The sequence below is a fragment of the Plecotus auritus genome, assembly GCF_963455305.1.
Source record: "Plecotus auritus genome assembly, chromosome: 7".
Taxonomy (NCBI): Eukaryota; Metazoa; Chordata; class Mammalia; order Chiroptera; family Vespertilionidae; genus Plecotus; species Plecotus auritus.
This window is the reverse complement of record NC_137774.1, coordinates 94,069,486-94,185,707: the sequence shown is the minus strand read 5'-3', so window position 1 is coordinate 94,185,707 and position 116,222 is coordinate 94,069,486. Positions and strand designations below refer to the sequence as shown.

The 116,222-nt window shown below is 42.7% G+C and overlaps 4 protein-coding genes across 8 annotated transcripts in view; 1 reads left to right on the top strand and 3 right to left on the bottom strand.

Moving 5' to 3' along the window:
* Positions 1-1,885: 1,885 nt before the first annotated feature.
* Positions 1,886-25,494, bottom strand: LOC308254191 (NXPE family member 3-like). Its single transcript, XM_080680128.1, has 6 exons — positions 25,433-25,494; positions 17,018-17,132; positions 10,361-11,085; positions 5,319-5,392; positions 4,999-5,211; positions 1,886-2,987 (listed from the first exon to the last, which is right to left on the bottom strand). The coding sequence occupies exons 1-6, from the start codon at positions 25,474-25,476 to the stop codon at positions 2,455-2,457; spliced, it is 1,704 nt and encodes a 567-aa protein (XP_080536254.1). The 5' UTR covers positions 25,477-25,494; the 3' UTR covers positions 1,886-2,454.
* A 2,523-nt stretch (positions 25,495-28,017) lies between these two features.
* Positions 28,018-90,193, bottom strand: LOC308253456 (NXPE family member 3-like). 3 transcript variants are annotated; one of them, XM_080678981.1, is made up of 6 exons: positions 90,111-90,182; positions 66,555-66,659; positions 54,049-54,803; positions 41,945-42,024; positions 41,352-41,564; positions 28,018-28,828 (listed from the first exon to the last, which is right to left on the bottom strand). In XM_080678981.1, the coding sequence occupies exons 1-6, from the start codon at positions 90,165-90,167 to the stop codon at positions 28,296-28,298; spliced, it is 1,743 nt and encodes a 580-aa protein (XP_080535107.1). In that variant the 5' UTR covers positions 90,168-90,182; the 3' UTR covers positions 28,018-28,295. The 3 variants fall into 3 exon arrangements, with proteins under 3 accessions (XP_080535107.1, XP_080535108.1, XP_080535109.1); XM_080678982.1 differs by lacking the exon at positions 90,111-90,182 and adding an exon at positions 66,794-66,888; XM_080678983.1 differs by lacking the exon at positions 41,352-41,564 and having other exon boundaries at positions 90,111-90,193.
* A 19,976-nt stretch (positions 90,194-110,169) lies between these two features.
* On the top strand, positions 110,170-113,868 carry LAMTOR4 (late endosomal/lysosomal adaptor, MAPK and MTOR activator 4). Of its 2 annotated transcripts, none has more exons than XM_080678979.1 (4): positions 110,170-110,301; positions 111,230-111,310; positions 113,064-113,181; positions 113,545-113,868. In XM_080678979.1, the coding sequence occupies exons 1-4, from the start codon at positions 110,299-110,301 to the stop codon at positions 113,640-113,642; spliced, it is 300 nt and encodes a 99-aa protein (XP_080535105.1). In that variant the 5' UTR covers positions 110,170-110,298; the 3' UTR covers positions 113,643-113,868. The 2 variants fall into 2 exon arrangements, with proteins under 2 accessions (XP_080535105.1, XP_080535106.1); XM_080678980.1 differs by having other exon boundaries at positions 113,528-113,868.
* Positions 113,869-113,992: 124 nt separating this feature from the next.
* TRAPPC14 (trafficking protein particle complex subunit 14) overlaps positions 113,993-116,222 on the bottom strand; it is a 4,440-nt gene continuing 2,210 nt past the window's right edge. For both annotated transcript variants that reach the window (XM_080678977.1, XM_080678978.1), the window contains exons 7-11: positions 116,165-116,222; positions 115,912-116,075; positions 115,246-115,400; positions 114,821-115,014; positions 113,993-114,712 (exon numbers count right to left, since the gene is read on the bottom strand). The exon at positions 116,165-116,222 is cut by the window's right edge and continues 25 nt beyond it. In XM_080678977.1, coding sequence (XP_080535103.1) covers positions 114,559-114,712; positions 114,821-115,014; positions 115,246-115,400; positions 115,912-116,075; positions 116,165-116,222 — 725 coding nt within the window. In that variant the 3' untranslated portion in view covers positions 113,993-114,558. The remainder of the gene's footprint in view (positions 114,713-114,820; positions 115,015-115,245; positions 115,401-115,911; positions 116,076-116,164) is intronic.

Here is a 116,222-nt window from a genome sequence, read left to right as displayed (position 1 = left end):
TGCATGAAATTCATGCAAGAGTAGGTAGGCCTTCCTTCCCCTGGCTGCTGGCACTGGCTTCCCTCCGGCACCCAGGACCCGGGCTTCCCTTGCAGCCTCAGCTTCATCCAGAAGGTTGTCTGGAAGGATGTCCAGAAAGATGTCTGGTCTAATTAGCATATTACGCTTTTATTATTATAGACTATAGGCCCAGTGCACAAAATTTGTACACTGCGTGGCCGGGGGTAAGGCACCCCCTCAGCCTGGCCTGCACCCTTTCGCAGTCAGGGACCCCTCGCTCCTTATTGCCCGCCTGCTCGCTGCTCCTTACTACTTGGCTCGGTGCTCCTTAGTGCTGCTTCTGCTGCGGAGGCGGGACAGGTTCCTGCCATTGCTGCTGCGCTCACCAGCTATGAGCCTGGCTTCTGGCTGAGCAGCGCTCCCCCTGTGGGAGCACATTGACCACCAGGGGGCAGCTCCTGCATTGAGCGTCTGGCCCCTGGTGGTCAGTGCACATCATAGCGACTAGTCAATTTGCATTTTAGGCTTTTATTATCTAGGATAGTCACCATGCAGTCATTACATCCCCAGGACTTACTTATTTTATAACTGGAAGTTTGTACCTTTTGACCCCCTTTATTTATGTTACTCATGCTGCACCCTCACCTCTGAGAACCTGTATCAGTGAGCTAATTTTTGTCTTTTTTTTTTTTTTCAGATTTAAGATATAGGTGAGATCATATGGTAATTGCCTTTCTTTGTCTAACTTATTTCGTCTGTATAACATCTACATTGTCACAAATGGCAATATTTCTCTTTTTTATGGCTGAATACTATTCCATTGCCTATACATGCCATATTTTCTTTATCTATTAACCCATCAAAGGACACTTAGCTTGTTTCTATGTCTTGGCTATTGTAAATAGTGCTGCAATGAACAAGTGGGCCCAGATATCTTTTTAACTTTGTGTTTTCCTTTCCTTTGGATAAATACCCAGAAGTGAAATTGCTGGGCCATATCAGTAATATTTTGTTTGACTGATGTTTGACTTTTGTCATTCTTTTAAAACATCAACTATATTTCCTGAATTATTACATACTAGAGGCCCGGTGCATGAAATTCGTGAATGGGGGGTGGGACCCCTCAGCCAGGCCTGCACCCTCTCCAATCCAGGACCCCTCAGGGGATGTCCACAGGGATTGGGCCTAAACTGACAGTTGGACATGCCTCTAGCAATTCAGGACTGCTGGCTCCTAACCGCTCGCCTGCCTGCCTGCCTGATCATCCCTAACCCCTCTGCCTGCCTGCCTGATCGCCCCTAACTGCCTCTGCCTCGGCCCCACACCTGGGACTCAGGATTCTCTCCTCTGGCTGGCCACAGGCACCTAGGACCCGGGCTTCCCTCCCTCTGGCCGGCCACAGGCACCCAGGACCCGGGCCGGCTTCACCCGGGCCAGACGCAGGCATCCGGGACCACAGGGTGGGCAGCTTTTCTCTGTCTCCCGGGCCGCAGGCGCTGGCGCTCGGGACCGTGGGGCAGGTGGCATTTCTCCATCTCCCAGGCCGCAGGTGCTAGCACCTGGGACCACGAGGCAGCAGGCTTTTCTCCATCTCCTGGGCCGCAGCTGCAGGCGCTGGTGCCTGGGACCGCGGGCAGGCAGCTTTGCCCAGCCTGGCTTTTTCAGGAAGGATGTCTGGAAGGTTGTCCAGAAGACGTCCGGTCTAATTAGCATACTACCCCTTTATTAGTATAGATTTGAAATGTTTGTTGCCTTTGTAGCTGAATAATACTTTAGCTAAGTGTAAAATTCTTAACTTCTTTAGTTTGTCAGCTTTGCAAGCATTGTTCCACTGGCTTCTAGTGTTGAATGTTTTTTTGTTTGTTTGTTGGTGTATTTTGTTTTTGTAAATATATTTTTAATGATTTCAGAGAGGAAGGGAGAGAGAGAAACATTAATGATGAGAGAGTATCATTGATTAGCTGCCTCCTGCATACCCTCTACTGAGGATTGAGCCCACAAACCAGGCATATGTTCTTGACCAGAATCAAACATGGGACCCTTTACTTCTTGGGCCGATGCTCTATCCACTGAGCCAAACCAGTTAGGGCTTAATATTGTTTTTGATTAATTTAAGTCAATCTAAGTTTTTCTCTTGTAAGTGACTTACGCCTTTTTTGCTTAAATGCTTAAAGGATTATTTCTTTATCTTTAAAAAACCAGTGATTTTACAAGTGATGCCCTGATGCTGGCTGTTTTGTGTCAGATTTCCTGGTAGTGCATAATAACATGGACTTCAAACATGTAAAGAAATGGCCTAAATAACAAGTTGAAAAATCCACAATTGTGTGAATTATGACATGAATTTAGTGCATTAGAAAGGTCAGAGAAGGGGAATAATGGGCTGAGAGGCAGAGCTTGCAGGCTTAATCATCAAGCTAGCTTCTCTGTCCACACAGCCCAAGGCAGAAGCATTCAGGTGGGACAGATGAAGGAGAGGAGAAAGTCCACCTCATTTTGGACAATGAGCCTCACTGGGTGGATGCTGTCAGGCAGGGCCAGGCTGGAGGTCATTTCCCAGGCATCCACAAAGGCCACACGGAGGTCAGCAAAGGCAGCTCGGAGGAGCCGGTTCACCTGGAGAGTGAACCAGTCACTGCCATACACAGACTTGTAGCCAGTGTTGGCCAGTTTGATGACCACAAGAGTGTGGGGCTCCCGGGCCAGCAGCGCAGCCACAGCTGCCCGGATCCCTGCCAGTCGTTGCACAAAGATGGATGGAGGGAAGGTGGTGAAGTGTGCGCCCAGCCCCAGCACCACCACAGTGTGGGGGCCCCCAGCCAGGCCTCCGAGCTCCTGGACCACAGAGTGCAGGGAGGCCACTGGTGTGCGGAGGGAGCGCAGGGGCCAGCCGTGGGCCCGCCAGTGCAGCACTATGTTCCGAGTGGTCTCTACGGCCATCAGGGGCCCTGCCTGATGCATGGTGTGTAGATCCATGGGCTTCAGGGCTGTGAGAGGACAAGAGAAGAGGTTTAGGGGTTAATACAGGACTGTATTTCCTGGTTTAAAAATCTAGCACCATTTTCCTCTATCATCCTATGGCCCAACCACCGATTTTGCTCTCCTTAATCTATAATATTGTCAGTGACCACCTAGTTACCAAGTCTGAAGACCCAATTCTCAGTCCTTCATCTCCCTAGGTCCTTGAGCATTTTGTGTATTGATTTTCATTTGGAATCCCTTCCTTTTCTTAGCAGTGTGTTGTTACTCTCTATAGTCTCCTTTCAGATCTAGCACTCCAACTCAGATTCATTCACTGGTTCCACGCCTGTATAAAGACTTGACAGGCTAGAGATTCAGGGTTGTCCAGTTTATGTCTTTGCACAATGGTGGCCAGCCTAGGGGGCCAGAGACTCCTTGAAATACAGTCTGTCTGCTTGGTCATGTGCACTGGCAGACAGCTATACACACCTACAGGAAAACGCCCTTATTTTCTTTGCACGAAGTCTCTACTGGCTCGCCCCACCATGTGCTCCATGGCTGTGTGGGCACAGAGGGGCACCTTTCTCTAGTCCACAGAAAGGTGCCAGATCAACTAGCACAGTCTGATTTTCCCAACCTCTGTCATGAGCTTCCATTCATCTTTAAAAACAGCGTTTGGCTAGAAAACTCACCCACTCCACCCGGCCATGAGCAGAATTGTCCAAAATGATCCTGGGAAGTCACTCAATGTTGATAAGACATTGAATTAGTTGGGAGTAGAGCTCCCTTTTTTCCTAAAGGGAGGGGCTTCCTCCAGACTGACACTCCTGGACGGTGGGAGCTTCAACCCTTCAAGCAGGAGTCAACATCCCACAGGCCTCAAGGTCTCCAGGTGGAGGCAGCAGGTGTTTTATAACTTCTGTGAGCAAAAGGCAGCCCACATGTGTCTTGTGCCAAGAAGCTTGTAGGTAAGAAGGAAGAACTATGGCGTGTGTGTGTATGTGAGGGGTCTCCTCCACTAGAGCATAGACCCACCCTGTGGGCCCCACACACTGTCTGTAGAATAGTGGGAAAACAAGTGGGGGACGGGGCTGGGAGCTGATGCTCTTTCTCTCCTTGACTCTCATGTTTCCTCTTTCTCCAATAAAGCATATCCCTTCATTCCTGTTACGTTATATTATGGAGTTTGTGCCTGAAAGGCAGAGACCCTGTGTGACACTCTCTTCCTTGAATGTCTATCTTCAGAGGAATAAATACCAAAAGTCTGTCTGAAGCTCAGACATCTAAATGCATTTCCAATCCCATGTCTTCAAATGCTTCATCCACATGCTCCACAGAAACCCCTCCCCCACAACCTTTTTAACCCAATATGAAAAGGTAGAAAATAAATACGCCATCTTCTCTCAGTCCTGTCTCTTGCTCCCATATCCAGTAAGCATGTCAGTGACTTTTATTTTGAGTTCATTTTATGATTATCCATAGTAATCTGATCACCTCCCTTCATTGCAGAACCAATCAGTTAACAAGACTGTGAATTTCTCCAGCATACTACTTCCTTTACTGCTGTCGCTCTATTTCTTGTACCAATTTAGCCTCATCACCTCACATGTTGACCATGCAACTGTCTTATAACTTGTCTTGGATCTTTCTTTTTCAATCCAATCTATCCAACAAACCAAAAACTGCTTAAAAACAGTTGGAGTCTCCCAAATGTCACAACACAAAACCCCTGGTTTCTCTACAATTATTTTCTTAAATTCCAACTCTATTCCTCCAGTATCCCCCAAGCAACTAATTAGTTCCGACCAAGGCTATCTACTCATGGTTCATCAAACATATCTACTCTCCTGTTAAAGCTTCTGATTAATTATTGAGATTATGCATAATCTGGGCATTATTTCCCATTACTTCCTTAAGGGAACCCGGTGTCTTGTCCTTCTATATCACTCTCCTGAATCCAGGTAGATGTTTTATGCCTTCCCTGGTTCTGCTCTTTTTCTCTTAAGAGTTCTGCCCTCTCCCCTCACGGCCACTCACAAGGCACAGTGTCACGCAGATACTCCCACCACTGCCGAAGCGTGGAGTCCCCCAGCATGTGGACGACGTGACCAGCCAGGCAGCCCAGGATGCTGTCAACAGTGGAGAAGGAGCGGCCAGAGCAGGAAAGAGAGCGCCACACTCCTCCGTGGAAGAAGCCAGAAGGCTTTGGGCCCGGGATCCCAGGATGGCATAGTTGTTTGGGGGACAGCACTGTAAGCAGTTGTTTGTAAACAAAACAATTAGTGGATACAGAAGAAAAATAAAGCTACAGGCATGGGATAAGCGCTGCCTTTTCTGTAGGCCCCAGTGTTACTTACCTAGGCTCCTACTGCTCTCCTTGGCCACCCAGATAGGAGAAATACCCTGAGGGAGGACCTTGTCTGTCACATTCCTGAAAAGAAACCAATTGACAAGAAAGGAATCCTTAATGGAAATGTGTTATAGGAAGGAATTTGGGGCTAAGGTGAAAAGGAGGTTCTTGGAAAAAAGGAAATTCTCCAAGTCAAGGGCATCTGTCCAGAGTCAGGGCTTCTGGGAGACAGTGAGGGATCTAGGGCAAGAGAGGGGCTAGAAACTAGAGTTCAGGGATCCAGGCTTTTTGAATTTCCTGGCCCCAGGATTTCATCAGTGTGGAAAGCAGATGTGTTTTAAAATGTACCTAGGAGTCCGGTGTGACTCAGTGACTGAGCATTGACCTATGAACCAGGAGATCATGGTTCTATTCCCAGTCAGGGCATATGCCCAAGTCCTGGCTCTATCCCCAGTAGGGAGCATGCAGGAGGCAGCCGATTAATGATTCTTTCTCATCATTGACATTTCTCTCTCTCTCCCTTCCTCTCTGAAATCAATAAAAAATATTTTTTAAAAATGTACCTAGTATTTTGGTTTTATTTAGATATGGTAAGGTCAATAGATCAGGAGATGATCACCGTGGAAAAAATAGTGGTACAGTTCTGAGACATGGGGACATGATGCACCATGCAGGGCCACATGGGGGAAGCATCAGGGTTGGTCAAGAGGCATAAGGAGCAGGAGAAAATGTGGGCAAAAGTCTTCATTGCGTTTTTTTTTTTTTTTTTCCAGGAAGGAATGGGTGAGGAAAAGTTAACAGCTGAGTAGGTTTAGGAATGAATAGTTTGAATAATTTCAGTGGGCTCTGGGCTATAGAGGTAATCTCTAGTTGTCTGGTACTTGGCCCTGAGGGATTTCAGGCAGGGAGATGGTGTCTGGCTGCAAGAGCCTGATAAAAGGAAGAGGAGTGGTGGTGTGGACTCAGGAGGGGTGGGTTGCATATCAAAGGTGTGCTCAAGACAAGTTGTTCGATATCTCTAGGAGTCAGCTAATCCTGGGAGGGGCAGTCCCACAAGGTCCCAAGATGTCAAAGCATCACAAAATATAGAACATTAAAAACATGACTTTTAGGTGAAGGTGATTGGAGCATTTTACAAGAAGTCTTAACTCTCCTGTTGGTCTCACTGAACTCACTCCAGTTGGACTTTCACTCTCACACTCACTCTCAGAAATGGCAAAATCCATTATCAGTTCTCAGCCCTTGTTATTCCTGACCATTGTCAGCCCAGCAGTAGCTTCCTCCTCCTTGAGGCTTGTTTTCCTCTTGGTTGTCAGGACACCTTCCTCTCCTGGTAGCCCCTGTTGCTAGCCCCCTTCTCCTCAACCTCTTTATATTGGAGTTCCAGTCCTCACTCCTGTATTTCAATCAGATTCCCTCCCTTGGTGGTCTCACTCCACTTCCTGACTTTAACTTTCACATTTAGATCTCCAGCCCAGTTTCTCTGTCAAAGTCCTGATTTGTGTATCTGACCATCTGCTCAATATCTCCACTTGATGTCTGATACATGTGACCACCTGCCTCACCCAGAGTTTTCCCCACTTCAGCAGATGGCAACTCTGTCATTCCAGGTGAGCAGGCCCCAAACCCTGTAGCCATCTGAAAGTTCTCACTTTTTAGTACATCCCACGTTGTCTCTCTCAGGAAATCCTATGGGTGCTGCCTTCAGAATATACCTAGAAGTGAATCACTTTAGACACTTCCACCACTGCAACCTGAGGTCAAGGCCTCCGACCTTTTGTTTTCCTTGCTTCTCCCTTAACCATTCTCAACACAGTGGGCCAAGAAACTCTTTAAAAATGTAAATCACATCAAGTCCATCTTCTGCTCAAAATCTTGCAGTGATCTCTTTTATTTTATAGAGCAAAAACCAAGATATTTAGAGAGCCCTTCCTTAATTATGCCACGTCCTTCCCATAATCTCACTGGTCTTTTCACCTACCACCTCCCTATTCTTTTTTGTTTTTAATTTTTTAAAATTGATTTCAGAGAGGAAGGAAGAGGGAGAGAGAGATAGAAACATCAGTGATGAGAGAGAATCATCGATTGGCTGTTTCCCAAATGCCCACAATAGGGATCGAGCCCAAAACCCTGGCATGTGCAGGGTTGCACATGACTGGGAATCAAACCGTGCCTTCTTGGTTCATAGGTCAACACTCAACCACTGAGTCACGCTGGCTGGGCCCACCTCCCTATTCTTTACTCCATCCAGCTGTCTGGCTTCCTTGCTGTTCCTCAGACACTACTAGTCATACCACTGCACACCCTCTGCCTGGAATCTTCTTCCAGGTATATCCTTGGCTAACTCTATCATCCCCTTGTGTCTTTGCTTAGATGTTTTCTTCTTCTTATCTTTCCTTTTTTTTTTTTTTGTAATCCTCGCCTGAGGATATTTTTTCCATGAATTTTTAGAGAGAGTGAAGAGAGGGAGTGAGGGGGAGAGAGAGAGAAATATTGATGTGAGAGAGATATATTGATTGGTTGCTTCCCACATGTGCCGCATCTGGGGCAAGGGATGGAACCACAATCCAGATACATCCTAGGTACATGCCCTTGACCTGGAATCAAACCCGAGACACTCTAGTTGCCCGAGCTGACATTCTATCCTCTGAGCAACACCGGCCAGGGCAGATGTCATCTTCTTAATGAGGTCTACCCTGACCCCCCTTATTTAACATTGCAACCTGCCTGGACATACTCCTAATCCTCACCTCCTCCATATTTTAAACTTCCCATAGTACGGATCTTCTTCTAACATCCTATGTAATTTACTTATTGTTATGTTTATTGTTTATCATCTCTTTATCCGGTCTAATGTAAGCTTTACCAGGGCAGGGTCCTTGTCTGTTTGTTCACTGCTGCTTTCCCAGTGTCTACAACAGCAGAACCATACTCATAATGGGTGTGCAGTAAGCATTTGCTAAAAGAAGGATGGACTGATTGAAGAGGTTGTGTCATAGAGGAGAGGGAATTTACTTTCAGAAAGGAGGAGGAGTGCAAGAAAATATTCCTGGACTTTTGAAAGATGCCTAAGCATGGCCTATCCTAAGAGTGTCAGGGCCCTGGTGACCCATAGAGGTATAAAATTTCAGGAAGCAGGTGTGGAATTATTCCAGGGACTCTGGACCCAGTTGGAGATGCCTGTCCTAGCAGAGCTCAAGACCATACAGGCTTGGACAATGGACACTTTGAAGTGACCAGTGTGGACAGTTGACTAAAGAAGGAAAGATCCCTCGTGGTCAAGTGTCAGTTCCTTGGCAGGACCCTAGACAAGGAGAACACTCCTCAGCATCCCTGTTGCAGCAGTCCTCAAAATTTGACTAAAGTTGATGTAAAGAAAACACTTGAGCTTGGGTTGTAAATTCATGCCCACTACACATTTGTCACACGTGTGGTTATCTATTTAATGCCTGTATTCCATCAGTGCACTGTTAGCTCCTGCAGGATGAGGCCATTCTGCCCTGTTCTCCTCTCCCCGGGACCTCCAGGACTTTGAATGGTATCTAGCACAGAGTTGGGGGTGGGATAAGACTCAAGAGAAGCAAACATCTGAAATCAGATGATAAAAGTTCTTAGCCCTTTCCGTACATTAGTTTGTTTCTTCCACAAGTCTGTGACAGTGGTATTATTATTATTATTATTATTATTATTGTCCCCTTTACAAATGAGAGAACAGAGTTACAGAGAGGATAAGTAACTTTCTAGAGATCACATGAATTACAAGCTGAAAAACAGTAACAGTTGGAGAAGGGATTCAAACCTCGCAGTCTCACTCCGGAGACTCTTGGGTTTTCCTCCAAGTGACATCCTGAGACTAGGATGTCAGTATTGAATCTTAGATTTATGTCAAGTTGACCAATGCAAATGAGATAGGTGGTTCTCCTTTTCTGACCAAAGGGAGCATGAAAATTGGTCCTGGTGCTCAATTTTTCTGTCAGGAGGTAAATGTTAGTGGGAATTCGCCAGACAAGAAGAGTGGCTGAGAGCCTCCAGAGTTCGGTGTCTGATGGAGCTGGCACCTTGGGTGTTTCCAGCTCAGCTTGCCTTGGTGCTTTATCCTCATAGCAGCCAGTGATAACTTCCATGCTCTTTGGGGCCACAGAGCACCAGACGGCTCACCTGTCAGTCCTCCCACCTAAACATCTCTGCCTCTAGCTCTAGCCTCTTCTCTTTCTTCCCCCTCAGAGGGCGTGTCCCTCCACTTCCTCTCTTCCCCATCCCACCCCCACCCCCAGCCATCTCTGGGACCCTGTTTTTGTCTCCTTCTCCTACTGTCTCTTTACTAGAGACAAGATGCCTGGACCTCCCATTTTAAAAAATGCTTCCCTCATCCCTGGGGTCTCTCCAGCACCAACCCTGCCTCTGATCTCAAGGCCAGTAGGACTCACTGTGAGCAAGTCTGTTTTCATGGTCTCCTCTCCCTCAATCCCATTCTCTGTACACCCAGGCGGCTTACTCCCTGAGACTGAGGTCAATTCTCAGCCTCTTTTTGCTTGGCTTACAGGCTGCAGCCTCTGTTTCTGTCTCACTCAGTGAAGTCACATCCATCCTCTCTACTCTCTGACCATACATGCTGGTGACTTCTAAATCTACATCTCTCCTTGCAGGGACCATCAGTAGCGGGGAGGGGATTAGGACACTTCTCTTTTGCCAGGGGTCTGTGGTTCCTCTTTAAGTTTCAGCTAAATTGTCACCTGCACTTACCATCATAGACCAGATGGGGTGCCCTTTCTCCATGTCTTCAAACCACGCAATGCATACAGTTAAGCACCTATTACACTTCATGTTTTAAAAAGTCATGCATCTCTTCATTGAAAATGTGTAGAAGGCAGGGAAGCTGACGATTATGCATAAGTAGTCAGCACTTGGCATGAGCATATAATAGGTGCTCAGGAGGTGTACATAATAGAAGTGAGTAGATGAATGATATGGGCAGCGGCTTAGGCAGAAGACTCATAGGGACCAGGATTCAGGAGTTGGGGCTGTTTCCAAGAATGCTGGGTTTCTTACCACAGCAGCAGGGCCTCCTCTTGTGGTGTGGTCACATTCCAGTAACGTCCACTTGAATGTCCTACCAGTGAGTCGCAGGGCAGGGTGGGTGGTCGAGCGCAGAACCAGAGCTCCCCCGAATCTTCATCCCTATAGTGACAGGTAGACTCTTCCTCTCCAGTTAACAGGGGGTTAATATTGCAAGTCACAATTTCTTCATATCCTGTGGGTCCCCGAAAATAGCCCATGAAATCAACTGTGGCCCATTGGTCCCTCCAGATTCTTCGAAGAACCCCAACTGCCTCACTGGAGTGGATTAGCCGAACTTGCACCTGGGCCTGCCCAGACCAGAAAAGCGGGAAAGACAGCAGGTATGTGCCATTCTCCAGATCCTGGACATTCCCAGAGACCCCTGCCTTCAAGTCAGGTCCCAGCAGCTGTGCCCGAAACAGATCCCCACCATGGGTCTTGGGCCTGCCCCTATGGTCTCTGGCAATAAGGATGGCCTCCAGGTAGCCTCCCAGGACGTAGCTGGCCTGTGCAGGACCCCTTAGGTAGTAGGTGGAGGTCTCAGGGCTGGTGGAGGCCAAAAGGTCCCCACTATCTCCTGGGGTCAGAGGCCAGTGCAGAAGGTGGGTCAGGTCTGAGAGCTCCTGGGGGAGAGAGCCAGAGGATCTGCGGGCAGGGCGAGGCCTTGGGGACAGAGGGACAGCACTATCAGGCCAGGAAACCCTGGTATACAAGATCTGTGAGGAGAAAAAGAGGAACCAGTCAGTGATTTTTGCTTCTTCATATTTTTTTCTATAAAGAAGTTTTCAATTCACCAAACCTAGTCCTCCTCTGCTTGGTGGGTTTCAGGCAGGAATCCTATCTGCCTTCCTTTTTGCTGCTTCTGACCCAAAGCTGTTGTCTGAGCCACCACCACACACACCTGCAAATACCATCTCATGTTTAAAAACATATTTCTGTGAGTTATGCTAAATCCCATAGAATAAATAACATCTGTCCTTCTGGTCCCTACTGGCTTCTACCAACCACCTACTTACCTCTGACACACACATTCCACTGCCTCCAGAGGGGTCCAGGCTTGGACCCACTCCCAGCCCTCATCTCTAGCCCTCCCCACTCCTTACAAGTCCATCTTTTCTCTCTGGACTCCAAAAATCAGAGTAAATCCACCTTCCCCTTCTATTTCTCTTTCCACAACCTCTATCTCTACTAGAAATGACCATCCTGGACTTCGAAGGAGAATTTCCATCCTGGACTTAGAAGGAGGAACAGTTGATGGAGTGGACGTGAGGGGTCCAGGGACACAAAGGTGAGTCATGTACAGATAGAATGGGGTTTGGGGAGGAAGTAGGCTGGGGCTCCAGTTCTCTTCAGTCCCCAACAGAAATCCAAGTCCCAGGTAAGCACAAACCTAAGTTGGCCTTGCCTCATAGGAAACACCCATATGGCTCAAAATCATAGTACAAGTACTTAGCAATTTCTCCCAGGGAAAGGAAGTTAATCTAGTTAGATGGCCCATCAGCATTTGATGGTCTCTAGCATTTATCTACCCTGCGTCTGATTTACTTTCTGACTACACTTTAGCATCAAGGATCTTGACCCTCATTCTCAGAATTTCCTCACAGCATAGATATTGAGTTATATAAACACACTCCTGGCCATTTTATATTACCAGGTCTCATAAGGGCCAGGGCACTATAGATGCCCAAATACCTCTCCTTACATTTCTCCTGGATAAAATCAACATAAGCAGAAAAAAATATTTTGGAAGTACATCAGGAAGGAAGAACTGGTACAGAGGGGAAGGGGCAGAAGAAGATATTTCCTTCATGCAAAGTATTGAGACCTATCCAAGGGGCCCTTGTTGGGAGCGACCTCAGTTGACAAAGTCCTGAGAGGGCAGGTTTCACAAAGTGGCCTGCCTGTTCCCAAGGTTAGTCATGCATCCTGCCCCCCTTGGGCTTAAAGACCCTTAAGCACAATAGTGCCTGTTCCCAAGGTTAGTCATGCATTCTACCCCCTAGAGCTTAGTTAACCTTCATACACAGTTGATTTATAAGCGTAATTGTCCTTAAGCAAGAAGCATAGCTAGATTATCTCATGGAACGGAACTTAGGAACTTAGGAGGTGTATGTACAGGTATAGCCGTTGGAATCTTAGCCAAGATAAGGAACTTTGTGTAAAGGTCAGTAGGAAACCTGAAACAAAGGGGTATAATTATGTTTGCCACATTAAAAGAATGATGTATTGTATGGAATGTAACTGACCCTGTATAAAAGTATGGTGAAAAATAAACTCGGGACTGTAAGCGGGAAGTGCTACAGTCCTCCCGATCCCATTCTGTTTTCTGTCTGTCTTTTCTCATCCTCTCTCCCCCTTGCAGGTACTGTTCGACTGATGCCGGCAGGCTCCGGCAGGCCCTTAAGTCCCTGGAATTTGAATTTTTCTGTGTCATGTCATAGGACTTGTTGGTGCAGTTTGTGACCAAGAACTGGGGTGGCCACTGTCTGACCAGAGACCAATGTACCATGTGGTCAAGAGACATATGCAGTTGGGGAATGAGACATGATATGATGGAGAACCACAAGAGACCACCAATGACTCTGCGAGTGGCTTGGGATTAAGTCCTTTCTCCACAGGACCTATTGGAGCCACCACCCTTTCTTCAAGCCAATAGCCAATGAGCTGGTCAGCAACTGTGATCGAGAAGCAATGTCCACTTCACTCAGGTTAGTGACAGGAAGGATCCTATTTACTTTTCAATCTCTTGGGTTTTCTTCCCAACAGCGAAGGGAAAATAGAGGGAAGAAGAATGAGAAAGGTATGTGTGAGCAGAGCATGCCTCTCTTCCCAACTCAAATCAGCTGGAGCCTCTGACACACACATTCCACTGCCACCAGATGGGGTCCAGCTGTACTTGTCAAGAGGGGATGGAGGGAGAAGGGAAGGAGCTTTATATAGGACATAAGGTTGAAGTTGCAAATAAATAGCACTGAGTCTTAGACAAACAAACTCGACTGATATCAGAACTGAAATTGACTTAAAATTTATGGAATTAGACTGAAATGTGGTTAAGGAAGTTCAAGGGAAGGATAGCATTCAACAGACAGTTGATGGCAACAATGGGAAGAATTAAAATTATTTCAAGTTTATACTCCAACTAGGTCCTCCCTAAACTGCTTGCATGTTCTTTAGTAAGCACAGGCTTCTGGTACCTGAAGGCACATCGTGGTTTATAGCTGCAGTCTTGAAGCTATATTTTAGCTGCCTGGGCTTCAGCAAGCAAAAACTGGGCGTCTGCTATTGACTTTGATCTAAAGATCTGTTCCTAAAACTAGAGTTAGATTACCAAGACAAGAGAGCATAGGGGTTTGTTTGTGTTGTATTTCAAAGTATATCACATCCACCCTAGGTCATGTTGAGGGGGCTCATCTCTTTAGGGGTAGATCAGGGTTGGTTAAAAAAAAAAAAAAAAAGGAATGCAAAGAAAAACATACATGATAAGAAATGCAAAGGAATATAAAGGCCATAATGAAGGAGAGGAAAATGGACTAATTTAAAAAGCATGTTAAAATAGTAAAAGCGTAGTTGAAACCTTCTGAAGTGACTAAGGAACAATGGAGAGAAATATGATGCCAGAAACAAACCCTCTTCTACAAAGAATGATGTGACACTGAAATATTTTTGCCGATATTGAGTAACACAGGTTACTCAAATACTGAAAAATGCAAAAATAGTAGAAAGGCAAATGTGTTAGTTAGGAATTGCTTTTGGCTGGTAGTAACAGACAGTGCCTTCAGTAGCATAAACAGAGAAAGGTTTATTTTTCTCACAATAACTGTCTGGAAATAGACTATTGGTGGCCTTAGTTCAGTGTCTTAAGGATGTAAGGGCAAGGTCTTTGTGATTTCTTGACGGTTCTCTCATGGTCCCAAGAAGGCTGCTGGAGCGCCAGCCATCATATTTACTTTGGGATCAGCAGGAAGGAGGAATGATATAGCACCAAAATAGCTTTAAAAGTCCCACACTACAACTTTTGTTTATGTTTCATTGACCACGCTTGCCTGTAGTGAAGACTGGACATACAGTCTTCCCCCTTTTCCTTACTGGGTACAGGTTTGGGTTAGTAGGGAAGAATAGGAGAATATTTCTAGAATGAGGCAAAAGCTTCAGAGCCACCAGATGTAGTTCAGGAATCTGCTGAAGATGAAACCAACATGGGCTGAGAGAGAAACTACCCCCCAGGAGGCATGTTTCATGGGACAAAGCAATTTCCATGCAAGAAGCAGTGGCCACAGCCTTTACACAGAAGACAAAGATATGGTGATGGATTTTGTTCCATTGTGCCACTTGCAGAACCCACAGTTTATGCAGCAATTGAATATCAGGACCATGGAACTTAGCAGGGAACAGGAAATTAAGATGTTTTAAACATACATGATAGGGGGAAGATGGGCCCTTCAAGTAAGAGCTGATGATGAGAATCTGTTACTGCACATTTTCACATGCTTTTAAAATTTGTTATTGCAGATTTTCACATTTTTCAAAGGGAAAGAAATAGACCACACCACATCCTCTGCAAGAGGAAGCAACACGCAGAGGTGGATTTCCCCTGCTGCTATTGTACGCACAGGACACAATCACTCACAGTGGGAGAAGTTTCCCAATAAAATTTGAGTTCATAAGTTGTGGACTTTGGACAACCTATGCAGAGCAACTAGTAGTCTGGTGAGGCTAAAACCAAGAAACTTTTCTCTTCTTTGCCTATTGATACCTCTGAAGCTCAGCTCTGGTCTTCGGCAAAACCAGAGGTTAGATTATATTATGCACAGGGCTCTAGGAATTTCGTTTTCTGGTTTGCTGCTCAGAAGAATGAGAATTTACCATCATTTTCTAAATCAAGTGGGTGTGAGTCTTGTGTGGTGATAATATAAGAGTCCTATTGACCATGGAGGCCCTTCTTGCTTCTTTTCTCTCTTCCCCCATCTCTGAACTCTCAGGACCTGCATATGTGAGACAGTGATTCTGCATAAATAAATAAAATAGAAAACAAAAAATTAATATAGAAAATCAATTCATTGAAAGTTGGTTCTATGAGATAAATAAAATTGATTAGCATCTAGTCAAACTAATCAGGAATAAATAACAGACACAAATGATCAATAGTAGGAATGCAAAAGGTGTTATCAATACATATTCTACAGCCCTAACCAGTTTGGCTCAGTGGATAGAGCGTCGGCCTGCCGACTGAAAGGTCCCAGGTTTGATTCCGGTCAAGGGCATGTACCTTGCTTGCAGGCACATCCCCAGTGGGAGGTGTGCAGGAGGCAGCTGATTAATTTATTTATTTCTGCTAGGATATTTTTTTCTTTCTTCTGATTTCATAGGTTTTAATTTGCTCTTCTTTTTTCTAGTTTCCTGAGATGGAAACTGAATTCATTGATTTGAGATCTTACTTCTTTTCTGACAAAGACATTTAATACTATAAATTTCCCTCTGAGTATCTTGCAAAATTTTATAGGCGTGTTTTCATTTTCCTTCCATTCAAAATACTTTATAATTTCCTTTCAGAGTTCTCCTTTGACTCATTGGGTTATTAAGAAGTATATTATTTAGTTTCTAAATATTTGGGGATTTTCTAGAAATCTTTCTGTTATTGATTTCTAATGTATTTCAGTAGTGATCAGAGGACACAACTTTTTATTATTTAAAAACATTTGAAGAGAGAGAGAGAGAGAGAGAGAGAGAGAGAGAGAGAGAGGAATTAATTTGTTAAGGAGCAAAATATTAGTGACCATAACCAGGTTAGGCCTGGATTTCAATATATATAAGATAGTAGATGAAGGAACTGAATTTCCTTAGTATGGAACTGCCTGATTGATGGGAGAAAGTGAAGAGGTTCTGGGATACAAGAGGACAGGGTGGCCCAAAAACTTATTGGTCTATAGTCATATCAGGAAAAGTCAGTCATATCTTGGGGTAATGTTTTCCTCTTTCTCTTAAGATATAAACTCTATTCTGATATAGCACTTCTCTATGAATTCCTATTTCCTGTTCTCTGATTCAGACCTGAGTTGGACTAAAAATAAAAAAGGATGTTTTGTCCTTTGTTCAAATGGTTTTTTTTTGTAAACACATAGATTTATATATTTGCGTTTTCTTTTTCTTGTTTCCCCTAGTTATTCCTGGCAAAGCTTCTTCTTCTTTTTTTTTTTTTTAAGAATTCAACTTTTTTTAAAAGCAGAACCAAGAGGAAAAGGAAACTTTTACATGTGCACCAGGTAGGAAGAGGGAACAGGGTATCCTTAGACAAGGTATGGAGGTAATAGTGGCCTTCTTAGTTTTAAGAACTGGAAAGAAGCCAGGAGAATTGGAAAAGAAACATAACAATTTAGGGATATAGAAAACATAGATAGCTTAGGTTTCCACTTTCCCCTCTAATAACTCTTTTGGGCTAGTGTTTTGGATACTCTTACAGCTGCTTCTACCTGATACTATGTGCTCATTCTCTCTCTATGAAATAGTCCCTCTATGACACTTCTGTTCTTGTATTAGAAACAGGAAAATGGAATGTTGAAATGGAGAGCTTCCCTTGGCATCTTTTGCCTAGAAAGTAACTGGTTCATGCTCTATGGATGGACAGAGACAAGTGGAAAGAGGCATACTTACCCAAATTGCAATGACTGATCCCACAATCACAATCTTGTGCAACTTGAACTGCTTGATAAATAGGTCTGTGGAAGCCTGGAGTTGTTTGATAGACATCTGGTATGTGACCAAGACACTAGGTAGATAAAAGTGTAAAACCAGGAGAAGTGACATCATAAACATGATGAAATAAGAGTTTCCCACCATTTACCTACTCAAAGAACACCAACTCTGGTAATCATCCATGGATGAGAATGCTTTTGTAGAAGTTCAGGTAGTCAGTGGAGAAGTTGCAGCACACCCTTGGAGCAATTATGATCCAGCAATTCTAGTCATGTCCACAAAAATCTTATGTGAGAATGTTGATAGCTGCCATATTCATAATATTCCCCAATTGAAAAAAAGTAAATATCCACCAATGGAAAAATAGATAAGCAAGTTTTGATATATTCATAAAATAAATAGCACTCAGCAATAAAACAAATGCTTGGCCTATGTGACTCAATTGATTAAATATTATCCCAGACACTGAGAGGTTGTTGGTTTGATTCCCAGTCAGGTCACATGCCCAGGGCACGTATAGGCTGGATCCCTGGTGAGGGGCATGAAGAAGGCAGCCTTGTTTCTCTCTCATTGAAGTTTCTGTCTCTCTCTCCCTCTCCTTCCTCTGTCTCTAAAATCAATAAAAAATATTTAAAATAAAATAAAACAACTGACAAATGCAACAACAACAACAAACACAAAAGGTACATATTACATGATCCTATCTAATAAAGAGGGAATATGCTAATTGACCATCATGCCCTCACAAAGATGGCGGCGCCCCCAGCCAATAAGGAGGGAATAGGCTAATTGACTGCCAAAGATGGTGGTGCCCACAGCCACAAAATGGTGGCGCCCATAGCCACAAGATGGTGGCGCCCAGTCCCCTCTGCCCCGCAGGCACGCGGCATGGCCGGGCCTGCCCCCAGGCGGGTCCGGCGGCTCCACACACCTGCCTCCGGAGTCCCCCAGTTCCCTCAGCCCCCTAACCATCCAGGACTGGCCCAAGGCACAGGCAAGCCTCGGATGGCGGCTGCCCAGCTGATGTCTGAGGCGCAGGCAAGCCTCAGATGGTGGCTGCCCAGCTGATGCCCGAGGTGCAGTCAAGTCTTGGGCGTTGGCTGCTGAGCCACCTAGGGCTGGCCTGAGGTACAGGCAAGCCTCGGGTGTCGGCTGCCCAGCTGCCCAGGGCTTGCGCTGCCGGCAGTGGCAGCAGCAGAGGTGTGATGGGGGCATCGCCTTCCCCTGATAACCAGGTCGCCTCCCGTCCCTGAGGGCTCCCAGACTGTGAGAGGGGGCAGGCCGGGCTGAGGGACCCCCCTCCAGTGCATGAATTTTCATGCACCAGGCCTCTAGTTCTTTTAATAAGAATTTTAGAAGCAACAAACTAATCTATGATGAAAGAAATCAGAATAGCAGTTGGCTCTAGTGAAATGAGTTGACTGGAAGGGTGCATAAAGAAAATTTATAGTGTTCTGTAATGTTCTTTATCTTGAATTGGGTGATGATTATATGGATATTTACATTTGTCCAAATTAATTACACACTTAAGATCTGTGAATTTGACTCTATATAAATTATATCTCAATAGAAATGAGAAAAAACAAAGATTAGAGAAGGAAAATATGTGTATTCATATAACTCATAACTAACTTCTGGACAGTATCAACATAATGGAGGTGGTGCATGGGGTAAGATTAAGGGATGTAATAGTATTTGTATTGATCAGGAGTGAATCTACAGATAATGATAGACTTAAGGAAACAGGGGTAAGTAAACAAGACTAAAAATAGAGCCTCCTCAAACTATTCCAAAAAATCAAGAGGAAGACTTCCAAGCTCTTTTTACAAGGCCAACATTATCCTAATTCCAAAAACAGATACTCTATAAAGAAAGAAAATTATAGGCCAATATCCCTGATGAACATAGATGCTAAAATCCTCAACAAAATATTAGCAAATTAAATCCAGCAAAAATAAAAAGACCATACACCATGACCAAGTGGGATTTATTCCAGGGATGCAAGGTTGGTACAATATTTGCAAATCAATAAATGTGATATATACCATAAACAAAATGAAGGATAAAAATTATATGATCATATCAATAGACACGAGGAAAGCATTCAACAAAATCCAGCTCCTGTTTTTAAAAAAATTCTCAGCAAAGTTGGAATAGAGGGATCATCCCTCAACATAAGAAAGACCATATATGACAAACCTACAGTCAACATCATACTTAATGGACAAAAACTAAAAGCATTTCCCTTAAGATTAGGAACAAGACAGAGATGTCCACTTTCACCACTCTTATTCAGCATAGTACTGGAAGTCCTAGCCACAGCAATCAGACAAGAAGAAAAAATAAAAGGCATCCAAATTGGAAAGGAGGAAGTAAAACTGTCATTATTCACAGATGACATGATATTATACATATAAAACCCTACAGACTCCACCAAAAACTATTAGATTTAATAAATGAATTTGGCCAGGTAGTAGGATACAAAATTTATATCTAGAAATCGATGGTGTTTTTATACAGCAATAATGAACTCTCAGAAAGAGAAACTAAAATAAATTATCTCATTACTATTGCAATAAAAAAATAAGATATCTAGGAATAAACTTAACCAAGGAGGTAAAAGACCTGTACTCAAAAAAATATTGAAAAAAGAAATAGAGGGAGATACAAACAAGTGGAATCATATACCGTGTTCATGGATTGGAAGAATTAACATCATTAAAATGTCCATACTACTCAAAGCAATCTATAAACTCTATTAAAATACCAATGCCATATTTCACAGAACAAATATTTCAAAAATTTGCATGGAACCAAAAAAAGGCCCTGAAGAGCCTCAGCAATCTTGAAAAAGAAGAACAAAGTTGGAAGGATTGCAATATCAGATATCAAAATATACTACAAAGCCATTGTAATCAAAACAGCTTGGCCCTAGCCAGTTTGGTTTAGTGGTTAGAGTGTTGGCCCATGGACTGAAGGGTCTCGGGTTTGATTCTGGTCAGGGGCGCGTACCTTGGTTGCAGGCTTGATCCCTGGTCGGGTCGGGGACTGTGTGAAGGCAACCAATAGATGTGCCTCCCTCACATCAATGTTGCTCTCTCTCCGTCTCTACCCCTCTCTCTTAAAAAAAAAATCAATGGGAAAAATATCCTTGGGTGAAGATTAACAACAAAAAGAAACCCACACCAAAAAACAAAAAAACGCAGCCCAGTACTGGCACAAGAACAGGCACATAGATCAATTATACAGAATAGAGACCCCAGAAATCAACCCATGCCATTATGGTCAATATTTGACAAAGGAGTCAAGAGCATACAATTGAGTAAAGACAGTCTCTTCAACAAATGGTGTTAGGAAAATTGGACAGGGACATGCAAAAAAAAAAAAAAAAAAAAGAAGAAGAAGAAGAAAGAAAGAAAGAAAGAAAGAAAGAAAGAAAGAAAGAAAGAAAGAAAGAAACAAACAAACAAACAAACAAACTAGACCACCAACTTACACCATACACAAGAATAAACTCAAAAGGGATAAAAGACTTAAATGTAAGTTGCAAAAATCATAAAAATCCTAGAAGAAAACATAGTCAGTAAAATCTCAGACATCTCACACATCAGTATTTTCACCAATACATCATCTAGGGCAAGAGAAACAAAGGAAAAAATAAACAAATGGGACTACATTGAACTAAAAAGTTTCTGAACAGCAAAAGAAATCATCAGCAAAATGAAAAGTGAACCACTGTATGGGAGAACATATTTGCCAATGACACATCTGATAAGAGGTTAATTTCCAAAATATATAAAGAATGTATATAACTCAACATCATGAAGACAAACACTCCAATAAAAAATGGGCAAAAAACCTGAACAGACACTTCTCCAAAGAGGATATACAGATGGCTAATAGACATAGGAAAGAATGCTCAAAGTCACTAATCATCAGAGCGATGCAAATTAAAACGACAATGTAGTATGGCTACGATCAATAAATCAACAAAGAGCAAGTGCTGGCAAAAATGTAGAGAAAAGGGAACCCTACTACACTGCTGGTAGGAATGTAGACTGGTGCAGCCACTATGGAAACAGTATGGAGTTTTCTCAAAAAATTAAAAATGGAATGTCTTTTGACCCAGTGACCCCACTTCTGGGAATATATCTAGGAACCCCGAAACACCAATCAGAAGTAATGTATGCATCCCTATGTTCAGAGAGAGCAGCGTTATTTACAATAGCTAAGATCTGGAAACAGCCCAAGTGCCTATAAGTAGATTAGTGGATAAAAAAGATGTAGTACATTTACATAATGGAATACTATGCTGCTATAAAAAGAAGGATCTCTTACATAGATGGACCTGGATATTATTATGCTAAGCAAAATAAGCCAGTCAGAGAAAGACAAATATCACATGACCTCACTTATATGTGGAACACAATTAACAAAATAAACTGACAAACAAAATAGGTCCAGAGGCAAGAATGCAAGGAACAGACTGACAGATCTCAGAGGGGAGCAGATGGGAGGAACGGGAAGAGATTAACCAAAAAACATATTCACATACTATATGTATAGCCCATGAACACAGGCAATAGTGTGGCAAAGGCCTGGGGTGGGGTGGGGGCTGGATGGAGGGGGCAAAGTGGGGAAAGTGGGGGAAATCTGTAATATTGTCAACAATAAAACAATAAATTAAAAAAAAGACTAAAATAGAATGTAAAATGTTCAAATCATCAGAAAAAAATTGATTCATTCATTGGAAAACAGGGTAAGAGAAATAAAGTATAATAAATGTGAAATAAGTTGGAAGAAACGAGTCCTAATTTATACGCGATCATTGCAAAAAATGTAAATAGACAAAGGAGTACAATCAAGAGCATCTGGTCTCGGTAGACATCTCACTGAGAAGAAGGGACTGTGTTTACCACACCCAACCTCTCCCAAACTAAAAGTGTACTTTTATGGAGAAATTATCTTCCACCTCCTTTGAGGCTGGACCTCAGAGAAGGACAGGATTACGTGGGGCAAAGACAGGCATACTCCTAGGTATGCTTTGGTGGCTGGTGACATGTTTAAGTAGAACAAGACTGAAGAAGGACCAGGTGGCCCAGGAGCAAATCCCAGGAAGGGCCCAGCGGACTACTAAGAGGCTTGGGGGCTTTTTCAGATTGTCTAAAGTCAGAGAGCGATGTATGTATTCCCTGGAAACCTGGCCTGGAGCTTGAGAAGCAGGCTTTCCACTGTGCAGCATGAATCCTGGGAGTGGCAAAGAGCTAATGCCACTTGACTCAGTGACAGCCTGGCCGGTGAGTTTGGGGGACTATCAAGCAGAGGATAAACTGAAACTGCTTTTGACCCTCTGCATTAACTTCTGCCTGTTCTCTACTCTAGAGCAGCAGAGAGCCCTGGGCTAGGGGACAGTGTAGCAAATGAGTGTGTCACCAGTATCATTGTATTTTCCTTATTATTGTAGCCAATAGCATCCATGCAGGGATTGAGTAAGATACGATATGCAAGTGTAATTAAAATTATGAGCCCCCCCGCTCCCTGGCCAGTGTGGCTAAGTTGGTTGAGTCTTGTCCCATGCACCAAGAGGTTGCCGGTTCAATTCCCAGTCAGGGCACATGCCCAGGTTGCAGGCTCGATCCCTGGTAGGGGGCGTGTAGGAGGCAGCCAACCAATGTTTTTATCTTTCTCCCTCTCCCTTCCTCACTCTCTAAAAATCAATACAACGTATTTTTTAAAAAAATTATGAGGCACCATAAAAATGCGAAGCAGTAACAACAGCAGGAATATAGTATAGTAGCAACACAGGCCACCTGGGCAAATTTGGTGGCTGGTGACATGTTTAAGTTCCACCCAAATGAGGTTGGAAGACAGGAATAAATGTATGAAAGAGATTCCATCCCCCAGCTGCTATTAGCAAATTCCAGATACACTCCCACTTTATTTCTTCTTTTTAAAAAATATATTTTTTATTGATTTCAGAAAGGAAGGGAGAGGGAGAGAGAGAAACATCAATGATGGGAGAGAATCATTGATCAGCTGCCTCCTGCACGCCCCCTACTGGGGATTGCAGGCAGGGCTATTTCTTTTCTTGAAACACTGTTGGTGGGATCTTAGCCTCCAATTCCACCTACCTTCTCACCCCTCTTACCTCTATTTAAGCACCTAGAAATTTCACCCTTACTTCCTTGTTTCTATAATGTTGTACAGACATCCTTAAAATCTAAAAGCCACCAACATCCCCGCTGGCGTGGCTCAGTGGTTGAGTGTAGACCTATGAACCAGGAGGTCAAGGTTTGATTCCCAGTCAGGTCACATGCCTGGGTTGTGAGCTTGATCCCCAGTGGGGGGCATACAGGAGGCAGCTGATCAAGGATTCTCTCTCATCATTGATGCTTCTATCTCTCTCTCCCTCTCCCTTCCTCTCTGAAATCAATAAAAAAATATATTTTAACAATAAAATAAAAGCCACCAACACTGCTCTAATAAATCCAGTCACCCTACACTCTTAGGCATCAGCTTCCAGAATGAATACCACATCATGTTTATTCAACATATTAAACCAAAGGCAAATAATAATAAGAGAACTTAACTGAGGGCAGAGACAGTGATCTCTTCTCTGACTTCATAAAGCAGCTGCTGCCTACGCTTTTATTCCTCCCCATCATTTAGTAGGGTACTTATGTCCTCTTCAGCATTTATTTCTTGGGGTTGATGGGAAACCCAGGAATCCAGACCATTCTTCTTTAGAAATCCAGTCATCCTACCACTCAGTTGATCCTTTTCACTCCTGGGACTAGGTTACAGGATTCATATATTCTCCAACACAGCCTTAGGCCCTAAGCAGACACATTCAGCTAGAGAAGACCAAGAAGAGGAATCAACCTAATTATAAAAGATGCACCAGACAGAGTTACATCATAACTCAAAATCCCAAGGGGATGCCAGCAAAGCCTCCTCAGGGAAGTTTGTTCAGCTGATGGATGAATAAGTTACTACTGTATATACACTTGAACTTACTTTTGGAATTTGGGTGGCAATCAGTGTACATGATTCCCCAACCAACAATGTATTCAGGGCCATCTAGATGATTACCTTACATCAGGCAGTGGTCCATAGAGGCCAAAAGGGAAGTGGGCACCATAGTGGCTGGGGCCCCTGCCACTGCCCAGTGTCATCTCCCTCTCTTCTTTGGCCCAGTTCATGAATGAAAATGAACATTCAGGGAAAGCATGAATTGGGCTACAGAACCACAGGGTCAGTGTTGGGCCTATTGGTATAGCACTGTGATCCAAGATACTTTAGCCCTCATCCATGGATCTGCCCATTTGGACCCTGGTTACTGGCTTTTGGAAGGTGGACATCCAATATCCTATCCTAGAGATACTCCAGATATTCTCAAAAGAAAAGATTCATTTCATCCCCTCCCAACCACGAATCTACTCCCAGTTCTCCTCCAAGATTTCCTGTGCTAATTGTCATCTCTGAGGTCTCTTTCTTCATTATATTGCTCAAGTTCTCAGCAGTATTTAAACTGTTGACCACTTTCTCCTCCTTGAAGTCCTATCCAATATTGTTTTTTTTTATAACTGCCTGAGTCTCCTACCTTCCTGACCACTCAGATGCTGTCTCATACTCATCATTTTATTTGTTAAGCCCTGCACACATCTCTTTCTCAAAGCCAGACCCCATATCTTGTGCCCTTATTTGTATTCCACACAACATTAAGAACAGTAGTTTGTCCAGGTTATTTTATTTTTTTTTAAATATATTTTTATTTTTTACAGAGAGGAAGGGAGAGGGATAGAGAGTTAGAAACATCAATGAGAGAGAACCATCGATCAGCTGCCTCCTGCACACCTCCCACTGGGGATGCGCCCGCAACCAAGGTACATGCCCCTGACCGGAATCGAACCCGGGACCCCTCAGTCCGCAGGCCGACGCTCTATCCACTGAGCCAAACCGGTTTCGGCGAGGTTATTTTATTTTTAAAGTTTTGTTGTTTTTTACTTAGAGGTAGGGTATTCTTTCTTTTTTTAAAGATATTTTATTGAGTTCAGAGAGGAAGGGAGAGGAAGAGAGATAGAAACATCAATGGTGAGAGAGAATCATTGATGGGCTGCCTCCTGCACACACCCTACTGGGGTTCGAGCCCGCAACCCAGGCATATGCCCTTGACCAAAATCGAACCTGCGACCCTTCAGTCCATAGGTCGACACTTTATCCACGGAGCCAAGCTGGCTAGGGCCAGACCGTGACTTTAATCAATACTGGTTGCCTGATATTTACACTAAATGCCCTATTCCCTAAACCTCATCCACCCTTTTGTCCTCTTCTCTTGCTCTCATTTTCTTTCTGAAATCTAAGCCCTCTTACCTCATCGCAGGATACTTCTCAACACTTCCTTTTCTTTCTCTCATTCCTCTATAAAGTCTTGATTCTTCTCTTCATAGCAATTCACAGGGTAACATCCTGCTGATGGCACCTGCAAACACATGGATGATGTGGCCACTCAAGTGCCCAGAATGAGGTCAAATGTGGGAAAAGGACAGCTGCAGTAAGAAAGAGAGAACCACACTTCTTAGCAGAATAAACTTAGAGAACACAACAGCAACGAAGAAATGTGGGAATAAGGCTGTAGGCAAGAGGAGCTTAATCATTGTAGAATAGTTTGGTCCAAACCCCCAGACAAAGAATAATAACTTCCTCTTCCCACTTACCATGTGAGCAGTAAATTTAGACTTAAGTTTTCTAGCAGCAAGGTCAAAGCTAAAGGATACAAAATGTTTTCTTTCCCAGTATAGTAAGATAAAACTTTGTCAACTCCCTGTTAACTACACCATAGAAGACACAGGGAAGGGAGTTGAGTTGTTTTGGGGAGAACTTGAGATAACAAGGTCCCTGAGGGGAATGGGAGTTTGGCTGAGTAGGATCAGAGTTGCAAGGGCTACGGGAAGGGAGTCAGGCTCAGGAGATTGCAAGGTAAGGATCCAGCATGCTGGCTCTTTTCAGGTCAGCAGGTTCCATGACAGGCTATGGTCACTTTCAGTTAACTCTTCCCTGAGTGTTCAGGCAAGGCTGGGTGCCAAACACAAAATAAGTACTCACCTAAAACCATATCCAGGTGGTTTCAGGCATCTACCTTATCCTCAGAGTATACATTCAAAGGCCTGGGCTCTAGCCCTGCTACTAGTCCAGGAAACAATTTTGAGCATGGTATATAAAGTCCTCAGGGAGCTTCTTGTTCAACTCTGCTATCTGACCTCTTGCCTCAGCCATTCCCAACTTGAAAATATTGTGTAATTTTGAGCATAACTGTTTCTTAGCCTGGAGTGCCCTTCTGAGACTCTGTGCCTAGATAATCCACAATCTTCTTCTCAAACTCAACTCAGGTATCTTTGTGGAATTCTTCTCTAGATCACAAAGGCTGAGTTACATGTCTGTCTTGTACATTCTCATAGCTCACTTCTATTATAGCATCTAACGTATGAACCTGTGATTACCAGGCACATAATCACATACTCTGATTAATCCAAGTTCTTTCAAGAAATGGAAGCCAATTCTGGCTGATTAAAGGGTAAGGGGCATTAATAAAAGGATCCTGAGTAGCCCACATACTGCTGGGAGACTGGAGAAGCGGGCCCGAATGCTAAGCTTCCAGGAACTGTACTTTATGCCATCAGCACCACTGATGTCCAGCTGAGCAGCAGGAGAAATCCCTCTATGGTTTACACTGTACCAAGGATGCCATTTCTATGCCAGGAGCCTGCTCTTGCAACCACCAATGAAAAATAGGTACCGTCCTAGCCGGTTTGGCTCAGTGGATAGAGCGTCGGCCTGCGGACTGAAGTGTCCTGGGTTGATTCCAGTCAAAGGCATATGCCCAGGTTTCAGGATTGATCCCCAGTGTGGGGCGTGCAGTAGGCAGCCTTTCAATGATTCTCTCTTATCATTGATGTTTCCATCTCTCTTCCCCTCTCCCTTCCTCTCTGAAATTAATTTAAAAAATATTTTTTTAAAGAGAAAAAATAAAACTAGGTGCCTCTGTGATCACTCTCACCAGCAAAATGGATTCAGGTGGACTTCATTTTTCAAGTTACTCACATCTGAATTGAAGGATCTGATATTATGAAGCCAAGAGAAGAGATGGTTTCAGCAAGGAAGGAGTGGCCCATGATGCAGAAAAAAAAAAAAATCAAAAGGTAAGGATTGAAAATTGTTCATGGGGTTTACCTCAAAGAGGCTCTTATTTACTTTGGTGAAAATAGTTTACCTTTGTTGATTAAAGGAAAAGTGGATTGAGAAGTGAAAGGGTGCAAGGTCCTATTTTTGTATTCTCTATAGCCTGAGGGTAGAGTCCATTGAGACTCTAGTTTATCCAGGTCTCTCTTATTAGATTTGCCACTTTGTATAAACCCTTGACCTTGTCTTACCTCCTTTGCAAGGCTATAAAACAGATGCTAAGGAATTAGACACAAACCCACACAAATGACAAACTTTCATAAAACTAAAAACATACAAATAGTACCGTAAAACTAGGGACACGTCTGTAAGATCGGTGGGTTGTATCAATGTTAATATCCTGGGCAGGATACCGTGCAGCACTATACACTGAGTGGCCAGATTATTATGATTTCTGAATGCATAATAATCTGGCCACTCAGTGTATATCCTATATAATAAAAGGCTAATATGCAAATTGTCCCCTCAACCAGGAGTTCGACCAGCAGGCAAGCCGGCCAACCGCCCATGTCCCCACCCCCTGGCCAGGCTGGCCAGACCCCAACCCCACCCATGCACGAATTCATGCACCGGGCCTCTAATTAATATATATATATATATATACACACACACACACTGAGTGGCCAGATTATTATGTGTTCAGAGATCATAATAATCTGGTCATTCAGTGTATAGTTTTGTAAGATGTTATCATTGGGAGAAACTGAGTAAGTGCATGAGATATTTCTGTGTTATTACTTACAATTACGTAATCTGCAATTACACCAGTAAAATTTTCCCCCAAAGTGAACTTAAAAGAAGGTATGTAAAATATTTCATTTATGTAAAATCTTTCATTAATGTACACAAGGATTGTCTTCTAGGGCTAACAGTAAATAAACATTGGGGTAGCCACTCTTCTCTGGATCATTGTTAGTTTGGACTCCAATTGTCGCTCTGATCCACTTCACAATTCCTATGGCTTTCATTCACAAAGCCCCAGAATCCACAGAAGTGCTCAGGTGGGACAGATGAAGGAGAGGAGAAAGTCCACCTCGTTTTGGACAATGAGCCTCACTGGGTGGATGCTGTCAGGCAGGGCCAGGCTGGAGGTCATTTCCCAGGCATCCACAAAGGCCACATGGAGGTCAGCAAAGGCGGCTCGGAGGAGCCGGTTCACCTGGAGAGTGAACCAGTCACTGCCATACACGGACTTGTAGCCAGTGTTGGCCAGTTTGATGACCACAAGAGTGTGGGGCTCCCGGGCCAGCAGCGCAGCCACAGCTGCCCGGATCCCTGCCAGTCGTTGCGCAAAGATGGATGGAGGGAAGGTGGTGAAGTGTGCGCCCAGCCCCAGCACCACCACAGTGTGGGGGCCCCCAGCCAGGCCTCCGAGCTCCTGGACCACAAAGTGCAGGGAGGCCACTGGTGTGCGGAGGGAGCGCAGGGGCCAGCCGTGGGCCCGCCAGTGCAGCACTATGTTCCGAGTGGTCTCTACGGCCATCAGGGGCCCTGTCTGATACGTGGCGTGTAGATCCACCGGCTTCAGGGCTGTAGGGAGACAAGAGAGGACGTTTAAGGGTTAATATAGGATTGTGTACCATCCTCTTGTACAAATGAAAATATTAGTCCCCATTTCCCAGGACATAAGCATTCTGTCTCTAAAACCTAATGCACCCTTGCCCCAAAGTTTCAGGTTGCCAATGGTCTCATTACTGTCCATCCAAACACCTATGCAGTGTGCTTTTATTTCTCTATGGTATTTGACTTCCCTCTACTGGGTGTCCTCTTCCAAAAACCTTTGCTCACCTTCTCTAACACTACATTACCCCATTTCCCCCACCCTTCTGGTCATTCTTTGCTCAACTATTTGCTTCATATTTTCCTTGCACTGTGTAAATGAGGCATTCCCTAAAATTCTGTCATTATCATCCACTTTTCTTTACTATCTATACCTTAGGGAATTCATTCATTTCTACCTCTTCAGTTTTTGACTAAGAGCTAATGGCTTGCTGAGCTTCGATTCCATACTTCCAATTTCCCAATCAATATTTTCTCCCTAATCATCCGTCATGGCCCTGAACTTTGTACATTGCCTTGGCAAATGAATCTACCATTTCTGCACAAATCTCTCTCTCCACATCTTGAACCTTCCCTTACTGCCCCACACCGGTTGGTGACTTTCTAATGTTTTATTGGTTTTTTCTTAGCTTTCCATGGGGAGGCCTTTAGTCATATCTGATACCTCTCTGTGTCTTAATCTGAAGTCAAATAACTCATCAAATCCTATTCATTATTCATTTTTAAGGTTTCCTATGTCTAACTCTTGCATCCAACTTTTAGCTCAGGCTCTTAATAACTCTTGGCTACATGAATCTTTATAAGTACAAATTAGCACTGTTCTGGGTACTTTTGTATACAATATGAAAAAGAGACCAATGTCCTTGCCCTCATGGAGCTTACTGTCTCTTGGGAGACAGAGGGAGACACACACACACACACACACACACACACACACACACATACAGAAAGAGAGAGAGAGAGAGAGAGAGAGAGAGAGAGAGAGAGAGAGAGATTTCCTGTGTAGAAGGGAGGATGGAGATTTTGAGGAACTTAAAGGAGAATGGTGCTCCTGGAGCAGAATGTATGGCACAAGGTGAGGTTAGAGATATAGGTGCAGTCTGGTCATATAGTCCCTTACCATCATGTCAATGATTTTTATTTTTGTACCAGGGAAAATTAGAGTTCATTGCAGGTGAGTAACAGGATGCAATTTACATTTTAAAAAGCTCATGCTTGCTCCTTTGTGAAAACCTGGGATGGTGGCAGGGGTACTAAGAAGTGAAATGGGAAGCTCAGTTGAAAGGACTTTGTAACAGGCCATGATGGAGAGAAATAAAGATAGAGGCAAGAGGGTGTTGTACATTAGTTCTCCAGAAGTTATTCATCCTGAATAATTGAAATATATTTTTTTATGTAGACAGGATTATAAAATTAATTGGATACTAATTTCTGGTTTTAGCAATTGGGAGATAATGATACGTACTATGCTTTAGGAAGTCTGAATTATATTTTAGTGATTGGGGAAGGAGGACAGTGATCCAAAAGTTAGTGCTATATTGAATTTTTGTATGCTTGAGAGCATCGACATGGAGATATCAAATTGGTATTTGGAGTTCAGAAGAGAGGTATGGACCAGAAAGGTAAATTTGGAATTCATTATAATTACATATGGCATTGGAGCCATAGGAATGGGCAAAATAATTTAAGAAGATTATGACAAGGGAGAAAAGAAGAGGGTCCAAGAATAACTTCAAAAAATTTTATTATTTAGATAAGGGGTAGAGGAGGAGAAGATTGAGAAGGAAAGACCAGAAAAATAAGAGGAAACCAATTATCATAAGAGGAAACCAATTACAAGTAGTGATAGTAAAGCCAATATAATACAATGCTTCTACTTGAATGGGTTATATTTCTCATCTATTCAGTTAAGACAAAAATCCAAACCAAACAACACAGGCTATTGAAGCAATGAGGCAATAGGTTAATTTGTTCATTCTTGTTGGGCATATAAAATGGGGACTTTTGGCAATATCAAATAATTTACTTTGTATTTACTATTTGACACATACAACTACTTGGAGTCTATCCTATAGAACTACTTGAACAAATAACAAACACCATATGATGAGTTTATTCATAGTGGCATTGTTTATAATAGCAAAAATTTGAAAAGGACCAGGTGTCTAGAAATAAGGAACTTTCATACAATGAGTCTTATACAGCAATAAAACAGAATGTACTGATAAAGAGATATATCCCAAAAATACTAAGTGGGGGGAAAGATGCAGAATATGTTATGCTATGTGTTACCTTTTGCTAATGATGCATTGTGATACCCATCATACCCTGATGAAAACAACTGAAAAAATAATGAAAAAAGTTTTTAAAATTATCAGTAGAGAAGAAGAAAAGCATAGGAGATTAAAGAGATAGATTAGAACTGATTCTGGACTGCGGTTATTTGTGAGTAACGATAGCAGAGAGATGAAGCTCTGCTTTTGCCATTCTCAAGAGTTGGTGGTGTGCTGTCTTTGGAAATTGTCATGTCATGAATTTATCATGTCTATGTGAATTCCCCTTGCACAATTATTAAACTTTTATTTTCTCCTGTTTAGAAAGAAAGAGTTGGTGTGAACAAGAGTCAAAGTCCTTTGGCACTCAAGGAGGAAAACTTTAGTGAAATACTTTCTGCTTTTGGCTGAGGCTCTAAAAACTGACTTGGAGCCCTAGCTGGTTTGGCTCAGTGGATAGAGCATCGCCTGTGGACTGAAGGGTCCCAGGTTCAATTCTGGTCAAGGACACATCGAGCTGGGTGGGTGCAGGAGGCAGCCGATCAGTGATTTACTCTCATCATTGATGTTTCTATCTCTCTTTCCCTCTCCCTTCCTCTCTGAAATCAATAAAAAAATATTTTAAAAAACTGACTTGGATCATTTACCGATCCATAGAAGTTCACTGAAAGGCAGATATGCATTTTTGGTGGCTTCACAGGCTGGAGCAATGGGGGTTGGAACTTAATATTCACCAAGGGAGAGAACCTAGTGTAACATTCCATGTACCAGGCTAGAAACTGAAGAACTTTACTCTGGATGTCAATGTGTATTATATTCCAAGGATTATTTAGATGGCCCACAAAACTTCAAACCTTATTCCTGAACTGTAAGCACTCTTAGATATCTGCCAGAAAACTCTTTTTCAGAATAAGATAACATTGCCTTAGGTCTTACGTAATAAATAAAACTATTTGTCAAATAAAACCTCCAGAAAAACCATCAAATATCACAAAACATATGATGAGGCAAAACAAAACACACCAGGGAAAAGAGAAAACGGGGGGCGGGGGGAGCCTATGGGGCCTCCAGATACTGTAATTATCAGTTACAGATTGTGAAAAGCAATTATCCTTACTATGTTCAAGGAAATAAGTCTAATTTTAAAATCTCAGCAATAAACCAGAAACTAAAAAAGAGATATTGGAGATTTTAAAAAGTCATCTAAAAATTATGGAAGTAAAAAATACAGTAACTAAAATTTAGAATTAATGATTGGATTTAATAGCAGATTTGACACAACTGAAGAGAAAAGTAGTGAATTGATACACAGATTGTAAAGAAGAACCCAGAATAAGTGAAGAGGGGAAATATGAAAAGCACAGGAGAGGTGATATTGAGAACAGAATGACAAAAATAAAACATAATTTAATTGGAATCCCAGAGAGAAGGGGGAAAAATAGGAAGAGGTAATATTTAGGAATGGCTAAGAATTTCCCAGAAATATTTAAAGATGAAATGAAGGGCATCAACCTATTGTTTCAAAGATCCCAACAAACCAAAGTAGAATTTGGTAAAAAAAAAAAAAAAAAAAAATCCTTATCTAATCACACTTGATTGAAGATATAAAAAATTAAATGAAAAGTAAGAGAAGAGCCCTAGCCGGTTTGGCTCAGTGGATAGAACATTAGCCTGTGGACTGAAGGGTCCCAGGTTCGATTCCACATGCCCAGGTTGTGGGCTTGATCACCAGTAGGGGGCGTGCAGGAGGCAGCCAATCAATGATTCTTATCATTGATGTTTCTATCTCTCTCTCCCTCTCCCTTCCTCTCTGAAATCAATAAAGAAATTTAAAAAAAAAAGGTAAGAGAAGAAAAAATTACCAATGCCAGGATTGAAATAGAGGCTAACACTACAAATATCAAAAGTATAATAAGGAAATACAACAAACAACTTTACACACATAAACTTGACATCTTAGATGAAACTAACCAATTTATTGAAAATTACAAACTATTACAACTCACCTAATATGTAATAGATATTTTGGATAGCTCTATAACCATTAAGAGAAATGTAAGCAACTTAACCAAATACAGTGTGTGCACCTTGTTTGAATCCTGATTCAAACCAAATCTAGTAAAATGATAAACAATGCAAATAGTAACCAAAGAAAGTTGATATAGACCTTAAGGAAACATCATTTTAGAAATAAGAAAGGTTTCTTCATAATGATAAAAAGTTCAAGTTGCCAGGAATTTGTAATGATTCTAAATAGTTATGCATCTAATAATATGGCATTAAATAAAAGCAAATTTCAAAATAAACTACATGGGAAAACAAATTCACAATCATTCTGGAAGAATATCTCTCAGTAATTGGTAAAATAAGTAGACAAAAGATTAATAATGATGTAAAGATTTGAATGACATGATTTTAAAACCAGTCCTGTTTAGACAATAAAGCTATCAATTGCAGATTACATATGTGTAATATTTACAAAACTGATTGTATACTGAGCCACAAAGTGAGTGTCATCAAATCTCAAAATATTTAAAATTTTAAAAACATGTTCTCTGGTCACATGCAATTATATTAGAATTAATAACTAAAATAGTATTAGTAGAAAGGATATATCATTTTTAAATATCTCAGCAGAAACCAAATTGAACTATAGATTCAATATAATCACAATGAAAGCCCCAACAGAATTTTAATTCCACAAGTTGAATAAAAGATCTATATGGAAGCACAAAAGAAAAAAAAAATCAAGACTCTTTAAAAAACAACAACAAAAATGTAGTTTTGTCCACCAGAAGTCCAAAATTATTACCACACTATAGTAATGAAGACTGGGTGGTATTGGTACTGGTACAGACAAATGGATTCCTTAAATAGAATTGAGAGCCCCCACAGGGACATATGGACACCCAATTTATGATGAAGATGCACTGCACAGCTATGGGGAAAGGATGAACTTCTCCATCAGTGGTGCCAAGTCAATCATGTATCCAAATACCCAAAACTTTAAAAAATAAAAAAGGTGTTCTCTCATCCCTAATCAGAGAAACTCAAATGAAAACCACATGAGCCACTGCTACACATCCATAATTTTTTCCAAATGCTAAAAATTGATCGTATCAAATGCTGGCAAGAATGTGGAACAACAAGAACCGCCTGTGAAAGAGTAAACCAGTAAAACCACTTTTTAAAAATTGGCAGAATCCAAAAAGTCTCAAAACACACCTACTCTCTGATTAGCAAAACCACTGCCAGGTGACATCCCACAGAAACACATGCTCATGTAGACGGTAGTTACTTGCACGAAAAATATTTAGAGCAGCATTTTTCATGATAGTCCCATCAACAATAGAATGTAAAAGTGTAGTAGTGTACATGATGTAATCATACAATGAAATACCATATAACAGTGAAAATGAGTGAACTATAATTACATGGAAGTATATGGATGAATCTTAAATACATAATATTAAGCAAATGAAGCCAGTCATAACAGGATTTACAGCATACATTTTCATTTATATGAAGTTGAAAATCAGGCAAAATTCATATATATTGTTTAAAGTGCCTAATAAGTTAACAAAACTATAAAAACCAAAGGCATAGCCTGGCCAGTGTGGGTCAGTGGTTGAGTGTCGACCTATGAACCAGGAGGTCACGGTTTGATTCTAGTCAGGGCACATGCCCAGGTTGCAGGCTCAATTCCTAGTAGGGAACATGTAGGGGGCAGCCAATCAATTATTTCTCTCATCATTGATGTTTCTATCTCTCTCTCCCTCTTCTTTCCTTTCTAAAATCATTAAAAATATATTTAAAAATAATAATAAATTTGAAATATCAATATGAATTCATGATTTTTAGTGTAGCTATTGATCATCTGTCAACCATATATCTACATCTTCTTCTGAATGTTAAATGGCCTAGAAACAATGTTACTCCAATAATAATGAATATTTACAGTGCCAAGATATTAATTTTTCATTTACCATGAATCCTTAAAGGATCAATAAATTCCAAGTCTGGGCAGAATAGTACATAGCGAACTTGGAATACCTCATGCCAGAAATCAAGGAAACTTTCTAATGTTGGAGGTATACCAAAAAGGACATAGGAGCCACCTTGGTAGAGATTGTGAAAATTTGAATATTAGAGAAAATGATGAAAGAAAGTATTTAGAGAAAAGAATGATTTTATAGTAAAATTAGCCAATTACAAACCAAATCTATAAAAATCCATGTATCTATAATGATACTTGAAAAATAGTCATTTGTCACCATTTTAAACCAGCTTTCTTCTTTGTAAATTGGTAATTAAAGATAGTTTAATGTTTTCTTGCCTTTTCGGGAGAAGCTCTCTTTCAAACTAACCTATTAGCTCAAGTTAATGAGAGAAACCATTTTTAAAAAAATAAAAGACCAGCCAATATGAATAGAAAGAACAATAAGAGTTAGAAAACCACTCTTTGGTAATACTTATACAATGATTGGTAAAGGCAATAATTGTTTGTTGTGTTAAAATCATAATGAGAATGATTAATGGGAACATCTGGAATTCATACAATGCCAAAATAACACCACTAGATTCCTTTCTGGTCCCAAGGGAAAAATATACTGCACTGTGGAGGGATCAGCCTTAATCCCCTTATCCAGTAGTCATTCTTATCATCATTAATGATAAGCAATCAGATACTATGCATCCCTGATATGCTGCAAACAGAATTTACATCATTTATGTACCTGCTTACGTACAATCTATCCAGCCTTGAAATTTCAATTCTAGTTTATAGGAAATGCAAGAAATAGAGGACAAACTAAATGTCACCATAATGAAGCAATCAGAAATATTCAGAAGGTGGAACATTTGACAGGACGGCTGGCCCTGACTTTTCCATAAAGGAAGGTGAAGAAAAGAAGGACTGGCCTAGATGTAAAGAAATTAAGGAACAAAACAACCACATCCTGGAATGGATATTGGCTTTGAAAAAATAATTGTATAGAATTTGAAGGACAACGGAGGAAATTTGATTATGAACTGGATATTAGATTTCAGAAAGTGTCATTCATTTTTTAATTGTGATCATCTTATTTGGGTAATGTTTAAAAATATTCTGTTTTTAAAAGATACTGAAATATTTGGCGGTAGAATGTCATGATGTCTGTAATTGACTCAAACACTTAAGAATATTAAAGTAGCCCTAACCTGTTTGGCTCAGTGGATAGAGCGTTGGCCTGCAGACTGAAGGATCCCAGGTTCGATTCCAGTCAAGGGCATGTACCTTGGTTGCGGGCACATCCCCAGTAGGAGGTGTGCAGGAGGCAGCTGATCGACGTTTCTCTCCCATCGATGTTTCTAACTCTCTCTCTATATAAAAGAATATTAAAGTAAAAAGTAGCATGTATATGCTGATGGGAATGTGATGGAAATAATGCTGGTGGAGAAGATGATGTAGGAGGAAGGAGGGAAATTGGTAGAAAGATGTCCTTGAATAGGCAAGATGTCCTTGAATAGATCTAGGACTGAAGTAGAAGGATAGGAGCATGGAGAATTCATTTTCAAAAACATGTAGGAAAACAGAGGATACTAGTACAGATGCTGGAAGGAGAGGACATGTGGTGGGAGTCTGGATTTTCACTTCTGATTGCTTTGTTTTGTTCAAGAAAATATACAAGGTCAGCAGCTGGGTGTGAGGATGAAGAAACTGAAATCGTCACTGTGGAGAGAGGTTCAGTGGTCCTAGGGCAGAGGCTCTCAGACGTCGGAGCCCAGCAGAATCACCTGGAGGCTTGTTGAAACAGACTGAGCTCCTCCCCAGAATTTCTGATTCAGGAGGTCTGGGATGGGGCCAGAGACTGCATTTCTCACAATCTCCCAGGTGCTGCCAATGCAGCCAGTCTGGGACCACATTTTGAGAACCACATTTTGATTATTGTGCAGCATTAGTACCTCCTAGACCAGTGGTCGGCAAACCGCGGCTCGCAAGCCACATGCGGCTCTTTGGCCCCTTGAGTGTGGATCTTCCACAAAATACCACGGCCTGGCCAAAACCGGTTTGGCTCAGTGGATAGAGCGTCAGCCTGCGGACTGAAAGGTCCCAGGTTCGATTCTGGTCAAGGGCACGTACCTTGGTTGCGGGCACGTACCTTGGTTGCGGGCACGTACCTTGGTTGCGGGCACATCCCCAGTAGGAGGTGTGCAGGAGGCAGCTGATCGATGTTTCTAACTCTCTATCCCTCTCCTTTCCTCTCTGTAAAATATCAATAAAATATATTAAAAAAAAAATACCACGGCCTGGGCGAGTCTATTTTGAAGAAGTGGCGTTAGAAGAAGTTTAAGTTTAAAAAATTTGCCTCTCAAAAGAAATTTCAATCGTTGTACTGTTGATATTTGGCTCTGTTGACTAATGAGTTTGCCGACCACTGTTAGACATTTGTGGTCATGCATTTATCAATGAGAACAGCATGATGGGACAGTTTTTCTCCAGCTGTGTTCAGGGACACAGGTATAGTTGCAAAAGAGGCAGAGGGTTGTATCATCAAGATCACACATATCTGGCTCCTTCTTATCATTCTGGACTCAGTTCAAATGAAACTGTCTCAAAAGCATCTTCCCTGATCATTTAATCTTGCTTCCTTCTCTTCACCATCTTTAACCTTCACATTACTTTTTCTCACAGAGCCTTTTAATATCTGGAAATATATGTATATTTATTGTGTCACAGTGTCTGAGTCTTTCCACCAGTTTATGCACAACAAAACAGGAATCTTGATATTTTTGTTCTTGTTTACTGTTATGTTCCTAGAACCTAGAACAGTGCCTGGATATCATAGGTGCTCAATAAATATTTATTGATGAAAAACAAGGAAGGCAGGAAAGGAAAGAAAGAGACAGAAAAACAAAGTACCACACAAGAAACAAAATCATAATATTATTTTGACTATGAAGAGAAAAACATTTACATAATTATAAAAACATAAGCACAGCTCACTGATATGGCTAAAATAAATACATTGGAAAGATGGGAAGGGGAGGCTAGCTAGAGCAGTAAATACCACTTCCATGCCTGGACATAAAACACCCTATACAATCCTCCATTCTCACTTTCCCTCTCCCTTCCCCTCTTTCTCTCTTTTCTCTCTCTCCTCACCACTGGCTTGGGTGTAGAAGATCCAGCAGTGCCTTCTGGGAGGCCCTAGGGACAATGGAGACATAGGATGAAAAGAACCTGGGTTCCAGAGTCCCAGCTTTGAGGATAGCAGTGTGGAAGCCTGCCCTCAAACAATGGACTTTAGGTGAGTTCAAAATAAACTTGTATTGTGTCAAGCCACTGAAATTCTAGGGCTTTTTTTATTATGGCACAATAAGAGGAATATAAAAATGGATTATTAGGAATTCCTGGTGTATCAGTTAGGGTCCAACCAGGAGAAAAAAATCATACATTCGTTTGAACAGGGCAAGTGAATATAAAGAATTATTAACAATAACAGGTGAAAGAAAATGCTAAAGAATACTATAGTGATGAGGGAGAAGACATGAAGTCTAGAATAATTTTTTAGCTTACTATTTTGTTCTAATGTGGTATCTGTTCCGCTGTTTATTCCGTCTACTGAGGGTTTTTAAAGAATATTTACATTTATAAAATATCTAATTGGGTCTTTGATATAAAGAATTCAAAGTAACGTATACATTGATTAAAATAATATTGACTCCAAGAGGGATCTGAGTTTCCATTGCACCTGGCAGCAACATGGCAGAAAAGGTGGAGTGAAGAAATGCTCCTCGGCACTGTACCCACCTGTCCCTGGTGTGGAGCTGAAATGATGCATTCACCCAGTGGCAACAAGGCCATGGAGTTGGTTCTCCATTTTCACTGGGGTGGTAGCAACAGAGCCCCAAAGAGAGCTGAACATACACTCCACCTGGGCCTGCCTGCTACACCCAAATAGTGTGAATGCTTGTTAAAAAGAACAAAAGTAAACTAAGACCCACAGTCTCACACTAGAATACCCAAACTGTCCAGGAAACAACAGAAAATCACATATCATCCCAAGAATCACAAGTTGAATGAGAAAAGACAATCATGCCAAGAGGGGGCCCCCTGAGTAGTCAAGATTACTCAGATATTGGAATTATCTGATAAGGATTTTAAAAGCAGCCATTGTACAAAATGCTTAAATGGGCCATTATGAACACTAGTACTTATTGGTAAAGCTAAAATGTAAAAGATTGACATTCCCAAGTGTGGGTGAGAATATATAGGAACTAGAAGTCCTATCCAGTGATAGTGGGAATATAAAATGATGTAGTTAGCTTGGAGAACAGTTTGGCAGCTTCTTAAAAAGTTACTCTTATGTATTCACCTACCATCTGATCTAGCCATTTCACATTAAGGTATTATTTGCTCAAGAGAAATGAAAGCATCTCCCCATATAAAGACTTGGGCACAGCCTTAGCTGGTTTGGCTCAGTGGAAAAAGCAACGGCCTGCGGACTGAAGGGTCCGGGGTTTGATTCCAATCAAGGGCACATGCCCGGGTTGAGAGCTCAATCCCCTGAAAGGGGCGTGCAGGACCCATCCAATCAATGATTCTCTCTCAACCTTGGTATTTCTCTCTCTCTCCCTCTCCCTCTCTGAAATAATAATAATAATAGAAAAGACTTGTGCTCAAATATTCATAGCCACTTTTACTTGTAATAGCTAAAAATTGGAAACAACCCAAACATCCATTAACAGATGAATGGATAAACAAATAATGGTATATCCACATAATGGAATACTTCTCAGCAATAAATAAGGAACAAACTATTGCCACACTCAGAAATGTGGATGAATCTCAAAATTAATTATGTTGTATGAAAGAAGCCACACACAAAAAAGGGTATACATTGTATGGCTCTACTTATATAAAGTTCTAGCAAATGCAAACTAAGCTGAAAAGACAGAAAGCAGATGTGTGGTTGCCTGGGGAGGAGGAAGGGTAAAAAGGAAGGATTAGCAAGGGCCCCCAGAAAAGTTTTTCTGCCAAATGAATATGTTAATTATCTTTTTTGTGGAGGTTGTTTTCCAGGTGTACATATATGTTATAACTTACTAAATTGTACACTTTAAATATATTCTACTTATGATTTGTCAATTACAGCTCAATGTTTAAAATAAAGAACCTCTGCCGAAACCGGTTTGGCTCAGTGGATAGAGCGTCGGCCTGCGGACTAAAGGTCCCGGGTTCGATTCCGGTCAAGGGCATGTACCTTGGTTGCGGGCACATCTCCAGTGGGAGGCGTGCAGGAGGCAGCTGATCGATGTTTCTCTCTCATCGATGTTTCTAGCTCTCTATCCCTCTCCCTTCCTCTCTGTGAAATATCAATAAAATATATTTAAAAAAAAAAAAAAAAAGAACCTCAAATTAGTTCTAGTGACTGAGGATGATAATATAGCAAATTTCTAAACTTTCTAAAAATTTCTAAACTTCTAGGAAGACAAGAATGTATCTGAACTACCTGAGATCAGAGATAATATGCTTAGGTGGGACTTTCCTCAAAAACATGGTAAGCAGGAGCTGCAACTAGTCTGTTGCTAACTTTACAATTGAGTTCACAGAGAATATGACCACTGAATAGTGGGGCCCAGTCCAGCTGTCATTCAGGCTAGCTTTTCGCTTCTACCTTCCCACTCCTCAGATATCTTTGAGACTTGTAGTAACTTTGTATTAGGTACTGGCTGCTTGGATATAATTTTATTTAAAACTAGAGGCCCGATGCATGAAATTCATGCATTGGTAGGGCCAATCTGTAGGGCAACCGGCAGGGCAATCAGGGGGCCCCGGCTGGCACCCGCCTTGGCTGGCCTGGGGCCTGCAGGCTAGGGGCAGCTCCTGCGTTGAGCATCTGCCCCTGGTGGTCAGTGCGCATCATAGCAACTGGTTGTTCTGCCGTTGGGTCGATTTGCATATTAGGCTTTTATTACATAGCAAATAATAATGATGCTGTGTTTATTTTTCTTTTCTAAATGGGAGGTTATTCACAAATCCTGTGACAATTTTCTGTTCTCCATTCGTGTTGACTATTCAGAGAAATGGTGCACATGGAAGATTTGGGATTGTGTTAATTTATCTTTGGAGAGGCTGAGGAAACAGCTTACATTCCACAGAAGTCACTTGGGTTTTAGGTAGTAGGTGAACCACAGCTTTACCAGGAGTCCTACCCTCTCCCCACAGGGCCACTCACAGGGCACGGTGTCACGCAGATACTCCCACCACTGCCGAAGCGTGGAGTCCCCTATCATGTGGACGACGTGACCAGTCAGGCAGCCCAGGATGCTGTTAACTGTGGGAAAGGAGCGGCTGGAGCAGGACAGTGAGTGCCACACATGCCCGTGGTAGAAGCCAGAGGGCTTTGCAGCAGGGAGCCCAGGACTGCACGGGGGTCGAGAGGACAGGGCTATAGAAAAGGGAAAACCAGAACACAACTAACATTTATATATTATAAAATTCTGGGCTGTCTTCTATGTGCTTTACATATATTATTTCATTTACTTTTTTGCAAAAGTTCATGAAGTACTATTCTTATCTCCATTCACAAGTGGGGACACGAAGGCCCTGAATTATTGAGCAATTTACCCATGGTCAAGAACAGTGACTGGCAGAGATAGCATTTTACCCAAGAAGTCTGACATTATGGCACAGATTACTAACCATTATGCATACTGCCCTGGTAGGAGGACTGGGGCTAAACTCCCAGTCAAGGAAAAAAAGAAAAACCCTAAGTCTATTCCCCACCCCACACCCGCCGGGTCCCCAGCAAATGCCAGCCCCACTCACCCAAGCTGCTGTTTCCTGGGGCTGCCCTTCTGATTTGGATTGGAGAAATGCCCTGAGGGAGCACCTGGTCTGTCACTTGCCTGGAGAAACACCAAGAGTGAGCATTGAGGGGGTTGAGCAGGTGAAAGCTGGAATCCAGTATAGGAATATGCTGGTTGACATATAATTTCTACTCTGCCTAAGTCCTAAAAGAGTTTGAGGTAGTTACAATACAATTAGCACTTTTATAGTGAAGCAATTACAATCAAGAATCAGAAAAAAGTGATGGAGGAAAGAGAAAATCTTATCAGGAACCTGGACTTTCTGCAATCAACCTACCCAGGAGCTCTCCGTTTACTAACAGGCCAGGTAATAAAAGAACATCCAAGCTGGATCATGTAGTTCTTCTCTGATAAATAAGGGTACACAAGCATGCCAGGAGAAAGAAACTATCTCTTCCTAGCACTACATTCTGGAAGGAACATGAGCAGAATAATTTTTGTTACAGAAAACTCAGACAGTGGAGATCATAATCCCTCACTACTTAAGTGTGGGCTGTACCTAGAGTTGCCCAAAGGGCACAGTGTGGAAGGAGGAGGTGTGGGAGAGTAGTTTTGTAGTGAGAAACACTGCCCTAGCCAGGTTAAAATCAACACTCCTAAATCACGTTGGTAGCATGTGCACTTGATATAATGTGATGAAAATGTAACCTGATCTCTGTGACCTTCTTCCTCAAACCCATAACCCACCTCTCATCATAAGAAAAACATCAGACAAATTTCAATAGAGAGGAATACTACAATATAATTAACCAATACTCCTCAAAACTGTCAAAGTCATCAAAAATAAGGAAAGTATAAGAATCTGTCACAACCAAGAGCCTTGATGACTAAATGTAATGCAGTATCCTGGATGGGATTCTGGAACAGAAAAAGGACATTCGATTAAAATAGCAATGTTTGCCCTGGCCAGTTTGGCTCAGTAGATAGAGGGTCGGCCTGCGGACCAAAGGGTCCCAGGTTCGATTCCAGTCAAGGGCGCACATGCCTGGGTCGCAGGCTCAACCCCACTAGGGGGTGTGCAGGATGTGGCTGGTTCTGTGATTCTCTCTCATTGATGATGTTTCTATCTCTCTCCCTCCCTCTCTGAAATCAATAAAAATATATTAAAAAAATAAAATAGCAACGTTTAACCTTCTTTCATCTCATGACAGACACAAATTAATTACTACAATTCTGTGACACACCAAAAAAATGCTATATTTTTTGCTGATCAGACAAAAAAAAAAAAAAGGTATAATTTTGATTCATTCACTCCGGACAGCTATTGTTATGTTGGCTGTTATTTTTTGTTTGTTTGTTTGACAGTCTAAGGCAGCCGTGGGCAAACTACAGCCCGCGGGCCGGATCCGGCCCGTTCGGCTGTTCTATCTGGCCTGCGGAGCCGAAAGAGCGGAGGGTTCTCTTGCTCTCCCCTCTGCTCCTTTACTTTGAATTTATATTAGTTCACACAAACACTCCATCCATGCTTTTGTTCCAGCCCTCCGGTCCAGTTTAAAAACCCATTGTGGCCCTAGAGTCAAAAAGTTTGCCCACCCCTGGAAGGGAAAAAGGTCAGTGCCCCTGACTAAATAGTCAGGTATTGTAAGTGTTTTTTTTTTAAATCTAATATATATTTATTGTTCAGATTATTACAATTGTTCCTCTTTTTCCCCCCCATAGCTCCCCTCCACCCGGTTCCCACCCCACCCTGTGCCCTTACCCCCACTACTGTCCTCATCCATAGGTGTACGATTTTTGTCCAGTCTCTTCCCGTATCCCCCACACCCCTTTCCTCCCGAGAATTGTCAGTCCACTCCCTTACTATGCCCCTGATTCTATTATATTCACCAGTTTATTCTGTTCATCAGATTTTTTTATTCACTTGATTTTTAGATTCACTTGTTGATAGATATGTATTTGTTCTTCATAATTTTTATCTTTACCATTTTTATTCTTCTTCCTCTTCTTAAAGAATACCTTTCAGCATTTCATATAATACTGGTTTGGCAGTGATGAACTCCTTTAGTTTTTTCTTATCTGTGAAGCTCTTTATCTGCCCTTCAATTCTGAATGATAGCTTTGCTGGGTAGAGTAATCTTGGTTGTAGGTTCTTGCTATTCATCACTTTGAATATTTCTTGCCACTCCCATCCGGCCTGCATAGTTTCTGATGAGAAATCAGCTGACAGTCGTATGGGTGCTCCCTTGTAGGTAACTGTTTTTCTCTTGCTGCTTTTAATATTCTCTCTTTGTCTTTTGCTCTTGGCATTTTAATTATGATGTGCCTTGGTGTGGTCCTCTTTGGATTCCTTTTGTTTGGGGTTCTGTGCACTTCCTGGACTTGTAAGTCTATTTCTTTCAGCAGGTGGGGGAAGTTTTCTGTCATCATTTCTTCAAATAGGTTTTCAGTATCTTGCTCTCTCTCTTCTTCTGGCACCCCCATAATTCGGATTTTGGTACGTTTGAAGTTGTCCCAGAGGCTCCTTACACTATCTTCATATTTTTGGATTCTTTTTTCTTTTTTCTTTTCCAGTTGGGTGTTTTTTGCTTCTTTGTATTTCAAATCTTTGACTTGATTCTTGCGATCCTCTAGTCTGCTGTTGGATCTCCGTATATTATTTTTTATTTCAGTCAGTGTATGCTTAATTTCTAGTTGGTCCTTTTTCATATCCTCGAGGGTCTTGCTAAATTTATCGGCCTTTTCTAGGAAATTCTTGAAAAACCTTAAAACTGTGCTTTTGAACTCTATATCCAGTTGTTTGCTTTCCTCCATTTCTTTCATTTGTGATCTGTTTCTTTGTCTCCGCATTTTCGCTGCTTCCCTGAGTTGGTAGAGTAGCTTTGTGTGCTAGGTGTCCTAAGGGCTGAGTGGCTCAGCCTCCCCAGTTACCTTGGTGCACCCCTTTGTGGGCTGTGTGCACAGTCTTGTTGTAGGTAAGCCTTGATTGTTGTTGGTATCACTGGGAGGAATTGACCTCCAGGCCAATTGGCTGTGAGGATCAGCTGTGTCTGTGCTGGGAGAACTTCTGTGCTGGAGACACCCTTATGAGACAAGACCTGCAAAAGCCTCTGTGCTCAGCTTGGATGGGGGCGGAGTCTCAGAGCAGAACAGACAGCATTGGTTTCCCGTCAGCCCTGCCCTAAGAGGCCCCTGTGTCTCAGTGTCCCGTGGTAATTGCTGCAAGCACCTCTGAGAGAAAGCCGCCCTCGAGTTCCGCCCGCTGCCAGACAGTCCAGTTTCTCCCCGAATGAGTCTGGGTCCCCAGAGTCTCGCCCTGAACGGGAGTTCAGCGCAGTCAGGAGCTTTTGTCTCCCTCCCACTTGAGAAAGCCAGCTGCGCACTCAGTTGCCAGTACTCTCTGCGCGTGCACGCCTTGGTACCTCTGCCTTCCACAGGTCCTCTGAGTCTCAGTGTGCTTTTCTCTTTCCTGACAGTCCAGTTTCACCCCATTTGAGTCTGGGTCCCTAGAGTCTTGCCTGGAACTGGAGTTCAGCGCAGTCGGGAGCTTGTGTCTCTCTCCCACTTGAGAAAGCCAGCCGCGCACTCAGTTGCCATTACTCTCCGCGCACGCGCCTCGGTACCTCTGCCTTCTGCAGTTCCTCTGAGTCTCAGTGTGCTTTTCTCTTTCCTTCTAGTTGTAGAATTTCCACTCAGCCAGCCTTCCAGTGGTTCTGGATGATGTCCGTTTTGTCTTTTAGTTTTGAAATTGTTGTGCGAGGCAGCAGTTTAGGTGTTTACCTATGCCACCATCTTGGTTTCTCCTCAGGTATTGTATGTTTTAAAAATTCTTGCAGCTCACCATTGAAAATCACTGGGTTAAAACTAAAGAAACCTAAATAGACTATAGATTTAATAATAATGTATCAATATTGGTTCATGAATTGCAACAAACATACCACACTAATATAAGATGTTAATAATAGAAGAAATTATGGGGAAAGCAGATAGGGGAATCTCTATACTATCTGTTCTATTTCTTTGTAAATCTAAAACAGTTATAATTTATAAAGTCTAGTAGTAAAGAAGTTCCACACAGATGTTTGTCAAAGAGAAACAAAAATATTTGTCTATAAAAGTCTTACGCCCCAATATTAACAGCAGTTTGATTCATAATAGCTAAAACTGGAAACAGCGCAAATGTTCAAGAGGTAAATGGATAAATAAACTGTAGTATATATGTACAATGGAACACCATTCATCAATAAAAAGGAAAAAATTACTGATATGCAACAACATGGATGAATTGCAAAAACATGTTACTGAGTGAAAAAAGACAGATACAAGAGTACAAACTGTATGATTCCATTTTTATGCAATTCTAGAAAAGGCAAAACTAATACCTACTTTCAGAAAGCAAATCAGTGTTTGCCCAGGGCTGGAGGTGGATGAGGAAAATTGACTGTAAAGGGACACAGGGAATCTTTAGAGGTGGTAGAAATGTTCTATTTCTTGATTGTGGTGACAGTTAATGGGTTTGCACATTTATTAAAACTCATTGACCTGGCCCTAGCCAGTTTTGCTCAGTGGATAGAGCATAGGTTGCAGGCTACTCCTTGGCCTGGGGCCCTGGTTGGGGCTTATGCAGGAGGTAACCAATCGATGTGTTTCTCTCACATCAATATTTCTCTCTGTCTTTCCCTCTCTCTTCCACTCTCTCTAAAAATCAATGGAAAAATATCCTTGGTTGAGGATTAAAAACAAAACAAAAAATCTCATTAACCCGCACATTTCAAACAAGACTATTTCATTGTATATAAATTATACTGCAATAAAGCAGATTAAAATTTTTAAAAATTTCATCAAAACAAAAACTCGGACAATAGGAATATGAGATGCTGAGAAGGCAATAATGAAATAAGTAGCTATTAAATAAGAATAAATATTTGAATGTATGAACTGCTGTCTTTAGGACGACAGTTCCAGTGAGGCTGGAAATACTGTTGGGCAATCTTTTTGTGTGTTTCCACCATTCTCCCATTGTAGGACATTTGAGATTGGGAGAGACATCTTTCTTTTTTTTTTTTTAATATATTTTATTGATTTTTTACAGAGAGAAAGGGAGAGGGATAGAGAGTTAGAAACATCGATGGGAGAGGAACATCGACCAGCTGCCTCCTGCACACCCCCTACTGGGGATATGCCCACAACCAAGGTACATGCCCTTGACTGGAATCGAACCCAGGACCTCTCAGTCCTCAGGCCGATGCTCTATCCACTGAGCCAAACCAGTCAGGGCAGGAGAGACATCTTTCTTACCTCATCTTTTTTCCTTCACATCCCAGGCCCGGGAGAGAGGGGTGGGGCAGCACCTCCTAATCAACAGGAGCTTTCTTAACATTCACTTCTTTATCAGAAAATATGTCAACCTCTGCACCCATCCTCACTTCCTGCTCTCTCTACTCAGGAGATGTGACACTATGCGGGAAACCGATCATTGTCCCACTAATAGAAAGATGTGGACAGGAAACCGGGAAGGCTGGTCAACAACCTTAATTGTTTTAATCACTCACTGTTTAGTTGAAACATTGTTAGCTGAAGCAGCCTCCACCTCTGTTTCTCCTATGTAAATTTCTGTTATTGGAATTTCCTGCCTAAAGGTTATGGGCGTATCCCATAGTCTCAATAAAAGGGATAGCAAGGCCAGAGCAGGTGGTAGTCCTCCCACTAGAGGTGGGCTCCCGCCTGGCCCCCAATATGCCCAAATTAATACTTTTCCAAGTCTCTTTTCATTTGTGTGAGGCCTTCTCCAGAACCCGAACCCTGAACCGGAACCCTGAACCACACGGGATGTGAAAGGGGTTCCCACAACACTATATCCTAATGCTACCTCCTTCTGCATCTTTTAGATTGTGTCACCTTTTTTCTCTCTCAGAATATAAACATAATCACATCTGCTCCATTGAATAAACTGCTTCTTCCATTACCTCTTCCTATAGCTACAACTCTGTCAGGTTCCTTTCCTTCATAGGACAACTTCTTAAACGACTGATCTGCCTTTGTTATCTGCCTTATTTTCCTACCTCCTATGCACATTTTAAAATTTACTTTTTTGTGTACCCAACATCCAGCTCTACAGGATCTTAACGTTTTGCCAGGTTTGAATTAGATCTTTCTTTAGAATAGATTAACAGATAAAATTAAAAATAGTGTTAAAACTAAATGTTTTGGTGGGTGCAGAGAAACTGGACCTGTCAGACATTGCTGATGGGAATGTAAATGGTAAGGCCACTCTGGAAAATAGTTTGGTAGTTTCTTATAAAACTAAATGTCCACTTATTGCACAACCCAGCCATCACATACAGACAGTTACTCCAGAGAAATGAATTAAAACTATGTATGAGGCCAAAACCGGTTTGGCTCAGTGGATAGAGCGTCGGCCTGAGGACTGAAAGGTCCCAGGTTCGATTCAGGTCAAGGGCATGTACCTTGGTTGCGGGCACATCCCCAGTAGGAGGTGTGCAGGAGGCAGCCGATCGGTGTTTCTCTCTCATCGATGTTTCTGACTATCTATCACTCTTCCTTCCTCTCTGTAAAAAATCAATAGAATATATATTTAAAAAAAAAAACTATGTATGAGTATTCTTGGAAACTTTACTCATAATAGTAAAAAACTGGAAATAACCCAAATGTCCTACAATGGGAGAATGGTTAAACAAACTTATACAATGGAATACGAGGCAGCAAGGAAAATGAATGAGTTATTGATACATACAACAACTATTTTCTATTGTAAGTACTAATTCTGTATTAATTATATATGTTACAGATATAATCTTCCAGTCTATATCTTGTCTTAAACTATGTTTATGGGACTTCTTGTAATGGAGAAATTTTTTATTTCTATATCACCTAATTTATAAATATTTTCTTTTGTGATTTGTGCCTTTTATTATATCTTAAATAATATTTTCCTGACCCAAAATAAAAACAATGTTTTCTTTTTGAAGTTTTACTTCTATTTTTATTTTTTTACGTTTAGGTCTTTAATTTTCCTAACATTGATTTTTATGCATATACTCTAGAGTTCAGATAGAATTATATTCTTTTCTGTTTATTTACTATTCAACATATTCTCCATTGGTTTGAATACCTATTATGTTTAGGTAAAGTTAGTTATCTTCATGGATTTAGTCTATTTTATGATTTATTTAACTGTGCCTAAACAAATGCCACATTTCATGTCAAGAGACCTACCTAAAATTATTTCACACAAAATATTGAAATATAAAGAGAAGAAAAAATATAGACCATGAAAACACTAAACAAATGAGAAATGTTATAATATTCATAGTGTCAAAATTAGAACTTAAGACAAAAAGCAAGAAAGTAACATGAATATATTACCATTAATATAAGACAATCACAAAGCTGGATATACTTAACAACATAACCTTGAAAAGTATAAATTGAAAACAGCCTGAATCACAAAGAGAAATAGTAAAATCTATAAACACAGTATGATGCATTTATGTCTAAGCTAATAGATTGAGCAGACAGAAAAATTAGTGAAGATATACATATTTGGAATAAAAATGTTAACAATCTAAATCAAATAGGTTCAGAATTCCATTCTGAAGAAATAGAGAATACAAATTATTTTATTTATTTTTAAAAATATATTTGTATTGATTTCAGAGAGGAAGGAAAAAGGAGAGAGAGATAGTAACATCAATGATGAGAGAGAATCATTGATCGGCCACCTTCTGCCTCCCACAACCTAGGCATGTGCCCTGGCCGGGAATTGAACTGCAACCTCCTGGTTCATAAGTCGATGCTCAATCACTGAGCCACATTGGCTGTGCGAGAATACAAACTATTTTTTAAGAAAATATAGACTACAAACAAAAACTTAGTAATTTACTGAGTCACAAATAAAATTTCAACAAATTTCAAAGAATTAATATCAGAAACCATATTTCTAGAGGGTGAAACCAAGATGGCGGCATAGGTAAACGCCTGAACTTGCTGCCTCACACAACAACTTCAAAACTACAACTATAAGACAAAATGGACATCATCCAGAACCACAGGAAGGCTGGCGAAGTGGAAATTCTACAACTAGAAGGGAAGAGAAAAGCACATTGAGACTCAGAGGAGCTGTGGCAGTAAATTGCAGAGGTACAGAGGCACGCGCGTGCAGAGAGGGCTGGCAACTGAGTATGCAGCTGGCTTTTTCAATCCGCAGGGAGACGCAAGCTCCCAACTGCTCTGAACTCCAGTTCTGGGCAAGACTCTGGGGACACAGACTCATACGGGGAGAAACTGGACTGTCTGGCAGCAGGCGGAACTCGAGGGTGGCTTTCTCTCAGAGGTGCTTGCAGCGATTACCACGGGACACTGAGACCTGGGGGCCTCTTAGGGCAGGGCTGATGGGAAGCCATTGCTGTTTGATCCACCCTGAGACTCCGCCCCATCCAAGCTGTGCACAGAGGCTTTTGCATATGAATGGCCTGGTCCTTTGAAATCTAAATTTACCTAACAAACTGCAGCTGAGTCAGAGAGACCCAGAACATTCAAAAGGAGGCCCAAGGCACCAGAGCAGCTTGCATTGCTTCACAGCTGGGCCTCATCTGGGCACCTCCAAAACCCAAACAAAGAAGATGAATCTGCAGATCTCTCCATAGCTCCTGCTGGGTGGCCTCAGGCAGAGGCTAAATTAGCACCTCCTTGGATATCCAAGAGCCAGTGTACCCAGGGGTCAGAGTAGGACCATCCAGATTACAACTCCTCAGATCCATAAGGGACACACTCAGGGGGCAGATTCAGTGAGCACCAAAGCCCCACCGAAGCAAGTCTTGCCTCATAAGGATGTCTCCAGTACAGAAGTTCTCTCATCGTAGATACAGCTGATCCTCACAGCCAATTGGCCTGGAGGTCAATTCCTCCCAGTGATAACAACAACAATCAAGACTTAACTACAACAAGACTGCACACAGCCCACAAAGGGGTGCACCAAGAGTGTCCACCTCAGGTAACTGGGGAGGCTGATCCACTCGGCCCTAGAGGACACCTACCACACAAAGCCACTCTATCAACTCAGGGGAGCAGCCAAAATGTGGAGACAAAGAAACATGTCACAAATGAAAGAAATGGAGGAAAACAAACGACTGGATATAGAGTTCAAAACCACGGTTATAAGGTTTTTCAAGAATTTCCTAGAAAAGGCCGATAAATTTAGCAAGACCCTTGAGGATATGAAAAAGGACCAACTAGAAATTAAGCATACACTGACTGAAATAAAGAATAATATACGGAGATCCAACAGCAGACTAGAGGATCGCAAGAATCAAGTCAAAGATTTGAAATACAAAGAAGCAAAAAACACCCAACTGGAAAAGAAAAAAGAAAAAAGAATCCAAAAATATGAAGATAGTGTAAGGAGCCTCTGGGACAACTTCAAACGTACCAAAATCCAAATTATGGGGGTGCCAGAAGAAGAGAGAGAGCAAGATACTGAAAACCTATTTGAAGAAATAATGACTGAAAACTTCCCCCACATGGTGAAAGAAATAGACTTACAAGTCCAGGAAGCGCACAGAACCCCAAACAAAAGGAATCCAAAGAGGACCACACCAAGACACATCATAATTAAAATGCCAAGAGCAAAAGACAAAGAGAGAATATTAAAAGCAGCAAGAGAAAAACAGTTAGTTACCTACAAGGGAGCACCCATAGGGCTGTCAGCTGATTTCTCAACAGAAACTATGCAGGCCAAACGAGACTGGCAAGAAATATTCAAAGTGATGAATAGCAAGAACCTACAACCAAGATTACTCTACCCAGCAAAGCTATCATTTAGAATTGAAGGGCAGATAAAGAGCTTCACAGATAAGAAAAAACTAAAGGAGTTCATCACCGCCAAACCAGTATTATATGAAATGCTGAAAGGTATTCTTTAAGAAGAGGAAGAAGAATAAAAATGGTAAAGATAAAAATTATGAAGAACAAATACATATCTATCAACAAGTGAATCTAAAAATCAAGTGAATAAAAAACCTGATGAACAGAATAAACTGGTGAATATAATAGAATCAGGGGCATAGAAAGGGAGTGGACTAACAATTCTCAGGGGGAAAGAGGTGTGGGGGGTGCGGGAAGAGACTGGACAAAAATCGTACACCTATGGATGAGGACAGTGAGGGGGGTAAGGGCAGAGGGTGAGGTGGGAACCGGGTGGAGGGGAGCTTTGGGCGGGGGGAAGATGAACAATTGTAATAATCTGAAGAATAAAGATTTATTTAAAAAAAAATAAAATAAAATAAGAAACCATATTTCTAGTCATAATGCAAATAAATTAAGAAAAAAATATGAAGATAGCCACCTCCCTACCTTATATTCAGAAACTAAACATAATTCCTAAATAATTCATGAATTAAAGAGAAAATCACTGTGTAAATTACAAAACATGTGAAAATAAATAAAAATGAAGTTTCCATATACAAAAATTTGAAGAATATAGGCTAAAGCTGTACTCTGAAAGAAATTTATAGCCTTAACTATTTTCATCTGATATAAGGAAGATTGATAGATTGGTGAATTGTTCTGAATCATGAAATTAGAAAAAAAGAAATAAGGGACTATAATGAGGTATTCCACATATGCTTACAGAAGAGGCTGTTCCCATTGGGCGCTCTCACAATTACTCCTTTACCAGATTCCATCCCACTTTGCTAGAGGCTGCTGCATGCTCCGGCAGGCCTGCCCCAGTTTTCTGCTTAACACAGGGCTGCTTGCCTAAAAATCTACAATTTCAATAGGCATATTGTCTCTGTTGGTTATTACCATTAATAGGAATATCTTTTCATATTAATAAATATAATTGTATAAAATAAAAAAGAAATAAATCCTGAAATTAATAAAGAGAACAAATATCAAAGATACTAGCAGGAACAAATAAAATAGAATGGATGTTCTGGGCTGCAAACATTGCACAGCTCCTCCGTGGCCAGGAGGCAGGATGCCTTAAGACAGAGGGAGGTGCAGTAGGTCACAGAACAATGGGTCGGTTGGAATTTAGAGGGAGGTGGTGGTTCATGCTCCAGCCAAGCGTGCCCAGGCGTTGCACCTGTGCCCTGAGTTTCTTAGAAACGGCTGAAATAGCTTTTGTAACCTTTGGGTTGTCACTGTAATTGTCCTAACTCCCTCTTGTGGTTCCCGAGTATAAATTTGCTGTAACACCTGTGGACTGCACTGCAGTTCGGCCTTTACCGCGGTGAAGTGCTGCAACTGTAGTCACTGGCCAGCTTAATAAAGGCTCATAAATTTTGATCTCAGTCTCTGGTGGTCGTCTCTTGCGGGTTGCCCCACAACAATGGAGATTCATTTTTCTGATAATATGGCAGAACCAAGTATTCATACCAACCCTTACACTGAGAACCACTAAAAATTCTGAACAACAAAAAAATATCTTTAATGTTTTTGAAAAATAGATTTTTAAATAATTGAAGATCTAACTAAACAAGGAATTTTTATGTATTTATTTATTTTTAGATGAAAATCTAAGTGCAGGCAGGAATTTAAATAAATAAATGAGGCATTAAAGACACTTTTGCCCTGAGGTCATTTGCTCTGCCTTGAACATCTTATCTCTTATCTTTCTGGAGAATTACTATTTTTTTCTTTAAAGCCCAGATCAATTGTAACCTTCCTTAAATGGATAGCCTGACCAGTTTCTTGTAGTACATATCTGTTTAGAAATGTCTGTCATATAATAGGCGCGCAACAAACACCTGTTGGATGAGAGTATAAATAAATGAGTGGTGCCCTGACCAGTTTGGCTCAATGGATGGGGTGTTGGCCTGCAGACTCAAGGGTCCCGGGTTTGATTCCGGTCAAGGGCATGTACCTTGGTTGCGGGCACATCCCCAGTGGGAGGTGTGCAAGAGGCAGCTGATTGACGTTTCTCTCTCATCAATGTTTCTAACTCTCTATCCCTCTCCCTTCCTCTCTGTAAAAAATCAATAAAATATATTAAAAAAAAAATAAATGAGTGGTAAACTTGGGAGGGTGTCACAGGGACAATATTTAGAAAGAAGGATGTGGCTTAGTGTTGGTACAAGCTTCCCTGCTCTTACGTTTTCTTACCATGCCAGCAGGGCCTCATCATGTAGAGTAGTCACATTCAGGTAACTTCCACTTGAGTGCCCAACTAAAGAGTTGCAGGGCAGGGTAGAGGGCTGAGCACAGAACCAGAGTTCACCCGAATCCACATTTCTATATTGGCAGGTAGGCCCTCTTGTTCCAATTGACAGAGGGTCAACATTGCAAATCACAGTCTCTTCAATTCCTGTGGGTCCCCGGAAATACCCTCTAAAATCAACAGTGGCTCTTTTCTCTCTCCAGATTCTTCGCAAAACCCCAACGGCCTCGCTGGAATGGATCAGCCGCACTTGCACCTGGGCCTGCCCAGCCCAAAGAAGGGGAAAGGATAGAAGGTATGTGCCATTCTCCAGATCCTGGACATCCCCAGGGACCCCTGCCTTCAAGTCAGGACCCAGCAGCTGTGCCCGAAACAGATCCCCGCCATGGGTCTTGGGCCTGCCTCGATGGTCTCTGGCAACAAGGATGACCTCCAGGTAGCCTCCCAGGACATAGCTGGCCTGCGCAGGATCCCTCAGGTAGTAGGTGGAGTTCTGGGGGCTGGTGGAGGCCAATAGGTCCTTTTCTTCTCCTGGGCCTGAAGGCCAGTACAAAAGGTGGGTCAGGTTGCCAAACTCCTGGGAGACAGACTCCAAGAGGGAGGGCGATTCTGTGGGCTTGGGGGTAGATTTAGATGCACAGCAAGGTGCTGGGGGATGAGGGATGGTGCTGTCAGGCCAGGGCAACTTGAAGTAGAAGATCTGTTGGTAGAGAAAGGAGAATCTATCAATGGTTTATGTTTTCTTCACTTTCTTTTAGGAAGGAGATTTCTATTCACCAAAACCAGTCCCCTCTGCCAGGAGCCCTATCCTGCCTGCACCAGGCTGTCTGTCATTCACTAGCCTAGTGTCTGAGTCATTATCAAGTTACTTATAAGGAGCACCTCCTGTGAAGATGAAGTTATATCTATGGATCTCAACTGTATCCTTATCTCAGCCTTATTCCCTCCACTACCACCCTCATCCCCATGCAACAAGCACAGAGATACATGCAGGCCTACATCTAATTGTCATATCTCTTACCTCCCAGAACCTGGCATTCTGGTTAAGTGTCCTCTTTTTTCTTCCAATTTCCTCTCTCTAACATCTCACCCCCACCATCTCCAAACTAGATTTCCAAGAGAGAATTGGAGGTGGGCAAGTGCATTTACTCGGTGCTGTTGAGGGTTAAACAAGCAGGAGGTTAGACCGTCTCTTAGGGAGCTCCCTCTCTAATTGGGCTCAGTGGACAAAAGAAGCAATTTGACCACAGAAACTATTGGAAAAGTAAGAAGCTATAGAAAGGCAGAGATAGAGGTGATGGCTGGAACAAGAACTGATATATGGCAGATTCTTTTCTAGGAAGACATGGTGTTTGCTATGACAGAGACTCTCCTCCAGGGGCCCAGAGCTCTCTGGTATCACACTCCAAGAAACACAAAGTCACAAATACAGACCAGGAAGAGCAGTAGAGGGAGGCCTTATTTTGTGTGGTGGATATGAGAGTGGGCCTATGTGCCTGACCTATCAGATACTTACCTATACCCACCAATAGTACCTTCTATTCAAGCAGTGTGATTCAGAAAAGAAGCAACCCAGTGACACATCTCAAATTCCATGGCAGCACATGGAGTGTGCGTTTGAGGCTGAAATCTTTGTTTTGATTGCTGGAGGAGAAAACACTCACAGGACTGGCTCCTCTCCGGGCTGGAGAGAAGCAGGGTTCAACATCATAGAATCTGGGCTCAGATCCAGTATTATGTGGTTTCTTGGGATGCTTAGCCCACACAGGCAAGTGGTGTCTTGGAGGAAAGTATACCTGGTAAGGTGTCTGGTCCTGATGAGGCCTGTTTACAGACCCTCATCCTGGGCTGGGAGAATATCAGGGCAGCACTAAACTGGCAGATCACAAGTCAGAATGGCTTCTTGTCCATCTTAACAAGGGCAGAAACGAGCCAGGGAACATGACTCATATTCCCAGCAGCAGTGACTGTTTTGCCTCCTGTTGCTTGCAGCTTTGCCACCACACAAAGGGTCCTGAAAATTTGAACTGACCAGCAAGAGTGGCCAAGGGTTCTGTTATGGCAAATTTGAACAGATTTGAGAAAGACCAAAAGTATCAGTTCAACATGAAAAGAATTATTAGTTGGGGGAGGTTACATGAAAAGAATTATTAGCTGTTTTGTTATTCCTATGTCATATGAACATTACATATATTCTTTGGCATGTGAAAAATATCCTATATAATAAAGAGGTGATATGCAAATTGACCCTCATGCCCTCACATCACAAGATGGCCGTCGGCACAAGATGGCCAGCCACCTGTTGTCACAAGATGGCCACCCCCATGTCATCACAAAATGGCCGCCCCATGTCATCACAAGATGGCCACCACAAGATGGCCACCCCCACGTCATCACAAGATGGCCGTCCCCACATTGTCACAAGATGGCCAGCAGGGGAGGGCAATTGGGGGCAACCAGGCCTGCAGGGGAGGGCAGTTAAGGGGGGGACCAGGCCTGCACGGGAGGGAAGTTGGGGGTGATCGGGATGGCAGCGGAGGGCAGTTAGGGGTGATTGGGCTGGCAGGGGAGGGCAGTTGGGGGTGATTGGGCTGGCAGGTGAGTGGTTAGGGGGCAATCAGGCTGGCAGGCAGGCGAGTGGTTAGGAGCCAGCAGTCCTGGATTGTGAGAGGGATGTACGACTGCTGAGGGGTTTTAGATTGGAGAGGGTGCAGGCTGGGCTGAGGGACAACCCCCCTCCCCCAGTGCACAATTTCATGCACCGGGTCTCTAGTTTCATAATAAAAACAAAAATTGTAAAAAATTCTCTGCTTAATTTCTCTTTAACCAAAAAGGAACTATAAAAATAAAAATACAATCTGTCTACATAGAAATAAAAAGAGAAAACTTCAGGAGTAATACCTTTAAGGTGGCGAGTAGGAAGCCCTGAATCCTCTTTCCCCCATGAATTCACAGATTCAGCAACAATTCAGTAACTGGAAGGCTTTTATACCAGGTGAACATGAAAATAGACATACCGAAAGTGGTAAGGAGATTCAGGACACTTCTGCTATATTGCAATATGATCAGGAAGAGAACCCCAGCTCCCAGCTTCTATCAGCTCAGCGTCCCAACTTTTCTGTAAGGATCTTCAGTGAACTGGTTTCTGGCCTGCCAGTTTGCAATGCTGATGAGACCAGCACAATCTAGCTGCCTGGGAGAGAACAAGGACTACTAGCTTAAGCTGGTAGTCACCATAGCTCCTCCCCCTGGCTCAGCATGGCTCTCTATGCTGGTGAAAGAAGCCAGTCACAGAAAGACAAACATTGCATGATTCCTTTTATATGAAGAATCTAAAATTGTAAAGTTTATGGAACTGAAGAAAGGTGTTTGCCAGATGGCAGGGAGAGGAATAAATGGGGAGTTACTAGTTAACAAGCATAAAATTTTAGTTAAGCAAGATAAATAAACTCTACAGGTCTGTTGTACAACATTGTATCTAAAATACTGTGTTGTATACTTTAAAAATTGTTAAGCAGGCAGATCTCATGTTAAGAGATAATAAATCTTATAATAATGAAATAAAATTAAAAAATATTTATTTTACTCAAAAGACACTATTAGAATGAAAAGCAGAGCTGGAGAAGATATTTGTACCATGCACAACAAATGAAGGAACTTGTATCCAGAATCTCTAAAGAATTCCTATAGATTAATAAGAAAAGACAGAGAGAGAAACCAAGATGGCGGCATAGGTAAACACCTAAACTGCTGCCTCGCACAACAATATCAAAACTACAACTAAAAGACAAAAAGGACACCATCCAGAAGTACAGGAAAGCTGGCTGAGTGGAAATTCTACAACTAGAAGAAAAGAGGAAAGCACATTGAGAATCAGAGGAGCTGCAAATGGCTGAGGTATGGAGATGCGCGAGCGCACGGAGAGGACGGGTGGCTGTGTGCATGGGCAGCTGAGTGCACGGCTGGCTTTCTAAAGCGGGAGGGAGAAGGAAGCTCCTGACTGCACTGAACTCCAGTCCCGGGCGAGACGCTGGGAAACCAGACTCATTCGGGGGGAATCTGGACTGTCAGGAAAAGAGAAAACACACTGAGACTCAGGGGAGCTGTGAAAGGCAGAGGTCCAGAGGCGCGCGCGCACAGAGAGGACTGACTGCTGAATGCATGGGCGGCTGAGTGTGCGGCTGGCTTTCTAAAGCGGGAGGGAGACGGAAGCTCCCAACTGTGCTGAACTCAAGTTCTGGGCAAGTTTCTGGGAACTGCGACTCTTTCGGGGAGAAACTGGACTGTCTGGCAGCGGGCGAAACTCAAGGGCGGTTTTCTCTCAGAGGTGCTTGCAGTGATTACCGAGGGACACTGAGACCCAGGGGCCTCATAGGGCAGGGCTGACAGGAAACCAAGGCTGTCTGCTCCACCCTGAAACTCCGCCCCATCCAAGCTGAGCACAGAGGCTTTTGCAATTTTGCAAGTCTTGTCTCATAAGAGTGTCTCCAGCACAGAAGTTCTCCCATCGTAGACACAGCTGATCCTCACAGCCAATTGGCCTGGAGGTCAATTCCTCCCAGTGATACCAACAACAATCAAGACTTAACTACAACAAGGCTGTGCACACAGCCCACAAAGGGGTGCACCAAGAGTGTCCACCTCAGGTAACTGGGGAGGCTGAGCCACTCGGCCCTAGAGGACACCTACCACACAAAGCTACTCTACCAACTCAGGGAAGCAGCGAAAATGTGGAGACAAAAAAACAGATCACAAATGAAAGAAATGGAGGAAAACAAACGACTGGATATAGAGTTCAAAACCACGGTTATAAGGTTTTTCAAGAATTTCCTAGAAAAGGCAGATAAATTCAGCAAGACCCTCGAGGATATGAAAAAGGACCAACTAGAAATTAAGCATACACTGACTGAAATAAAAAATATTATACAGAGACCTAACAGCAGACTAGAGGACCACAAGAATCAAGTCAAAGAGTTGAAATACAAAGAAGCAAAAAACACCCATCTGGAAAAGCAAAAAGAATCCAAAAATTTGAAGTTAGTGTAAGGAGCCTCTGGGACAACTTCAAACATACGAATTATGGGGGTGCCAGAGGAAGAGAGAGAGCAAGATACTGAAAACCTATTTGAAGAAATGATGACAGAAAACTTCCCCCACCTGCTGAAAGAAATAGACTTACAAGTCCAGGAAGCGCACAGAACCCCAAACAAAAGGAATCCAAAGAGGACCACACCAAGACACATCATAATTAAAATGCCAAGAGCAAAAGACAAAGAGAGAATATTAAAAGTAGCAAGAGAAAAACAGTTAGTTACCTACAAGGGAGCACCCATAGGGCTGTCAGCTGATTTCTCAACAGAAACTATGCAGGCCAGAAGGGAGTGGCAAGAAATATTCAAAGTGATGAATAGCAAGAACCTACAACCAAGATTACTCTACCCAGCAAAGCTATCATTCAGAATTGAAGGGCAGATAAAGAGCTTCACAGATAAGAAAAAGCTAAAGGAGTTCATCACTGCCAAACCAGTATTATATGAAATGCTGAAAGGTATTCTTTAAGAAGAGGAAGAAGAAGAAAAAGGTAAAGATAAAAATTATGAACAACAAATACATATCTATCAACAAGTGAATCCAAAAATCAAGTGAATAAAAAACCTGATGAACAGAATAAACTGGTGAATATAATAGAATCCGGGCATAGAAAGGGAGTGGACTGACAATTCTCAGGGGGAAAGGGGTGTGGGAGGTGCGGGAAGAGACTGGACAAAAAGCGTGCACCTATGGATGAGGAGAGTGGAGGGGAGGTAAGGGCAGAGGGTGGGGTGGAAACCAGGTGGAGGGGAGCTGCAGGGGGGGGCGGGAAGAGGAACAATTGTAATAATCTGAACAACAAAGATTTATTAAATTTTAAAAAAATAAGAAAAGACAAACAACCTAATTAAAACGGACAGGACATACTTTAACAGCATTTCACAATAGAGAAAATTCAATGACCAAAAAATATATGAATAGTTGCTTAGCTGAATTAGTAAGAAAAGGATTTCAAACTAAGACCACAATGGAATACCTTTAGATATTCAAAGAAAGGTTACAACTAAAAGATAATACCAATGTTAGTGAGGATGTGAAGCAACTGAATCTCTCATATGTGCTGGTGAGAACATAAATTGGGAAAACCACTTTGCAATACTGTCAGTATGTACGAAAGGTTAATGTTTGCATATCTTAGGATCAAGAAATTTAGCTGGTTGGTATATACTCAACAGAAAGGCATGCATATGTGCACCAGGCAATATTTAAAATAGTTCAAAATTGAACACAATCCGCCGAAACCGGTTTGGCTCAGTGGATAGAGCGTCGGCCTGCGGACTGAAGGGTCCCGGGTTCGATTCCGGTCATGGGCATGTACCTTGGTTGCGCGCACATCCCCAGTAGGGGGTGTGCAGGAGGCAGCTGATCGATGTTTCTCTCTCATCGATGTTTCTAGCTCTCTATCCCTCTCCCTTCCTCTCTGTAAAATATCAATAAAATATATTTTTTTAAAAAAAATTGAACACAATCCAAATGGCCATCAATAGTAGAATGGATAAGTAAATTGTCATATATTCATACACTAGAGCAGTGGTCGGCAAACTCATTAGTCAACAGAGCCAAATATCAACAGTACGATTGAAATTTCTTTTGAGAGCCAAATTTTTTAAACTTAAACTTCTTCTAACGCCACTTCTTCAAAATAGACTTGCCCAGGCCGTGGTATTTTGTGGAAGAGCCACACTCAAGGGGCCAAAGAGCCGCATGTGGCTCGCAAGCCGCAGTTTGCCGACCACTGCACTAGAGTACTAACATAAAATTAACAAATAATGGTTTTACAGTACAACATGGATGACTCTCACAAAAACAGTGGTGGCATTTGACCTCAGTTCTTGAGTTCAGCAAAGAAAGAATTCAGAGCCAAGAACTCTAGAGCAAGAAGTTTATTTAGAAAGTCACAGAGGTAGAAAAAGTGGGCTGCAAGGACTCAGGAGACAAGTTACAGAAGCCAAAGGGCTATTGGATCTTAGGAAATAGAAAGTGAAGATGTTGGTACATGCCTTGAGGAAATAAGGGGACAGGAGGAAGGTACCATCAGAGAGAGATAGAGTGCAAGTGCACTGGGTCCCTTGCCTTAAGGATTTTTATCTATGTTCTAAAGACAGGGATTTTAGGGGAGGACTCAGGGAAGGATCACAATGCCCTGACCAAGAATATTCATCAGCTTTTAGTTGTGTCCTTTCAGGATTGGTGGTTTCTACTGATTGGTCTGCACTGATAGGAGGCCATTAGTCATTGCATCTGGTCCTGATGTCAGCCATGGCATCGCTTCTTCTGGTTTTGCTGTTTTTCTGCATTTGGAGCTGAAACACAACTGAGGCCTGGGTGTTATCTCTAGCTTGACCAAAACTCTGTCTTGATGGTCAACAGACCAGAGGCTTTGTTCCTAGGATTATTTGATGCTGATCAGAACCTCATGGTCCTGAGGGCTTAATGCTTAAGGAGGTGGTCATGCAAGGGAGAAGGCAGCAGGTGAGGCAGGGTGCTGGATGAGGCCAGTTTGAAATAGCAATCTGTTTCACTTTCCCCATTCTACTTGCCAAGGAAGTTTCCTAGCTTCTTATTCTCCTGACTTTAGAATGAAAGAAGGCACACATAAAAGAATACGTAGTATACAACTGCATTTCTATAAAATGCAAATTAGGTAAAAATAAACTATAATGTTTAGAGTTGGAAAGAAGAGAGGATGATAGTGATAGAGAAGAAGGCAAAAACAGAAGCTCCTGGGGTACTGGTAATTTTTATTTCTTGACTTGTGATGATTACATAGCTGTGTTATCTTTTATTTAATTGAGCACTTACGACTTATATATTTTCATGTATGTTATAATTCAACTTTTTAAAAAAGTGGAAGGTTTTTGCTGCTGCACCAAGATGTCTCACAGTGAACGTTTACTCTGGAAATCAACACTTCATTTGGATCTGATTTTTAATGTGGACGAAAAGGGGCCGCTTATTAAACCTGACCAGATCGGGGAGGCCTGCATGGTGAGCCTTACAAACTGAAAGTAAACACATAGTGAGACGGTATAAGGACTTGGACCCAAGAGTGGAAAAATACTCAGTGACCAGAAGCCAGTTAGCCAGAAGGAATATCAGATCTGAATGTTACCACCCCACCACACTCTGCTCAAAGCAATTGCAAAATTTTGTCTCCCTTCTATGAGCTTGCTTTTCCTGTCCTGACATGGAAAATTCCACAAACCTGCCTTTTCCCAAAAGCCTGTTGTTTGTTTTTTCATGTAAGCCCACTTTGTCCCAGCTTATAAAAACAGCCAAGCAGACTCAGTCCCCAAGCCAATTCAGAGGACCTTCCTTCCTTTTGTGCTGTCTCTTTTGTGCTCAAACATAATAAAAAATCTGTCTGTAAATTTCTCTGGGGTTTCCTCTTGATTTCTGTTTTGGGGAACTCAAGAACTTCAACACCGGTAACAACAGGATGATCTGAACATAAAAAGTCCTAACTAAAAGCGAGTCGTGGCAGGTGGTGACATCCTAGGCCTACAGTTTCCTTTACAAAGGTCAATCTTTACTTTAAGTAAGCCTGTCTATTGTCTTTTTTGTTTGTTTGTTTAAAGTACTACATATGTCTCCTTTTTCTCTGATTGAATCCCCCCTCCCACCCCTCAGGACAAGCCCCCAACGCCCCAGTGTCTGTGTCCGTTGGTTATGCTAATATGCATGCAAGTCTACTGTCTTTTTGCATCTAAAATAACATACCCTTTGAGCCCTAGCCAGTTTGGCTCAGTGGATAAAGCATCGACCTACAGACCCAAGGGTCCCAGGTTTGATTCCAGTCAAGGGCATGTACCTCAGTTGCAGGCTCCTCTCTGGCGCGGGGCCTGGTCAGGACACATGAAGGAGGCAACCAATTGATGTGTTTCTCTCACATCGATGTTTCTCTCTGTCTTTCCCTCTCTCTTCCACTCTCTCTAAAACCAATGGGAAGTGCTCGCTTCGGCAGCACATACACTAAAATTGGAACGATACAGAGAAGATTAGCATGGCCCCTGTGCAAGGATGACACGCAAATCGAGAAGCGTTCCATATTTTTATGTTCTCTGTTCACACCGATTGGTGCCTATGTTTTCTTATGAAGAAAAACCATAGCATTCCTTATACACACTGCTATGCCAGCAGTTTGGCCTTCAACAAGAACATACTGAAATGAAGCACTGTGACCCTGTTCTGGCAAAGCTGCGCCCACCACCTGACAATCAGGATGCCTATTGGGCAGAATTTGGGTCCCTTGGACCGCTCCTCTGCTCCCATGTGGTCAAGGCCCGGGCTCAAGCTACTCTGCAGGCTCAACAGGTCAACAGGACCACTCTGACCATCACTCAGCCCCGACCCACGCTGACCCTTTCTCAGGCCCCTCAACCTGGCCCTCGGACCCCTGGCTTGCTGAAGGTCCCTGGCTCCATCTCACTGCCCGTCCAGACACTGGTGTCTGCACAATCTGCTGCTCCACCTCAACCTTCCCCTCCTCCAACCAAGTTTATTGTAATGTCATCGTCCTCTAGTGCCTCATCCACCCAACAGGTCCTGTCCCTCAGCACCTCAGCCCCTGGCTCAGGCTCTACCACCATCTCTCCTGTCACTACTACGGTCCCCAGTGTGCAGCCCGTTGTCAAGTTGGTCTCCACTGCCACAGCTGCACCCCCCAGCACTGCCCCCGCTGGCACCGGCAGTGTCCAGAAGTACATAGTGGTCTTTTTTCCCCCAACAGGGGATGGCAAATGAGGCCCCACCTCCCACCCTTCCCCGGTCCCTCCCCAATCCTCAGCCCCTTCCCCACTTGGGGGCAGTGCCCTCTGTGGGGGGAAACAGGAAGCTGGAGATAGCCCCCCTCCAGCTCCAGGGACTCCAAAGGCTAATGGCTCCCAGCCCCCTGGATCTGGCTCGCCTCAGCCTGCCCCTTGATGCTGTCACACATCTGCCAATCTTCTCTTCCCAAGATTCTCTCTCTACACACACACACACACACACACACACACACGGTGGAAGGAAGTAGTCATCTGCTTCCCTCTCCTTAACTTTCTTTTTAGATATTGTACAACCAGCTCCTCATAATAAAAGTTTGATTTGTAAAAAATAAAAAATAAAAATAAAATTAATGGAAATAATATCCTCGCGTGAGGATTAATGGGGGAAAAAATTAAAATAACATACCCTTTGAATGTTTAAGCAACCCCCTTTTTCCAAACTCTCAGCGTACAACCTCATACCACTGAGGCCACAGAACCCCTCACTGTCGTTTTGTTGTTTTTTTTAAAAAAAATATTTGTATATGTTTTTATTAATTTCAAAGAGAGGGAGAGAGAGGGAGAGAGAGATAGAAACATCAATGGTGAGAGAGAATCATCAATTGGCTGCCTCCTGCTCACTGCCCTCCCACAACCTAGGCATGTGCCTTGAATGGGAATTCAACCGTGACCTCCTACTTCATGGATCAATGCTCAACCACTGAGCCACACCAGCCAGGCAGAACCCCTCATTGTTACCTTGTTCCCCGAATGCCATGTCTACATGCTGTGTTAATTGTTAACTGTGGGGCGCAGCTACAGTGTTTGGACAGGTTCAAGTCTTGGACTGATGAGAGGGCACAGTCCTCTCGTGGCCACGTGCAAGTCCCAGCTTGGAGGGCAGAGCCCTCCCAGCACAATTATAGCCAACAGCTGTAGTTGTAAGCTTGAACCTATGGTCTGAACACGTGGCCCCACATGCCTAAGTGATATAGGCTGCAAGTAAACAAAGCTTGATCATGTACATGTAATTGAGTAGGATCGAAACCCACGAGAATGTTGTAAACATCTTGACCATGCCCTTACTTTGCCTCTTGGCATCTGGCTATAAAATAAAGACATGGCTTGTAGTCCGTGGTGCTATCTCCCCATCAGGGAGCAGCGTCCCACCACCGAGACCCAGCTTTCATTCTCTTGTCTGTCTTTTCTAAGCCTTTCAGCCGCCCCCACTCAGGGTCACTGAACCTGGCTGAGCTGGTGCGGCAATTAAGGCTCCCTGGGCTGAGTATGCCATGGCCCTGCCAGCCCGCCACAGTTAACCATCCTGTACCCACCAATTTAAAAAAAGTATGTGTCTCTCCATTTTATTCTTTTTTTTAAAAAAAAAAATTTTTTATTGATTTCACAGAGGGAGGGGGAGGGAGAGAGAGATAAAAACATCAGTGAGAGAGAATCATTAATTGGTTGTGTCCTGCACCACCCCCTACTGGGGATCGAGCCTGCAACCTGGGCATATGCCCTGACCAAGAATCGAACTGTGACCTTCTGCTTCATCATAGGTTGATGCTCAACCACTGAGCTATGTCAGTTGAGCTCTGTTTTATTCTTTATTCAATCTCAGAGATTTCCCTGCTTTGATTTCTTCCATCTCCCTAATTTACCACCAATGAATTTCACGTAAATCCTACCCCCCTTTCATGTAACGTCTCCTCCTTTGATTCTAATGTATAAAGTAAGCTATAAAATGGCCATTCTCTGGAGCATTTTCTCAATCCATTGAGATTTTGCTTCCTGGCAATTGTCAGTTTGGCTCAAATAAATTCAGAAAAATTCTCTACAGGGTTGGACGTTTCTTTTGTCAACATTAAGAAATTAGGGTTTCCATGCCAAACCCCTCCAAGCTTTTAGAATAAAGACCAATTTATGAACTTGCTGTCCTGAGGTTGAACCACTTTTTAATTCATATTTTCATGTGAAATCTCATACTGTTTAAATATCAATAACCCATTCACTAACCAATTGTTTTAAGCATGAGTTGAAACAGGCCAAACAAAATGCACCTATAGCTACATTAAGCCCCCAAACTCCAGTTATGATCTATGGACAAACAGGGAAATGCCTTCTCTTACAGGTATTCATAGCTTCTTGTCACAGCCAAGTTTCTCCAGAACACCGCAGAGGTCACTCCAGCCAATTGCCCACTCTTCTTTTGGACAGGGATTTTTTTCTTGAATCCCTGACTTTTTCTGTGCTTAAAAAGCAGGACTGGACACCACAGACTTCTATCTCTTTCTCATACACGGTGACAGAAAGGGTTAGAGAGCTAAGAACAATGTGAATTGCTCCCCTTCCCCTCCATGGGATTTCCCTGGAACAATCTCTTCTGGGTTTGTGTTTCTAATTCCTTAATAGACCCCAACACCTTCTCCTAAGGGTGAGGTTTCACCTTGCAATTGCGGCTGCTGGAGTCACACTGGGGCAGAGAGAAGGAAACTGAGAGCTCCCTCAGTCCCTTCTCCTGGATTTCAGGCAGTAATCAATTCAAACTTGAGGTTGCACAAGGTGAGAACAAATGAGCCAGGGACAAGAGGTAGTGGAGCAAGGGTAGTACTCACCCAAGCCAGAAAGACCAACACCACAGTCAGAATCTTGCGTTGCCCCATGAATGAACCCATGGCAGTGTAGATTTTTCTCTGAAATAACCAGGAAGAACCATGGATCTAGGTGGAATATAAAATAAAAATTTAATAGGTCTTGTTAAGTTACTGAGTTACTTCTTGTAACTTTCCAAGAGAGGTACATGTTCTGCCTGATACTATAACCTATTCCAGACCCTGTGTCTTTCAAAGGCCACCTTTCTAAGTCCTAGGTTTCCCCCAGAATTTAGAGTCTCTTTTTCTGGACTTTGAAACAATTGCAGCCTCCTGTGAGCAGCTTCCAGTAAGATTCCATTCTGGGATGCCACGGGTGCCTCTGAGTCTTTGCGCTATGACCTCTTTCACAATTGGTTTAGATAATATTTCACCACACCCCCCAAAACATCAATGAGAGAACACATGTTGTCATTCACTTGTAAATTTTCATAAAATATATTTGGTGTTAATTGTAGTTCTTCTATTGATATATCATATCTCCAGAAGCAGGGATGGGGAAACTTTTCTTCTGCCAAGGGCCATTTGGATATTTGTACATCATTCGGGGGCCATAAGAAATTATCCACTTAAAAATGAGCCTACTATATTTGGTCAAACATTTAATTAACTGGCCCTTAGTGCCTCAGCAGGGCCAGACCGAATGGTTTCATGGGCCGATGTAGCTCAAGGTCCAGAGATTTCCCACCCCTGCATAACAGGAGGACTTTAGCGTGAGGGAGTGAGAAGGAAAACCCCTATTTTGTAAAAACTGCTGTTTGGAATTCTCTGCTGTTTTTCTTAGACGGCCTCTTATTCTATAAAGGTAACTTTGCTGTCTAGCCTGCTTTAGCATGCTTGAATAATGAGGACCATAAACTTAGCTGTCTGACCTGGTAGGCCAGAGACTAGGTATGCCCATAATTTTAGCTGTCTGACCTTGAAGGCCAGAGACTAGATGTGCCCAAAATTTTTAGAACTGTGTTTGTTTTCAAAGACAGCAGCGAGATCACCACTAATCGCACAGAGGACTGGCTCCTTAATAAAAAGGGAAGTCCTGCTTGCAGCTTTGCTTAGAATTTGAATTCATTTTCTCTAAGCCCACCGCGGTGAATAAAGTGTGACTCCAAACTCTCCTGCATTGTTTGATTATTCCGGTTTTCTGCAACAGGAGGAGAGGGCATCTATCTGTCTGAGAGTGTCAGCATGGGTTATTCCAGAGGTTGTGACGGAGAGGTGACTGAGGTCTGCCAGAGTCAGAGTGGATTTTAGCGTGTCGATGCCCACCGCCCTGAAATACATACTATGAAATAATATAAGGTTAAATAGAGAGCTGGAATATCAAATCTGAAGAGAAATACAAATATGCCAAAACAATGATCAATCTAGGGTGGGAGTGGCTGGGGAGGGGTCAATGAGGGGGGGAGAGGAGGAGATATATGTAATACCTTAAACAATAAAAAAGAAAACAACAACAATGGTCAACATTGTTATTTGAACTTCAAATTAGATTCTAAGACTGAATCAGGTGGAGTAAAAAGGGACAGTACAAACCATACCAGAATTTCCTAACCTCCAGTCATGCACTAGGAATTTCATATGATTTTGCCATGTCCATATCCTGTCTACACTATTTTTTACTTAACATTTTTCTTTAAACTTACTCATTCTAAAAATTTAGACATTCATTTTGAAGAGAGAAGCAATAATACCTACAAAAGATAGGTGTGGGCCCTTGTTGGAAGCCGCCCATTGCCTTCACTAGCAGAGAGGTGTGGACAAGGAACCCGGAAGGCTGGTCAACCTTGAAGCTCTGAAAGGTCAGAGCCAACCACTCACTGTCTAGTTGAGACAATGGTAGCTGAAGCAACTTCCACCTTCTAGTTTTATGTAAATTCTTGCTGATTGGCCATTATTGGAATTGCCTGCCTAAAGGCTATGGGTGTATCCCATAGTCTTAATAAAAGGGATCGCTAGGCCGGAGCAAGGTGAAGTCCTTCCCCTTGAGTTGGGCTCCCGCCTGGCCCCCCACCCCCATATTTTCAAATTAATATTTTCTAGTCTCTCTCATTTGCATGTAGCCTCCTCCAGAGCCCGAACCCTGAACCTGAACCCTGAGCCACGCGGGACGTGGAAAGGGGTTCACTACAAACTGGAGCCCAAACGTGGGACACTACAGGCCCTGGCCAGTGTGGCCCAGTGGGTTGGAGTATTGTCCCATACACCAAAAGGTGCAAGAAGCAACAGAATGATGTTTCTCACATCGATGTTTCTCTCTCAATCTCTCTCTAAAATCAATTTTTTAAAAAGTAAAGGTGTGTGTATCTATGCTATTTATGAAAATTTCAAATTACAGAGGAATACAAGGAAAATACAAAACTCCCACCACTCAGCTCTATCACATTGTAGCACTTCAATTTTGGGTAATGTTGAGGCAATATGACCCCAGTTTAGCCATGTGTTCTTAGTTTGCAAGTTTCTTTTTTTTTCCTTCTCAACCTCTTTATTTTACAAATGAAGATATGAGGCCCAGAAAGGTTATGACCTCTTCAAAAACACATAGCTAGCTGAAATGTTGCAGAGCCTACAAACAGATTAAAAGTTTCCTGATACCCCATTTTCTTTCAACTTTCCCTCTCATGTTTTAATTATTTTTCTGTTCTTTGTGTCCTATTAATTCCTTTTTTTTGTAAGTTTCTTTTATTAAAAAATTTGTGTCCGTTTCAGATGTACAGCGTGGTGTTTAGACAATCTTATATTTTACAATGTTCCTCCCAATATTTCCAGTACCCACCTGGCACTGTACATATTTATTACAATATTACTGACTATATTTCCTATCCAGGTGACCGTTTTATAACTACCAATTTGTACTTCTAAAACCCTTCATCTTTTCATCCCCAGACCTCTCCCATTTGGCAACCATCAATCTGTTCTTTGTATCTAGCGTCTGCTTCTATTTTGTTTGTTCGTTCATTTTGTTCTTTAGATTCTAGGTATATGATAAATGGAATTATATGGTATTTGTCTTTCTCTAATTGATTTATTTCACTTACCATAATACTTTCTAGGTCTATCTTTGTTGTTGTAAATAGTAAGATTTCATTCTTTTTATATTTTAATAAAGTATTGTCTCCTGCTACTTTCCTAAATTCATTTATTAGTTCTAATAGTTTGTGTGTGTGTGTGTGTGAAATCTTTAGGGTTCTCTATATACTGTATCATGTCATCTGCAAATAATGACAGTTTTACTTCTTCCTTTTCAATTTGGATGCCTTTTATTTCTTCTTGCCTGATTGCTGTGGCTAGGATTTCTGTACTATGTTGAATAAGAATGATTGATGAAAGTGGACATCCCAGTCTTATTCCTGATTTTAAGGGAAACACCTTTAGTCTTTCTCTCCATTGAATATGATGTTAACTTGGGGTTTGTCATATATGGCCTTTATTATGTTGAGGTATGTTCCCTCTATTCCCATTTTGCTGAGAGTTTTATCATAAATGGGTGCTGGATTTTTTTGCACCTATTGATATGATCATATGATTGTTATCCTAAACTTTGCTTATGTGGTATATCATGTTAATTGACTTGCAGATATTGTACCAACCTTACATCCCAGGAATAAATCCCACTTAATCACAGTGTATTATCTTTTTAATGTACTGCTGAATTCAGCTTGCTAATACTTTATTGAGGATGTTTGTATCTATATTCATCATAATGTACTTTCTTTTTTAAAAAATATATTTTTTATTTATTTCAGAGAGGAAGGTTAAGGGAGTGAGAGATAGAAGCATCAATGTTGAGAGAGAATCACTGATTAGCTGCCTCCTGCACACCCCACTCTGGGGATGGAGTCTGCAACCTGGGCATGTACCCTGACCAGGAATTGAACCGTGACCTTCTGATTCATAGGTCAACACTAAACCACTGAGCACTCTGGCAGGGCAGAATTTACTTTCTTTGTAGTGATTTATCTGGTTTTGGAATTAGGATAATGCTGGCCTCGTGAAATGAGCTTGGGAGTCTTCCCTCCTCTTGACTTTTTTGGAATAGTTTGAGAAGGATAGGTGTTAATTCTTCTTTGAGTGTTTGGTAAAATTCACCTGTGAAGCCATCTGGTCCAGACTTTTGCTTGTTGGGAGCTTTTTTTTTATTATTGTTTCAGTTTTGTTGGTTATAATTGTTCTGTTCAGATTTTGTTTCTTCTTGGTTCAGTTTGGAAAGATTGTGTATTTCTAGGAATTTATTCATTTCTTTCAGATTGTCCAACTTACTGACATATAGTTGTTCATAATATTTTTACATAATCTTTTGTATTTCTGTAGTGTCAGTTATTCTCTTTCATTTCTGATTTTATTTATTTGGATCCTCTCTCTCTCTCTCTCTGGATGAGTCTGGTTTAGGTTTATCAATCCTTTTCACCTTTTGAAAGAACCAGCTCTTGGTTTCATTGATCTTTTGTATATTTTTAGACTCTATTTTTTTTATTTCCACTCTTATCTTCATTTTTGTCTTACTTCTACTCACTTTGGATATTGTTTGTTGTTCTTTTTCTAGTGCCTTTATGTGTAAGGTAAGATTGTTTACATTATATTTTTCTTGTTTCCTCGGGTAAGCCTGTATTGTTATGAGTTTTCCTCTTGGGACTGCTTTCACTGTGTCCCATAGATTTGAGGTTGTTGTGTTTTCATTTTCATTTGTCTCAAGGTATCTTTGATTTTTTTCTTGATTTTATTGTTAACTCATTCATTGTTTTGTAGCCTCCATGTCTTTGTTATTTAGCCTCCATGTCTTTGTGTCTTTTCAGTTTTTTCTTGTAATTGATTTCTAGCTTCATACCATTGTGGTCACAAAAGATGCTTGATATGATTTCAACCTTATTAAATTTATTGAGACTTGTTTTGTGCCCTAACATGTGGTCTATCCTAGAAAATATTCCATGTCCACTTGAAAAGAATGTATATCCTCCTGCTTTGGGGTAAAATGCTCTGAAAAAATATCAATTAAATCCATCTGGTCTAATGTGTCATTTAAGGCCACTGTTTCCTTGTTGATTTTCTGTCTGGAAGATATATCCAGTAATGTCAAGGATAATTAAAATCCTACTATGACTGAAACATTGCTGATCTCTCCCTTTATGTCCATCAAGATGTGCTTTATATATTTAGGTGCTCTTATGTAGGGTGCATAAATGTTTACAAGGATTATATCCTCTTGTTAGATTGATCCCTTTATAATTATGTAATGTCCTTCATTGTCTCTTATTATAGCTTTTGTTCTAGTCTATTTTATATGATAGAAATATTGCTACTCCAGATTTTTTTCATTTCTGTTTGCATAAAATATATTTTTCCGTCTCTTTGCTTTCAGTCTGTATGTGTCTTTTGTTCTGAGGTGGGTCAATTGTAGACAACATATATATGAGTTTCCCTCTTAGGACTGCTTTCACTGTGTCCCAGAGATTTGGGGTTGTGTTTTCTTATTCATTCAGATACACTATGTCTTTTTTTTTTAGAATTAAAAATATAATTTTATTTAGATGTTGCTTGTACATAATCTATAGTAAGATATACAAACAGATAAAAAATTGCATAACAAGAGGTTTTTTAATACCACTTTAAATTCTGTTTACAACAGCATAGGTAATACTGCAGGATGACAGATATAGTACTCTGGTTTAGAAAAAAAAAAAAAAATACTTGCTACTCTGGCTGATACATTCCCACTAGTCTTTAGTGGATTAAAAGTGGCTAGGATTCACAACCTAGCCATTTGGTGCTCAGAAAAGTTTTGATATTCTAAAAACTGAAATGAAATGTTAATTCCTTAACAATATACTTTTACTAAAAAAATATAAGTATACCAATATTATGATTTAGTTTGGGGCTATCAATAGAAAATCAACCATATCATGTTTGTGTTGCTAATGTGTGATACTGAGTGATCCTCTCATCTCCTCTGCCTAATTTATATGAGAAAAAAGTTTATAAAAAAATTAAACTAAGATCTTAACAGTGGTCTTAAAATATTCAGTAAATCATGTTTTAAACAGATGTGCTGTCATCAGCCTTTATTGTTCCATTTATGGAGTACAGGTAGAATAGATTTAGCATAATTCTTAAAGGCCCTGGGAATTTGGGAATGATAAATGAGCACTGGCTTCAACTTAAAGTCACCAGCTACAGCATTCCCTTCCAGTGGTCGGCAAACTCATTAGTCAACAGAGCCAAATATCAAAAATACAACGATTGAGATTTCTTTTGAGAGCCAAATTTTTTAAACTTAAACTTCTTCTAACGCCACTTCTTCAAAATAGACTCGCCCAGGCCATGGTATTTTGTGGAAGAGCCACAATCAAGGGGCCAAAGAGCCGCATGTGGCTCGCGAGCCGCAGTTTGCAGACCACTGCCTTAAGCCAAAGTGTATCCAGAGCAAGTTCCTAACTCTCAAAGGGATTTAATTGATATTTTTTCAGAGCATTTTACCCCAAAGCAGTAGGATATACATTCTTTTCAAGTGGACATGGAATATTTTCTAGGATAGACCACATGTTAGGGCACAAAACAAGTCTCAATAAATTTAATAAGGTTGAAATCATATTTAGTCCATAACAAGAAAGCCATTCTGTCCTTTGAAGTTCTAAAGCCAGGCATTGACTTATCTCTAGCTATGAAAATCAGCATCTTCTTCTAATACATGACCTTCATCTACATTAAAAATCTGTATTTTGGTGTAGCCACCTTCATTAATTATCTTAGCAAGATCTTCTGAATAACTTACTGCAGCTTCTACCTCAACACTTGTTGCTTCACTTTGTACTTTTATATTATGGAAACAGCTTCTTTCCTTAAACCTCATGAACCAACTTCTGCTAGCTTCAAACGTTCCTTCTACAGCTTCCTCAACTCTCTCAGCCTTCATAGAATTGAAGAAAGTTAGGGACTTGCTCTGGATACTCTTTTGCTTAAGGCAGTGGTCTGCAAACTACAGCTCGCGAGCCACATGCGGCTCTTTGGTCCCTTGAGTGTGGCTCTTCCACAAAATACCATGGCCTGGGCGAGTCTATTTTGAAGAAGTGGCGTTAGAAGAAGTTTAAGTTTAAAAAATTTGGCTCTCAAAAGAAATTTCAATCATTGTACTTTTGATATTTGGCTCTGTTGACTAATGAGTTTGCCGACCACTGGAAGGGAATGCTGTAGCTGGTTGAATCTTCTATTCAGGCCACTAAAACCTTCTCCATATCAGCAATAAGGCTGTTTTAGTTTCTTATCATTCATGTGCTCACTGGAGTAGCACTTTTAATTTTCTTCAAAAACTTTTCCTTCCCATTCACAAATTGGCTGTTTGGTGGATGAAGCTTAGCTTTTGGCCTGTCTTAACGTTTGAGAAGCTTAATCATTTCTAGCTTTTTATTTATAAGTTTTCCTTTCACTTAAATACTTAGAGACCATTGTAGAGTTATTAACTGGCCTAATTTCAATATTATTGTGTCTCAGGGAATAGGGAGTCCTGAGGATAAAGAGATAGGGGAATGGCTAGTTAATGGAGCAGGTATATATACATTTATCGATTAAGTTCACCATCTTATATGGTTACAGTTTATGAATTCGTGCACCAGTGGGGTCCCTCCGCCTGGCTTGTGGGATTGGGCCAAAACTGGCTCTCCAACATCCTCTGAGGGGTCCCAGATTGCGAGAGGGTGCAGGCCAGGCCGAGGGACCCCACCAGTGCACGATCAGGGCCAGGGAGCAATGTGGGAGGTTGGCCAGCCGGGGAGGAACTGCAGGAGGGCTCCAAGGCATGTCTGGCCCCTCTCGTTCAGTCCCCATCGACCGGACCCCAGCAGCAAGCTAACCTACTAGTTGGAATGTCTGCCACCTGGTGGTCAGTGAATGTCATAGTGAGCCAGCATATCATTAGCATATTACACTTTGATTGGTTGAATGGACGACCGGATGACTGGATACTTAGCATATTAGGTTTTTATTATATAGGACAAAAGAGATCACTGATCACAGATCACCATAACATCTATCTATTTAAAAGCTTAAGCAACTGTCACAACCGAACGGACAACCAAACAGGCTGTGTGGGGAGACCCGGCCAGCAGAGGGGTTAGTGAGGGGCGACCAAACGACTGAGCACCAGGCTGCATGGGGAGACCCGGCTGGCAGGGGGGGCAGTTGGGGGCAACCAGGCCAGCAGAGGGGGGGGGCAGTGAGGGGCGATCAGGCAGGCAGGCAGGTGAGCATTTAGGAGCCAGTGGTCCAGGATTGTGAGAGGGATGTCTGACTGCCAGTTTAGGCCTGATCCCCGGGATCAGGTCTAAACCGGCAGTCGGACATCCCCCGAGGGGTAGCGGATTAGAGAGCATGCAGGCTGGGCTGAGGGGACCCTCCCCTTCCCATGCACAAATTTCGTGCACCGGGCCTCTAGTTTATAATAATAAAAGCGTATTATGCTAATTAGAACGGATGTCCTTCCAGACAACCATCTGGATGAAGCTGGGGCTCTGAGAGAAGCCTGGGTCCCAGGTGCCTGCCAGCGGCCGGAGGGAAGCCCGGGTTCTGGATGTCAGAGAGGGAAGCCGGTGCCGGCAGCCAGGGGAAGGAAGGCCTACTCTTGCATAAATTTCGTGCATCGGGCCTCTAGTATATAATAATAATGAAAATATTTGAAATATTACAAGAATTACAAAATATGAAAGAGGAAAAACAAAGTGAGCAAATGGTGTTGGAAAAATGGTACTGATAGACTTGCTCAATGCAGGGTTGCCACTAAACTTGAATTTGTAAATGATAGATCCTCCCTTCCCCCAACTGATGGACAGAGTATGATGTAAACTGCACCTGCGGTCTGGACATTCCTGAGCACCTAACCAGGCATCTTATATGGACTGTGCATTGAACCACCAATCAGCACCTGCCAAATACCCTAAGCCCCCGATTCCTAAGTACCTAAGTGCCTAATCATGTGTCTTATATGAAACCACCAATCAGTGCGAGCCGAGTACCCTAAGCCCCATCCCTTCCCATTCCTCCCCTCAAAAGGCGTGTTCACTCCTGCACATGTGCTCTCTTCCTTTGGAAGGTAGCCCGGCAGGGTCCTTCTCCTCTAATAAAGCCTGTGTCCTGGTCTCCGGCCCTCTGTCTCATCTTTCATCTGGTGCCAAAACCTGGGTGAGCGTGGACGATCCTCGGACCTAGCCCCGAGCTTCTGACTCCTGCTCTGGCTCTGCTCGGTGGCATGGTTCTGAGTTGACTGGCCTGCTCAGAACACTTCTCGAACCCTGCCGTACCAGGACACGTGGGAATCTCGTCGCTTCCTTCTAACCGGTAGGCTTCAGGGACTTGCCCTCCCCGCCCCCCCTCCCTGGTTCCCTTGACCTGGAAGGGCCTCAGAGTTTTCCCGACTATGAAAGCCCAGGTACCTGGCCGGGAAAACTCTGCTCTACTCCACGGGAAAGGTCTCAGGGTGATGACCTTGCAACCTTCTCTCATCCTTTTTTTACAGGTTGGCAGAGGGAAAAGAAGGACGCTTCTTATTCCTTCCCCAACTTCTCGGTGGCCCTTTCCCTCCCGTCATGGGAACCTCTCAGTCCAACCCCCCTCCCCCGCCCCCCACCACCTGCCACTCTCGCCCCTCGCTTTACTCCTCATGTTCCACCCATCAGATCCTCCTGGCAAAGTCCTCTTTGCCCTCTCAAACCTGTCCTCAGCCCCTTTCTCTGTCTTCTGACTGCTCTTTCAACCCAGCGGATCATTCCTCTCCACCTGTCTCACTCTCACCACCGCCCCTTACAACCCTGCCGCAGAATCCGCACCCCGCCCGCTACCCTCTGAGAATTCTAACCGCCCTCCTTCCCCTGTGCTCTCGCCTAATCTCTGCCCCCCTGACCGCCAGCAACCAAATTCACAGGTGGCTGGCCATTCCCTTCTCACTCTCTGATCTTCCAAATCCTGAGAACGTGAGCTCCAAAACAGCCTTTCCCATCTAACACTCATTCTCAGGCCACCCAAGACTGCCTTCCGCAACAGCTTCTTCTATTCCCACATCCATTCTACCCTGAGGGAGGCACAGGAACTGAGGGCATAGTCTGAGTCCACGTCCCATTCTCTATGTCCAGCCTCACAGATTGAGAGGCATCTCAGGTTTCTTTTTCCACTGACCTGACCACCTTTGCTCCCCCGACATACTCCGCAACTTCAAAAAATAGATACAGTTCCACAAACCCCTCAAAAAGACCTCATTAATCTTGCCTTTAAGGTCTTTAATAATAGAGACAAGGAGACCCAAATCCAAAATCAAAGGCGAGATCAGGCCAAGGCTGAGGCCCAGTAGGAGGCCTTCCAGCTCCTAGCCACCGCTCTCATGAACCCCAAACGAAGTGCCGGTCCTCCAACTTCGGGTAAGTCAGGGGCTAAGCCTCCTCTGGGCCCATGCTTCAAATGCAGCAAGGAAGGACACTGAGCCAAGTCCTGCTCAAACTCGAGACCCCCACCCCCGCCTGGGCCCTGCCCAAGGTGCGGAAGGGAAGGCCACTGGAAATCAGACTGTAGTCTGGCCCTCCGGTTCAGGTCTCAGCCAGTCCAGCATGGCCACCCTCTGGACCTGGTTTGGAGCTCCCGGACCTCCTGGGACTGGCCACCGAAGAAGCTGCCCAGGCCCTGACAGGGCCCCACAGATTTACATCACCAGGACAGAGCCTCGGGTAATGACTGTGGTGGCAGGTAAGCCAATCTCCTTTTAATCGACACTGGGGCCACTTATTCTGCCCTCCGAATTCGCTGGGACCCTTGTCCACTCCTCAGTCTCTATTATGGGGTTGACGGATTAGTCTCACAGCCATTAGCCACCTCACGTCTACACTGCATCTTACGAAATTCCCCCATTCACTCTTTTCTCATTCTACCTCGGTGCCTGGCCAGGGCTACCATGCATCCCCTCATAAAACCCAGTTGTCCCAAACCAGTCACCCACCTCAGTTTCACTCTCTCGACCCACAAGGCCGAGCCATTCCTGGGAATTTTAGTTCTTTACCATTCTTTTAAAGGTTACATAACACATTAGAGCAAACGTTTTTCTCAATAGTCATAAAGCCAAGTTGAAAACAACTTTTTGATTAAACTATAGGAAGACAACTAATAACTGAGGCAGGAGAGTAAGAATCTAGGAAAATTCCTAGGTGAGTGAAATCAGAAAATGGAGATAAAATAATTAAATAAGGCCAAATAATCAGCCAGTTAATCACAAGACCTCATTTTTCTTAGCAAAAAAACACTTGAGAGCAAATGGTTTATACCTCTCCGCCTTAAGTACAGAATAAATAGCTAAATTGCCCTAGTCAAGGAGATAGATAACAGAGACCCAATTAATGCCATTTGTGCCAGCAAAACCCAAGGACAGATGAGGTCAGGGGAACAAATAACAATAAATAAATAAATAAATAAATAAATAAAAACACCACAATTAGAGTCAGACATACCCCAGATGGCAAAGCAGTAAAGCTGACCAAAGAATAATCCCAAACTCCCCAGCACACTCATTTTGATGCATCAGCATATTAAAGAGCTCACCTGGAAAGCTGATGAATATTCTGCTGAAACTCTTCCCTGTGACCTCCCCGAAGATCCTCCCACCTTCCACACCCTCCCCACCACCCGCTGCCCTGCATAAGGGAGATAAAAACCCTCCAGGCAAAGGATGCCAGCGCTGGATCTCTCTCTGGAGCATGCTTCTTTACTCTTTTCTCCTAAATTCTAAGGGTCCCCATTAGACTTCCAACCAGGGGAACAATGGGCAGCAGCAGCTTGTCCTGGACTAATCCCCTGCACCTGTGTCCAAGGTCCCTTTTCTCTAACTTTCAGTGAGCTGACAGCAGCTCAGTGTGGCCCACTTCTTCCTTATAACATTTCTAGAGAGCCAAAGTAGAGCACTGCCTAGGCTCTCTCCTGTTGCTTCTTCTATCCTAAGCCTTTCAGTTAGTTAAAAGCAGCCCCGCCTTGGCTCATATGTCTGTCACTGTGACTCTTACTTCTCAGTGAGTCCATGCAGCCCAGTGTGGCCCACTTCTTTCCTATAGGGCTCCTAGGGAGCCAAAACAGAACACCACCTAGGCTCTCTCCTGTTGCTTCTTCTATCCTAAGCCCTTCCCTTGTTTCACTGTCCCCAGCTTTAATAAATGTACTTTAAAATCACCTGGACTCATATTGTGAAATCTTTCCTGCACAAAGTAAAAAACCCACACACTGCTGGGCAGCCTGAGGCAGACCTGCTCTGGGTCTGGTCCCTGTCCTGTGGCATTCTTTGGTGACCCAGATGGGACCTGGAATTTTTTTCTCTTTACTCTCTCTCTCTAATTCACCTTTCCTGTCACTTCTCATCATTGGTGTGGTGGAAACTTGCATGTCAACTGCAAAATAAGTATTTCATGAAAACGTGCCTCATCAACCCTGTGATAGAAGGTAAGCCTATCCCCTGGATACAGAGTAACCTGCCCACTTGACCGTCTTCAGGTGACACCTGGGTGATGGGGTCCAGTGAGTCAGGACCTGATGATCCCTGACCTTTTCTCTCCCCCTCATTTTGCAAGTATGGAGTTCAGTCCCCTATCTGAGCAGACTAAATCCATCCTCAGGGCATCTACTTCCAAGATCATTGGTAAGGCCACCCTCAGAACACAGGGTAAACATGTCCATAGAACATGTATCTATTAGGGACCTGACTTCCTTTACCTGGTTCATGGTATATTAATTAGGCTCCCCCAAAATGCTACTATTGTGCTTCATACTATAACTGCTAGTCCTCTATCTGGAACATTTATTACACTGATTTTGACAGCTTCATTCTTGTCATGGTATTTCTTATCTTCTGTCACTGGTTTAGCTTTCTCCCATATAAACAACTCTTTGGGATGTTACATATGTAATTCCTTGAACTGGGGGTGACACTATATTTGCTTCTATAGTTCATTCATGACTTTTAAAGCTTTGAGAGTCTCAACAGATTTTCCTGTTGGGTAATTAGGAGTGTAAACAAGGATAAGGTAATTGAAAGGGGGGAAAAAAAGCCACTTTAAAAAATAACAGCTGAAGTCACCAAAGCTTAATATCTCCCCTCACTCTTCTCCAGACTCTTTAAAATTGTCAAGGACAAATAAAAAATCTTGTCTTCCTCACAATTATTAGTAACTAGTGGCCCGGTACACAGATTCGTGCACATTGAAAGGAAATTAATTAGAATAAGTATTTTAATATCATTATTCTCCCTTTCTCTATAATAGAAGTGTCAACCAAATTTACAATCAACAATGACAGATTGAAACACATGTGTGCGATTGGAGCCAGTGAAAGCTTTATGTGTATGGTGTAGGGAGTGGCAATAGGGTAAAGCCTCAGACTGACCTGTGGCAGAGCCACATACAAGTCCCAGTTTGGAGGGCAGAGGCCTCCAGCACAATTAAGCTTGACCTTATAGTCCTCCCTTGTTCCTAGGTAGCTAATGAGCTGTGGGAGGTGCAGCAAGTGCTGCCAAAACAAGGCTTGAGTAACGAAATAGATTTGAAACTTGCAAGAAAATTATAAATGTTTTGACCACTCCCCTTGTTTTGCTTTGTGTGATCTGACTATAAAATAAAGCTTCGGCTTACAGGCTGTGTCATTGTTTCCTCATCCAGGCACAGTGATCCTACCTAGCCCCAACTGTATTTTCTTGTCTGTCTTTTTTAATTCTTCACTGCCTGTCCTCAGGATCACCCCTGGCCGTGCTGGACGCGGTTCAGTATGGCACATACGTGAGTCAACTTAGCCTTTTATATATATAGAATGAAGTTACTTAATTAGACCTGCTTTCTGATGTAGCTAAACTTTTTCCAGCCCAGTAAAGCACCCCAACTTCTCTTTCAGATAATTGTCAGCAACACAGCAGTAAATATCAACATGAAGCACATTATTATTGTAGATCACGCAGTGAGAACAAAAGGTAAAATATTTAACTGCAGCAGTGTTTGACTATATTCTGCACAGTGAGAAAACCTGAAGTCATTTTCAAGATCCACCATCTCTTCTTTTCAGTTGGGTCAAGTTTCTAAACTTTCTAAATCTCCATTTTCCAGCTAAAGAAAATAAAATAGGATTCCACTGAGTCTCCTATCTACCTACTCCAGGACTTCTGTGAGGATCAAATGAATGAGGCATGGGAAAACACTTCACAGACATTTGGTTAAAGTATAAAATGTTTGCACCTGGTATAAAGCAAGTCGTGTTCCTGGGCTGAAGAAACTGCAAGGAGGCTAGTCACTAGGGAGAGGAAGCCAGGTGTTGCTACATGATGTCATTAGCTGGGCCCACAAAGACCATTTCTGGGCTGGGCTGGGCTGGGCTGGGCTGTGGGCCACATTTTGTGCCATGGGGTCTTGGCAGCATTGGCTGCGATTTGGTGGGCTGTGGCTCCGGGGTGGTGGTGGGGCCTGTGTCCCACTTGGGGGAAGCTGAGTGTTGCTCTGTCGGTGCCAGGTCTGCAGTGCCATTTCTTTGTAAATGGTCAGTGCACATCACGGCAGCTCCTGCGTTGACCGTCTACCCCCTGGTGGTCAGTGCATGTCATAGCAACTGTTTGGATGGTTGGAGGGACATTTAGCATATTAGCCTTTTATATATATAGATACTGTTTATGTGTATGGTAAAAAAGAAAAACTATACCAAATATTTTTTTTTCAGGATCATATGTTCTGAACAAAATTATTTTATACTAAAGCTAGTTCGAGTTTAGTTAATGTCTTTTAGAGTGATTAACATGAAATATGTTTGTTTTACCTGGGATTACAAAAATTAGTTCATGTTAGTTCTCTCTGCTACAAAATTTGTCAATAAAATGGTTTGGGTAATAATTGACTTTAAAATCTCATATAGTTGTTAAAAACTAACAAATAGATGTAACTGAAATGAAAAGTTTTTGGTAAGCTTTTCAGTAACAATTATATATATGCCTAAACATAGTTTTCTAAAGTCTATTGGTAACTTGAAACTTTTGAGCTTATCTTTTTCCATTCTAAGAACTAAAGTTTTACTAGCCAGTATTTATGTTCATACCTTTTATTGTCACTTTGGGTAATAAATAATTTAGTGTTATTTCATAATGATATAATGTTTTTGGTCAAATGTGCTTGACAAACTTCCTAGGGTTCAAGTTTTAACGGGAGACTTTTTCTTAACCTAGAAATAGCTTTAAGTTATTCCAATGTGCTCCTGGAATACCTCAAGGGTTTGTTCTTTCTCCTTACAAAAGAGAAATTTTAGACTAATCAGGCCTATTTGATAAGTTTGAAGTACATGGGAAGCTTTGTCAAATAAAGAAATAATAACTATGTTCTATTTGTATACATATATTTTTACTATTAAAGTAGATGTTCTAGAGATTATATAAAAAGTCTGCAGTTTTTTGTCAATTGCATTATAATCAGATCTACACAGTCATTGCCTTATTCTGATGCTTCTAAATTATAGATCTGAAAATTTATAACTGAATTGACACTTCATCCCCTGGTACTGCTTCCAGTCATAATCAGTCATAAGCTGTATTGACCAGGTAAAAAAGAGACAAAATGGGCTGTGCCAACAGCATTCCCCAAGATTACCCACTAGGGTGGCTCCTTAACAATTGATCCACCTTTACGGGCGATGATCAAAAGAAAAAAAAAAAAAAAAAAAAGCATCCTTTTCTTTTGTAATGTCCCCAGACCTCAATACAATCTCAGGAACAGGGAAGTCTGACCTGTAAATGGAACACTGAATTATGACACTATTCTCCAATTAGATTTGTTTTTGCAAAAATGAAGACAAATGGAGTGAAAAACCTTATATTCAGATATTTATGGCCCTTTACAAAGATAGGGATTTAAGGAAGTCTTCTAGGATACTCCTTAATTGTCACAATGTCTGATGAATTAAAGGACACCTTCCTCACAGCCCCTGCAAGAAGCTGGCTTCTGTCCCTAGTAGATAAAACAGAATCCATCCAGAGGGTGGAACAGCCTGCTTCCTAGCTCACTTCACTGCTGTCACTCAAAGGACAGCTGCTCCATATAACCCCTCCTCCACTACAGAACTGCTAGCACTCACCCTAACTTGTAGCCCTGTCACTACCAGGAAGGGAACTCAAAATCATCCAAACCCTAGCATGTTGTCTCTGAGGGAAGTATCTATCAGGAAGCCTGGTAAAAAAATTATTTGGATACATGTTCCCTTTTCTATGTCTGATCTGGCCCTTTGCAAAGAAAAACTTGGTTGGTTTTCCAAAGATCCTAGCAAATTCACACAGGGGTTTAATCACACTGCTTTACTGAAACAGGTAGAATAAAATGTTCCCCAAAATTGCACCATCGAGTCAAGCCCTACCAGAACAAATTGCTCTATCTAAAGTTAAACCCCGCCAGAATTATGGCAGTTATCAACAGGTAATTCTAAAACAATGGTCTAAGAACTACCCTGACTTCTTTTAAATATTTTTTTTAAATATATTTTATTGATTTTCTACAGAGAGGAAGGGAGAGGGATAGAGAGTTAGAAACATCGATGAGAGAGAAACAACGATCAGCTGCCTCCTGCACACCCCCTACTGGGGATGTGCCCGCAACCAAGGTACATGCCCTTGACCAGAATCGAACCTGGGACCTTTCAGTCCGCAGGCTGACGCTCTATCCACTGAGCCAAACCGGTTTTGGCTTAAATATTTTTTATAAGTGTTCTTTTTAAAAATTTTTTTTGGTTAATCTTCACCTGAGGATATTTTTCCATTGATTTGTAGAGAGAGTGGGAAGGAGAGGGAGAGACAGAGAGAAACATTAATGTGAGAGATACCTCGATTGGTTGCCTCCTATACCCATCAGGCCCAGGGCCAGGGAACCTGCAACTGAGGTATGTGCCCTTGACTGGAATCCACTGAGCCAAACCGACTAGGGCTAATTGTTTTGTTTTGTTTTTTAAATCCAAAGCCAAGCCATCAATCACAGCTCATTCATGAACTTTAAAGCTTTGATAGTCTCAATAACTAGCTGGGAAAGTCCCTTCCTGCATCTCATAATAAGTGTTGCATAATCCCAGAACGATTTGAGTTGCTAACGTATACCCGGACATCAGTATTCCAAAAAAGTTTAAAGCCAGCCAACCGACACCCTGACTTAAACCCCACCTTTGGGGAATAGAACCTGAGGCCCTATCTCAGTGCTTTCACCCTCTGTAGAACCTCAATAAATATGCCTTTGCTTTTATCAGTGTCCCTGGACTAAATTCTTTTATATTAGGAGACAAGAACGCAAACTCATCGGTAACATCATGACCTAATGGAGTGATTTACAGACTGTTCTCTTCCACTGCTGCACTGTACATGAAAAGCAGTGCATATAGAAGATGCTAGGGCTTATCCTGATAAATTAGCCAGTCATCATGCTAAAACAACATTGCATATATAGACTGGGGGAGATGCAATCCCAGATCAGGACCCTAATTAAGTCTATCAAACTGGGACAGATGAAGAAAAAGAGGGAAAGGACCACTGGACCTATATACTAGGTGCAGTGGTTAATAATGCGGATTTTTTTCAATAGATGGGGTTACACATATGTTGATATACAGTATATGCGATTTGACATGTATGCTATTTTGTTGTATTGACAACAAGCTTCAAAACTTCATATGTCAAATTTGCTGAAGGTGTTAACATCATAGATATTTTTACGCTTAAAAATGTCGAATTTCGTGCCAAAAAAAAGAGCATTTGTGGGAAGTTTTAATTCATTACTTTATTTTGAAGAAAAGTGCTGCTGAATACTTTGGGAAGCTTATAGTGAACATGCTCCATCTCAGGATACTTGTGAACACTGGTTTAAACGCTTTAAAAGTGATGATTTCAATGTGAAAGACAAAGAACGTCCAGGTCAACCAAAAAGTTTGAAGACCAACAATTACAAGTATTAGTGGATGAAGATGCGTGTCAAACTAAAAAAACAATTTGCAGAAAGATTAAACGTTGCTCAGCAAACAATTTTGATCCTTTACAAGCAATGGAAAAGATTTTAAAGGAAGGAAAATGGGTGTCACATCAACTGAATGAAAGACAAATGGAAAACCGTAAAGTCATCAGTAAAATGTTGCTTCAGTGGCATGGAAGAAAGTCTTTTTTGCATCGAATTGTGACTGGCGATGAAAAGTGGATTTATTTTGAGAATCCCAAATGCACAAAATCATGGGTTGACCCACGTCAACCATCAACATTGACTGCAAGGCCAAAAAGCTTTGGAAAGAAGACAATGCTCTACGTTTGGTGGGATCAAGAAGGTGTGGTGTATTATGAGCTTCTAAAACCAAGTGAAACTGTTAATACTGATAGCTACCGACAACAAATAATCAATTTGAACCATGCTTTGATCATGAAATGGCCAGAATGTGCCAGAAGACACGGCAAAGTAATTTTGCTTCATGATGACGTACCATCACACACTTCAAAACCAGTTAAAGAAGGAGACATATGTACTACTATTTGTAATACTTTAAACAATAAAAAAAAAAAAAAAAAAAAAAAAAAAAAACACCAGTTAAAGACAGGTTAAAAGATCTTGCCTGGGAAGTATTAACCCACCTGCTATATGCACCAGACCTTGCTCCTTCAGATTACCACTTGTTCCCATCAATGCCACACGCACTTTCTGAGCAGCACTTCAAAACGTACGAAGAAGTGGAAAATTGGGTCTCTGAATGGTTTGCCTCAAAACAAGAAAAGTTCTATTGGGATGGTATCCACAAATTACCTGAAAGATGGGGGAAATGTGTAGCTAGCGATGGACATTACTTTGAATAAAGCACTTTTGATGTTTCTCTTGAAATTATTGTGTTTTCTTTGATTACAAAATCCTCATTATTAACCGGTACACTAGTAATTATCTCATAGAAGGCATGACAAAATATACTATTAAGCCTGTTAATTATAACAAAATAAAAAAGGTTACTTTAAAAAAAAAAGATTTAACTCCCCCCTTTTCCCGGGATGATTAATAAAAGTATTAGGAAAGTACACAAAATCCCCTTGAGTCTGTTAAGGGCCTAACACACCCAGCACTTCAGGAAATGCCTTTATCTAGGAGGCAACCCCAGTCAGCTTGAGAAAGTTACAAAAACTAGCCTTGGGACCCCAGACCCCCACTGAGCAACTGATAGAGATAGCTTTCAGTGTTTTTAACAACCAAGACAGGGAAGAGGAAGAGCAAAAAGCCACCAGATGGAAACAAAAGGCATAATCACTTGATAGCCGCAGCTTTAAATCCTATGCTATTCCTGTAGACAAGAAGGACACCTAAAGGAGTGCCTACCACTAACTCAGGACGGACTACCTCCAGGACCATGCCCCATCTGCACGAGGAAAGGCCTTTGGAAAAGTGAGTGTCCTAGGCTTCCAAGGGAACTTAGTGCCTCCAAACCAATGATGTTTAAAACGCCTGAGAACTGATGGTGCCTGAGGCCTCCTACTGCCCCCACCGACCATCTGAACCCATCACACCAGAGGAGTCTCCTGGTGGCCCTTGATGTGACAGGTAAGCCCACTCATTTTTATTAGACACAGGGACTGCTTGCTCTGCTCTGACTCACTCACCAGGGCCTCTTTCTTCCAAAACCTATTGGATCACTGGGGTGAATGGGCATCCTCAACGCTACCATTTCATTCAACCCCTCAGCTACTGCTTCAGGAATATCACTTTTAGTCCTAATTTTCTTGTAGTTCCAGGGTGCTTCATTCCCTTATTATGGAGGGACTGCTTGTCTAGTCTAGAAATGACCATAGAAGATAATAAACTCTCATTGTTACTCCTGATGGCCAACCTAACTTCTCACCCTGAACCAAAAATTAAATAATATTCTAGAACAAGCTTGTCAAACTCAAAGGCTAACATGGGCCAAATAAACATGGTTTAAGTTTATGTGGGTCGCAAAAAAACAAACACTTCCATCTTCATAGAAGTAGGTTTATTTCGGTAGAGATATGCTGAATACAAAGGGCTGAAATAAACAAGTAATCATTAACATAAAATAATAGAACATTTTAATAAAAATTAATATTCTTTCTTGAACATTAACTTACCAGACACTGATTAACTGCACAAATTAATAAGTGTAATACAAATAAACCTATTTTTCTTGTTCTCCAAAAGCGAAATACTTCCTGTTGCCCACACCAAACAAGTCAGTACAAGACTGGCATGGCAATGGGCTGCTAAAACATCTGCCGCTAGTATTAGTGGAGAGAAATGGTGCGCCTGCGCATAAGGCTCGTAAGGGAAATGATTGCAACATGATTATAGTAATCAGTCATTAGCGAACAGTGTAGTTCGTTATGAATAATAATGTATAACACGATATTGTAAAAATGAAGTTACGAAATTTTTATTAAAATGTTTCTTACATACCATTATATTGGCCGGGCTGCAAAAATATTCGTTGTGGGCTGCATGCGGCCCGCGGGCCACAAGTTTGACATGCTTGTTCTAGAACAGGGGTGGGCAAACTTTTTGACTCGAGGGCCACAATGGGTTCTTAAACTGGACCGGAGGGCCGGAACAAAAGCATGGATGGAGTGTTTGTGTGAAGTAATATAAATTCAAAGTAAACATCATTACATAAAAGGGTATGGTCTTTTTTTTTTTATTTCAATAGTTTTATTCATTTCAAACATTTTAACAAGAAGAATGTAAACACTAATTATTATAATTTGAAACTTCAAAAAATGGAGGAATCATAGCACAATAACATACCTTATATTGAAGATGGCAAAGGCAAAATAAAATTGCCTAACAAAGGAAAGGTACAAAAGCCTTTCAAATTAAACTTAAATATAATAAAATAATTTAAAACTAAAACAAATAGAAAAGAACAAAATGTGTAAACAGTAAATTAAACATTTTCTTTAGTGCAACTTCCAAATTATGCCCGGGACGTAGATGTAGATGGCAATGTAGACTGGGTTGAAAGGTTTTTGGTCTTTAAAACATCAACTTCAGTGGGAACAGTGTTGTTGGTCTCCTTTTTAGCTAATGCTCTGAAACTGTGCTCTCCAGGGGCGTGTCTCCCTACATCACCACGATAACGTGTCTACGCATTCCCAGGGTGATGTCGTGATGTCGGGGGACGCGTCCGTGGGCATTACAAGGAGCCTCTGGAAGATTGAGAGGTTGTTCCTTCTACTGAATGGGCGGATATAAATCCGCCCACTCAGAAGAAGGAGCTGCGGCCGTGTTTCCCCACTTTGCCATGTTAACACTGCTGCTGGTGAAGGAGCGGAGGGGAGAGCAAGAGAACCCTCTGCTCTTTTGGCTCCGCGGGCCGGATAGAACAGCCAACCGGGCCGGATCCGGCCCGCGGGCCATAGTTTGCCCACGGCTGTTCTAAAATCTGTCCTCTTCTCAGTCAGTCCTGAGGTATGAGAAACAGGAATACTGGGCAGGGCAATAGGAGCAAAACCAGGGGCACCCTACCCTAAAAAAAGACAGCACCCTTTAAGACCTAAGGCTATAAAAGGGATTGACCCTCTCATTAAATATTACATATCTAAAGCATGGGCTTCTCAGGCCCTGCCAGTCCCCAGGCAATACCCCTCTTCTCCTAGTACAAAAGCCAAATGACAAATACCAGTTTGTGAAAGACCTAAGGGCTGTAAATAAGGTTGTAATTCCGGTACATCCTATAGTTCCAACCCATACACTACCTTAAATCCCAGGAGAAGCCAAATACTTTGCTGTATTAAATTTAAAGGATGCCTTTTTCTGCATCCTGATTCCCAGTACTTGTTCCCAGTACTTGTTCACATTTGAATGGACGAACCCCCAAACTAGGGAGACTTGCCAATATTCATGGACTGTACTCCCTCAGGGCTTTAGGGACAGTCTCCATTTGTTTGGAAATTCTTGAGCCACAATATGGTGAAGATATTAATTTCTAGTACTAACACAGAGAACTCAGATAAAAATTCCATCCTGGTATTAAACTTCCTCGTAAATAGAGGATATAAAGTATCTCCCCAAAAGGCCCAAATAACCTTCCAGAGGTCCAATATCTGGGGTATCTACTTACCTCAGAAGCCCAGACCTTGTCACCCCAAAGGAAGCAAGCCATACTGGCTCTCAGAGTCCCAAAAAGTAAACAACAGCTTGGAGAATCTTTAGGAATCGCTGGCTTCTGCCACCTGTGGATACCAGGTTTGGGGCTAATTGCTAACCCTCTACACAAGGCTTTTAAAAGAAGACGACAAAAGGCCAATAGACTGGACCCCTGAATGCCAACGTGCCTTTGAGAAATTAAAAGTGAAACTGCACAGTGTATCTGCTTAGGGCTGCCAAATTTAAAAAAACAGGTTATTGTGCTCACTTCGGCAGCACATATACTAAAATTTGAACAATACAGAGAAGATTAGCATGACACCCAAATTTGTGAAGCGTTCCATATTTTTTTAAACATAGAAAGAAAAACAGGTTACTTTGTATATAGCAGAAAGACAGAAAATAACACTTGGAGTCCCCACCCAAAATTTAAATTGGACTCCTAGCTTACTTTTCAAAACGCTGGATGCTGCTATAGTAGCCGGCTGGCCACATTGTTAACCAGCTGTAGCTGCCACTGCTCTCCTAGTAGGAGAGGTGGATAAACTTACCTAGGGACAGCCACTAAAAGCACAAGCCCCCTATCAAGTAAATAAAGGGTTTAACAATGGCTCCCGGGAGGAAGGCTTAAATAAATAGCAGGCTCTCTTCCTTGACTCTCCTGAATTAACCCTAAAGCCTTGCCAAACTCTCAATCCTACTACCCTCCTGGTAATAGGAGGGTAGCCCACCAGGTCACACACCAATGCCTAGAAACTATTAAACAAGTCCAGCAGGCCTGACCTAAAAGATGAACCTTTACCTAAACCTGATGCAGAGTAGTTTACATATGGCAATCATTTTACCAAAATGGGGTCCAAAAGGCAGGTATGCCATTGTCAGTCTTCAAGAAAGAAAGGCAAAAGTCTGCCCCCTATGACTTCGGCCCAAAAAGCTGAACTTATAGCACCCACTAAGGCCTTACAACTAGGGGAAAACATCTGAGTTCATATCTACACTGACTCACAGTATGGGTTTCTAATATTACAGGCCCATGCTACTATTTGGGAAGAAAGAAGACCTTGAACAGCTAAAAACTCCCCAATAAAACACCATATAGGCATTTAGAACTCCTGGCAACTGTAACACTGACCCAAGAAATAACAATGATACACTGCCAGGGCCACCAAAAGGGAACACAGATATAATCAAAGGCATTACATTGGTAGATAATATAGCAGGAAGCTAATATAGCAGCATGGTCTTCCTCAATCACCCTAAAGGCAGCTCTGGTCCCTGATTTCCCTCAGCAACCAGAAGGTCCCTTCTACACATCACCGAGGAAATCTTTTGGGCCTGAAAGAATGGATTCTCTAGAGACCGGCAGGCTGGATATCAAGGGATAATAAACATTTGTTACCTCCAACCTGAAAATGCTCCATAATGGCACCCACAGAAGGAGAGGTGTTCTTGCCATCCTTGTCTCCCAGCTGGTTATGACATGAGAGCGTTATAAAACGGTACAGGAAGTGAACCAAGGATGCAGTCCAGTCCAAAAATAATCTCGAGTTACCTTCCTCCTCCTCCCTTCCTGGCACCAATACAAACCAGGGTACATACCCTGGGAAAGGTTGGCAAATTGATTTCACTCAGATGCCCCTAAAGCTAGATTTAAATATTTGCTAGTATTTGTAAACGCTTTTACTGGATGGACTGAAGCCTTTCCTACCAGAACACAAAAAGCTACTAAAATAGCCAAGTACTTACTTAGAAAAATCTTACCTAAGTTTGGACTACCAAGAAGCTTCCAGAGTGACAATGGACCCTCTTTTGTAGCTGAAATTATATAACAGCTAGCTCATGCTTAGAAATCAACTATCGCTTATACTCATCAAGGAGACCTCAATCCTCAAATAAGGTAGAAAAAGCTAATCAAACCCTAAAAAGGACTCTAGCCAAGCTATGCCAAGGAACCTCAAAGTCCTAAAGAAAAGTGAAAAGTTAGCCCCTTTTAACTCACCTACGGCAGAGGCCTTTCTCAGATCTTCCAGCTGATGTCTTACACCGTTAATCTAGGACAAATAAGTTAAACCAGGGGACAAGATCTATTTAAAAACCTGGAGGGACTACTGTCCTAAGTCCCAGCTACAGCCCAGATGGACGGGCCCACATCAAGTCTGACTGAGCACCCCAACTGCAGCAAAGCACCTAGGGATATAGCCAGTTCCGTTCACAGATGTCAAATTAAACATATTTCCTGTGAGTCCCCACAGAAACCACAACCTGAGACCTACTCTTATGAACCCATCGAGGACCTCTAACTCCTTTTCAAGAACCTGTTACAAATAAGTCATGTAATGGCTGGGCCTTAGTGTAATTGTCTTTCTCATATTTCTGACACTTTCTACTAGCCTGTCGGTATGCCCAGCCTCCATCCCCCAGGAAGAGAATTTTTCTGTCCTTGTTGGATTTAATCCTTATCAAATAAAGTCCCAGGTCTTCCACTCCACTCAAATTATTCAAATTTTAACCAACAATATTTATCCTTCTTGTTTTCATATTCCTACCATACTCAAGACCCCTATGAAAAGAATGGAAGACTAATATACTACTAAATGTTTCCAATATCATTGTTGCTGGAAATTAACTTTCTGATTGGATCTGCCCTAAACAGCCGACCACAAGGGCCCTCCCTCCTCAGTTTCAATCTATAGCCCTCAACTTAAATCTAACTCTACTAGTAGGGTCCCAAAATAATTTTGAAAAGACTAGTACTTTTTTAGTAAACTTCCTTTCAGTTTCTCGTGACTTTCCTCACACCAACCTCATCCTATTTGTTAATCAGACTAATAACTGGTCAGTTTTGAAGCTCTTATGCAAGATCCTTACAGAACTCTGCTGTCATTATATTACATCCAACCAATCCTATCTAATAAAAGAGTAATATGCAAATTGATCCTCACTCCAACACACAAGATGGCCGCCCCCATGTGGTCAAAGATGGTTGCCCCCAGGTGGACACAAGATGGCCGCCACAAGATGGTCGGCAGGGGAGGGCAGTTGTGGGCGATCAGACCAGCAGGGGAGGGCAGTTGGGAGAGACCAGGCCTGCAAGGGAGGGCATTTGGGGGCGATCAGGCCTGCAGGGGAGGGCAGTTAGGGGTGACTGGGCTGGCAGAGGAGGAAAGTTGGGGGGGACCAGGCCAGTTGGGGAGCAGTTAGGCGTCAATCAGGCTGGCAGGGGAATGGTTAGGGGGTGATCAGGCTGGCAGGCAGAAGAGGTTAGGGGCAATCAGGCAGGCAGGCAGGTGAGCGGTTGGGAGCCAGCAGTCCTGGGTTCCAGATTGCAGAGGGTGCAGGCTGGGCTGAAGGACACCCCCCACCCCACCCCCGTGCACGAATTTCGTGCACTGGGCCTCTAGCATATCAATAAACGAAATAATTCTGTCCTATCTCTGATATATCCAAAGACTTCTTCTAACAATATTTTCTGTACCCCCAATCTGACACACTGGTGTCCACTAAGCTACAGGGTCCAATCAGATGTCTGGGAAACAAATTCTCAAAATAACCCCCAGAACATTTGCAGTTATTGACAAGGAGAAACTAATGTTAACTGGAAATTTGTTTACCAAGTCCCCACAGCACATAAAGCCCCCACAGGGCCAAGGTACCTCCTTCTAAAAGGAGAATCCCCTTATCCCTGACTGCAGGGAGGACAACTATTGAGGTCCAACCCTATGGGCCTAGTTTTCTTTCTTTAAAAAAATTTTTTTTGAAGGAGGAACGCAGGAGGCCAAAGTGGTAAGGGATTATAAATTTACTAGAGGCCCAGTGAATGACATAGTCGGACATCCCTCTCACAATCTGGGACACTGCATGCACCAGTGACCATACTTTTTATACAGGTGAAAGGCATCTTGCTATTGTATGGGCAGCTACATTTTTTTTGCCCTGATTATAAAAAGTAGTACATAACATGATCCTTCTGAGGCAGTAGTACCATTTTCCCCATCTTATGGGTGGAAAAACTGAAGCAGAGAGAAGTTAAGTAATTGGCTTTGTCACACAATTGTAAGTGTCAGAATCAGGGCTAACCACAAAATGTGCAAGCCAGAGTCCATGCATGTCATCACTGCATCATCCTATTTTTTCAATGTTCGAGTAGCCTTGCCAGGTTTTAATTTTTAAATCTAAGAGATTGTTCCTAGGGTAGGGTCCCTAGGCCTGGCCATCTATGGGGCGACCAGCAGGCGGGGCAATCAGGGGTCCTCTGCTGGCACCTGCCTTGGCTGGTGGCCTGGCATGGCCTGCTGGCTGGCCCCGCCACACTGATCGCTGCCGCCAGTCACCTCCCCCTGATGGTCAGTGCATGTCATAGTGACCAGTAGTTCTTCCATTCGGTCGATTTGTATATTAGGGCTTTTATTATATAGAATTAGGTCATCTGGATACCAGATGGGCTGAGCCCCAAAATAGCACCAGCCTCCAAAGACGGGGAGTCAGAGATTTTTAAAGGACTCTAGGCAGGTTTTTTCTGGGTGGAGAATTCTCTGTTCAGGTCTGGATTCTGGGAAACTCTGGAGGGGAGAGATAATGGTCTTAGCAAGTGGAATGTGGTGTAAGCAAGTGGAATATCCATTGTGAAGTGGCCTAAAGGTCAGTTCCCAGGGGAGGGGGTATTGGTTCAATTATTTGATCAAACCAAACAATATTTTTATTGATTTCAAAGAGGAAGGGAGAGATAGAAACATCATTGATGAGAGAGATCATTGATCGGCTGCCTCCTGCATGCCCCACACTGGGGATCGAGCCCGCAACCCGGGCATGTGCCCTGACTGGGAATCAAACCGTGTCCTCCTAATTCATAGGTCGACACTCAACCACTGAGTCATGCTGGCCGGCCTGCAGGTGGATACTCTTGTTCTGCCAGTACCATGAGTTTCTTAGGCAACATGTCCTCCCCTCCCAGGTGTGAAACACCCTGGATGTTGCACAATAATTATGGTTTTTCCTGTTTTGTCAGCCTGAGGAGCAACCATCCTCTATGAGTTAAGCAAGATACATCATTAAGAAGGAAGACTGGGGGCTACAGGGCCTCAACAAAGGATTTACAGCAACTTTGGGATGTGATGGAGATTTCAACATGGCTTATTTTGGCTTCTGCTACGTCAAAAACATTGTTCCTATCTATAAGGATCCAACATTGGAGTTTTTGAGAAAATGTGGGATTGGTCTTCTTTTGGGCACAATAGCCTCAATCATTAACATCCCATTTGATGTTGCCAAAAGTAGAATTCAAGGGCTTCAGCCAGTTCCTGGAGAGATCAGTACAGAGCCTGTTTTAAACCAATGGCAGCAGTCTACCAGGAAGAAAGGATTTTAGCTTTGTACAAAGGCCTGCTTCCCAGGACTATGAGACTTTGACCAGGTGGTGTGGTGATGCTGCTGGTTTATGAATGCAACTATTCATGGCTTCAGGAGAACTTGTGATTGCCTATGAAGTATATTTACCCCTTGAGATAATGCACATTTGCTCTATAGCACCTTGAGACTGTTAATCAGCTAAGCTGATGCAATTATAAATTATACAATTATATATAATTATAAAAGGAAAAGATTTAAGAACAAAACTTATTTTGATACTTCAAAAATTATCTCTAGCCCGGCCGGTGTGGCTCAATGGTTGAGCATCAGTCCATGAACCAGGAGTTTACGGTTAGGTTCCCAGTCAGGGCACATGCCTGGGTTGCGGATTTGATTCCCAGTAGGGGGTGTATAGGAGGCAGCTGATCGATAATGCTCTCTCATAATTTATGATTCTCTCCCTCTCCCTTCCTCTCTCTGAAATCAATAAAAATATATATTTTTAAAAAATATCTGTAGACAATTAGAGGCTGTAGTTATGGCTATATGTGTCATAAAATTGTAAGAAGAAGAATATGAAGCAATGAGGTATATAAACTGAATATAGAAAAGCAATATAAATTTTATGACTTATGTTTTAATTACATTGCTTCACAATAAAAATCCATTGTATTAATAATCATTTTTCCCAAGAAGCCAAGAAATGCTTAAAGGGGGAAAAAAAGCAAAAATTTAAACAGTTTTTATGAGAATAAACTTGTCCATAAATAATATTTAAAAATCACAAAGGAGATATTTTTATTTTTTACTTTTTAAAATATTTTTTTATTGATTACAGAGAGGAAAGGAGAGGAAGAGAGAGACAGAAACATCAATGATGAGTGAGACTCATAGATTGGCTGTCTCCTGCACGCCTCCCCACTTGGGATGGAGCCTGCAACCCAGGCATGTGCTCTGACTGGGAATCGAACCGTGACCTCGTGATTCATAGGTCGACGCTCAAACACTGAGCCACGCCGGCCGGGCGAGAAGATATTTTTAAATTGCACTAAAATGGCCTTTTAAAAATGTTGACTTTTATGTTAAAATGTAAATTTGTTTAGTTTTCTAGTAATAATACACATCTCAGCTATATTTGCCTAAATCTACTTTGTATTTTGCACTATTGTTTAAAGCAGTCCATACTTTGAAATCCTGATATTTGAAGTCTGTTATGACAAATAGAAAATGTGAAGTTATATTAAACTACTTTCCTTCACCTAGTTCCCTTTGAAAACAAGTTTTGTTGCTAAAATATGTTCATGTTAAATCACAAATTGGAACCACTCCTTGTACTGTCTATATTTGCATCTAAATATCTTTGTTCAGAACTCTTATCTATGCCATTCTTAAAATCAATGTTTAAAGTAAAAGTACAGCCCTAGCCAGTTTGGCTCAGTGGATAGAGTCTCAGCCTGTGGACTGAAGGGTACTGGGTTCAATTTTGGTCAAGGGCACATGCCCAGGTTGTGGACTTGATCCCCAGTCGGGGCATGCAGGAGGCAACCGATCAATGATTCTCTCTCATTATTGATGTTTCTATCTCTCCTTCTCCCTTCCTCTCTGAAATCAATAAAAATATATTTAAAAAATAAAGTGAAAGTACATTTCCAGACTATAAGTGACACACTGGGGTTAAGGGGTGGGTACTCCTGCTCTAGGGCCTGGTTAACTGACCCATGTGGTGGTGCCTCATTCTCTGCATATGAACAGGTGATGAGCTGTGGGTGTAGAGAATGGTTGGGAGTGGCCAAATAAGAGTGATCTAAGAAAAAAAAAAAGTGATCTGTGACATCCAATGTGTGAGACCTAGTATTTAGGGATAGGAATCTCTCAGAAGACATTCCATGGTACACACTCTGAGACAACCTATTGTAGGTCTGAGCTCTTTGTCATATGCCATCATTTCCATTCTTAACTACCATTTCTGGCTTTTCTAACCTTTTCACCTCATGGGTTGTGACATCTATATGCTTTTGCTTCTTTTGATGCCTTTACTTTTTCCTTTTGTCTTCCTTCCTGATTTAGATGCCTTTTATTTGTTTAACTTGCCTTACTGCTCTGGCTAGAACTTCCAGAACTATGTTGAATAAGAGTGGTAAGAGTAGGCATCCTTGTTCCAGATTTTAGAGGAAAAGCTTTCAGTTTTTCACTGTTGAGTATGATATTGGTTGAGGGTTTGTCATATATGGTCTTTATTTTGTTGAAGTACTTTCCTTCTATTCCTATTGTCTTGAATGTTTTAATCATAACTGGATTTTGTAGCTTATCAAATGCCTTTTCTGCAGCTATTGATAATTTTATTTTTATCCTTTCTTTTGGTAATATGGTGTATTACATTGATTGATTTGTGTACGTTGAGCTATCCTTGTGCCCCTGGAATGAACCCCATTTGGAGAGGGCCTCTTTGGATTAAAGTAACTGTGTTCTGTTTCCTTCTTGGATTTGAGGATCTAGTTCTTTCTGTAGGTTTGGAAAGTTACCATCCACTATTTGTTTGAATAGGCTCTCCATTTCTTTCTCCTTCTGTCTTCTGGTATAGCCTATTATTCTTATACTGCCAGGGCCAAGCCCCTTGCACAAATTCGTGCACAGGTGGGGTCTGGCCAGACCACCTCAATTGGGGCTGGCTGAAGAAAGGGGCCACAGGAGGTTGGCCGGTGGGCCCCGCCCCCGATTGGGGTTGTGGGGGCTGACTGGAGGCAGGGCCAGCTGGGGGAGGGGCCACGGGAAGTTGGCTAGCTGAGGGGAGGGCCAGTTGGCTGGCCACAGTGCACGTCATAGTCACCGGTTGTTCTGGTCATTGTGGTTGTTCTGGTCGCTTGACTTTTATATATATAGACTAGAGGCCCGATGCACGAATTTCGTGCAAGGGACTTGGCCCTTGCAGCCGTGGTGGCTTGCCTCGGCCCTTGCAGCCATGGCTTCATCCATGGCTTCGTCCGGAAGGTCATCCAAAAGGACATCTGGAAGTTCGTTTGGCTGTCCGATCTAATTAGCATATTACCCTTTTATTATTATAGATTGCTTTTTCTGATGGAGTCAGATAGTTCTCATAGAGCTCTTTCTTTTTTTCTTTTTAATTTAATGCTCAGGTGTCTCTCTTCTTCCTTCTATGTCATTTCTAGATTCATATCTTTGGTATTACTTCACCTGATCAGCTGTTTCCTATGTTCATCTCTTGATATCCTTAACTGAATGCTTCATCTTTAGGATTTCTGTCTGGTTCTTTTTTAAAGCTTCAATCTCTTTGGTAAAGTAATCATTTTGTTCATTAATTTGTTTTTTTGAGTGCATTAAATTGTCTGTCTATATTTTTTCACATCTTATTGACTATTTTCAGAACTGAAATCTTGAATTCTGTCATTCATATCATATATTTCCATGTGTCCCAGTTTGCTTTCTGGAGATTTTTTATTTCCTTTTTGAAGTGCCTCACTGCAGTGGTTAGTCATGGTATTTGCTGGACTCCTTCTCTGCCTAGGCATCTATATATTACTAGAGGCCCAGTGATAGGGTCCCTAGTGGCTGCCGGCTGCCGGCCAGGTACTCCCTCTCTTCCCCCGACCGGCCCTGCCCCCTGGTTGAACTACCAGACGAACTCCCCGTTGAGGGGACAATTTGCATACTATGCTTTTATTATATACGATTGGTGTTTCTCTAGCTGCTAGAGTCTAGCAGTTTCTATAAAGAGGTCTTTCTACTGTTTTCCAGTAGATGGCACTAATCACAAGTGTGTTTGGTTTTTTTGCTGCATGAAATCCCAGAGCTGACCTCTGTGGCTGCCGTCAGTATGGCTGGGCTGCTTGGGGGTGGATTTTATTTTGCCTTCTCAATAATGGTGACCTGAGATCTCCACTGAGTCTTCCCCCACACACCCCAACCGGGGATCAGTTACCAAGGGAAATAGTGATTCTATTGTAATAGTTCTCAATTTACTCCTCAACCTGATGCCAAGAGTGATGGGAGGAGAGTTTGGGGAATCTGTGGCTCCATTTTTTTGTTTGGAACACTGACTACCTGATAGCAGACAGCAGTGGTAGAGCCTCTGTATTGTGTCCTTGCCCAGGCATCTGGCTGGCTCAGCCAAATCTCGCACCACTCACTCGTAAAGGAGTACTGACCAAGACTCTTTTCCTCCTGGCTGACGGGCGCCTCTGCTACAGCCAGTTTGCTCTCCTCTTCTGGCTGAAGTCCCTTTAACATTTTGTATAATACTAGTTTGATAGTAATGAATTCCTTTAGCTTTTTCTTGTCTGGAAAGCTCTTTATCTTTCCTTCCATTTTATTTTATTTTTTTAACTAGGGGCCCAGTGCATGAATTCGTGCACCTAGAAAGGAACTGTGGGCCACAAGGCTGCAGTAGACACAGAGGCAGTTCTCAGCCCATCCTCCGCGCCCCTGCCCAGCTCCTCCCACCGCCGTCCCTGGTCCTCTGTCTGCTGGCAGCCCCGCTCCTGCCGCTGCCACTCCTACACGCTGAAGGCACCAGCCCTGCTCGCACCTGCTGACGGTGCGGAGTTATTGGGGCTGGCGCCATCAGCGGGTGCGAGTGGTGGCTGCTGATCGCCCCTCAGGAGCAGGGGGAGGTGGAGAGGCCCTCAGGCGCAATTAGGGCCGGCGCCAGCAGTGGGTGCAAGCAGTGCTGGTATGGGCAGCGGGTGTGAGTGGTGGCTCTGGTGCCAGCAGTGGGTGGGAGTGGGGCCAGCAGCAGGTGCGAGCGCCAGGTGGGACCACGGCGCACAGGAGCAAAGAATTTTCAGTAACCATCAGAGACTTGCCCTGATGACAGCGACTGGCGCCCGCCTTGGTCTGGCACCCCACTCACCTGCTCCACCATCCCACTGCGGCCAACGCCCGCCATGTTCCACATGTGCCCCCTGGTGGTCAGCGCACGTCATAGAAACCGGCTGTTCAGTTCCGCTGTTTGGTCTATTTGCATATTAGCCTTTTATTACATAGGATGAGGTCACTCATTGTATTTTATTTATTTATTTATTTATTTATTTATTTATTTATTTATAATCCTCACTCGAGGATATTTTTCCATTGATTTTTAGAGAGAGTGAAAGACAGAGAAATATTGATGTGAGAGAAACACATCTATTGGTTGCCTCCTGCACACACCCCAACCAGGGCCTGGGCCAGGGAGGAGCCTGCAACCTAGGTACATGCCATTGAATGGAATGGAACCCGGGACCTTCCAGTCCGTAGGCCGACATTCTATCCACTGAGCCAAACTGGCTAGGGCTCCTTCCATTTTAAATGATAGCCTTGCTAGGTAGAATAGTCTTAGTTGTAGGTTCTAGCTTTTCATCACTTTGAATATTTTATGTCAGTCTCTTCTGGCCTGAAATGTTTCTGTTGAGAAATCAGCTGACAGTTTTATGGGAGATCCCGTGTAAGTAACTAACTGCTTTTGTCTTGCTGCTTTTAAGATTCTCTCTTTGCCTTTAACCTTTGGCATTTTAATTATGATGTGTCTTGGTATAAGTCTCCTTAGGTTCATCTTGTTTGGGACTCCCTGTGTTTCATGGACCTGTATATATTTTTCCTAGAGAAGTTTTCAGTCGTTATTTCTTCAAATAGTCTCAATCTTTTGCTTTCTCTATTATCCATCTGTTATATCCTGCAATGCAGATGTTGTTATGCTAGGTAGTGTCAAAGAGATCCCTTAAACCAGTGGTTCTCAACCTTCCTAATGCCGTGACCCTTTAATACAGTTCCTCATGTTGTGGTGACCCCCAACCATAAAATTATTTTCGTTGCTACTTCATAACTGTAATTTTGCTACTGTTATGAATCATAATGTAAAGATCTGTGTTTTTCAATGGTCTTAGACGACCCTGCTAGCGGTTCTCAACCAGGGGGAACAACCGGTGACTATGACGTGCACTGCGGCCAGCCAGCCAGCCCTCCCCCAAGCCAGCCAACTTCCCTGTCACGACCCACGGGTTGAGAACCACTAGCAGGGTCGCCTAAGACCATCGGAAAACACAGATATTTACATTACGATTCATAACAGTAGCAAAATTACAGTTATGAAGTAGCAATGAAAATAATTTTATGGTTGGGGGTCACCACACATGAGGAACAGTATTAAATGGTCGTGGCATTAGGAAGGTTGAGAACCACTGTTCTATACTTATATCCAGCCCTTCACTAAACCTCATCCTCTCTCACCTTCACAAGGCGATTGCCCCAGAAGTTCTCCTCTCTCTCTCTCTCTCTCTCTCTCTCTCTCTCTCTCGGATATTACAATTGTTTGTGGCTTTTCAAAAGGCCAAGGTACATAAACAAATATGTTATATCTATAGTATTAAAATTTTATGGAAGGGTAACAATCTATATATATAAAAAGCCAGCGACCATAACGCCGTAATGACTGGATCGACCAGTCGCTATGACTCCCACTGCGGCCAGTGAACCGGCCAGATCAGGGGGTGGGACTGGCTGGCCAACACCCCCCCCCCCACGGCCCTTCCCTCCAGCTGGCCCCACCCCAATTGGCCGGCAGCCCCTCCCCCTGGCTGGCCCCACCCCTGACCGCCCCCCCCACTCCAATAGGAGGTAGGCTGGCTGGCCAACCTCCTGCAGCCCCTCCCCCAGCCTGGCCCCCAATTAGCCCCCCCACTCCATTAGCGGGCAGGGCCTGCTGGCCAATTGCCTGTGGCCCCTCTTCCCAGCAGGCCCGGCCCTGGTCGGGCCCTGATCAGAGCAGGCTGGCCAGCCAGCCTCCTGCCATCTCCTCCTCCCGAACGGCTCAGCCCTGATCCGCCCCTATTGGGGCCAGGCCAGCCGGACCCCACCCATGCATGAATTCGTGCACTGGGCCTCCAGTTAGGTAAATAAAATCATAAAAGCCTCCCAAGGGGCATAATAATTTTAAAAAGGTTAACAACCATTAATTCAGAGGCAAAATCAAATTCCTATAGGGCACTACATAATCTGGCCCCCATTACTTACCTGAGCTTGTCTCCTACTACTTTCCCCCCTTGATCATTCAGCTCCAACCACATTGAGCTCTTTGCTGATTCTTAAGTACATCATGCATACACACACACACTCACCACCACCCCACGCCCCCCCCCCCCCACACACACACCCTAAGCTTTTGCATTCTCTGTTATCTTTGCCATGGATACTCTCTCTCTCAGGTTTCTTCCAGGATGATTCCCTCACCTCCTTCCAGTCTTTGCTTGACTCAATGTCTCCTCAGAGAGACCTACCATGACCACCCTATTTAATACTGTGGCATGCCCCCCTTACTTCTACACTCTGGATCTTATTTACCCTGATCTACTTCTGCTTTTACCCTATAGCACTTATTATCTTCTAACATACCATTTCATTTTCCTTTTATGTGTATTGCTTGTTTTCTGTCTTCATCCACTAGAATACAAACTCCATGAGGGTAAAGATCTTTGTTCTATGAACCACAACTTCTAGAACAGTGACAGTGCTGGGCATAGAGTAACTCTTAATAATGAAAAAATAGAGAAAAACTTAAGTCCTAAAAGAAGCCATACATTCAGTTGAGTTAAATTCTATAACTGGGGGACGGGAGGGGGGGGGGGAAGAGACTATGGCTAAAGATGTGACACATGACCACATTATTAATTCTGTCTGTGACTCCCCCTCCTTAGGGTCATAAGAATAACTAGAAATTAAGGCATGTTAAAGCTGTATCTGGAGTTTAGCCTAGGATGAGAAGGACTTTTTGCCTGGGCCTCACATTCACAAAGAGCCTCAAATGTAGGTTTTGAACATTCTCTCTAAAGGGGGTTGGTTATATATTCAGCCAGAGACACACACACAAGAAAGGGAGGAGACTTTCAGTTTACAACTTAACTAATGTCTCATTATAGCATTCTATTGTACGGATTAACTTGGAAAATTCAAAATTATTGCATGACTGTCAAAATCATAAACCTTTGTGTTAAAAGCATTCATTTGTTAAATATAACTATTTTAATTATGCCACAATTTTGGAATTCTGTGTTTGCTTCTCTTTGGTTTTTCACATGCTGCTAAATTTGAGAAATGGAAGTGGCCTGGGATTTAATAGATTTTGTCTCCTCTTGACCACAGAGAATCAAGGGAGTAACCAGCACATTATTACATGAGCTCCTGGTGCACAGAGGTTACCAGGCCCAGACACTCAAATGCCTCCTTCCCTTCTGGCTCACCAACGCTTCCCCAAAATATGTACTTACAAAGCATTCCTTCCCCTTTGCTTCATTATCCCATAATACTCCTGGGTTGGGATGGAAGTAAAAGAGGGAAAACCAGGGGGAAGAATTACTCGGGAGTATTGGCCCAGGTCAGAATGCTGCCATGAAGACCATTCCAGGAAAGGGACACCCACCATCTCTAGTTTTTGAGGCTGTGATGGTTTGTTTTATGTGTCAATTTGGCTAGGCTATGGTACCCAGCTGTTTGGTCTAACAGCAGTCTAGATGTTGCTGTTAAAGGAAATCAGAATGTGTCACCACAAAATAAGCCTCTTTGACAAAAAATTTATTTTGAGCTAAAGGTAGTTTTTGTAAATAGCAGGTACAGGAAGGACACTCTGGCTACCCCCCTTTTCTTCCTGAAAGCAGATCAAACTCTCACGTGGACGATATCCTCCTTATATAAGGAGGAAAATAATATTCTTATCATCAAGGATGGAAAGTTGAAACCTAGAGAATTCTGTTAAATAGGCCTTATTAAAATAATTATTACCTTCTGTATCCTCCCCACATAGTTTAGTCACATTTCCACAAGTGCTTCACTTTGCTCAACCTAGTATAGAAGTCTTTGGATTTTGCCACTTCTTTGGGCCTTCATTTCCTTATGAAGGCTCCCATGTCACATAAAATTTATATTAAATTTGTATCCTTTTCTCCTGTTAATCTGACTTATGTCAATTTAATCCTCAGGTCCAGCTGAAAACCCTAAGAGGGTAGAGGTAAAATTTTGCCTCCCATACACTGTGATGGTCTTTAAAAAAAAAAAAGATATGATGAATACTTAATTTTAAATGGAGATTAGCTTCTGTACTGTAGGTGGGCCCCATCCAATTGGTTAAAGACCTTAAGAGAAAAGACAGAGGTTTTTCAGAGAAGAAGGAATTCTCCTCTAAACTGTAATAACATAGAAACTCTGGCTGAGTTCCAGCCTGCTGCTCTGCAGAATTCACTCAAAATTACACATGAACTCTTCCCTGAATTTCCAGCCTGCCAGACTACCCTACAAATTTTGGACTTGCCAGCCCCCACAAATGCATGAGCTAATTCCTTAAAATAGCTCTTATTTCTCTCTCATTTTCTGTAGAACCCTGACTAATACAATAGTTAAATTATGGCTAATTTCTGTTGGTTTTGTGTCTTTGCTGCCTCCTTTAGCATTCTCCTCTTCAATACAGATTTTTTTCCCGCAGGAGAAAGTAAAAGATTTTAATATATGCACATGGAGAATACACATAGGCATGAAAATTCCAAAGACAGTGAGGCAACATTGGATATATAAGAAATTTTGGACAAAAGAGAAAATGGGGTGGAGGGACAGAGTATTAGATTTTAGAAATGAGAATGAGCGATTAACAAGAAGTTGAGAAAGAGTGAACATACATGGCAGGAAAATTCTTGCTAGGCAACTCAGAAACAATGGAACACAGGGGGTATCTAGCTACCAGGCCCCTGCCTGAAGCCCTCTTATTTGCCATAAATAAAAAATTTACAGTTTCTAAAAAGAGGGCTGCAATATATAAAGTTAGTGTTACCATTCAGGGAGAGAAACACTGAATAGGTTAAGAAAAAAAAGCAGGAATCAAAGGTTTGTTTATCTTAAAAAAACTTTTGCTCCACACAGAATCTTTAAGAAATAGAATTATTATTGCCATAATAATAATTCAGGTTGCTCTAACACAGTGGTTCTCAACCTTTCTAATGCCGTGACCCTTTAATACAGTTCCTCATGTTGTGGTGACCCCCAACCATAAAATTATTTTCGTTGCTACTTCATAACTGTAATTTTGCTACTGTTAATGAATCGTAATATAAATATCTGTGTTTTCCGATGGTCTTAGGCTCTACAGCAGCGGTTCTCAACCTGTGGGTCGTGACCCACAGGTTGAGAACCCCTAGCAGGGTCGCCTAAGACCATCGGAAAACAGATATTTACATTACAATTCCTAACAGTAGCAAAATTACAGTTATGAAGTAGCAACAAAAATAATTTTATGGTTGGGGTCACCACAACATGAGGAACTATATTAAAGGGTCGCGGCATTAGAAAGGTTGAGAACCACTGCACAGAATATCAGAGATGATAAGTATATAAAACTTACCTTTTGTTCTTATTGAAAAACGTTAACACAAAGCAGAAAATGTGGTGTTAGTTTTCTTCTTCCTCTTTATCTGTAATTACTAGGGTACCATCCAGCTTTTGCAGTTTGGGCACTCTCTTGGTTGCCTCTTTAATCCAGTTCCCCTAGCAGGATGCTTCTCTTCCAAAGGATTGCCTACAAACACCAGGTATGACAGTTCTGCCAGCCTCACAAACTCGGCCCAGTCTTTTGCCAGGTTATTAGCTCACTTACACCTTGAGAGGCATGGAGGCCAAGGCTGTGATGTTTTCAACATTTCATGCCCAAAGCACGTGACTATTCCCCTGTAGTCTTTGAAAAGTGCTGGTTGAATGGATATATATGTCAGGGTTAAGAGAACTAAGAGAGGCACAGTTGGGGTTGGGAAGTCTATTCCCTATTATGTAGGAAATAATGAAGGGATTCTTCATTACATGGATCCCTTCCAACTTCTCAGTAAAATTGTAGATCAATAAGAAGCATGGAGAAGGATGCACATTCATCTTCCCTATAGGGAGAATCTGGGCATAAAGCTTTATCTCTTTGGCTTCAGATGGCTTCTAACTGGTTTTCTCTTCCCATCTGGCTAGGGCTTCTTTGATTGTTGTTGCTTTTGCCATTCCTCGATTGCTACTGTCACTCCAGGTTTTCTGTTTGTTTGGTTTTTGCTTTGAAACTAGACCTCTTTGTCTCTCACATACAACCTCCTTTCTTTTTCCTAGTACTAGTTACTACCGAATCAAACAGCCATCAATAGACTTCCCAACCCCAACTGTGCCTCTCTTAGTTCTCTTAACCCTAACATATATATCCATTCAACCAGCACTTTTCAAAGACTACAGGGGAATAGTCACGTGCTTTGGGCATGAAATGTTGAAAACATCAGAGCCTTGGCCTCCATGCCTCTCAAGGTGTAAGTGAGCTAAGCAGGCAAACAAAGAATTGCAGTGATGTATAGTAAGTGTTACACTAGATATATGAACCTCTTAGGTATTGGTGGGACAAGGTGAGTGTGTTGAAAGAGGGCCAAGTTGTGGGTAAATGAAGGTATGTGTGATTTCCAATCAGGATGCTCTAGTAGGCTGAGAGAGGGAGTATTGAGATCATGTGGAAATGGCTTGGACAAGAAGAAGGAGGCCAGCTCTGCCACTAGGATGGATGTAAACACGTTATCTATATATATAAAAGCCTAAGCGACCGTCGCAACCAAAACAACCGAACAGACGACTGAACAGGCTGCGTGGGGCAACCAGGCCGGCAGGGGGATTAGTGAGGGATGGCCAAATGACTGAGCAACAGGCTGCGTGGGGCGACCAGGCCAGCAGGGGAGGCAGTAAGAGGCGACCAGGCTGGTGGTGGTGGGGGGGGGGCAGTTGGGGGTGACCAGGCCGACAGGGGGGGCATTTGGGGGGTGACCAGGCCATCAGGAGAGGCAGTTAGGGGTGATCAGGCAGGCAGGCAGGCAGGTGAGCAGTTAGGAGCCAGTGGTCCCGGATTGTGAGAGGGATATTCGACTACCCTGTGGGATCGGGCCTAAACTGGCAGTCGGACATCCCTCAAGGGGTCCCGGATTGAAGAGGGTGCAGGCTGGGCTGAGCCCCCTCCACCCCCCCGTGCATGAATTTCATGCACCGGGCCTCTAGTCTCACATATCAGAATTTGTCCCCTCCTTTTCAAAAGAAGAAAGTGCCATGGGAGGGCAAAGAGCAGAGTTAGAGACTATGAAGCCAAAGAAAAAAAAGTCTCTGAAACCAGAATGAAGTCCTGGAAATGACTGGGACAATACAGAAAGAACAACACAAAACTATTCCACTTTCAGTTTAGCAATGTGCTAGATACTGGAATTTTAAAGGCACACAAGGTCCTATGTTCAAAGAACTCATAGTCTAAGACAAGTCGCATGAGCACTCACCAGAATGTTCTTCCCCCAGGTAGAAAACAATGGCACGATGTACTCCCTCAGGTCTCTGTTTAGCTGTCACCTCATCAGAGAGTCTGATCCTGCTCGCTTGATATAAAATAGCACACACACCACTCCTCCCAACCTTTCATATCCTCCCACTCCACATTTTTTAACCTTTTTATTCAAGTATAACATATATACATGAAAAGTTTATATTATACGTATACGTAGTTCACTAAATTTTCACAAACTGAATGTACACAAAACTCCAGCATCCAAATCAAGGAATAGCATTAGCAATGCCCAGAAATACCCATCTTGTCCGGTCTCAACCCTTCCCCCATGGATAACCACCATCCTGATTTCTAACAGAATAAATTAGTTTTGCCCATTTTTGTACTTTACATAAATGGAATCACACAGAATATACTCTTTGGGGATTGACTTCTTTCACTCAACATCAAGTTTGTGCAATTCATTCAGGTGATTGTGTGTCATTTTCATTCATTCATTCTCATTGCTTTATAGTGTTTCATTAAGTGAATATGACACAACTTGTTTGTCCATTCAATCATTGATAGGCATTTGGGTAGTTTTCAATTTTGAGTTATGAGGAATAAAGCTTCTATGAACATTCCAGTACATATCTTTGGGTGAACATTTCTGTTGGGTATAGACCTTGGAGTGAAATTGCTGGGTCACAGACTTACATTTTTTTAAAAGATTTTAAGAAATTATTAAATCTTTCATGTATTAAAAACAGTGTGTAGATATATACTCATACATACAGACTTAGAACTTAAGAAATATAATATTACTGCTATAGTCCATTCAGGCTGCTATAACAGAATACAAGAGGTAAGGGGGCTTATAAACAACAAGCATTTATTTCTCACACTTATGGAAGCTGGGAAGTCCAAGATCAAGGCACCAACAGATTCAGTGTCTAGGGAGAGCTCACTTTCAGGTTCATGGATTGCCATCTTTTTGCTGTGTCCTTACATGATAGAAGGGGAAAAGAGACTGTGGGGTCTCTTTTATAAGAGCATTAATACCATTCATTAGGGCTCTATCCTTATGACGTAAGCACCTCCAAAAGTCCCCACCTCCAAACACCATCACATTAGGGATTAGGTTTCAACATATAAATTTGAAGGGAAACACAAACATTCAGTCTTTAGCAATTATCAACATTTTAAAACTTTTTGTACTTCTCTCTATCTCATCCCCCTCTCTATGCCAATAGTAACCATTATTCCAAATTTTATTATTCCCTTGATCTTTATCATTTTGAGATATATTTCCCTGTTGTGTGTATGTGTGTGTATGATCTCCCTAAATGATACATTATTTAGTTTTTTTTATGTTTTTGAACTTGGTGTAAATGGAATTCTGTTTGTTTGTTTGTTTGTTTGTTTATTTGTTTATCGTCTTGGTCACCCTCTCCCTCACAGCTCCTTGAAAACCATCAAAAATATGTCTTTTTCTTACTAGCTATTGTACGTCCAGTTCCAAGAAGAGTTTGTGGTACATAGAAGGTGCTCCACATTTGGTGAATGAAATAATAAGAGAAATTTTGCTTTCTATATGACTAGTATGATTCAAGCTGTTTGTGAAAATGAAACAATTCAAATGATGGCTAATAAGCATTGTCCTGCTAAGGGCAAGAAAAATGACTGCAGGAAATTCAGTAATATTAAATGTAGATTAAAATAACAGGAAACATAGTTGGCCCATGGAGTGATGGAAAAAGCATCAGCCTCAGCGTCAGCAAACTTAGATTGGAATCTGGCTTTGCCACTTGCCAGCAATGTCCCTTAGAGCAAGGCTCAACCTCTCTTGAGTTTCCACTGCCTTGATTGCAAAATGAGAATACTGTTACAGGGTATGTAATGTGAAGGTTAGATGAGTTCATGGATGGAAATGCTCTGAACAATAAATACAAAAAAAATTATACTATAAACTGTCATCAATACTAAGACCAGGAAAGGCTTTGTGAATTAAACATCTCCACAAAACTCTCCCTTTACATCTTCCTCCAGTTTAAATTTCATATTATAAACATACCTTCTTTTTAAAAAGGCAACTTCTATAATTAGTTTTCTCCTCAAGCAATAGTACTTTATTATACAACAAATTGTATAATTCAATTGTTATTATGTTCACAAGGTTGTGCAATCATCATCACTATATAATTCCAGAACATTTTCATCACCCCAAAAGAAACCCCATGCCGATTAGCAGTCACTCTCTATTATCCCCTCTCCCCAGCCCCTGGCAACCACTAATTTGTTTTCTGTCTAGTTTAGATGTACAGAGAATCACACAATATGTGGCCTTGTGTGTGTCTGATTTCTTTAACTTAGCATAATGTTTTCAATGTTTATTCATGTTGTGACATGTATCAGTACTTCATTCCTTTTTTACAGTGATAATTTGCATTGTATGGATATGTCATTTTTTATTTATCTATTCTTCTGTTTAGGGATATTTATATTGTTTCCATTTGGATAGTATTATAAATGATGCTGCTATAAACATTGGAGTATAAGTTTTTGCGTGAACATATGTTTTCAATTCTCATAGGTAGCTATCTAGGAGTGGAACTGCTAAGTCATACAATAACTCTATATTTTATTTTTCCAGGAACAGCGGATGTTTTCCACAACAGCAGCACCAATTTACATCCCCACCAGCAATGTGAGGGCTCCAATTTCTCCACACCCTCTTCCCACAAGTACTTGTTTTATTTCTAGCATCATCCTTCACTTAACCTATCAACACTGCCTCAGTCATATTAGTATTGCAGCAGGTCTAGAAACTATTTAAATTAAAACACAACATTCCTACGTGACACCCATATATTTAAGAAATGGTCCAGCCTTAGCCGGTTAGGCTCAGCCTGCAGAAGGAAAGGTCTGGGGTTCAATTCCCGTCAAGGGCAGGTGCCTTGGTTGCAGGCTCCTCCCTGGCCTGGGGCCCTGGTCCGGGCTCCTGCAGTAGGCAACCAATCGATGTGTCACATCGATATTTCTCTCTGTCTTTCCCTCTCTCTTCCACTCTTTCTAAAAATCAATGGAAAAATGTCTTCGGGTGAGGATTTAAAAAAAAAAAAAGGACTCCAACCTGGCCAGCATGGCTCAGTGGTTGAGCATCCATCCATGAACCAGGAGATCACGGTTCTATTCCTGGTCAGGGCACATGCCTGGGCTGCCAGCTAGATCCCCAGTGTGGGGTGTACAGGAGGCAGCCGATCAATGACTATCTTTCATCATTGATGTTTCTCTCTCTCTCTCCTTCCTTCCTCTCTGAAATCAATAAAAAATATATATATTTTTAAAAAGACTCCAAAGTACAGTTTCTAATTTTTCTGGCAGAGAGTATTCAGAATTGAAGCTGTGTGGCCCAGCGAGGGATTCAATTCACCATCACAGGGCTCCTCACAGAATCCCAGGAAGAAACCGTTTTGGGAACAAATCCTTGTATTAAACAGAGAGCTGTCTGGAGTAAGGGTAAGGGTAGCAGTTGAATAGCTTCTCACATACATGTCACGTCATTTCACTTTATTCTCTTGCTGTGGTCACCCTCGTGGGCAGTCTAGCCCAGGCAAAATATCTCTAACCCTCCGCACACAGGGTCCCATTCTCCTCCCTCCGGCCCCGCCCCTCCAGGTCCACTCTTTCGCCAACACTTCACCCTCTTACTCGCGCTCAGGTTTAGAGGGGCGGGGATATGGGTGTTAAAGAGGGTCTGCGACCAATCCGCGTGCGCCTGGGAGAGCCCGATGACGTAGCCAAGCTCCAATCCGCATTCTGGGGGTGGGGCTGAAGTCCGACTGGCGCAACGCAAGGCAGGAGGAGGAGACACCCTGGTGGAAGCACGTGACCTGAGTCTGGAGCCGGAAGCTTCCTATCTGGTAGGAAGCGCCCCCCATCACCTAAGGCAGCGATGGTGAGTGAGGACGCATGCGCGGGAGGACGCGCTGGGGGCTTCTTGTCCCTGTTCCCCAATCTCTTTAGTTGCCCCTTCCTTGGCCGGCAGTCTGTCCCCACCTCCTTTTCGCCCCTGGACGGAGAGGGATTGTTGAGGGCTGAGGAGGGATCTGTGGGAGGTTGTAGTCTGCGGAGGAGGATTGGAAAGGGGGCAGGAGAGAGAGGCCTGTGGGGCTGCGAACGCCTCCGGGGGTAGCAACGGTGGGATGTGAAAGAACAAGGGAGCCCAAGAGCAGAGGGTGAGGACACATTGAGGTTCAAGAAGATCAGTGTTGCCCTACCGGGTTTGGCTCAGTGGATAGAGTATAGGCCTGGGGACTGAAGGGTCCTAGGTTCTGTTGGGGTTGAGGGCACATGCCCGGGTTGTGGGCTGGAGCCCCAGTAGGGGGCGTGCAGGAGGCAGCCAATCAATGATTCTCTTTCATCATGGATGTTTCTCTCCCTCTCCCTTCCTCTTTGAAATCAATAAAAATGTATTTTAAAAAAAGAAAATGCCACTCCTTTTTTTAAAATATATTTTTTATTGATTTCAGAGCGGAAGGGAGAGAAACATCCATGATGAGAGAACCATTGATTGGCTGCCTCCTGCACGTGGGGATTGAGCTGGCAACCCGGGCATGTGCCCTTGACCGAAATCGAACCTGGGACCCTTCAGTCCGCAGGCCGACGCTCTATCCACTGAGCCAAACGAGCTAGGGCAAGACAAATACCATTAAAAAAAAAAATCAGTGTTGAAGGCCATATAAAGGGAATGGGAAAAGGCTCTGGAATGGCCCTGGCTTGGGAAAAAGAACGTCTGGGGCAGGTCATGAGAGACTTGGGTTGCAAATGAAGAGAATGTAGGCCATCCTCCTAGCAATGCTTCTGATTGCATCTTTACCCACTAGACTTCTGCACTGACCCACGGGCTGGAGCGAATTCCTGATCAGCTTGGCTACCTGGTGCTGAGTGAAGGCGCAGTGCTGGCGGTGCGTTCTGGGCAAAGGGGGCGGGGGGAGTCCCCCCAAGTACACATGGCCCAGTGATCCCTTCTAACATTGCCCAGTTGAGCTTAATTTCCTGCTATTCTTGGTCTTAATTGGTATAGTACATTTTTAATAATTAAATCTCTGAAATCTCAGTATGGTAATTATTCTGAGGTAAAAGGGTTTACTAACTTTACCAAAGTCAGACTAGTTACAGGTTTGTTGATAACTTGTATTACCCGTTATTCTCGGTTATGTCTTTATTTGCTATTTATTGAAGAGGCTTTGTATTTTGTTTCATAGTACAATGTAGTGTTAGCTCTCTAGAAGTTTTCAATCTAGCTAGAGAGACAGGCTTAAGGTCAAAAGTTTAAAGCAATGCCAGTGGTCAAGACCTACTGAAAGAGTTCAGAAAATGAAGGATTCAACCCTTAGGGTTATAACTTGTGTTGTGACAAGGAATCCTTGAAGGACAAAAAATTCAGCTGGGCTTAAAGGAAGAATGGTTGTGAACAGGCAGAAAAGGAGAGGGCTGAGATGGATATATTTGCAGGAGTGATGCCTGTTTTGATGGTGTGTTTATGTTGAAAAGTTTGAAAAGGTTTGGGGGAAGAAAAGGATGTATAAGAAAAGATCTGATTGTGGAGGCCTTTCAAGACTGGGGCAATAGGAGCTTTGAAGAGTTTTTTAACAGAAACATGAGCTGATAAAATAGTTGAGCAAGATTGTCCTATTAGGTGAGAAGGTGGGCTGGAAGGGGAGGAATCCAGAAGCAGGCAGGCTGTTGCAGAAGGAAATCTATGTATGAGTCTGGACTGGTGGCACTGAGGAGCAAGGAGAGAAGAGAATGTAAAGGAAGAATCAATATATCTTCATAGTGACGAGAGATAGGTAATAGAGGAGATACTTCTCTATTCAGTATGACTTTGAACTCAAGCCTACTACAATGATGGTTCCTTTAACAGGAAATTACTAAAGAAGTTTACTGGGGAATGGGAGCGGTAAGGGGGATTTTGATGGCTTTACTTTAGACATCAAGTTTGACAAAGAATAACAGCAGTTAATATATATTGCTAAGAGCTGTTTTAAGCACCTCACCAATATTGTCTCACATAACCCTCAAGAGCCCCTATGATAGCTGCTGTTGTCTCTAATTTACAGATAAGGAAACTGAGGTACAAAGTGTCCAAGAGAGCAAAGGGCACTGACTGAACTTAACCTAGTGGGAGGCTCATCCTGAGGAGGTAGAGAGAAGTTGTGATAGTCATCTGAAAAGAGGAAGCCCAGGCCACTGTGATATGATTACCCAAGGGCAATGTAATGGGGGGGGGGGGAGAAGTCAAGGACAAAAGGGATATTTCTTTCAGATTCTGCAGACGGGGCAACAAGTGGGAAGCCAGGAAAAAGATAGGGCCTTGAAAGTCAGTGATGTTTGAGAATGTGGTTTTATCAAATAAATGGTGACAGGGAGAGAAATCAAGTTTCAAGGGATTTGAAAAGAATGGTCAGTAAAGAAATGGATGAGAGTCACTGCTCACGGGGGAAAGCCCAGTATAAGCATGAGAACCAGTATGGCATCTAGAAGGGCAACAACATCATAGGAAAGTTTTAGGTTTGTTTTCCAAAACGGGTGACCTCGAGGGTGCTAGGAAGTGGAGAGAAAGAGAATACCAATTCCAGAGCCAAAGTGTTCCTGAAATTCTTTCCCAATTCTGTTCCCTAATTTCTGCCATCCTCCCTCCCTGTCTGCATGCAGTCATCTGGGGATCTAGAGAATGATGAGCAGGCAGCCAGCGCCATCTCTGAGCTGGTCAGCACAGCCTGTGGTTTTCGGCTACACCATGGCATGAACATACCCTTCAAGCGCCTGTCGGGTAAGCCCCATCCCCTGCCCCTACTGGTGGTAATAGGAAGTAGGGTGCTCCCGAGGTGGGGTGCTCTCCTTGGGGAAACAGCACTGGTCTCCTATCAACCTCCCACCATCTTCCCCTGGGGTCCCTGGTTCTGGCCACTTTCTTCTCTTTGGGATTCACCCCTGCATCAGAAGTATGATAAAGTAAGAGAAAAGTACTGAATGCAGACGTCCCATCTTCAGATCTCTGAGCGTCAAACCACCTAATTTCTTTGGCTCTTGATCCCAGCCAGTTTGTGTATGACCCCACGGAGGCCATTACACCCCACTAACTCTGTGTTCCCTTCCCTCTCCCGGGGTTTGGGAAGCTGTGTCTCCCCTCCAGTGGTCTTTGGAGAACACACGCTGCTGGTGACCGTGTCAGGACAGAGGGTGTTTGTGGTGAAGAGGCAGAACCGAGGCCGGGAGCCCATTGACGTCTGAGCCTACCAAGGGTGAGGGAAGAGGTGGACTGGGTCTGTGAACCTCTGTGATGAGGAAATGCAACCTCCTCTTTCTTGGCCTGCTGCCAGACCGGAGGCTTTCTGCTCACCCTCTCCTCCACAACCCATTACCTGAAAGGGCAGAGGCTTGGTGACTCTGCACTGTGTTAAGAGGGAGGACAAGGGGGCCACCCTCTCTCCTAATAAACATGAGTCTGATGTTCCTAGGCCTAGGGATGTGTGTATGGGGGAAGGGAGCTGACAGGAACTAACTGGTATGCATGCTGAAGGGAATCATTTTGAGCTTTGGTCTCTGCTCCTTCCACCAACACACAAACAACAGTAATTCTTCTCCCTCCTGAACAGGCATTTAATAGTCTTATTTCAGTTGGAAGCAGTAGTTGGAGAATAAGTTACAGGGACAGACAAAAAACAAAAACAAAACCCACACAACTTAAAGTGCTTCAGGCTGCAAACGTAAACATGAGGGGCAGGAAGAGGCCACCACCTATCACCCCTCACCTCTGAGACAGGAGGGTCATTGTCTGGGTCCCTTTACCATCACCACCCTCTAATCTCAGCCCTCGGGGTTGGGGGGGCGGGGTGGAAAGACAACTTAATAGGAATGAGAAAACACTTTGTAAACTTAGAACCAGGGAGCAAGGCGGGGAAACAAGGGAGCTCTTGGAACCCTTGCCCTGACCAAGGGGTGGGACCAGCCCTCCCAGGAAGTCAGGGAAATACTGTTGGTTTAGTGCTACATCCATACCCGCCCATTTCACAGCTTTTCTCTCAGCAGACACAGACAGGCTACGGGAGGCATCCAATGGGAGGCATCCCTAAGGAGGCACAGCCTGGAACAAGGACCCCCTCCAGAGGCATTCAATTTCGGGGAGTATAAGAGAGCTGGCAAGGTGCTACTTCACAGGCTCCACCACCAGGACTTTGCACTCGCGCTTGGCAATCTTGTCCAGAGAGAGCACAGCCTTTTCTGGGGGCAGGTAGAGGGGGCGGCCAACTGGGGAGGCCACAGGGGGTGTGATGGCCCTGCGCTCCATCACACTGCCGGACCTGGAGGAAGGCAGATGTGGGCTCTAGTTAGACCTCAGGACCGCTTCCTGCTCCCTCTCCAGTTCCGGCCTCTACTGAGTCCAGTGGCTCCCCTCCCTTAGTTCATACCTCATGAGGTGGCTGCGGGAAGGTTGTTGGTGGGAGAAGGACTGAGAGCGGCCCAGGCTAGCCTGGTGCCTCTCCACCAAGTCCCGGACAGCTGGGCTGCTGGGACTGCTCTTTCGAGAGAGGGGCCGGGCCTCAGGTGGAGGGTGGGACACACTAGCAGTGAATTGTAGCTTCAGTTTCATGTGCTGGCTCAGCTGGGGTAGAAAGACACAGATCAGCATTCCCACTTGGCTTCCAGGCCCCAGACCTCCTTTCAAATCACCTTTCCCCTTCACAAACCAATACTGGATCTAAATTCCACCTCCCCTCAGCCTGGCTTTAGTGCCATCCATTGTATTTCCTCGCCAGCAGCCAGCAAGCCCTGATGCCTCCTATCCCAACATTCTGCATCACCCACCACACCGTCCACCCCCTCTCCAGCCCACCTCAAAGAGCCCTGTCCTTAGAGCCTGGAAGGCTACACTGAAGGTGAGTGCACTGCCCTTCCGGGAAAATCCAAGGTTGTTGAGGGGTGTGTGGCAGACAATGGAGTCTAGGGCAGCCTGCATGGCCCGACGGTCCTCCTCACACAGCTGCTTTCCTGGGGGGGCAGAAACAGCAACCAGTAAACATCTGTATAATGTTCCTCGCAAGGAGCTTCCATGAGCACAGTCTTGATTAATCTTCAAAGTCACCCTGTGGAGTAAACTGAGTATATCTTTTGCCAAATGTTATAAATAACAGCTAATATTTATTGTGTGCGGAGGTCTATTCTAACCACTTCATATACATTAAATCTTTAAGTCACCATAACATCCTCATGGGGGGGAGCAGTATTATTTTCTCCTTTTTAGGGATGAGGGAGCTGAGGTTCAGAGAGGGTAAGTAACCACCCAGGGTCACACAGCTTGTAAATGATGGAGGTAGAAATCAAACATACCAGGGAGCCAGCATCAGTGTCAGTGCTCTTAAGCCATCCTGCCCCACTGTCTCTCTAAATTTTCTATCTGTGACACGAGCCAAAGCAGCTTGCCACATGTCACCCACCTCCATGACTTCTTCCTTTCCCCTCCCCACCTTCGGGACAAAGGCCCAGCCTGGCAGCACCCTACCAGCCTGTGCGTGCTCCGGGGTCCACACGAGCCTCACAGCAAGGAAGTCTTGGAGATTGTTGAGCAGCGTGTAAGTAACCGTGAAACGCTCATAGGTCTGAACTGGGGACTCACAAGAAGCAGTCATCACAAAGCACGGGCGGTCTAGGCGAATGCTGGGCAGGCTACAAGCAGTGAGAGAGGAAAGCAGGATGTATGTGTTTTGAAACAAAGGTGAACAGGGTGGTCCCACCAAGGGTTCCCACATACTCACCGGTAGTGGGTATAGATGCTCTGGGTGAAGGGCAGCTTTGGGGTGGACCACTGAACCA

Coding starts and splice junctions, on each gene's coding strand:
- LOC308254191 (XM_080680128.1), bottom strand. CDS start 25,476: ATGAGAGAAAGAAAAGGAAGTGTTGAGAAGTATCCTGCGATGAG. Junction 11,086..17,017: donor GATCAGTCATTGCAATTTGG/GTAAGTATGCCT, acceptor TTCTCCTCACAG/ATCTTGTATACCAGGGTTTC. Junction 5,212..5,318: donor GGAGAGCAGTAGGAGCCTAG/GTAAGTAACACT, acceptor AACTGCTTACAG/TGCTGTCCCCCAAACAACTA.
- LOC308253456 (XM_080678981.1), bottom strand. CDS start 90,167: ATGGCAAGAACACCTCTCCTTCTGTGGGTGCCATTATGGAGCATTTTC. Junction 66,660..90,110: donor GGAGCATTTTCAGGTTGGAG/GTAACAAATGTT, acceptor TATTCCACCTAG/ATCCATGGTTCTTCCTGGTT. Junction 41,565..41,944: donor CCCAGGAAACAGCAGCTTGG/GTGAGTGGGGCT, acceptor CCTTTTCTATAG/CCCTGTCCTCTCGACCCCCG.
- LAMTOR4 (XM_080678979.1), top strand. Junction 111,311..113,063: donor GTGAAGGCGCAGTGCTGGCG/GTGCGTTCTGGG, acceptor GTCTGCATGCAG/TCATCTGGGGATCTAGAGAA. Junction 113,182..113,544: donor ACCCTTCAAGCGCCTGTCGG/GTAAGCCCCATC, acceptor TCTCCCCTCCAG/TGGTCTTTGGAGAACACACG.